This window comes from Eucalyptus grandis, chromosome 1 (assembly GCF_016545825.1).
Source record: "Eucalyptus grandis isolate ANBG69807.140 chromosome 1, ASM1654582v1, whole genome shotgun sequence".
Lineage (NCBI taxonomy): Eukaryota > Viridiplantae > Streptophyta > Magnoliopsida > Myrtales > Myrtaceae > Eucalyptus > Eucalyptus grandis.
The window spans coordinates 13,126,333-13,252,396 of NC_052612.1; the positions used below are offsets into that span (position 1 = coordinate 13,126,333).

Here is a 126,064-nt window from a genome sequence, read left to right on the forward strand (position 1 = left end):
TCCCCCCCAAAAAAATTCCCAGGGCACCATAGACAAACTCCATAATTTGATCGACCAAACTTTCCCGGACTTTGTTTAATGTAACGTCTGATCTGGCTATGGTCATCACCATGTGGTCTGAAGTAACAAAAGGCAAACCCTAAATATAATAAAGGAAATTCCGAAAGATATGGTCGGCCAATAATTTCACATGATCACGATCCTTTTTTTCCATTTCCACGTGCATGACAAACCAAGAAACACGCCAGGGAAAAGAAGAAGATACAGAAAAAACCTTTCTTTTTTTTTTTTTTTTTTGGTCATGGGAAAAAAAAAAATTCAAATGCTGGCAAATTGCAGATCGCATCAAGAACCGACGGTGGCAATGACGCCTCGCATCATGTCCTTTGAACTCGAAGAAGTCGACCCGCCCGTCCTGGTTCCGGTCGACCGACACGATCATCTGCTGGACCCGCGCGATCTCCTGCCCTCCGGCAGCCCGAGCTTGCCGAGGACCGCCTGCAGCTCCGTCGCCGATATGAACCCATCGCCGTCCTCGTCGAACACCTTGAACGCCTCCGACAGGTCGCTCTCCTCCTGCGAAGACGACTCGGAGGAGCCGGAGCTGCCGCTGCTGCCAGAGTCGTCGTCGCCGTTCTCACACGGATCGGGAAAGATGCTGTCGAGGGACTGGTGGAGGAGGACGAAGCCGTCGAACTCGAGGCCGGGGGAGCCGGGCTTGACGAAGGAGGCGACGGCGGCATCGACCTCAGCGGGGTTGGCCTCGAGGCCGAGGGTGGCGAGGGCGTGGCCGAGCTCGCCGACGGTGATGACCCCGTCGCCGTTGCGGTCGAAGAGGTCGAAGATGCGGCGGAGGCGGAGGGAGTTGAGGCTGGGGCTGTGGAGGCGGAACGAGGCGGACTTCTTGCTCAGGCTCCTCTCGCACGCCATCGCTGAAGGAGGAGGGAGGAGGAGGAGGAGGAGGAAGAAGAGCCTCGTTTTGGAGAGAGAAAAGTCTAGAGAGAGAGGGCGAGGGGACGTGCGGGGAAAGGTTAAATAAGGTAGGAATGGAGGACGGAGGGTTCTCATTGTCCAGGCGCGTTTGGCGGCCGTTGGCCGTTGGCGCAGTCGTTGCGCGACTGTTTCCTCGTTTCTAGATCTTGACAAAGCCACGCACACACTCTTTCTCTCTCTTGGATCCAACGTTGAATTGGAGGGGGAGGGAGGGCGTTGACCAAACGGCGGCTTCTCTCTCTCTCTCTCTATGTTCTTTTTTTTTTTTTTTGATCCTTTTCTTTTTTGGGAGAGATACCATGGCTTCGAATATGCGTCGCGTACCATTCGTTCCACTCGATCAAACCACTCTCGAAATTAGAACATTTATGAAGGTGGACTACGTCCGGAGGCACGGCTTCTCGAGAGCCGACAATATCGACGCGTCTTTAGTGCGAGGAGAAGATCTCGAATCACACTTGACCCGCATATCGCCTAGATCTCTCAAACGGGTGGATCGTATTGGATGCGATTTAATTCAAATTGACCTATTTAACTTGTTCCGATCCATTTTATGTGCTACAAATTTTGTAACCTATATTCAATCTTGATCCGACTCGACTCATACTACTAAAATATTTTTATATTTAATCTAATATAGGAAAACTTATACCTAAACCGAAATGATAACACGGAGGGAGTAAGCGCCGGATTCAATGAGGGAGACAGAGAGAGTCATAAAATTGGGTTGAGTTTAAATTAATTGTAAATTCATTTAATAGTTGTATTATTTTGGGTTTTACCATTTGAAGTTAATTTATGATCCATTTATTGAATATAATTAATTCATATAATAACTCAGTTTATCAAATATGAATTAAGAAAACGATTCTCCAACCCATTTTGACTTATCTAAATCGACATCAGAATTAGCGCGATCTGGCGGGCGGGGGGTCGATTATTTTGCTAATAAAAGCGGAAAATACTAAGCTTGACATCATAAAAGTCAATGAAAAGTGGACGGAGACTTCCGTAACGCCGCGCCGTCCGGCCGAGTGCTCCGCCACGTGCGAGAGCGTGGACCAGCCACAGCCCGATTTGGCTAGCGGAAGACTTGGACGGTGCAGCGATGAGTTGTCCATTTTAATAATCATGCCCGGAGCTAAAATAATTTCCGTTTGGAAAAATAATTCAAATTTCGGGATCCCTCCATTTCTTGAAAAATCAATTATTGGTCGTTCGCATTGCATATAAAAAATGTACGAACAAAAGATGTTTTTATCATGCATGAAAATAATCAGACATAAATTACCATTGATGATGGAAATATTTTTATTGATTAATTATTCAGAATGATATAAATGATCACTTTTAAGAAAATATTTTCCGAATCATTTATTTTTCGCGAAACAAATGAATCCACGTTCACTTTAATTCCACCAAAATAAATAATTCAACAAACATTTATTTTAAAATGATCTATTGTCTCGTTAAACAAAATTAGTCGACAAAACATATTTTCGTTCTCAATAATAATTTACGTTTCGATATTTTCGTTGATGATGTAGATGTATTTCATTCATTCATTTTAAAAATAATAGGAGTGATGATTTTAAAATCATATTAATTTGGCACTGTCCTCGTTCAAAAGTCATTCATCACGTCTTATTTATTTGAAAGACAATTTACCATCACATGGTTTGTCATCGCGTTCCCTTTTCGAGCTGGGAGAGTCGATTCGAAGCTATTCGTTTTATTTTATTTATATTATTTCAAAAATCTAAGGGCTCGATCGCATGAATATGTAAAATATAGGGAGGAAGAAATACCGGTTAACTGTTGAATTTTTATACACGGAGCTCTAAAAATTTATAAAAAAATTTCGTGTCATCATCACTTGTATCACTAGACATATTGATATGATGTTATAAATTTATTTAAACATTCTTGTTTGCACAATACAAAATAAGTGTATCGGACGCTTATACACGTATTTCGCAATTTGTCATGCAAAAATATGATTAGATCGAAGTATGAAACATTTAGCATTAATACGATGTGATTTTAATGCATCGTGTTAGTCAAAAATTTACGCATGAAAACCAAAACATCAAAGTGCAAAGCAACTAATTAGTAAAACAAAATTCACAAATGTAATGTAAAACATTACATAACAGTAAAATGTTATACTATGAAAATCATCCCACCTCGATTAAATAAAGGATAAAATCATCAAAACCCTAAACTATACTTACCATGATAAATTTATCCTAATTTCCTTTATGATATGAAAAATTCCAATAACTTATACATTTGCAACATATTTACCTCCAGTCAAAGTTTTGTCAATGAAAACCGTTAAATATTTTCTTACATGGACGCTAGAAAGCAAACAATATTGATATGTCATTCTGTTTTTGCTAAAATGTATCATATAAATACAAGTTTGGCTTTTTTATATTTCAAAAAAAGTTTAGGGCAAATATGTCATAGTTGGCTTAGTTTCGGGTTTCTGATGCACAAAAAAAGTTCATGGTAAATATGTCGTGGGATAATTTAGAATTTTTTTGGTGGCTTTTTTTTCCTTTGAATAAATGGCGACAAAAGTGTGAGTTTTGTCCCTTGAGTTTGACTTTTAGGCTATGAAATTGTGATCTTGTCGACTTAGGGTATGCGTGACCTAAGGTCACGAATGTAAGAATTCATTATTTTTATTATGGACTCGAAGAGGAGAAACTCACGAATTTTATGCCCTGAGACAACAAAAACTAGGTGTAGTCGCCTTTGGGTGACCAATAGCGACCGAAAGTACGCCCCCGGGGAATCCCATATAGAAAACTTACGGTCGCGAAATGTTTTATTTTTTTAAAAATCCGATCCGCAATTTCTCTTTTTTATACTCTTTAATTCGATGGAGGGCTCTATGCTTTTTATTTTTATTTTTGGGTCAAGATTTAGGGCTCTATGTTGGCTCATCGAAGAATTTCGGGCCTTATTTTTGTTTAATTCACATGACTGACACGTCAGCAATTTGAAGGGAATCGGGCACGTGACTGTCACGTGCTCGCCGGGAGGCCCATTTTGGCATTTTTCATTTTCATTTGCAATTTTTTTTTCCCCAATTTGGGGATAGGCCCGTTGCGCCCTCAGTTCTCTCTCGCCCTCGCCGCCACTCTAGTTCTCCTCTCGCCGGTTGCCGCCGCCGCCGGAGCATTCGTCGCCGCCGTCCTCGCCTGCTTCTCTCCCGCTCGGTGCTCGTCGGCGATCCCGCTCGAAACGATCTCTGGTCTCGCAACTCTCGCCGGCTCCGACAGCGATCGCCGCCGCGTTCGATAGTCCGTCCCCGCTCAGGTCCCTTCTCTCTCTCCGTCGCACTGTTCATCTCGCGAATTCTCTCCGGCGTCGCTGACTAGCTCCTCGGACGGTTGTCATTTTGTCTCGAAAGATTGCTGTTTGTGGAGCGGAATGCTCAAGTCCTTGTAGTCGAATTAGAATGACCGAGTCAGATATATATGTGAATGAACTTGAAATGTGCCTAGAGACTACGGAATCTAATTTGCAGAATCTTTTCTGTGTTCATGTTGTCGGATTGAATTTCAGCTGTTTAGCTTAAGAATAGAGCGAGCTAAATTGCGCGCTAGATGGTATGCTTCATTCATATGTCGTGAGTTAGAATTATTGATGGTTCGATTTCGTCATACGGCAATGCGGGGAATCGCTTGCTAGTTTTTAAGTCGTAAGAAGCTCTTTTACCGGCTCTGTGGCCGTCTTCGTCCAGGCAGGAGACGGGCAAATAAAGGGTCATGTTTGGGACGGCGATTAGGCTTCTTGCGAGGAAGCCGAAGCCGAAGATGAAACCGATTGAGCTCAAGATGCCTCCGGAGCAGACACAAACCATCACAAGGGTCATCTTTGATATATTGAAGGAGCATGGTCCTCTCACGATCGCAGGCACCTGGGAACGTGTTCAAGTAATGTCCTTTTTCATTCTTGAAGGTTTTCAGCACTTGTTGATTCTCATCCCTTATTCTTGCCCTCTCTTTGGCATACTGCATCAACACCTTTGCATCTCTTAGGTGTCATCATTCTTATTGTCATCTTGGTGCGCTTAATTTGCTGATCATCGTTTTAAAACAATTCAGGAAGTTGGTTTAAGAGGACTGACTAGCAAAAGGCACATGAAAATAGTGTTGAGATGGATGAGAGAGCGACAGAAGGTGCGGCTCTTATGCAACCATGTTGGTCCGAATAAGCAATTTCTCTACACAACTTGGTTCACAAAAGTGCGACAAGAAACGGACAGAACAGTGAATGCTGCTTCAAAACCTGAACATCCACGATTTGTTGCAGGTAGGCCTATTGTAAATGTGGAAAGCACACACAAAGATGTTTAGCTTTGACTTTTGAGTCATCATTGTATTTTAACCCTTCTTTCTAGTTCAGTTTTTGCTTGTTAGAAGAACTGTACTTGCGTTTTTGAGGTTGTGTAAATGAAGTTTAATGTTAAAGTATTACCTGATTTGCATAATTATCGGATGCCTCTTGACTGGAGGGGTAGCAACATTCTTGGGGTGGATAGATAAATTCTTTGCTTCTCAATCATGATACATTGCATTGCTGGGGTTGAATTTGTCTGAGAATTCAGAATACTGCAGTTTTTCAGTTGCTTTGACTTGAATTTAAGAGATGAGCTTCGTTGGATTCTTATCTAGCTCAATCAAGTCAAACAAGTAATTCTCAAATTTATTCACTATGCTTGTGCTCTAGAGGTTACAAAGCTTCTTATCTCTAAATAAAAACCTTCTTGTTGGTTGAGAAAATGTTTTTCAGGGCAAATTGTGAATAAGGTATGATGATGAGTTTTATTCTTGAGCATTCTCATTCCAGTAACTAATGTGCCAAATTTGCCCACTTGTTCCTTGCAACACGTCTCTGTATACAACCTCAAAGGCATCCACTTTTCTTCTTGTCGATCTGCCATTATCCCATGCAATGTGAGAAGATTATGCTTGCTCTGAAACCAATTTCAATTGCCTTCACGATCTGGTGGTGCTTCTCCTCTAGAGCACAAAATTTTGCGCAAAAATATTTTTCTTCCCATTTTTGCTGTTGATCCTAATAATTACAATCAAGCTGGAATATTCGAGTACGTGGAAAACTAGCCAGGTATATTTTTCTGGTCTGGATAATACTAAAATGTGGTCTCTTGCAACTTTTCTTCTGAATAAGAAACACATTTTATGTAGATGGGTGTGCAAAATTGAGAGATAATCAGATTATCAGATGGTGTAAAGTGATATAAGGTGCATACAAATTGGTTGAAAGGGCTGATTATCACAACACCTTTCGTCCTGTTGTGTGGCTGGCCATTTGTATGTGTTTTTCTGGTAGGTGGTGTTATCTACGACAACTCGACACTGCGATCTTTATTAACTTGATGTGCAGATGCCTTCTTACATCGTTTCCAAAAAGAGGAAGTTTCTATATCATCCCTGCTTGGTCACACAATGTTGGTTTCTAAACTATTCTCTAACTGCGATATTAGAGGCTGGTTTGATTCAATCTTATACTGATAATTCCATTGTGTTTTCTGCATTAGCTCATCCTCTGTATTCATTTTTGCTTTTTGTTGATGACATGGGTATGATTGGAAATGACCACTTACTGCTCTGACATGTGAAATGGTTTTGATTCCATAAATTTTGTTTTCACGGATTTGGGTTCTATGAAATATTTTCTGGGCATTGAAATGACCTTAACCTTGTGTGCCATCCACCCACGGTGTAATATGTTCTCGATCACCTTAATAATCTTGAGGCGTGATCCCTACACAAATATTGGGGCCAAAGTCCTGGTTTACTTGCTGCATTTCAACATGGTTTTCTGCTTCGAGTTCAACATTTGGTAAATTCACAAGCAGCTTTATCAAGGTTATAACCACTACTTTTAGTAGGCAGCGTTTCCTTCAATTGACGTAGACTCTTGGTTTTGCACTATCTAGCACGTCCTCTTATTTGTGTCTCCAGCTGCTCTCTTGAAGACTCACTTGAGAATTATAATAAATAAATCCAATAACATAAGTGGGGATTAGATACACCACGCACGTTTAACATTTCGCACTAGTCATTGGCTCTTAGCTATTTAGTTTTTTTTTTTGGTCATAACAAATCAATATTATTTTTAGAACTTTCAGTAACAAAGAAAGCATAACTTCTATCATATCATTCCCCACAAAAACGAGCATGGCTACATGCACGGTAGAAACAACCGCATACACTCGAACAAGGTTCTCTGGTTTGGCGGCAAACTACTTAATTAGTAAACGAGTAGGTTTCATACCTCATACTACAATCTCCAAGCACCCAGTCAACACCAAGACGGTATGGACAGTTTGCTAGAATCTGGGATTTAGCAGAGCTTGTGCATATGCCGCAATCACTGTAAGAAAGCGCTGGGTTACAGGTGATGGGACCATAGGCAACCGCTGTTTGATAAGGAGACGTGGTGTAGTAGTTTTAGTTCGCTTGATTCGGGGTCACAGTCTCCAAGTCCGCGAGCACATAATCCACACTGTTCAAGTAAGGGTCACTGCTCGAATAGGTGCCGGCATTGCAAGCCCTATAAACTTTGCTGGTGTCCAGAGCACCTTGAACAACATGGAACATCAAAAGGGACTCAACCAGCGTAATTGCAGCTCCTGAATGAGTATGCATAACATAATATCCTTTACTTAATCTTTATGCTCAATCCTGTATTGCACCTAGAGAGGCTCTAGTCTTGACTATTTATAGTGGTTGTGCCCAGTAGGTTTTCTTCTATGATTAGCATACGAATCTTTCTTTGACGGTGCCAATGCATGAGCATTCTTAAAAGCTTCTGCTTGTTTCGGATATAGGGCGGAGACAATGCAATTTGTTCTTTTGCTAAGGACCAAGTATGTAGTTTAATCTGTTCGAGTATTTCAATTTATTTCTTAATTGTACATTGGTCATTTTTTCTTGGGAAAAACCAATAGATATCCCTCAATTTTATTCCGGATAATAAATTTACCCTAAATTATTTTTTATGATACAAAAAAATCCCAAACTTACATTGGTATGACACATTTATGTTAAACTTTTTTCTGTGACACAAAAGACCTTAAACTTTTATCTATATGACACATTTACCTAAAATTGTTTTCTTGTGAGACTAAAAAGCCCCAAATTTTTTTTTTTTTGACATTAAATTTTTGTATTAAATATGCCATATGGATACGAGATTGAGGCTTTTGATATTACAAGAAAAGTTTGGAATAAATATGTCATACCATACAACTTTAAGGTAAATGTGACACATAAATATAAGTTTGGAATTTTTGATGTCACAAAAATTAGTTTAGAGTAAATATGTTAAGTGGGCAAAGTTTGGGATTTTTGGTCATTTTTATCCTTTTTCCTCTGGCTAACTTGTTGATTTGCTAATTGGCAAAGAGTTAAATATCATTCAAGTTTAAAAATTTAGATGTAGACAATAGTACAATTCGAGCGTCTATAAATTTGCTGCTCTCTTTTCGCGAATCTATGGTAATCTTGGTTTTCTCCTTTGGGAGTTCTAACGATTTTGTAATGTTTCGTTTGTCCCCCGATGTTTATGTGTATGTCGTTTATGTCGTTCCCGTCCTTTTTCATCTCGTAGTTTAATTAAGGTACTTCTATTTTTATGAAATTATCGTTCGCTGAGTCACTGAATAATAGACAAATTAACCTAGAAGATTCTCGGTACTTTTTGTTGTTCATTGCTTTCTCGTATCTTCTTTCTCATCCTATTTCCTCTACAATTTCTCTGTGGATAATATTTGAAATTTTCACATCTTTAGCTTGACTAGCACCTACAAATGTACCTAAGAAGATACTTATTTTTTTAAGTAAGCTATCATGTATGATTTTATGTCAAACGTAATTTGGGTCTGTAGAAAAATCCATTTTCTCTAAAGAAGAAATATCTTGATGTGGCTAGAAGAATAAAATATTTACGTCGGGAATATGACATGCGAATTCTGCACTTTGACATGAAACCGCATGATATTCTTCTGTATCAAAGTTTTGCTAAGAAAATTTTTGATTTTGGGTTTGCAAAACTTTTCCTTTGGACTATGGCAAAGTGAAAATAAAGGGATACATGGCTCCCGAGCTATTTTACAAGGACATAGGGGGTGCAGTAGGAGGAAAAACATAAATGCAAATGTTGAAATGGAACAATCAGAAAAGAAAAGAAAGAGGAGAGATGAAGATGATAATAGTTGCCATTTAATGAATACCCGAGACACGTTTCAGAGACAGAGGGAGAGCCCAAAGCAGGAAGCTCTGTTTCAGTTTTCAGATTCATAGTCTGCTGATGAAGCGCGCCAGTCTCTTCCCTGCTTCCGTCTTCCTTCTTCTTCCGGCTCTTGAGTTACGTGAGGAAAATTTGCAGAGCTGGTGGCGGTGGGTTTACGGGTGTCCGTGATGCCCTGTGTTGCTTCGGTATAACGATAAAGTCGAACCCTCTGCCTTCCCCCGGGGATTTTAGTCTTGCTGTAGTGAGGATGAAGCACTACTCCACTGCCATCCGCTTGATTGAACGGCTGCATTTGTCAGGGATTGAAGTTGATCATGTCTTGCTGACGATTTCCCTGAATTGCTTTTCCCGGTTAAGGCGGGTTGATTTGGGTTTTTCTATCCTGGGCAGAATCTTGAAGCTTGGGTTTCCCATCAATGTGGTGACATCGAGCACCCTGATTGACGGTCTCTTTATTCAGGGCAAAGCTGATCAAGCACTGAGGTTCCTCGATGATATGCAACGAAACGGCCCCGAACCTAATGAGACCACGTATGCGATAGTCGCGAAGGGGTTGTGCAGGGCGGGTAACACCAGACTGGCGATTGAATTGCTAAGGGACTGGGAAGAGAGAAGCTGCAGGCTTGGTTCCTTCACATACAACATAGTGATTGATAGTCTTTGCAAGGAGGGATTGATTGCAGAAGCGTTGAGACTCCATGAAAGTATGAGTAGGAAAGTGATCAAACCAGATGGAATATGCTCTCACATTGTTGAAAGAGATGACAAGCAGAGCAATCCAACCCGATTTACCCACTTATAACTCCTTGGTTCATTGCTTATGCAACCTAGGCCAATGGAAAGATGCTACGGTTTTGTTGGAGAAGATGACGAAGGCAGGAATTGAACCGGACGTTGTTACTTATACCTCAGTCATTCAAGGAGTGTGCAATTCTGGCCAATTGACGGAGGCTCAAAGACTGTCGAGTCATATGGTGCAAAGCAGAGTAATGCCAAACTATAGAGCTTGATGTGATAGCTTTCAGATAGGCATTTCCTTCGACCATTCATTGGTCAATTGCAACAAGTTCAAGGAGAGAGAATTGCAGCAATTTTCATTTGACAAAATCTATAATCAACTAATGGGTAATTGGGAAACACATAGGAAGAAACTAGGTGCATACATCAGCTTGAGATTACGTAGACACAAACAGGACAGATGGTGCTACGCTCAGGACTGAAAATAGCATTCCATTTCAGTTTTTCTTTTCAAATCCTTTCCCTTGATTAAAAGATGTGGCGGTTTCATACCAGCCCATTCTAGTATATACTAGACAAACTAGATAGCTAAAACTTCCAGATTCAATGCACGTGCAAGCACAATTTCAGGCCAAGGACAGAGGCAAAAGTTGCCCCTGATAGGCAAATTATGGAATACAGTGTATCAATAGGATGCTGTAACAATGTAAATAGAAAATGTTAACTTACCATCTCGTAGAGCCAGTACAAATGCTGTAACGATGTAAACCAGACTGAGGACTGTGAAATCTCCCAGCCAGACCCTTGAAGCTGATAAATAAGGTATCCTAATCGCAAACAAGGCACAGACAAAGCCCTTAATGGCAATAAAGTAAGGAAGCTTCATCACATGGTCATCCCAGAAGAGAATATAAACCGCCTGCATAATGAAGATGAGGACATAAATACAAATATTACATCAAGTTATCAGAATACCAAGGGCAAAAAGTCCAGATGGAAGGAAAAAATCCACCTATTTGAATGCAAGAAAGTAACAGATTTATCATGTGGAAAGAAGTACAATACAAAACAGCAGCAGGAACCACGGGATTTTTGTCATATTTCAAAATTTCACGATTCTTTGGTGTACTTGTTGTGATGGAGTTCGACAGTAAGAAAATTTTTTAGCAAGTAGATTTTCCTTCCACTTGATTTTGCCTTCAGAGCCTCACCAGCCAAAATGATAAATCCACTGTTAATCATGAAGAGATTAACATACTGTAACACCCATGTAAGAGAATAAGCTTTCCTACCTGCAGCAGGCAAGAAAAGAATAAGGTTCATTTCTACATCAGGAGACGTTATAGTAATGAGAGATAATTAAGATTCGTCCTGTTTGCTCTTGTATCATATATATGTCCAGCAAGGTCTCCATATCTAATGTGCCTCTTTCCACCAAATTCATGAAGCTTGGCAATGAGAACATTCGTGTCCAACGAAATAGCTGCTGCGGCAATTAATCCAAGTACTCCAGGGACCCAGCCAAGAGGAACCATAATGGTTCCTGAATATCCAAGAACAAAAACACTGTTGACGCCGATGGTTAGGATGAATGCTCCCTGGAACCATGAATCTGCAACATGCCAGGGATAGCTAATCAAAACAGGAAACATTAATCAAAATAAGCTAGAATTATCGAAATGACTAAACACAGGAGAAAAGATAAATTTTGAGCTTCATGTAGTAATCAATAACTAGGTACAAGGACAAGCATGCCCTTGCTTTGTGGAGCATTTCCAGGATCTCTTGGCACCGCGAGCGGAACAACAAGGGCCGTCCATTGGGGAGATTCGGGAGACCATCCAGCATCCTCTTACGGACGACCAGGGTAGCTTTCTTGGCCGACTACTCACCGAGATGGAGATCCGGGATACATTCTTCTCTCTACCTAGGGGCAAGTCTCCTGCCCGGATGGCTTCACAGCTTGAATTCTTTAAGGAGAATTGGGAGACGGTTGGACATTTGATGACAGCAGCAGTGAGGGATTTCTTTGTAACGAGGAAGCTCTTGAGGGAGATAAACACCACCATTATGGTGCTTGTGCCCAAAGTCCCCAATGCGACTTTTGTTGATGATTACAGGCCCATTGCCTATTGCAACACTATATATAAGTGTATCACAAAAGTGCTGGCTAATCGAGTTGCGGCTGCTCTAAAAAATGTTGTTAGTCCAACTCAGAGTGCTTTTGTGAAGGGCAGACGGATCGGAGACAATATCTTGATGGCTCAGGAACTCTTTTCTAGTTTCCACTTGGAACCATACCTTCCTAAGTGTGTGATTAAGGTTGACTTTAGGAAAGCTTATGACACAGTCGATTGGGGTTTTCTTGAGAGAGTTCTGCTTGCTTTGGGCTTTCCTGACTTCATGACTAAGCTTATTATGACATGTGTGTGTACACCCATGTTTTCCATTGCTCTGAATGGGGACTTCATGGCTACTTTGCAAGTGGGCGCAGCCTACACCAAGGTGATCCTATTTCTCCATACCTTTTTACTTTGGTTATGGAAGTCCTATATGGAATCTTAAGGAGGTCCTCTTCCAAACCGGAATTTAAATTCTTCTGGCGATGCAAGGCGACAAATCTCTCGCATCTTTTCTTTGCAGACAATGTTTTCCTATTTAGTGAGGCGGACCTGACTTCGGTAAGTCTCCTCAAAGAGGGCCTCCAGCTCTTCTCGGCTTGGAGTGGCTTATGCCCAAACCCTTCCAAGAGCGAAATCTTTTTGGCTGGTGGATCGCCTGCTTTAAGGACTTAGATCCTCCTCCACCTCGACTTCCAGGAAGGCAATCTACTGGTATGATACCTAGGGGTTCCTATCATTACCGCTAGGCTTAACAAGGCGGACTGCTGTGTCCTTATTAACTGTATTACTGTGAGGGTACAATCTTGGACTCATCGCTTTTTCTCTTTTGCTGGCCGGCTTTAGCTTATCAGGTCAGTCCTTCATGCTATTCAAGCCTACTGGGCGAGAGTTTTTATTTTACCTATAGCCATGTTGGAACATATTGAGAAAGTATTTAGGCAATTCCTATGGAAAGGCCCGGAACTAGGGAGAGGGGGTGCTAAGGTTGCTTGGGGTGAAGTGTGCCTACCAAAAGAGGAAGGAGGCCTTGGCATCCGGAGGCTTAGAGATTGCAATAAGGCTAATATGCTGAAACATATCTGGCTCCTACTTTCAGACAAGGAAGCCTTGGAAGCCTTGTGGTGCAAGTGGTCCATTTCGCGTTTTTAAAATCAAGGAATTTTTGGGTTGCTAAGAAACCCACCTGCTGTTATTGGGCTTGGAAAAAAATCCTATCCTTCAGAAGAGAGGTTCGTAATGCATTCTATTGGAGGATTGGAGATGGCCTCTCTACCTCCTTATGGTTTGACAACTGGCATTCTAGGGGCTCCCTAAACTTAATTTTTTCAGACTCATTCATCTACATTCAGGGCTTTCTAGGCAGCAACAATGGCTGATCTCTTCTTTGATGTTGGGCAACCTCTCAAGTTGGTGCTTGAGTTGTGGGATCATCCCCTCCCGAGCCTCTCTCAGAATTCGGATTGCTTTTTGCTGGAGAGAGAATTCATCAGGACGCTTCACTATTGCGACGGCTTGGGAGACCTTCAGGTGGAAGAGGACTCAGGTCATTTGGCATACATTCGTCTGGAATAACGAAATTATACCACGGTATCAAGTAAACCTTTGGCTTATAGCTAAGCGCATGTTGCCCACCCAGACTCGTTTATTGTCGCACGGTAGAATAGATAGTGGTGCTTGTGCCTTTTGCAACGATGTATCGGATTCTATTGACCATTTGTTTTTTGGGTGTTGTGTCACGGTCAGGGTTGCCTTCTTTTGGGTGGCCAAATGCAATCTGCCTTGGCGTAACAGGGTGTGGGAGGATAATCTCCGTTGAGCCACCACCATTCTTATGGGAAAGGAGTTTTATAAGTGTATAGCTCGCTTCTTCTTCAGAGCGCTGTGCCATATTATTTGGAACAACAGGAACAACATTCTCTTCAGAGAATAGCCTATTTATGTCCCGGCTATGAAGAACATCTTTTTAAAGTGGTCATAGATAAGGCCATCACTGTTAGGAATGTTGAGGATAACATTAGGAATAGAAGGCTGCAGCGGAGCTGGGGCATTGACCTGGTCATCTTTTCTGGGGAGCGTTAATTCCCTTCCTTTCATCTTGAGGATGGTTCTCTCCCTACCAGAGGGCGTATTGTATCTGTTTGCCAGTTGTTCATGCCATGCTTTTCCTTTCTAGTTGTTAGTGGGTTGCTGTGACTGTGGCTATATCCCGGCATCCTTCCACTTATTATGATCTGTTGTTTTAAGTGTGGGTTTTGATGCTGTGATCTTTTTGTTCAGTTGATCTTATCTCAATATATTTATGACCTTTCACCAAAAAGAAAAAGAAAAAGACAAGCATGCCCTCGCTTCTTCTAAAACTGTTGATAAAATTTGAGCTTTCATATAGTAATTGACACGCTTCTTCCAAAGATAAATTCAGGAAGTGGCAAATTCATCATTCCATCCTCCTCAGCTCTTCCCTCAAATCCAAATAGAATGCCCCGCAGGTGCAGCTGTACAAAAAAAAAAAAAAAAAGTCATGTAAGAGTGGTGTTTCTCTTGCAGAACAACAGAATGCCCAGGGATAATTTACATCTACTCCACATATTTGGACCATCACCCTTTTTGCCTCCAATCTTCCTCTTCTAACTCATGAAAGCAGCACAACATTCAACAAGAAATTGAGTTCAATGTTTTCCCTGCCTCAGCAACATCAGCAACGTTGATTGAAATAAAAACACCACCTCCAACCACATTATAAAATCCCCTTTTTCCATCGTGCTGACCCTCTCCAACCATTCAACATATCAATAGCCAAAACAAGCACCTCATCAATCTGGATCATTCAATCTAGTGGCTCCACCACTTTCCACATTGAAACACCTAATTCAATGTTCAGTTGGATACATCCACCTAATAATTTTTCCCTTTGAAGAGAGAAAGGGAGATAATCTACTAGAGGGAAGAGAAGTTCGAAAACCTATTTGGTCCCGAAGTCAACTTCTCCAATTTGAAAACAAGTTTTACAACTTTTGACCCCTACTCAAAATTTCTGATTAAGAGAGATATAATTGCAATCAAATCTAGAGATTTTATTAAAACAATGCCAAGTAGCTGCCTAGGTTAAGCTAAAAAAATCAAATCAAATGGAAAAATATAGGGAGAAGTACACTATCGTGTCATAAGTTGTGTACGGCGCTCACTTTGGTACCAAAATTTTTTGTCGGATCGTACCAAAATTTTGAAAACGATCATTTCAGTGCCAACGCCGATCTGGTTGGTTGGAAATTTGACGTAGCAGTTTTTTATTAATTTTTTCCGCTGATGTGGCTTGTCGGAGAGCACAGTCAACATGTAAACTACAAAATGATGTCATTTGGTGTCTTTCCCCCAAGTCGAAACCCTAAATCTCCAAATCGAGAGAGAGAGAGAGAGAGAGAGAGAGAGAGAGAGAGAGAGAGAGAGAGAGAGGCATGGCAACGTCATCTGCTTCCCTGAAGAACAACACCAACACCAACCACTCTCTGAACAGAGCCCAATCCACCATTTCCATCTGCGCCCTTCGAGCGATGGTGGCCGAGCACGGTGGCCGAGCAACAGTGGCTGAGCACGGTAGCCAAGTGACGTGGCCGAGCAAGCTAGGTCGGCGAGGATTGAAAAAAAAAAACCTAATTTCAATCCCAAATAAGCTGTGTGGCGTTGTTTTTGTGAGGCCATCCATATTTGACGGTAAAACGACGTTGTTTTCTTAAGGAGGACGGAAAACAACGTTGTTTAAAAGGCTTTTCGATTTTTTTTTTAAATATAAAAGCCACGTAATTATTTTGTTGGAATCTCTCGTTGATGGCACCAAAGTGATTGTTTTTCCTTCGATTTGGCACTTAAGGGATCCAACGGAAACTTTTGGCACCAAAGCGAGCGCCGTACACAACTTATAACTTATGACATTGATAGTGTAGTTCTCCCGAAAATTATATGTGCAGGCACAACACACTCTAGACATTAGGGTGAGTAAACCATACAAAGAAAAATGTGCGAACCAGGAGATGCAGATAAGATAGGGCAGAAAATGATGCATACTTTAATCCAACTAAACCTCAGGAATTTCAACCAAAAAACAAAACCACACAAAAAACAAGGAATGAAAGGAATGTTGTCACTTGCTCATATAGATGCTCTATCTGCTGAGTTTGCTGCATCACGTGTAGAAATGAAGTGATTCAATGCAGACATTTCCACCATCTTTGTTTCCATTTGTTGGACTGCATCTAGAAGGCTCGTCAACTCTACCTGAACAATACGTATACCAGAACAAAAATCTGAGTGACTTGAATGCCAGAGTAAAATAACCGATCAACATCATCAATAATTAGTTTTCCCAAGGAAAAAAGTGGATTGTGTGATTACCAGAAGGGCACTTGTCTCACATCCATGTGTTCTTGCTGGACTCTTAGAAGCTCACCTGGAACTTCGTTAGACTCTTTGAATTCTATATTACCATTTGAGTTATCTACAGGAATTGAACTGGCAGACTGTTTAAGTTTTCTTCTAGGTCTCACGCTATTAATAGCATCCTGGAAGCTTATGGCTCTTAGCTGATCAAATTGTGTAGTGACAGAACGAAGCTTCTCACTTAAGATCAATACCTACAGTACAAGAGAGTAATTAACAACAAATTAATCCGCCAGCCAATGCATGTCCCATGCCACAGAAACCAAAGTGTAAACCACAATATCCTAGTCAAATCTGACAAGAAAACAGAGATTAGAAGTCGTCCCCCCCTCAGGGGCTGCGGTCTCTCTCTCTCTCTCTCACGCGCATGCATGGAAAACCAGAAAAAGCAAATTCCTCTGACCAAGCATAGGAAATTCATGCCAAAACAGAGAAAAATACCAGCAACCTTATGGCATTAGACATGTTACAACAAGAAAGAATGGACTCCTTTCCACGCAGAATGATTCATCAAAATCAGCACCACACATGCGGACCTCAATATTATTCTACTGCAATGCAAAAGTCCCCCCACTTTCTTCCTAGCTGTAGTATCTTATTTAAACATCAGTCTCCAACACCGATACAGAGGCTCAACCATGAAAAATCTCATAAAATATAACAACAAACTTATGTCCTTTCTCGAAATCTAAAGACGTAAAGCATCTCCAGCCTCACTAAATTAATATTATATACTTTGATCTAAATAAAGAGTAACTGGAAATTAGTTTCCCTAAAAAGCCATGCATGGTCATAAGATTATACTGCCATAAGATGCATAAAAGATAGAATTGCCTCACCACTCCTTGTTTGTGTGCCATAGTGTCAGCAACAGAGCCTCAAGGTTACATCATGTAAAACGAATTAGCAATAGCGATCATATTTATTTCAATATTGAGAGTACCGTTTATAGTGCTTCCTTGGTAAAAGCTGATCTTGCCCGCTGCTTGTGCATTATGAAAGATGCCATGGTAGCAGCCAGCTTGGACGTTGAAGGCATCCATGACACCAAGGCAATAATAACACTTATGGTGTATTTGGTTTAGTTTTCCTAAGGAGTTCCATTGAGAAAATGCTGTAGTGTTTGGCAAGCCTATCAAATGGGCTTTTAGTTAGATGCCGGCTTTGAAAAAGTTGAAAGCCCAATACTAATAGAGACAAGCTTTGGGCTTTCAGATTAAATACTGAAATTACTTTTTTTCAGTATTTATGAAAGATGCCATGGTAGCAGTCAGCTTGACGTTGAAGGCATCCATGACACCAAGGCAATAATAACACTTACGGTGCATTTGGTTTAGTTTTCCTAAGGAGTTCCATTGAGAAAATGCTGTAATGTTTGGCAAGCCTATCAAATGGGCTTTTAGTTAGATGTTGGCTTTGAAAAAGTTGAAAGCCCAATACTAATAGAGACAAGCTTTGAGCTTTCAGATTAAATACTGAAATTACTTTTTTTTTCCAAAACTACTATCATATATATATATATATATATATATATATATATATATATATATATATATATATATATAGTTTTTCGATCTTATTTCTCATTGTTCCAAAATTACCTTTACCATTTGGTAAAGAGTTTAATAATTTTTTAATAAAAAAGAAAAATAAAATCCAAAAGTCCTTTATAAAAAAAATTTACCAAACATATAGCTTTGCAAAGAATAGTTTACCAAAAACAATTTGTATTTCTTCAAAACCCTTGGCCTAACCCTTTAGGTTAAAGGTATTTGGACAAAAGAATACCAAAATGCTAAAACTTAACACACACTTAAGTACCAAAATTTATGAAAGTGACATTTAAAGAGTGTCACTTTTTATGAAAAATGAGACACTTGAGTGTCACATTTGATGAACTCGCCGGAAATTCTATGTGGTAATTTTTTTTATTAATTTTCTCGCTTATGTGCCTCACGGAAGGTTAACTCAGCAAACCATACACAAAAACGACGTTGTTTTGGTATAATTTGAATTTTCATATAATAATTAATTAAATTAAAATTTTAAAAATAAATAAATATTTAATTAAGAAAAGGAGGGGAGGAGGAGGAGGAGTGTGGCCGCCTCCTTCTCCCTTTTTTTAATAATTAATTAATTAATTATTTAAAAATAATTTACTTTAATTAAATATTATATTAATTATTTATCACGTCAATACTAGAATGACGTCGTTTTGACACTATTTAGCCACATTCGCTGGAAATTGCAGCGTTTTGGTTGGATTTTCTTGATCTATTTTGTTCTGATTTTGGCGTGTTGCTCCGTGTTAAGGTATTTGCTAAAGGCCGTTTTCAAAACTGAAACAAACGCGGCAAGTAAATAGAGGATTGACATATGCATCTCGGTGGAAACTGTCCGACTTTTAGAGAGAGAGAGAGAGAGACCGCCGAGCAAAAGCAGAGCTTCCAGTTTTTAGATTCATCATTCAAGCTGCTGATGAAGCGCGCCAGCCTCTGTGGTGCTCCCGTCTTCCTTCTTCTTCGTGCTCCAGCTGCGATGTCCAGCGTTCGTGGGAGGTTCTGTTCGATCACTATCCCTATTCTCCACGACCCGAACTGGTTCTTGAGTTACGTGAGGAATATTTGCAGACCTGGTGGTGGTGGAGGTGGTGTGTTTACGAGTGTCGGTGATGCCCTGTGTTGCTTCGGTAAAATGATAAAGGCGAGCCCTTTGCCTTCCTCCAGGGATTTCAGTCTACTGTTGGGTGCTATAGTGAGGATGAAGCACTACTCGACTGCCATCCGCTTGATTGAGCAGCTGCCTTCTTCGGGGATCGAGGATGATGTTGCCTTGCTGACCATTTGGATGAATTGCTTCTGCCGGTTAAGGCAGGTCGATATGGGTTTGTGTATCCTGGGCAGAATCCTCAAGCTTGGGTTTGACATCGATGTGGTGACATTGAGCACCCTAATTGATGGTCTCTTTATTCAGGGCAAAACTGATCAAGCCTTGAGGTTCCTCGATGATATGGGACGAAATGGCCCCGAACCTGATGAGACCACATGTGCGATAGTCGCCAAGGGGTTATGCAGGGCGGGTAAAACCAGATTGGCGATTGAATTGCTGAGGGACTGGGAAGAGAGAAGCTGCAGGATTGATTCCTTCGCATACGGCATAGTAATTGATAGTCTTTGCAAGGAGGGATTGATCACTGAGGCCTCGGGACTTCACGAAAGTATGAGTAAGAAAGGTATCAAATCGGATGTTGTTACTTATACCTCCTTGATCCAAGGTATGTGCAATGTAGGCCAGATGGAAGATGCTCTCGTATTGTTGAAAGAGATGACGAGCAGAGGCATACAACCCGACATATTCACTTATAATTCCTTGGTTCATTACTTGTGCAAGCTAGGCCAATGGAAGGATGCTACGGTCTTGTTGGAGAAGATGATGAAGGCAGGAATCGAACCGAACGTCATTACTTATACCTCTGTCATTCAAGGAGTGTGCAATTCCGGCCAATTGAAAGAGGCCCAAAGACTGCTGAGTCATATGGTGCAAAGCAGAGTCATGCCGGATGTTCAAACCTTCACTATTCTGGTAGATGCACATTGTAAAGAGGGAATGCTTGTAGAGGCAGAGGCCATAATCAACCGGATGATTCAATTTGGTAAAATGCCTAATAGTGTCACTTATAATGCATTGTTGAATGGTTATTGTTTGCAAAATAGGATGGATGATGCTCTGGCGGTTCTTAATTTGATGGTTGAAAGAGGCTGCTCACCTGATGTTGTTTGTTATAACACGTTGATTAATGGATACTGCAAAGGGAAAAGAGTTGACAAATAAAAAATACTGTTCCAAGAAATGCTTGAAAGGGGCTTGAATCCTGATGTCATCACGTACAACACTCTCATAAGTGGATATTGCCAGGTTGGGAACCTTAAAGCCGCGGGGAGCTAATTAGCGAGATGCGATCTCGCGATCTGTATCTAGATCATTATACCTTGAATTCTTTCCTGGATGGCCTGTGTAAAACGCAACAGATTGACAAGGCCATGATATTGTTTCGAAAGATGGAAGGTTCCAAATTTGTCCCAAACTTTGTGACTTACAATATTATAATGAATGGCATGTGTAATGCCAGAAAGCTCGACGATGCTAAGGGGCTGTTTGATTGTTTGCATGCTCAAGGTTTGCAACCTAACGTGTGGGCATGTAACATTCTCATGCATGGGTTGTGCAAAGGAGGACGTACAGCGGAAGCATATCAACTCTTAAAGGAGATGGAAGGAAATGGATGCTTCCCAGATGGGGTCACTTATAACACAATAATCCAAGGACTACTAAGAAATAACAAAAGTACTAGAGCTGCGCAACTTGTCGGTGAAATGGTTGAAAGGGGTTTTTCTGCAGATGTAGCAACGATGGAGTTGTGGGTCAAATATCTCATGACAGATGGAACTTCTTCCTTTTCTAGTAGAACTCTCCATTGTCTCTGAGATCTGTCCACTTTTTCTTCTGAAATGTGATGCAGAGTAAATCAGATTACCGCCAAGTTTTCTTCCAATCGTCATCTCACTGAGTCTCATGTCCCATTAATGAAGTTGTTTTAAATCTGGGAGACAGTTCACTATATCAAACCCGCCAAGACGGCAAATATTTGGAGGGGTGGAAGGTGGATTTTGATACTCGTATATGTAGGTTCAGTACGAAATCTCTGTATTTAACTGGTATGTATACTTGTCTGTTAGTGCTTTTGGTGCCTAATGTTATTCAAACAGGTGAAATTCATACAAATGATTAAGCAGTCTAAGGATGATATTGAATTAAATAGATGTTAATAGCAATAACTTTACTTTGTAATGAAGTATATTATGTCATAAATCCTGATTAGCCTATTGTGTGTATGTGCTTTGAGGGAGAGATCCTAGTTTTCTGTTATAAACTTTCTTTTTTCACAATCTGATCCTTACAATGTCCTATTCACCATAGATAGTTCAAAGAAGAGGCATACCTTGAAGTGGATGGTATTTGAATCGGTAGTGGAGAATATTTGGGTCGAGCTGTGTACTCAGATTATCACCACAGGTCGATTACATATTTGGTTTATTTGCTCAGCTTCTTACGTGCAAATAACATAGGGATGGCTTGCTGAGTGAGGAACGTGGCTGCAAGTGTATGAAAGCTACTTGAAGTATCTTACCCTTTGCACTGCAAGGGATTTTCCAAAAAGCATTTGATGATGCGTGAACATGAACGCCATTGTCAAACATTTCCAATGCTAGACGTCTTGAGAACAACAATCAACTTCATTGCAGTCAGGCCCAGATGATGTAAATTCCATTGTCTTTTCCACTGCAGCAATTGAATTACTTTGCCGATCAATAGGTTGGCTCTCAAAGGAGGTACATTCCTTGGCATTTTTATCTGTTTTAATTACTCTCTCGGGAACACATTTTTCTGTTTTTTTTTTTTTAAAGTTTCTCACGTACAACAGGGGGACTTGCCTGGACCATCTGCCTCTCGTCATGCCCTCTACTCTTTGTTTGCTGACCCAATCATGGTAGCGCGCAAGCATTTTGGAGACCAGTCTTTGAGCTAAGTTCACGATTGGATCCCGCGGGAGACATGATCAATTGAAGTCAGAAAAAATAATTTGAAGTTGTGCATATATCACAAGAGGATCAACTCCTTGGCTGTCTCTTTTGTCCATTTCCTGATTTAGAAAAGCAGACTCATGGGCTTAGCAACTGAAGCAAGGCCACTTTTATGATGACTCGTTAAATCGTCAAAGAAGGTTGGTTTCTTAAGTATCTCCTACTGCACTAGTAGATGCTGGTTTGCTTCAATCTTATGCTGATGAGTCCATTTTGTGTTTCATGCATTAGCTCATCCTCTGTACTTATCTTGGTTTATGTTGAATACACTTATATCGTATGATCAGTAACTGATTTAACATAGTTTCTATTTGGCTGATTTGGCTTCGTTGAGATATTTTCTTGGCGTTGAGATATTTTCTTGCATTGAAATGACTGGATCCTCGCATGGCGTCTATCTTGTGTGCTGTAAATATGTTCTTGACCTTCTTAATGATTTTGGGTATCGATCCTTATGCAAAAACTGGGGGCAAAGTCATGGTTATTTCTTTCTGAATTTCATCAAGGAGTTGTGCTTAGAGTTCAACATATATGGTAAATTCACAAGCGGTTTTAGCAAGGCGGTGGCCATTTCTTTTAGCCATTAGGTAGCGTTTCCTTCTATTGATTTAGGCTTCTGGTTTTGCACTATCTTGCACGACCTCTTATGTGCGTGTCTCCAACTGCCGTCTCTTGAAGAATCTCTCTTAAGTATCATAGGAGCAAATCCAATGATGTGGGTGTAGCTTAGATGCCCATTGCAAGTTCGATTTTTCATAATAGTCGTTAGCTTTTAGCTACTTGCTTAGGTCTTCTCGTCATATAAAAGGAAAAAAAAAGTTGAAAACTTTAAAATAACAAAGAAAGTATAGGAAACACATATGATATCATTTCCCACAATAAACATGACAACATGTATAGTAGAAATAACCACGCACAGTAGAAATCAGGATGCGTGATTAAAGAACTTATTTTTTAACAAACTTAAACAACGCATGTCCTGGGGATTCTACCATTCGAACAAGGTTCTCTCTATTTGGTGCCACACTACGTAACCGTTGAACGAGTAGTTTTCATACCTCATTCTACAATGTTCAAGCTTCACTTGAGTGCCAAGACTGTTTGAACATATCGCCAGTATTTGGGATTTAACGGAGCCCATGCACATGCCACAATTGCTGTAAGAAAGTGCTTGGCTACAAGTTGCGTGACCATAGGCGGCTGCTGCGGTATAAGGAGATGTGGTAGAGTAGTTGTAGTCCTCGTCACTAGGTGTCACGGTCACCATGTCCTCAAGAATGTAAGCCATGCCGTTTGCGTAAGGATCATTGCTCGAATAGGAGCCGATATTGCAAGCCCTATTAACTATACCGGTGTGCAGGGCACCTTTGATAACATTGAACATCAAGAGGGACAGCATTAGCATAATTGCAACTTTTGAAGTAGTATCCATAATGTGATATGCCTTCAATTTTTTTCTCAACCCTACTTTGTACTTTGATAGGCCCTAGTCCTAACTATTTATAACAGTTGTGCCCAATAGGTTTTCTCCTACGATTAGCATATCAACCTTTCTTCCATGGTACCAATGCATAAACAATCTTAAAAGCTTCTAGTTGTTTGTATACAGAATGATAACAACGCAGCAATTTGACCTGCTTAAGTAATTCAAAATATTTCTTTAGTTTGCAATTTGTCCTTTCTCTTTGGCTAACGTCTTTTTTCTACCACTTGGACAACAGTTGCACACAATTGTACAATTTGAACACACAAATTTGTCTCCCTTTCACAAATCATCGGTAATTCTGATTTTTTCACTTTTTGGAATTAATGAGGGTTTTATCACATTTCAATTGTCTCTTAATGTTCATTTGTATGTCGTTTATGTTGCTCATCCTTTTTCATCTTGTACTCTCATTTATGTCTCATCTATTTCTCCGAGTTATCTTTTGTTGACTCCAATAACTCTAGACAACTTAATCAGGGAGATTCTTGATTCCTTTGCTTACTCGTTGAATCCTTGTTTCTGTTTTTTTTTTTTTTTTTTGACATCCTATCTTGCATAACATTTGAACTATTCAATTTTGAGCTTGACTAGTACTCCCAAATTTACGTAAACTGTTGCATTCACATGCATCACTTGAGATCACTCATTGTTGCTCACGAAATACATGAGATATCTAAAGAAATAGCCAAAAGATTTATTCATTGGATCATGTTACCGATTATCTCAATGAATACTTGGCAAACATGCTCACAAGAAATTTTCTTATCTTCAATGCGTCAATAGGTATTCCTTAGAAATTGGCAAACATGCTCTGTTCTAGTTCTAGAATCTAGAAAGCCCAAATTTTCACGTGAAGCCTTTCTACTCGTGTCACTTTCTTTCGCGGATGAATGTTGAAGTTTTCTTCCTTGATTAATAAAAAATCTAGCTTCATATCGTTTTGTGATCAGGTAATTTCATTGCTCCTTTTTTTCCTTTGTTTTAGTGATTCACAAAATTGAGATGTATCCATATTGTTCTAACGTAAATCACTAAGAATCTGAATTATCAGTCTTCTTTTAATGATTTTTGTTCTTACTTTTGATTTTGTTCTAAATCTATTCTCGGGAACAAAAAATTTACCAAACGAATTATTTTTCTGTTCCGGAGAATAGAAAAATAAAATTAGATACTTTTTGGAGCGTTACTAAACAAGGCCAAATTGACTTTGGAACACATTTTTTCTGTTTTTTTTTTTTTTAGGTCTCACGTACGGCAGGAGGATATGCTTGGATAGTCTGCCTCTTGTTACACCTCAACTCTTTGTTTGCTGACACAATCATAATAGCATGCAAGCATTTCAGAGATAGGTCTTTATGCTAAGCCTGCTAGTGGATACCTAAACAACGGCAGAAGTCCAAAGACAAGTGCCATAACTTGGCACGCCGGGACACTAAGTGCCATAACTTCAAAATGGTATACTTAAGTACCACTTTTTTTTTCGAGTGGACACTTAAGTGCCACCTCCGGCGACCCTTGCCGAAATCCTACGTGGCAATATTTTATTATTATTTTTTGCCTACGTGGCTCGCCGGAGCTCCAAATCAGCATAAAAATTAAAAAAAAATTAAAAAAAGAAAATTTTAAAAATTTTAAAAATTTTAATTTTAAAAATTAAAAAAATAAGAAAATTTTAATTTAAAAATTTTAAAAAATAAGAAAATTAAAAAAAATTAAAAATTAAAAAAAAAAGGGGGAGGTCGAACGGCGGCCGGGGTCGAGCCCTCGCCGCCGCCGCCCCCCGCCGTCGCCGGGAAGGGCCGGCGACGGAGGGGGAGGGTCGATCGGGTCGCCGGCCCCGGCCGACCGACGGCGAGGCGAGGGCTGCGAGCCCTCGCTGATCGCGGCGAGGGCCGCGACCCGCCCCCCAGATCTGGGCGAGGCTCGCCGGCCCTCGCCGGCCCCCGGCCGTGGCCCGGCGACCCCGGCCGACCCTCCCCACTCCGTCGCCGGCCCTTCTCGGCGGCGGGAGGTGGCGAGGGCCCGCGACCCCTCGCCGGATCCGGGCGAGGGTCGCGGCCCACGCCTGCATCTAGGGCGAGGGTCGCGGCCCTCGCCCTGCATCCGGCGAGGGCTCGCGGCCCTCGCCGCCTCCCCGCCGCCGTCGGGAAGGGCCGGCGACGGAGTGGGGAGGGTCGGCCGGGGTCATCATGCCTGGCCGTGGGCCGGGCGAGGCCGACGACCGACCGGTGGCGAGGGCCCGCGAGCCCGCCCGATCTGGGCGAGGGCTCGCGCCCTCGCCGCGATCCGGCGAGGGCTCGCAGCCCGCCGTCGGTCGACGGGGCCGCGACCCGCCGACCCTCCCCCTCCGTCGCCGGCCCTTCCCGGCGACGGCGGGAGGCGGCGGCGGTGAGGGCTCAGCCCTCAGCCGCCCGTCGACCTCCCCCTTTTTAATTTTTAATTTTTAATTTTTAATTTTTAATTTTTTTTTTTTAAAAAAATTAAAAATTTTTCTTAATTTTTTTAATTTTTTTAATTTTTCTTTTTTTTTAAAATTTTTTTTGAATACTTTTATAATTTAATTAATTTTTATATTATTATTTACACGTAGACACGAAACGGCGTCGTTTTTGCGTTTTATCCGCCACGTCGGCATGCAAAACGACGCCGTTTTGGACTAAACTCGCCGGAAAATTGCCACGTCAGCCATTTGGCCGGATTTTCGCCGAGTGGCACTTAAGTGTCCCATTTTACTCCGATGATGGCACTTAAGTGTACCATTTTAAAGTTATGGCACTTAAGTGTCCCTTGCGTACAAGTTATGGCACTCCAGGTGTCCTCACCTCCCTAAACAACATCTTGTTTTATGTTGTCTTGTGAATTGGTGGTAATTTGCACCTCTGTGGCCAGTTCCGCATTTCTAGTTCTTATGACAGATATTTAGAAAGAAATATGATTTGAGAATGTTAGTTAGGCATTTTCTCTTCGCTGTTCATACAAGTGATTGGAAGTGCATCATGGAATTTGAAATCCCTTGCACATGCGCCGGAGAATATGGAACTAGCCCCTGATGTCCTAATTATGCCATGATCCTATTAAGGGACGCTGCGTTGTAGGAAATCTATCAAGTGGTCCTATGTACCCTTCTTTAGTGTTGTATCTTGCTAATGGAAACAGCTCACAAGTACCATCGCTACTAATCACCATTGTGGTACCTTTTGCTCTATGCAATAGTGTTTTCAAATCCGGGCCTATTGGATATTAGGTCAAGTCTACCCAAAATCGATGGACTCAATAAACGCGACCCATGTTCTTTGAAGTTCTTTCTAAGAGAATATGCAGTGTGTATAAGTAGGGGTGAGCATGGTTTTAAGGTAGATCCTAGAACTGAAAAACCAGATTAGTGGGAACTTGTTCAGTTCTAAGTTTCAAGATATACATGGTAAGTTTCAAGTTTCAAAAATTGAGGAATTTATTTTGATAACAGATTCCAGTTTCTTGGTTGGTAGAAGCTAGAACAAATTTTTGTATTTTTCTTTATTTATGTCTTTGTATGATTCTACATTATTCCATAGCGTCTATTGAATCACTAGTCTGAATTTCTATTTTACGACTGAGATTCTTTTACTTTGTTAATGTGTCATATTATTCGTGTATCTAAATATAAGTTTTGATAAGTGAATTGTAATAGCAAGTAGTGATCATTAAAAGTGATGATTCACTGTAATCGTTCAATTAATAATACGAGTGGAAGCTGGGTAGAATTTGGATCCGACCTTAGAACATATTACAAGGTACATTGCAGGTTTTAAGGTATGCGGAATAAGTTTTAGGTTCCAAAAAATAATGAATCTATTTTAGCGGGTAGGTTCTATGTCCTAGGTGGAACCTCTACAAATCTGGAATTGCTCACCCCTATGTATAAGCACCACTCTCCTCAAAACAAGTTATCATGGCTTCAAAAAAGGAGATTGGTTGGATAAAAGAGATAATTATTTTGTATTTGCATACGAAATGTTATTATTCAACTTGAGAAAAGAGCAAGAGAGGAAGAAGACAATATTTGTTTTTTGGAAGAACAATATGCCACATCTATATTAAAGCATTGATTGTTTTCTATTCATTGTATTTGATAATTTGGATGGCAGAGTGTCTTTTAGTGAAATATCATGATTTAGTCCTAGTGAGTGTAGATATGGCGCCTTTTGAATGTGATCTTCTTTTTTTGTCCAATTTTCGTATCAATTTTACCCAATATGCTGTTCATTGAATTGAAAAAGTGAACAAAATTTGTACCATTAGAAATTATTCGAAACAAGCTTTTAAATGACACATTACCGGGATTTGGGGGGCTTATTTTGTGCAATTTACTAGGACTTCACGTGAGTAATTTTGAGGGAATGGAAGTTTTGGGACAAATTAAACCCTAACCGATGGTGGAGATGGCCATGTGACCATCGCGTGCTCGTTCGATAGCTATTTTAGCATCGGTGATGAGCTTAGGGTATAGCTCACTTCATGAAGAATTTGAGAAAAGTCCATTCTAAGGGTCCTTTAAGAAAAAGCGTCTAACAGGGTATTTTGGCTTTTTTTCTGTTTTTTTTTTGGGTTAATACAACTAAAAAAAATCTCAAATTAGTAAACACATGACATATTTATCGCAAATTAATTTCATCTCACAAAAAAAAAAACCCAAATTGGTATTCAAACAAAAATCTACTTGTAATGCATACCTATCAACACAAATGACAGATGACTATAAGATGAATGAGAGGTGAAGAATGATTGATCCGATGTGGAAAATTCATATATGTTGACATGTATGCATTTTAACATAGCATATATTTGGGTGAGGGCTATCAATTTGGGATGTTCTATGAGATGAAATTACTTTGGATAAATATATCATGAGGTATTAATTTGGGATATTTTTTCAAAAGACTAAAGCTTTGGGATAAATGTTTAAGGCACTACCAATTAGAGTTTGTTAATGAAAGTAAACTCATTTTGTTTTTCATTTTGGGTAAGCTCGTTGCCCTCGATTCACTCACGTTTGATGCCTCTCTCGCCGATCGTAGCCACCAATGACTAGCCCGAGCCGATCGCAGCCACCAATGACTAGGCCAAGTATCGCCGTCCACCAATGGAGTATTCGTTGCCGTCCACCATTGCTTCTCTCCCGCTCTATGCCCCACTCAAATCCATCCCAATTTTTTGCTAGTTTTGCCTCTCCAACAACAATCTCCGTGATATACTACATATTGGGACGTGATTCATAACCTTGATTTGGGAGCTTTTATAGTTCAAGCTTGTATTTTATTGATAATATGGGTTTAAGCCCATGAGTAGCTACTGGGTATATATAGGTCCCCTTTGGTTTGGTTTTGAGAAAATGTTCTTGGGAAAATGCAAACACTTTTGGGGCAAAGGGTTTTCCAAAATGTAAATAGTGTTTGGTGAATTGTAATTTTAAAGTGCATTAAAAACACTTTGGTTTAAATATCGTTCGATAAAAATTACATTTATAAAGGCCTTTTAATAAATTTTTGTTAAAAAAAGTTTTTACATTTTTTTAAAGTTTAGCCATCGGCGGCCAACGACCGGATTCGTCCGTTGAACGGCCCCCACTCGAGTCGTGCGACCTCAAGCAACCCCAAAATAGAGTCGCCAATGTGCACAACCCCTTGACCAGTGATATAAGATAAATCTTGTGTTTCAATTTCTTTTTTTTTTTTTGATAATTCGGGAACCCCGAACAGCCGGCAGCCGCGGGGGTAAACCCGGGATGAACTAGGCCACCACCACAGACCCAGCCACAGGTGAGTCGCACGAATGCTTACGTGAGTTTCGAACCCCTCCCTCCTCGATGGGGGAGAGAGCGTGAAACCACCGCAGCCACCGTGGGCGGTGGTTTGTGTTTCAATTTCTTTTCCTCGCTTTTTTTTTTTTTTTTTTTTTTTGTAATTGTGCGTCGAATCCTTACACCATAGCTCGTTACTGCTCATGTTCTTTCTCTCTGTTTAGCTTGTGAAAATGGTCATTTGTATCATTTATAAAAAAAAAATTGATAAAAAAATATTTGTATTGTCGGTAAATGATGATATAAGATAAATCCGCCATTGCTTCTCTCCTGCTCTATGCCCCACTCAAATCCATCCCTATTTTTTGCCACTTTTGCTTCTCTAACAACAACTTCCATACTATATGATATATTGGGGAAGCGATCCATACTCCCAATTAACAGGAATGCACACAAGAGTTTGGAGATTTTTATAATTTGAGTTCATATTTATTAGCAGTTTAGGCTTAAGCTCATGAATAGTTACTGAGCATATATAATTTCTTTCTCTTGTAATTGAAAATTGTAACATAAAGATGCAATATGCTAATTATAGTAGAGTTATTTGCTAAATGTACTCCTAGTTTAGGAGCGATTTGGGATAAATTTTGTGTTTCAATTTCTCCTTCTCGCTTTTAATTTATTTTCTTGTGATTGTGCGTCAAATTTTAACGCCATAGCCCATCACTACTCATGCTCTCTCTCTCTCTTTCTCTCTCTCTTGCTAGCTCATGAATCGTCTTCGGCATTATTAGTTAGGTCCTTGGACAATTATATTTCTAAGAAGGATTGTTGTTTCCTCTCTTTTTAGCTTGTGAATCATCTCTGGTATTATTGTTTAGGTCCTTGGACAATTATATTTCTAAGAAGGATTGCGGTTTATGAAGCATAATGCTCAAGGCCTTGTAGTGAAATTAGGAATGATTGAGTCAGAAATATTTGTTAAATCAAATTTCAATTGTTGGATCGGGACATGAAATGAGTTAAATTCCGCATTACATACTATAATCTATTCATCCGTACAAACATATGTAGTCGTAGATACAAGTTAAGCGGATTGAAATATATTGTTAGATGCTCATCATCATGTTATCACACTGTTTATCAGTATGTTCAATGATCCGGTAAATCTCAATTAGTTGGAGGAGAAGTAAAACTGTGCGCATGAGTCACTACTAACAAAAAATGAAAATCTGATTTTGCGATTAATTGTATCACTTATTGAAAAAATGGATAAAAGAAATATTCGTATTGTCAGTAAATAATGATGCGAAATCATTTGAAATCATGTCCTATCCAGATCTACATCTTTCTGTTCGATATCATCATAACCAAGAAACGGTAGAGCCAAGCCCGAATATGAAAGCTTGATAGAGAGAGAGCCATAAGCTGAAGCTTTTCAGCTTTCAGATCCATCATCAACCGATGAAGCCAAAGAATGTCTGCCCTGCTTCTTCCATCTTCCTCCTTCTTCGTGCTCCAGCTGCGTTCTCCAGCGAGTCGTCATCCCATTCCATCCTCCATCTCCTCATCCTTCTCATCTCCCTTTCTCGTCTCCCCCTCGTCGGAGGTTTTCCTCGACCCCTTACCCTAATTTAGACGATCCCAACCAGGTCTTGAGTTACGTGAGGAGAAATTGCAGAGCTGGTGGTGGTGGGTTTACGAGTGTCGGTGATGCCCTGTGTTGCTTCGGTAAAATGATAAAGGCGAGCCCTTTGCCTTCCTCCGGGGATTTCAGTCTACTGTTGGGTGCTATAGTGAGGATGAAGCACTACTCGACTGCGATCCGCTTGATTGAGCGGCTGCCTTCTTTGGGGGTCGAGGATGATGTTGTGTTGCTCACTATTTGGATGAATTGCTTCTGCCGGTTAAGGCGGGTTGATTTGGGTTTGTCTATTCTGGGCAGAATCTTCAAGCTTGGGTTTCCCATCACTGTGGTGACGTCGAGCACCCTGATTGACGGTCTCTTTATTCAGGGCAAAACTGATCAAGCCTTGAGGTTCCTCGATGATATGGGACGAAATGGCCCCGAACCTAATGAGACCACGTATGCGATAATTGCCAAGGGGTTATGCAGGGCAGGTAACACCAGATTGGCCGTTGAATTGCTGAGGGACTGGGAAGAGAGAAGCTGCAGGCTCGGTTCCTTTGCATACGGCATAGTAATTGATGGTCTTTGCAAGGAGGGATTGATCACAGAGGCGTTGAGACTCCACGGCATTATGAGCAAGAAAGGCGTCAAACCAAATGTTGTTACTTATAACACCTTGATCCACGGTCTGTGCGATGTAGGCCAGATGGAAGATGCTCTCATATTGTTGAAAGAGATGACAAGCGGAGGCATCCAACCCGACATATTCACTTATAACTCCTTGGTTCATTACTTGTGCAAGCTAGGCCAATGGAAAGATGCGACGGTCTGGATGGAGAAGATGATGGAGGCAGGAATTGAACCGGATGTCGTTACTTATACCTCTGTCATTCAAGGAGTGTGCAATTCCGGCCAATTGAAAGAGTCCCAAAGACTGCTGAGTCATATGGTGCAAAGCAGAGTCATGCCGAATGTTCAAACCTTCAATATTCTGGTGGATGCACATTGTAAAGAGGGAATGCTTGTAGAGGCAGAGGCCATAATCAACCGGATGATTCAATTAGGTAAAATGCCTGATAGTGTCACTTACAATGCATTGTTGAACGGTTATTGTTTGCAAAATAGGATGGATGATGCTCTGGCGGTTCTTAATTTGATGGTTGAAAGAGGCTGCTCACCTAATGTTGTTACCTATAACATGTTGATTAACGGATACTGCAAAGCGAAAAGAATTGACAAATAAAAATACTGTTCCAAGAAATGCTTGAAAGGGGCTTGAATCCTGATGTCATCACGTACAACACTCTCATAAGTGGATATTGCCAGGTTGGGAACCTAGAAGCCGGGGGAGCTAATTAACGAGATGCGATCTCATGATCTGTATCTAAATCATTATACCTTGAATTCTTTCCTGGATGGCTTGTGTAAACACGACAGATTGACAAGGCCATGACATTGCTTCAAAAGATGGAAGGTTCCAAATTCGTCCCAAACATTGTGACTTACAATATTATAATGAATAGCATGTGTAATGCCGGAAAGCTCGACGATGCTAAGGGGCTGTTTGATTCTTTGCATGCTCGAGGCTTGCAACCTAACATGTCGACATGTAACATTCTCATGCATGGGTTGTGCAAAGGAGGACGTACAGAGGAAGCATATCAGCTCCTAAAGGAGATGGAAGGAAATGGATGATTTCCAGATGGGGTCAATTATAACACAATAATCCAAGGACTACTAAGAAATAACAAAAGTACTAGAGCCGTGCAACTTGTCAGTGAAATGGTTGACAGGGGTTTTTCTGCAGATGTAGCAACGATGGAGTTGTGGGTCAAATATCTCGTGAAAGATGGAACTTCTTCCTTTTCTAGTAGAACTCTCCATTGTCTCTGAGATCTGTCCACTTTTTTCGTCTGAAATGTGATGCAGAGTAAATCAGATTACCGCCAATTTTTCTTCCAATCGTCATCTCACTGAGTCTCATGTCCCATTAATGAAGTTGTTTTAAATCTGGGAGACAGTTCACTATATCGAACCCGCCAAGATGGCAAATATTTGGAGGGGTGGAAGGTGGATTTTGATCCTTGTATATCTAGGTTCAGTACAAAATCTCTGTATTTAACTGGTATGTTTACTCGTCTGTTAGTGCTTTTGGTGCCTAATGTTATTCAAACGGGTGAAATTCATACAAATGATTAAGCAGTCTAAGGATGATATTGAATTAAATAGATGTTAATTGCAACAACTTTACTTTGTAATGAAGTATATTCTGTCATAAATCCTGATTAGCCTATTGTGTATGTGCTTTGAGAGAGAGATCCTAGTTTTCTGTTATAAACTTTCTTTTTTCACAATCTGATCCTTACAATGTCCTATTCACCATAGATATTTCAAAGAAGAGGCATACCTTGAAGTGGATGGTATTTGAATCGGTAGTGGAGAATATTTGGGTCGAGCTGTGTACTCAGATTATCACCACAGGTCGATTACATATTTGGTTTATTTGCTCAGCTTCTTATGTGCAAATAACATAGGGATGGCTTGCTGAGTGAGGAACGTGGCTGCAAGTGTATGAAAGCTACTTGAAGTATCTTCCCCTTTGCACTGCAAGGGATTTTCCAAAAAGCATTTGATGATGGGTGAACATGAACCCCATTGACAAACATTCCCAATGCTAGAGGTCTTGAGAACAACAATCAACTTCATCGCAGTCAGGCCCAGATGATTTAAATTCCATTGTCTTTTCCACTGCATTAATTGAATTACTTTGCCGATCAATAGGGTTGGCTCTCAACGGAGGTACATTCCTTGGCATTTTTATCTGTTTTAATTACTCACTCGGGAACACATTTTTCTGTTTGTTTTTTAAGTTTCTCACTTACAACAGGGGGACTTGCCTGGACCATCTGCCTCTCTTCATGCCCTCTACTCTTTGTTTGCTGACCCAATCATAGTAGCGCACAAGCATTTTGGAGACCAGTCTTTGAGCTAAGTTCACGATTGGATACTGTGGGAGACATGATCAATCGAAGCCAGAAAAAAATAATTTGAAGTTGTGCGTATGTCACAAGAGGATCAACTCTTTGGCTGTCTCTTTTGTCTATTTCCTGATTTTAAAAAGCAGGCTCATGGGCTTAGCAACTGAAGCAATTCCACTTTTATGATGACTCGTAAAATCTTCAAAGAAAGTTGGTTTATTAAGCATCTCCTACTGCGTTAGTGGATGCTGGTTTGCTTCAATCTTATGCTGATAAGTCCATTTTGCATTTCATGCATTAGCTCATCCTCTGTACTTATCTTGGTTTATGTTGAATACACTTATATCTTATGATCAGTAACTGATTTAACATAGTTTCTATTTGGCTGATTTGGCTTCCTTGAGATATTTTCTTGGCATTGAAATGACTGAATCCTTGTGCGGCATCAATACTGTATGCTGTAAACATGTTTTTGACCTCCTTAGTGATTTCGGGTAGTGATTCTTATGCAAAAACTGGGGGCAAAGTCATGGTTGTTTCTTTCTGAATTTCATCGAGGATTGTGCTAAGAGTTCAACATATATGGTAAATTCACAAGCGGTTTTAGCAAGGTCGTGGCCATTTCTGTTAGCCATTAGGTAGCGTTTCCTTCTATTGATTTAGACTTCTGGTTTTGCACTATCTTGCACGTCCTCTTTTGTGCGTGTCTCCAACTGCCGTCTCTTGAAGACTCTCTCTTAAGTATCATAGGAACAAACCCAATGATGTGGGTGTAGCTTAGATGCACAATGCAAGTTCGATTTTTCATAATAGTCGTTAACTTTTAGCTGCTTGCTTAGGTCTTCTCGTCATGAAAAAAAAAACAATTTGAAAACTTTAAAATAACAAAGAAAGTATAGGAAACAATATCATTTCCCACAATAAATATGACAACATGTATAGTAGAAACAACCACGCACAACAGAAATCAAGATACGTGACTAAAGGACTTATTCTTCAACAAACTTAAGCAACGCATGTTCTGGGTTTGTTGCCATTCAAACAAGGTTCTCTATGTTTGGCGCCAAACTACGTAACCGTTGAATAAGTAGTTTTCATACCTCATTCTACAATGTTCAAGCTTCACTTGAGTGCCAAGACATGTCCACTGTTTGGACATATCGCCAGTATTGGGGATTTAACGGAGCCCGTGCATTTGCCACAATTGCTGTAAGAAAGTGCTTGGCTACAAGTTGCGAGACCGTAGGCGGCTGCCACGGTATAAGGAGATGTGGTAGAGTAGTCGTAGTCCGCGTGATTTGGTGTCACGGTCACCATGTCCTCGAGAATGTAAGTCATGTTGTTTGCATAAGGATTGTCGCTCGAATAGGAGCCGGTATTGCAAGCCCTATTAACTATACCGGTGCGCGGGGCACCTTTGACAACATTGAATATCAAGAGGGACAACATTAGCATAATTCCAACTCTTGAAGGAGTATCCATAATGTGATATACCTTAATTTTTTTTCGCCCTAGTCCTGACTATTTATAGCAATTGTGCGCAATAGGTTTTCCCCTACGATTAGCATATCGACCTTTCTTCCATGGCACCAATGCATAAACAAAAGCTTCTAGCTGTTTGTATATAGAATGAAAAAAAAAAACGCAATTTGATATTTTTTTGTTCTTCCATGGTACCAATGCATAAACAATCTTAAAAGCTTCTAGCTGTTTGTATACAGAATGAAAACAACGCAAATGCAATTTGACCTGTTTAAGTAATTCAAAATATTTCTTTAGTTTGCAATTTGTCCTTTTTCTTTGGCTAACGTGTTGTTTCTACTACTTGGACAACCGTCGCACACAATTGTACAATTTGAACACACACAAATTTGTCCATCTTTCACAGATCATCGGTAATTCCGATTTTTCATTTTTTGGAATTAACGAGAGTTTTATCACGTTTCAATTGCCTCTCAATGTTCATTTGTATGTCATTTATGTTGCTCGTTCTTTTTGTCATCTTGTACTCTCATTTATGTCTCGTCTATTTCTCCGGAGTTATCTTTCGTTGACTCCAACAACTCTAGACAAACTTAATCAAAGGAGATTCTTGATTCCCTTGCTCATTCGTTGAATCCTTGTTTTTGTTTTTCTTTTTACATTCTATCTTGCATAACATTGAATTATTCAATTTTTAGCTTGATTAGTACTCCCAAATTTACGTAAACCGTTGCATTCACATGCATCACATGAGATCACTCATTGGTGCTCACAAAATACATGAGATATCTACAGAAACAGCCAAAAGAAACAGCTCACTAGTACCATCACTACTAATCACTGTGGTGGTACCGTTTGCTCTATGCCATAGCATTTTCAAATCCGGGCCTATTGGATATTAGATCAAGTCTACCCAAAATGGATCGACTCAATAAACCCAACCCATGTTCTTTGAAGTTCTTTCTAAGAGAATATGTAGTGTGTATAAGTAGGGGTGAGCATGGTTTCAAGGTAGATCCTAGAACTGAAGAACCAAATTAGTGGGAACTTGTCTAGTTCTAAGTTTCAAGGTATATAGGGTAGGTTTCAAGTTTCAAAAATTGATGAATTTATTTAGATAATAGATTCCAGTTTCCAGGTAGGTACAAGCTAGAACAAATGTGTATTTTTGTTTGTTTATGTCTTCTTATAATTCTATAGTATTCCACGGTGTCTATTGAATCACTAGTATGAGTTTTCATTTTATGACTGGGATTTTTTATTTTGTTAATGTTTCATATTATTCATGTATCCAAATATAAGTTGTGATCAGTGAATTGTAACAATAATAGTGGTCTTTAAAAATGATGCATTGTAATCATTCAATTAATAATACAAGTGAAACCTGGGAAGAACTTGGAACAGACCTTGGAACATACAACAAGGTAGATTCTAGGTTTTAAGGTATGTGGATAGGTTTTAGGTTCCAAAAAATAATAAACTTATTTTAGTAGGTATGTTCGATGTTCCGTGGAACCTATAAAAATCCGGAATCGCTCACCCTTATGTATAAGGACCACTCTCCTCAAAACAAGCTATCATGGCTTCAAAAAGGAGATTGGTCGGATAAAGAGATAATTATCTTGTATTTGAATACGGCATGTTATTATTCAACTTGAGAAAAGAGCAAGAGAGGAAGAAGACAATATTCATTTTTCTCTTTTCGAAGAACAATATGCCACATCTATATTAAAGCATTGATTGTTTTCTATTTAGTGTATTTGATAATTTGGGCGGCATAGTACCTTTTAGTGAAATATCATAATTTAGACCTAGTGAGTGCAGATATGGCGCCTTCCGAATGCGATCTTCTCTTTCATCCAATTTTTATATCAATTTTAGCCAATATGTTGTTCATCGAATCGGAAAAGCTTGGTTGATTTTGGGTGCACTGTGTGTGGAACAAAATTTATACCATCATAAATTATACAAAACAAGCTTTTAAATGACACATTACCGGGATTTGGGGGCTTATTTTGTGCAATTTATGGGACTTCACGTGAGAAATTTTGAGGGTAATGGAAGTTTTGGGACGAATTAAACCCTAACTGATGGTGGAGATGGCCATGTGACCGTCGCATGCTCATTGGATAGATATTTTAGCATCATTGATGAGCATGGGGTATAGCTCACTTCTTGGAGAATTTGAGAAAAGCCCATTTTAAGGGTCCTTCGAGAAAAAGCGTCTAACATGGTATTTTGGCTTTTTTTCTGATTTTTTTTGGGTTAATAAAACTAGAAAATCTCAAATTAGTAAACACATGACATATTTATTGCAAATTTATTTCATCTAACGAAAAAAAAACCCCCCAAATTGGTATTCCAAACCAAAATCTACTTGTAATGCATACTTGTCAACACAAATGGTAGATGGCTATAAGACGAATGATAGGTGAAGAATGATTGATCCAATGTGGAAAATTCACATATGTTGACATATATGCATTTTAATAGAGCATATATTTCGGCGAGGGCAATCAATTTGGGATGTTTTGTGAGATGAAGTTAGTTTGGATAAATATATCATGAGGTATTAATTTGAGATTTTTTTTTTCAAAAGACTAAAGCTTTGGGATAAATGTTTAAGGCACTACCAATTAGAGTTTGTTAACGAAAGTAAACTCATTTTGTTTTTCATTTTGGGTGAGTGAATCGCATTTTAGATGCCTTTCTCGCCTCTAATTCTTGTTTGCTTCTCTCGCTGATCGCAGCCACCAATGACTAGCCCAAGCATCGCCATCCACCACTGGAGTATTCGGAGTATTCGTTGCCATCCGCCACTACTTCTCTCCCGCTCTATGCCCCACTCAAATCCATCCCTATTTTTTTTTGCTAGTTTTGCCTCTCCAACAACAGTCTCCGTAATATACTATATATTGGGACGTGATTCATAATCTCAATTCGGGAGCTTAGTTTGAGCTCGCATTTTATTAAAAACATGGGTTTATACCCATGAATAGCCATTGGGTATATATAGATCCCTTTTCATTTAATTTTGGAAAATGTTATTGGGAAAATGCAAATACCTTTGGATTAAAGGGATTTTTCGAAATGTAAATAGTGTTTGGCGAATTTTAATTTTAAAGTGCAGCAAAAACAACTTTGGTTTAAATGCTGTTCAATAAAAATTGCATTTGTAATGGACTTTTAATAAATTTTTGTTAAAAAAAGTTTTTACATTTTTTTTAAAGTTTAGCCATTGGCGGCCAGTGATCGAATTTGGTTGCTAAACAGCCTCACCTGAGTTGTGCGACCTCAAGCGACCCCCAAGCAGCATTTGTTGTTGTGCGTGACCCCTTAACTGGCGATATAAGATAAATCTCGTGTTTCAATTTCTTCGCTTTTATTATGTTTTCTTTGTAATTGTGCATCGAATCCTTATACCATAGCTCGTCACTGCTCATGTTCTTTCTTACTGTTTAGCTTGCGAAAAAAATTTGATAAAAAAAAATATTTGTATTGTTAGTGAATGATGATGTGAAATCATTTGAAATCATGTCCTAACCATATCTACATCTTTTTGTTCGATATTATAACCAATAAACAACACCAGGATTCTCAGAAATGCCAAAAGTTGGCGACAAAATATTTAAGTGTCAAAAGTTATGAAAATGACACTTTGAGTGTCAAAATCGGAAAAGATGAATCACTTAAGTGTCAATTCGGCAAAAATCCGATCAAAATGCTGACGTGACGATTTTCAGTGAAGGAAATGCAAAATAGTGTCGTTTTGGTAGATGCGACGTGGTAAAAAATTAATATAAAAATTAATTAAATGAAATTTAAAACTAAATTTATTTAAAATATTTAAAAATAAAAATACAATTTTTTAAAAAAAAAATTAACAAAATTAAAAGATAAAAAAAGGAGGGAGGCAACTAAGGACTAAGTTCTCGTTGCTACCGAGAAGTTCTCGTCGTTGGGGAAGGGTCGTTACGGGGAGGGTCGGCCGGGGTCACCGCCTTGGCCGGGGGTCGGTGACCTCAAGAACCGATGACTAGGGCCACGAGCCCTTGCCCCGATCTGGGGCAAGGGTGACGGCCCTTGGCCTGGCCAGCGAGGATGGGTGGCGCCTCGCCTAGATTGGGGTAAGGGCTCGCGGGCTCTCCGTAGGTTGACCGAGGTCGCTAGCCCTTCTCGGCGTAGTGGCGGCGAGGGCTCAATTTCAGCCGCCTCCCTTTTTTATTTTTAAATGTTTTAATTTTTATATTAATTTTTTAGTAGGTCAAGATTAAAACGACATCATTTTTGCATTATCTATCCACATCAGCGTGCAAAACGACACCGTTTTACATTTATTATGTCGACAATTGCACATGTTAATATTTTGGTCGAACTTAAATAATTTATTTTGTTCCGATTTTAGTATCTATTTGTACCAATTTTTAACACTTAAAGCGATCTTTTGCCATAAAAAACCAAGCCCGAATATGAAAGCTTGATAGGGAGAGACGGAGAGAGAGAGCCGTAAGCTGAAGCTTTTCAGTTTTCAGATTCATCATCAACTGATGAAGCCAACGAAGTTCTGCCCTGCTTCTTCCATCTTCCTCCTTCTTGGTGCTCCAGCTGCGATCTCCAGCGAGTCGTCATCCCATTCCATCCTCCATCTCCTTCATCCTACTCATCTCCCTTTCTCGTCTCGCCGTTGTCGGAGGTTTTCCTCGACCCCTAACCCTAATTTAGACGACCCCAACCAGGTCTTGAGTTACGTGAGGAGAAATTGCAGAGCTGGTGGTGGTGGGTTTACGAGTGTGGGTGATGCCCTGTGTTGCTTCGGTAAATTGATAAAGGCGAGCCCTTTGCCTTCCTCCGGGGATTTCAGTCTACTGTTGGGTGCTATAGTGAGGATGAAGCACTTCTCGACTGCCATCCGCTTGATTGAGCAGCTACCTTCTTTGGGGATTGAGGATGATGTTGCCTTGCTGACCATTTGGATGAATTGCTTCTGCCGGTTAAGGCAGGTTGATTTGGGTTTGTGTATCCTGGGCAGAATCTTCAAGCTTGGGTTTCCCATCACTGTGGTGACGTCGAGCACCCTGATTGATGGTCTCTTTATTCAGGGCAAAACTGATCAAGCGTTGAGGTTCCTCGATAATATGGGACGAAATGGCCCCGAACCTAATGAGACTACGTATGCGATAGTTGCCAAGGGGCTATGCAGGGCGGGTAACACCAGATTGGCCATCGAATTGCTAAGGGACTGGGAAGAGAGAAGCTGCAGGATCAATTCCTTCACATACAACATAGTAATCGATGGTCTTTGCAAGGAGGGATTGATCACAGAGGCCTTGAGACTCCACGAAAGCATGAGTAAGAAAGGTATCAAACCAGATGTTGTTACTTATACCTCCTTGATTCACAGTCTGTGCAATGTAGGCCAGCTGGAAGATGCTCTGGGATTGTCGAAAGAAATGACAAGCGCAGGCATCCAACCTGACATATTCACTTATGGCTCGTTGGTTCACTGCTTATGCAACCTAGGCCAATGGAAAGATGCTATGGTCTTGTTAGAGAAGATGATGGAGGCAGGAATTGAACCGAACGCCGTTACTTATACCTCTGTCATTCAAGGAGTGTGCAATTCTGGCCAATTCAAAGAGGCCCGAAGACTGCTGAGTCATATGGTGCGAAGCAGAGTAATGCCAGATGTTCAAACCTTCACTATTCTGGTGGATGCACATTGTAAAGAAGGAATGCTTGCAGAGGCAAAGGCCGTAGTTGACCAGATGATTCAATTAGGTATTGTGCCTGATATTTTCACTTATAATACATTGATGAACGGTTATTGTTTGCAAAATAGAATGGACGAAGCTATGGAAGTGCTTAATTGGATGGTTAAAAGAGGCTGCTCGCCTAATGTTGTTTGTTATAACACGTTGATTAATGGATACTGCAAAGGGAAAAGAGTTGACAAATCAAAGATGCTTTTCCAAGAAATGCTGCAAAGGGGCTTGTATCCTGATGTCATCACATACAACACTCTCGTAAATGGATATTGCCAGGTTGGGAACCTTCAAGCCGCAGGGGAGCTAATTAACGAGATGCAATCTCGCAATGTCTCTCTAGATCGTTACACCTTGAGTGCTTTCCTGGATGGCTTGTGTAAAACCCGACAGATTGACAAGGCTATGATATTGCTTCGAAAGATGATAGGTTCCAAATTTGTCCCTAACATTGTGGCTTACAATATCCTAATAAATGGCATGTGTAATGCTGGAAAACTCGACAATGCAAAGGGGCTGTTTAATTGTTTGCATGCTCGAGGCTTGCAACCTAATGTGTGGACATATAACATTCTCATGCGTGAGTTGTGCAAAGGAGGACGTACGGAGGAAGCATATCTGCTTCTAAAGGAGATGGAAGGAAATGGATGCTTTCCAGACGGTGTCGCTTACAACACAATGATCCAAGGACTACTAAGAAATAACGAAAATACTAGAGTGGCGCAACTTGTTGATGAAAATGGTTGAAAGGGGCTTTTCTGCAGATGTAGCAACAATGGAGTTGTGGATCAAATACCTCATGACAAATGGAACTTCTTCCTTTACTAGGAGAACTGTCCATTGTCTCTGAGATCTGTCCAAGTTTTCATCTGAAATGTGATGAAGAGTAAATCAGATTAACGCCAAGTTTTCTTCCAAACATCTTCTCATTGTGTCCCATGTCCCATTGATGAAGTTGTTTCAAATCTCAGAGACAATTCACTGAATTGAACTGCCCAAGACGGCAAATATTTGGAGGGGTATAAGGTGGATTTTTATCATCCTTGTATATCTAGGTTCGGTATGAAATCTCTGCATTGAACTATTATGTGTACTCATCTGTTAGTGCTTTTGGTGCCTAATGTTTTTCAAACAGGGGAAATTCATACAAATGATCAAGCAGTCTGAGGATGATATTGTATTAAATAGATGTTAGTAGCGATAAATTTACTATGTAATGAAGTATATTATGTCATAAATCCTGATTAGCCTATTGTGTATGTGCTTTGAGAGAGAGATTCTAGTTTTCTGTTATACACTTTCTTTCTTCACAATCTGATCCTTTCGATGTCCTATTTACCACAGATACTTCAAAGAAGAGGCATACCTTGAAGTGGATGGTGTTTGAATCGCCAGTGGAGTATATTTGAGTCAAGCTGTGTATCAGATTATCACCACAGGTCGATTACATATTTGGTTTATTTGCTCTTCTTCTTACATGCAAATAACAGCGAAGTTTGGGGGACAGCTTGCTGACTAAGAAACGTGGCTGCAAGTGTATGAAAGCTACTTGAAGTATCTTCCCCTTTGCACTGCAAGGGATTTTCTGAAAAGCATCTGATGATGGGTGAACAAGAACACTGTTGACAAACAATGCTAGCCGTCTTGAGCGAGCAACAATCAACTTCATCGTGGTCAGGCCCAGATTATGTAAATTCCATCGTCTTTTCCACTGCATCAATTGAATTACTTTCCTGATTGATAGAGGTACATTCCTTGCCATTTTTGTCTGTCTTAATTACTGACTCGGGAGCACATTTTTCTGTTTGTTTTTAAGTGTCTCACTTACGACAGGAGGATTTCCCTGGACAATCTGCCTCTCGGCATGCCCTCTACTCTTTGTTTGCTGACTCAATCGTAGTAGCGTGCAAACGTTTTAGAGACAAGTCTTCGAGCTAAGTTCACGCATGGATACCATGACAGACATGATCAATTGAACTCAGAAAAAATAACTCGTCAAGCAAAAGGTTCAAATTGAAGTTGTGCATATATCACAAGAGGATCAACTCCTTGGCTCTCTTTTGCCTGTTTCCTGATTTGACAACGCAGGTTCATTGGCTTATCAACTGAAGCAAGGCCACTTTTACGATGAAAAGTAAAATCTTCAGAGAAAATTGCTTTCTTAAGTATCCCCTCCTGCGTTAGTAGATGCTGGTTTGGTTCAATCTTATGCTGATAAGTCCATTTTCTTGTTCATGCATTAGCTCATCCTCTGTACTTATTTTAGTTTATGCTGATGACACTTATGTGGTATGACCAGTAATTGATTTGACATAGTTTCTGTTTTGCTGATTTGGCTTCTTGGAAATATTCTCTTGGCAACGAAAAGACTGAATCCTCACGTGGCATCTGTCTTGCATGCTGTAAATATGTTCTCAACCTCCTTAATGATTTTCAAGTGGTGATCCGTATGCAAATACTAGGGACAAAGTCATTGTTATTTCTGTTGGAATTTCAACAGGGAGTTGTGCTTCGAGTTCAACGTATATGTCAAATTCACAAGCGACTTTAGCAAGGTCGTTACCATTTCTTTTAGCCTTTATGCAGCGTTTCCTTCTATTGATTCCGGCTTTTGGTTTTGCACTATCCTGCACGTCCTCTCTCTCGAGGGCTCGCTTAAGTATCATAGGAACAAACCGAATGACGTGCAAATTAGACTATACAAATTTGATTTTTCATACGAGTCATTAGCTTTTAGCTGCTTTCTTAGTTTTCTCGGTCATAAAAAGGCAATTTGAGAACTTTAAACTAACAAAAAAAGCATAGGAGACACATCATATCATTTCCCACAATAAACATGACAACATGAATGGCAGAAACAACTACACAAAATATAAATTAGGATACATGACTAGAGCATTTATCCTTCAACACACTTAAGCAACGCACATCCCAGTGCCGTTGCCATTCAAACAAGGTTCTCTATGTTCGGCGCCAAATTACTTAATTAGTGAACGGGTAGTTTTCATACTTCATTCTACAATCTTCAAGATTGACTTGAGCGCCCTAACTATTTGGACAGATGACCAGTATTTGGGATTTAATAGAGATTATGCATATGCCACAGTCGCTATAAGAAAGTGCTTGCCTACAGGAAGTGTGACCATAGGCGGTTGCTGTGGGATAAGGAGATGCAGTGGAGTAGTTGTAGTCCACGTGATTTGGCATCACAGTCATCATGTCCTCGAGGACATAAGCCACGCCGTTTGCATAAGGATCGCCACTTCAAAGGGAACCGGTATTGCAAGCCCAATAAACTATGCCATTGTTCGGAGCACCTTTGACAATATTGAACATCAAGAGGGACAACAGTAGCATTATTAGTATCCATAATGTGATATACCTTAATTTTTCTCTCAACCCAACTTTCTACGTTGATAGGCTCAAGTCCTGACTATTTATAGCAGTTGTACCCAATAGGTTTTCTCCTATGATTAGCATCTCAAGCTTTCTTCCATGGTACCAATGCATAAACAATCTTAAAAGCTTCTAACTATTTGTTTATAGAATGGAAACAATGCAATTTCATATTTTGCTGAGGGCTAGTTATGCAATTTGATCTGTTTAAGTAATTCAAAGTATTTCTTTAGTTTGCATTTGTCCTTTTTTCTTTGGCTCACGTGTCCTTTTTACTATTTAAGCAACAGTTGCACATAATTGTACAATTTGAGCATACACAAATTTGTCGCCCTCTCCCACGGATCATTGATAATCCTGAGTTTTCTTTTTTGGAACTATTGAGGGCCTAGCCATGTTTCAATTGTCCCTCGATATTCATGTGTATGTTGCTGATGTTGCTGATGTTGCTCCTGTCTTTTTCATCTGGTACTCTCATTTAAGGGTCGTCTATTTCTCTGGAGTAATCTTTCATTAACCACAACGATTCTAGACAAATTAATCAAGAAGATTCTTGATTCCTTTGCTTATTTGTTGAATGCTTGTTTCTTCTTTTTATATCCTATATTGGATAGCATTTAACCTATTCTATCTTAGCTTGACTAGAACTCGCAAATTTACATAGACCATTGCATTCACATGCATCCCATGAGATCCCTTGTTGGAGCTCACGAAATAGATGATACAAGGACAAGCATGCCCTCGCTTCTTCTAAAACTGTTGATTGGTTAAAATTCAGGGAGTGGCGAATTCATCATTCCTTCCTCCTCAGCTCTTCCCTCAAATCCAAACAGAATACCCCGCAGGTGCAGCTGTACAAAAAAAAAAAAAAAGTCATGAAAGAGCGGTGTTTCTCTTGCAGAACAACTGAATGCCCAGGGACAATTTACATCTACTCCACAGATTGGAACTTCACCCCTTTTGCCTCCAATCTTCCTCTTCTAACTCATGAAAGCAGCACAACATTCAACAAGAAACTAAGTTCAATGTTTTCCCTGCTTCAGCAACATCAGCAACGTTGATTGAAATAAAAACACCACCTCCAACCACGTCATAAAATCCCCTTTTTCCATCGTGCTGACCCTCTCCAACCATTCAACATATCAATAGCCAAAACAAGCACCTCATCAATCTGGATCATTCAATCTCGTGGGTCCACCACTTTCCACATTGAAACACCTAATCCAATGTTCAGTTGGATACATCCACCTAATAATTTTTCCCTTTGAAGAGGGAAAGGGAGGCGTTCGAAAACCTAGTTGGTCCAAAAGTCAACTTCTCCAATTTGAACACGAGTTTTACAACTTTTGACTCCTACTCGAAATTTCTGATTAAGAGAGATATAATTGCAATCAAATCTAAAGATTTCATTAAAACAATGCCTAGTAGCTGCCCAGGTTAAGCTGAAAAACCCAAATCAAATGGAAAAATATATGTGCAGGCACAACACACTCTAGACACTAGGGTGGGTAAACCATGCAAAGAAAAATGTGCGAAACAGGAGATACAGATAAGATGGGGCAGAAAATGATGCATACTTTAATCCAACTAAACCACACAAGAATTTTAACCAAAAAATAAAACCACACATAAAACAAGGAATGAAAGAAAAGTTGTCACCTGCTCATATAGATGCTCTATCTGCTGAGCTTGCTGCAGCACGTGTAGAAATGAGGTGATTCAATGCAGACATTTCCACCATCTTCGTTTCCGTTTGTTGGACTGCATCTAGAAGGCTCGTCAACTCTACCTGAGCAATACATATGCCAGAACAAAAGTCTGAGTGACTTGAATGCTAGAGTAAAATAACCGATCAGCATCATCAATAATCAGTTTTCCCAAGGAAAAAAGTGGATTGTGTGATTACCGGAAGGGCTTCTGTCTCACATCCAAGTGTTCTTGCTGGACTCTTAGAAGCTCACCTGGAACTTCGTTAGACTCTTTGAATTCTACATTACCATGTGAGTTATCTGCAGGAATAGAACTGGCAGACTGATTAAGTTTTCTTCTAGGTCTCACCGTATTAATAGCATCCTGGAAGCTTATGGCTCTTAGCTGATCAAACTGTGTAGTGACAGAACGAAGCTTCTCACTTAAGATCAATACCTACAGTACAAGAGAGTAATTAACAGCAAATTAATCTGCCAGCCAATTCATGTCCCATGCCACAGAAACCAAAGTGTAAACCACAATATCCTGGTCAAATCTGACAAGAAAACAGAGATTAGAAGTCGTCCCCCCCTCGGGGGCTGCGGTCTCTATCTCTCTCTCTCTCTCTCTCTCTCTCACGCACGCGCGTGCATGGAAAACCAGAAAAAGCAAATTCCTCTGACCAAGCATATGAAATTCATGCCAAAACAGAGAAAATACCAGCAACCTTATGGCATTAGACATGTTACAACAAGAAAGAATGGACTCCTTTCCACGCAGAATGATTAATCAAAATCAGCACCACACATGCGGACCTCAATATTATTCTACTGCAATGCAAAAGTCCCCCCACTTTCTTTTTAAAAAAAAGAAAAGAAAAGTGGTGAAAAATATATCTGTGCTAGGAGAGAATTCTTCCTAGCTGTAGTATCTTATTTAAACATCAGTCTCCAACACCCATACAGAGGCTCAACCATGAAACATCTCATAAAATATAACAACAAACTTATGTCCTTTCTACGGAATCTAAAGACCTACAGCATCTCCAGCCTCACTAAATCAATATTATATGTTTTGATCTAAATAAAGAGTAAGTGGACAATTAGTTTCCTTAAAAAACCATGCATGGTCATAAGATTATACTGCCATAAGATGCATAAAAGATAGAATTGCCTCACCACTCCCTGTTTGTGTGCTATAGTATCAGCATTAGAGCCTCAGAGCTACATTATGTAAAACGAATCAGCAATAGCGATCATATTTATTTCAATATTGAGAGTACCGTTTATAGTGCCGCCTTGGTAAAAGCCGATCTTTCCTGCTGCTTGTGCATTATGAAAGACGCCATGGTAGCAGCCAGCTTGGACGTTGAAGGCATCCGTGACACCAAGGCAGTAATAAGACTTATGGTGCACTTGGTTCAGTTTTCCTAATGAGCTCCATTGGAAAAATGCTGTAGTGTTTGGCAAGCCTATCCAATGAACTTTTAGTCAAATGTTGGCTTTGGAAAAGTTAAAAGCCCAAGCCTATCCATAGAGATCAGTTTTGGGCTTTTAGCATTCGATCAAATACCGAAATTACTTTTTTTTTCCTCTAAAACTATTATCATAAATTTTTTTGGTTTTTCAATTTTATTTCTCATTGTTCCAAAATTACATTTACCTTTATTAGGGATGGTAAAGAGTTTAACATTTTTTAATAAAAAGAAAAAAGAAATCCAAAAGCCCTTTATAAAAAAATTTACCAAACATTCATTACTCCAAAATAGCTTTGCAAAGAAATTTTAACCAACTTTTTGTATTTCTTCGAACCTTGACCTCTAAAACCTTTTAGGTTTTAGATAAAAAAAAAAAATTAGCTTAAAGATATTTGCATTTTCCTAAGAGCGTTTTCAAAACAACCAAATGCGCATTTTCCACTGCGGTGACACCATGCTGGAGGTGGCTCGATGAGGCCGAGCCTCGCGTGGCCATCGCGAGCCACGACAAAGCTCGGGCTGACAAGTTTCACTGTGGCTTAGCCTCTTCAGGGGTCGACGACACTTCGGTGAGGTTTACCCACCCTAGTGTCTAGAGTGTGTTGTGCCAAATCTATGGCTCGGCCTCTTCGGGAGCCTCGACTAGCCTTGTCGTGGCTCGGCCTTTCCGGGAGCCTCGTCGTGGCTCGGCCTTACAAGAAATAAGTTTTTTCTACTTTTTATTTTTGTTCCAAATTTATTTTCGGGAATAAAAATGTAAACAAATGCGTTTCTACTTTTTTTATTTTTATTTTTCGAAACAAAATAATAAATATTTGTGTTCCGGGACAGAAACACGTTTAAACAAACGCGCCCTAAATAGAGGATTGAAGTATGCATCTCGGCAGAGAATAGAGACTGTCCGACTTTGAGAGAGAGAGAGAGACCGCCGAGCAAAAGCAGAGCTTCCAGTTTTCAGATTCATCATCAAGCTGCCGATGAAGCGCGCGAGCCTCTGTGGTGCTCCCGTCTTCCTTCTTCTTCGTGCTCCAGCTGCGATCTCCAGCGTTCGTCGGAGGTTCTGTTCGATCCCTAACCCTATTCTCCACGACCCGAACCGGCTCTTGAGTTACGTGAGGAAAAATTGCAGAGCCGGTGGTGGTGGGTTTACGAGTATCGGCGATGCCTTGTGTTGCTTCGGTAAAATGATACAGACGAACCCTTTGCCTTCCGCCAGGGATTTTAATCTACTGCTGGGTGCTTTAGTGAGGTTGAAGCACTACTCGACTGCGATCCGGTTGATTGAGCGGCTGCCTTCTTTGGGGATCGAGGGTGATGTTGCCTCGCTCAATATTTGGATGAATTGCTTCTGCCGGTTAAAGCGGGTTGATTTGGGTTTGTCTATCCTGGGCAGAATCTTCAAGCTTGGGTTTCCCATCAATGTCGTGACATTGAGCACCCTAATTGATGGTCTCTTTATTCAGGGCAAAACTGATCAAGCACTGAGGTTCCTCGATGATATGCAACGAAACGGCCTCGAACCTAATGAGACCACGTATGCGATAGTCGCAAAGGGGTTATGCAGGGCGGGTAACACCAGACTGGTTATTGAATTGCTAAGGGACTGGGAAGAGAGAAGCTGCAGGCTTGGTTCCTTCACATACAACATCGTGATTCATAGTCTTTGCAAGGAGGGATTGATTGCAGAAGCGTTGAGACTCCATGAAAGTATGAGTGGGAAAGTGATCAAACCAGATGTTGTTACTTACAACTCCTTGATTCATGGTCTGTGCAATGTAGGCCAGCTAAAAGATGCTCTCACATTGTTGAAAGAGATGACAAGCAGAGCAATCCAACCCGATTTACCCACTTATAACTCCTTGGTTCATTGCTTATGCAACCTAGGCCAATGGAAAGATGCTACGGTCTTGTTGGAGAAGATGACGAAGGCAGGAATTGAACCGGACGTCGTTACTTATACCTTGGTCATTCAAGGAGTGTGCAATTCTGGCCAATTGACAGAGGCTCGAAGACTGCTGAGGCATATGGTGCAAAGCAGAGTAATGCCGAATGTTCGAATCTTCACTGTCCTGGTGGATGCATATTGTAGAGAGGGAATGCTTGTAGAGGCTGAGGCCATAGTCGACCAGATGATACAATTAGGTCAAATGCCTTCTAGTTTCGTTTATAATACATTGATGAATGGTTATTGTTTGCAAAATAGAATGGACAATGCTATGGAAGTGCTTAATTTGATGGTTAAAAGAGGCTGCTCACCTAATGTTGTTTGTTATAACACGTTGATCAACGGATACTGCAAAGGGAAAAGAGTTGACAAATCAAAGATGCTTTTCCAAGAAATGCTTCAAAGGGGCCTGAATCCTAACGACATCACATACAGCACTCTAGTATATGGATTTTGCCAGGTTGGGAACCTTGGAGCTGCGGAGGAGCTAATTAAGGAGATGCAGTCTTGCGATCTATCTCCAAATCATTATACCTTGAATGCTTTCCTGGATGGCTTGTGTAAAGTGCAGCAGATTGACAAGGCCATGATATTACTTCAAAGATGGAAGATTCCAAATTTGTCACAGATATTGTGACTTACACTATCTTAATAAATGGCATGTGTAATGCTGGAAAGCTCAACGATGCTCAGGGGCTGTTTAATTGTTTGAATGCTCGTGGCTTGCAACCTAATGTGTGGACGTACAATGTCATTATTCATGGATTGTGCAAAGGAGGATGCATGGAGGAAGCATATCAGCTGTTAAGGGAGATGGAAGGAAATGGATGCCTTCCAAATGACGTCACTTATAACACAATCATCCAAGTACTATTAAGAAATAATGAAAATACCAGAGCAGCAGAACTTGTCAATGAAATGGTTGAAAGGGGTTTTTCTGCAGATGTAGTGACTACGGAGTTGTGGGTTAAATATGTCGTGACAAATGAAACTTCTTCCTTTTCGAAGGCAAGCATGATGACGGCCTTTGATCAAATTAAGTGTAAGTTATGTTTTATTCTATGCTGTCAAAGTAAGTTTAGATCTGCAACACTTGGCTATGATTCATATGGAATTTGTACACTTGATGAAGGCATTGATCATTGTTTATAACAACCACGGAATTACAAGGAACATATCTATTTATACTCTGCAAAATCTCTCTGTTTATGTTGTCAGATCAAATTTCAGTTGTTAACTTAGAAGTACAGTGAGTTAAATTCGATGCCAAATGCTATAGTCCTTTTATGCATCGCGTGTCCTGTTAGATGTTCCTTATCATCACATTATTTACCAGGCCATCCATAATCCTGCAAGTCTCAACAACTTGCAAGAGATAAAAATTGACACATGAATTCTCACTTCTTCGAATAAGAAAAACACAAACCTGATTTCATCGTGGGTTAAAATTACTGATGGTTCAATTTCGTCATATGGCAATACCTGGAATTGCTTGCTAGTTTTTAAGTTATAAGATGCTCTTTTGCTGACTCTGTGACTGTCTCCAAGCAGGAGACAGGCAAATAAAGGGTCATGTTTAGGGACAGTGATTCGGTTAGGAAGCCGAAACCGAAGATGAAACCGATTGAGCTCAAGATGCCTCCAGAGCAGAAACAAACCATCATGAGGATCATCTTTGGCCTGTTGAAGGAGCATGGTCCTCTCACGATTGCAGACACCTGGGAACGCGTTCAAGTAATGTCTTTTTTGTTTTTAAACGTTTTCAGTGCTTGCCGATTCTCATCCCTTATTCTTTGCCTCTCTGCTGCATAATGCATCAACACCTTGGCATCTCTTAGGTATCATCATTTTTATTGTCATCTTGGTGTGCTTAATTTGCTGATCATCGTCTCAAGACAATTCAGGAAGTTGGTTTAAGAGGACTGACTAGCAAAAGGCACATGAAAATAGTGTTGAGATGGATGAGAGAGAGACAAAAGGTGCGGCTCCTGTGCAACCGCGTTGGTCCAAATAAGCAATTTTTCTACACAACTTGGTTCACAAAAGTGCGGCAAGAAATGGACAGAACAATGACACTGCTTCAAAACCTGGACATCCATGACTTGTTGCCGGTAGGCGTATTGTAAATGCAGAAAGCACACACAAAGATGTGTTGCTTTGACTTTTGAGTCATCATTGTATCTTGACCCTTCTTCCTAGTTCAGTTTTTGCTTGTTAGAAGGGCCGTACTTGCATTTGCGAGGTCGTGTAAATAAAGTTTAATGCTATGGTATTACCTGATTTGCATAATCATTGGACCATGGGGTGGATAGAGAATGTCTTTGCTTTGTGGTTGAATCATGATGAGTTGCATAGCCGGTTTAAGTTAGTCTAAGAATTAAGAATTTGCAGTTGCTTTGACTTGAATAAAAGAGATGAGCTTGATTAGATTGTTATCTAGCTCAATCAAGTCAAACAAGCAAATGTTTAAATTCATTTGCTATACTTTCGCTCTAGAGGGTTCCAAAGCTTCTTATCTCTAAATCAAAAACCTTCATCTTTGTTGAGAAGATGTTTTTCTGGGCAAATCATGAATAAGATTTGAGGACACAGAGCGAGGTCATTGCCCTCGCCATTTTTGCTCAAGGGCTTGCATGCCCTCACTTTCGTCGGCGAGGTGAGCCGGCCCTCGCGTATGGTTGGCAAGGTCAGCCGCCCTCACCTGTGGCTGGCGATGGTTGGCCGACCCTATATCCAACCCCCCAAAAAAGTTGAAAAAGAAGAAAAAGCCTTCAAAATATTTTAAAAATATTATTTAAAAAATTTCACGTCAACCAAGCCTTCATCAAAGTCAGTAATTTTCGGCCAAAATTGGCCGAAAAGAATCAACTGGTGAGAAGTGAAAAATTTAGGAGTCAATTGGTAAAATTAAAAAGTTTATGACTGAATTGCTTAAAATGCAATAGGTTTAGAGTTTTTTTCAATTACCTTCACAATTTGGCGGTGCTTGTTCTCCTCCAGAGCACGAAATTTTGCCCAAAACATTTTTCTTCCCATTTTTGTAGATAGTGCTTTATCTTCCACTATTGATCCTAATAATTGCAATCAAGCTGGAATATTCGACTACGTGGAAAGCTAGTCAGGTACATCGCGTGTTTTTGATAATACCAAAATGTGGTCTCTTGCATCTTTTCTTCTGAATAAGATGGGTGTGCAAAATTAAGAAATAATAAGATTATCAGATGGTGTAAAGTGATATAAGGCACATGTGTCGTGGTCCAAGGAGGTGATACGATCTAAAAGGTTTCTGTCCATGAACGAGCAATCCTTGATTATCTCCACAGACAAGGGCTTTCTCGATTATTCTATAGTACTTTTGGAAGTGAGCATATAGTAATTGCATATCTTGTGATAAATGTAGGTAGTTGGAATAAAGGGAAGATGTAATTTCTACCGTTGATCGAGGAGAGATCTATGATCATAATTAGCCTTATACTTGTATATATAAGGGTCTTTTTCCTATATTTATATCTCTAGAGTTTCACTTTCTAGAGTTGCTCTTTAATGTCCTCCTGAGCAATTAAGGTTGATGGTTAAGTTTGATTATCACCACACTTTTTATCCCGTCATGTGGCTGGCCATTGTACGGGTTTTGCTAATAGTTGTTATTTGCTGTAACACAACACTGCGATCGATCAACCACCCACCTGGGTGGCGTTGCTAACTTTGGGCCCTCTCCCCCTCGTGAAGGGGAGGGGTTCGAATCCCCAGTGCGTCGCAGGGTAACTTAATTGCTGGCGTGAGTGTGGTGGCCAGCTTATGTCAGCCCCAGTTCTTCTCGACAAAATGTCGACTTTCGGAGTTTCCTAAGTCACAAAAAAAAAAAAAAAAAAACACTGCGATCTTTTCGGTCAAAAAAAAAAAAACATTGCGATCTTTACTTGACGTGCATATGCATTGCAGATGCCTTCTTACATTGTTTAAGGGATTATATATGTCGTCCTTGCCTAGTCACAGAAAGTTGGTTTCTGAACTATTCTCTACTGCGTTGGTTTAGTTCAATCTAATGCTGATAATTCCATTGTGTTTTATGCATTAGCTCATCCTATTTATTCATTTTGCTTTATGTTGATGACACAGATATGATTGGAAATTACCAATAACTAATTTGACATGTGAAACGGTTTCGATTCCACAAATTTTGCTTCAGGGATTTGGTATCTATGAAATGGTTTCTTGGCATTGAAATGAGCTTATCCATGTGTACCTTCTTCGCACAGTGTAATATGTTCTCAACCACCTTAATGATTTTAAGGCATGACCCTTACGCGAATATTGAGGCCAAAGTCCTGGTTATTTCTTGCTGCATTTTGGCATGGTGTCATGCTTCGTGTTCAACATATAAATTATATGGAAAAATTCATAAGCGGCCTTAGCAAGGTTATAACCATTTTTTAGCCTATAACCAGCGTTTCCTTCTATTGATTTAGGATTTTTTTTTTTTTTTTGGTTTTACACTATCTAGCACGTCATCTTATTTGTGGGTCTCCAACTACTGTCTCTTAAAGGCTCACTTGAGGATCGTAATAACAAATCTAATGAACGTAAGAATGGATCAGATACACAGCACATTTTCGCACTAGTCATTAGCTTATAGCTATTTTGTTAGGTTTTTTCATCATAATAAATAAGTATTGTTTTGAGAACTTTAAAATGACAAAGAAAGCATATCTTCTAGGATATCATTTATTGCAAAAACAAACGTGGCAACTTGTGCGGCAGAAACAACCGCATACAATAGAACACGGCTCTCTGGTTTGGCGGCGAACTACTTAATCAGTAAATAAATAGTTTTCATACCTCATATTGCAATCTTCACACCATATCGACGCCAAGACTGTTTGGACAGTCTGCCAGTATTCGAGTCTTAGCAGCGCTAACACATATGCCGCAATCGCCGAAAGAAAGTGCCGTAACCAAGGTGGCATGACCATAGGCAGCTGTTGTGGGATAAGGAGACATGGTGTAGTAGTCGTAATTTGCATGATTTGGTGTGACAGTCGCCATGTCAGCGAGGACATAAGCCACACTGTCTGCATAAGATTTGTCTTGAGCCTTGAATTTGTTCTTGATCATGCTTTAGATAATAAGATATTCGAATGGAAGCATGAAAAAAGAAATAATGACCAATCCCCTATGGTAGGACCAACCGGTTTAGTCCCTAGTCCTGGTCTGATTTCAGATTTCCAATTCCACATCGGAATCGAACTGAATCAGGAGCTGATCACCTTAAAAAAGAATCCCTAGACATGTTTGAAGGAGATATTGATAAAGTGTCTCCCTCTGCCTTCTTTTGTATTCATTCGAGAAGCGAGTTGATGATGTGGATACCCAAACAGAATTTGAATCGTTCTCAACTACATCAAGTGTCCCGACAACTTAGGTATAACAATAAAATTACGAGATCGTCCACCGTTTGATTATCTTTCCTCTGGGTAAGAACGTAATGCAAAAGAAAAGTAGTTCAATCATAAGCATAATTGACCACGTAATTCATGAACCTATCTATTTACATTTCTTGATGTGGCAGGCCATGCTGGTCATGCATGGAGCAATGAATCTCTCTCTCTTCCCTCCACCGTCCACCGTCAAGCTCTCTCCTTCCCGCCAAAACCTTCCCCCTCGCCCTCGACGGCCGCCGCCTCGTCGCCCGCCTCGACGGCGGCGACCTCCGCGGAGCAATCACGCGCCTCGAGCTCGCGTCCCCGACGGGTCCCACCCCGACGTCCTCACCTTCTCTCTCCTCCTCAAGTCATGCATCCGCTCCCGCGCGTTCGCGCTGGGGAGGCGCGTCCACCGCGCGCTCGCCCGGTCCGGGCTCGAGCCCGACTCGGTGATCCTCAACTCGCTCATCAGTCTCTACTGAAATCCAACGACTGGGCTGAGGCGGAGAGGGTTTTTGGGGACATGGGCGATAAGAGGGACTTGGTTTCTTGGAGTTCCATGATCTCCTGCTATGCCAATAATCACATGGAGTTTGAAGCGGTGGATACGTTCGTTCATATGCTCGAGGATGGGTTTTTCCCTAATGATTATTGTTTCGCGGCGGTTGCTCGGGCTTGCTCGGTCCCGGAGAGTGCATCTATTGGCGAAACGGTTTTCGGGTTTATTATCAAAAGCGGCTATCTTGATTCTGATGTGTGTGTTGGGTGTGCATTGATTGACATGTTTGCAAAGGGTAGTGCTGATTTGGTTTCAGCTCGTAAGGTGTTTGAGAAAATGCCCGAGAGGAATGTGGTTGCTTGGACTTTGATGATGACGAGATGTACTCAGTTGGGTAGTCCAAAGAAAGTTGTTGATTTGTTTTTGGATATGCTGGTGAGTGGGCCTGTGCCAGATAGATTTACACTCACGGCTGTTTTGTCTGCATGTTCAGAGTTGGAGTTACTATCGCTCGGGGTACAATTGCATTCCTGGGTTATACGGTCTGGATTGGCTTCGGATGTCTGTGTTGGATGCAGTTTGGTGGACATGTATGTCAAGTCTGTAGATGGTGGATCGCTTCATGATTCGAGAAAGGTGTTTGATCGGATGCAAGATCACAATGTGATGTCTTGGACAGCGATAATCACAGGATATGCACGGGCTGAAGAGAATGAGGAGGCTATCAAGCTCTTTTGGGAAATGACAAAAGGTCCCGTGAGGCCAAACCATTTCACATTTGCTGGTGTTCTCAAGGCATGTGGAAATATTTGTGATGTAGATATGGGGATACAAATATACGCACTAGCTATAAAATTGGGCTTTGCCTGCGATACTTGCGTGGGTAATTCTCTTGTCAGCATGTATTCCCGGTCGGGCCACATGGAAGATGCTCAGAGAGCTTTTGATGCGCTATTTGAAAAGAATCTGGTTTCTTATAATACCTTGTAGATGCCTATGGCAAAAGTTTGGAGTCCGATGAAGCCTTTGAACTACTACATGAGATTGAGGAGAGAGGGATCGGAACAAGTGCTTTTACATTTGCCAGCCTTTTGAGTGGAGTTGCCAGTGTTGGCGCTATTGGTAAGGGGGAGCAAATCCATGCGAGGATGGTAAAATCAGGGCTTGATTCAAATCAGTGCATTTCTAATGCTTTGATCTCTATGTATTCCAGGTGTGGAAACATAGAAGCTGCTTTTCGAGTTTTCAGTGAGACAAGAGAGAAAAATGTCATAACTTGGACTTCAATGATTACTGGTTTTGCAAAGCATGGATTTGGGACGAGAGCTCTAGACACATTCCATCAAATGCTTGATGCTGGTGTGAGGCCAAATGAGATCACCTATGTTGCTGTTTTATCCTCTTGTAGTCATGTGGGTTTGATATCTGATGGATGGAAACACTTTAGGTCAATGTACCCAGAACATGGAATCGTGCCTAGAACCGAACACTATGCATGTATGGTGGACTTATTGGGAAGATCAGGATCCCTTGTCGAAGCCCTTCAGTTTATAAATTCAATGCCTTTCTGGGCTGATACACTTGTCTGGCGTACATTTCTCGGAGCTTGCCGAGTTCATGGCAATGTTGAACTTGCAAAACAAGCTGCAGCAATGATTTTTGAGCAAGAACCAGATGACCCTGCGACTTATATTTTGCTATCAAATATTTATGCCTTGGCTGGTCTATGGGAAGATGCTGCAGCAATCAGAAAGAAGATGAAACTGAAAATCTTACAAAAGAAGCTGGTTGTAGCTGGATTGAAGTGAAAAATACAGTTCACAAGTTCTATGTGGGTGATGCTTCACATCTGAAGGCACGGGAGATCTATGAGGAACTGGACCGATTGGCTAGTCGAATAAAGAAACTGGGTTATGTTCCGAATACTCAATTTGTTCTTCATGATGTGGAGGAGGGACAAAAGGAACAATATTTGCTCCAACACAGTGAGAAAATTGCTGTTGTTTTTGGCCTTATAAGCACCTCTAGTCCGAAATCTATTAGGGTATTTAAGAATCTTCGCATTTGTGGAGATTGTCATTCTGCGATCAAATATATCTCCATGGCAACTGGAAGACCTATAGTCGTAAGGGATGCAAACAGGTTCCACCATTTTATGGATGGAACATGCTCATGCAATGACTATTGGTGAAGATGCTTGCTTGACCCATTGACCGAGTATGCTGGGCTGATATTGCTTCGAAAGATGAAAGACTCCAAATTCACGCTAGATATTGTGTCATACACTATTCTAATATAAGGCATGTGTAACTCCGGGAAGCTTGACGATGCTATCGGGCTGTTTAATTGTTTGCATGCTTGAGGCCGGAACCTGACGTGTGGATGTATAGCTGTCATGTGTAGATTGTGCGAAGGAGGATGTGCGGAGGAGGCGTATCAGCTGCTGAAGGAGATGGAAAGTATTGGATGCTTTCCAGATGGTGTCTCTCTTAACATCATAATCCAAGGACTACTAAGAAATAAGGAAGACATGAAAGCAGCATAAGCTGTTGGTGAAATGGTTGAAAGGGGTTTTTCTGCAAGTATGGCAACGATGGAGTTGTTGGTTAAATATCTGGTGACAAACGGAACTTCTTCCTTTTCTGGTTGAGCTATCCATTTTTTCTGAGGTCTGTCCACTCTTTCCATATGAAAAGTGATGAAGAGTAAACTAGATTGAGGGCAAGTTTTACTCCACAAATCATCTCATTGAGTCCCATGTCCCTGTCCCATTAAAGGAGTTGTTTTAAGTCTGGGTGATCTTCTCTTGCTTTATTATGAGGATTTTAGGAGGGTTTTGTTTCTCGTGTATTCTAAGTTATGCAAGAAATCTCTGTTCATACATGGTACATGTACCCGTCGGTTTATGCTTCATATAAACAACCAAGCGGCGTGAGGATGCTCTTAAATTAAAAAGATGTTAATACTTTAGTTTGCTAAGCACAAAAATCCTTTTCTTTTAAAATTTATGTTGAGGTCATAAATTCTGATTAATCTATTGTGTTTGTGCTTTGAGGGAGAGATACTGGTTTTCCTTTTTGCTCTCTTCCTAACACAGCCTCATCCCTGATCCCTCCAATGTCCTACCTGCCCATATTTACTTCAGAGAGGATGCATATGTGAACGTGAATATCTGTTTGAAGTGATTGAAGGTACAAAAGTTATTTCCCATTCAACTTTAGTATTTTTAGACTGTCGTTCATGGTAGTAAATTTCACTAGCAGAGGATAGCATTTAATATTTTGAAGGATTAATATCACAATAAATTCCAAAGTGAGTGTAAGTTTTTTGGTCCCAAGAACCCCCTGCCGTATAGTTTTAGGTTAAAAAATCAATATATTACTTACCTTACCTAAAAAAAAAAAAAAAAATCTCAAATTAGTAAATACATGGCACATTGATCGCACATTAATTTCGTCCACAACAAATAAAACCCCAAGTTGGTACTCCAAACCAAAATCTACTTGTAATGCATACTTGTCAACACATGATGAATGAGAGGTGAAAAATGATTGATCGGATGTCGAAAATTCATGTATGTTGACATGTATGCATTTTAACAGAGGATAGATTTGCGTGAAAGGTATTGATTAGGGATATTATATGAGATGAAATTAGTTTGATAAATATATCATGAGGTATTAATTTGGTTTTTTTTTTCAAAAGACTTTTGGGAAAAATGTTTGAGGCAGTACTAATTGGAGTTTCTTAATGAAAGTAAACTCATTTTGGTTTTCATTTGGGTAAGCCCGTTGCCATTAATTCACTCACACTTGATACCCTCTCAACCTCTAGTTCTTGTTTGCCTCTCTTGCCGATCGTAGTCACCAATGACTAGCTCGAGTGTCGTCATCTGCCACCGAAGTATTAGTTGCCACCCACCATTGCTTCTCTCTCACTCTGTGACCCACTCAAATCCATTCCTATTTTTCGTCACTTTGCCTCTCTAACAACAATTTCTGTACTATATGATATGTTGGGATGTAATTCATACTCCCAATTAATAGGAAGGCATAGAGAAATTTTGGGGCTTTTATAGTTTGAGCTTATATTTTATTAATAATTTAGGTTCAAGCCCACGAATAGTTACTAGGCACATATGATTTCGTTCTCTTGTAATTGAGAGTTGTACCATAGAGATGCAATGTGCTAATTATAGTGGAGTTATTTGCTGAATGTACTCCTAATTTAGGAGCGATCTAGGATAAATTTTGCGTTTCAATTTTTCTCTCTCTCTTTTAATTTATTTTCTTGTGATTGTGTGTCAAATTTTAACGTCATAGCCTGTCATTACTCATGCTCTTTCTCTCTCTGTCTCTCTCTCATCTTCTTTGGCATTATTGTTTAAATCCTTGAACAATTATATTTCTAAGAAGGATTGCGGTTTATGAAGCAGAATGCTCAAGGCCTTGTAGTGGGATTAGGAATGATTGAGTCAAAAATATTTGTCAATCAAGCTTCAATTGTTGGATCGGGATATAGAATTAGTTAAATTCTGTGTTACAAGCTATAATCTATTCATCCGTACAAACATACACAATCGTAGATACAAGTTAAGCCGATTGAAATATATTGTTAGATGCTTATCATTAAGTTATCGCACTATTTATCAGCCCGTCCAATGATCCAACAAATCTTAACTACTTGTGGGAGAAGTAAAACTATGCACATGAGTCACTACTAATGAAAAATGAAAATCTGATTTTGTGGTGAAAATGATTAATTGTATCACTTTTTCTAAAAAATTGGATATAAGAAATATTTGTATTGTCAGTAAATGATGACGTGAAATCATTTGAAATTGTGTCCTATCCAGATCTACATCTTTACGTTCGATATTATAACCAACAAATCGTAGAGCCGAGCCTGAGTATAAAAGCTTGATAGTGAGAGACGGGGAGAGAGATGGAGAGAGCGCCATGAGCTGAAGCTTTTCAGCTTTCAGATTCGTCATCAACTGATGAAGCCAACGAATGTCTGCGCTGCTTCTTCCATCTTCCTCCTTCTTCGTGCTCCAGCTGCCATCTCCAGCGAGTCGTCATCCCATTCCATCCTCCATCTCCCTCATCCTTCTCATCTCCCTTTCTCGTCTCGCCGTCGTCGGAGGTTTTCCTCGACCCCTAACCCCAATTTAGACGACCCGAGTTGTTTCTTGAGTTACGTGAGCAGAAATTGCAGAGCTGGTGGTGGTGGTGGTGGTGGTGGTGGTGTGTTTACGAGTGTCGGTGATGCCCTGTGTTGTTTCGGTAAAATGATAAAGGCGAGCCCTTTGCCTTCCCCCTGGGATTTCAGTCTACTGTTGGGCGCTATAGTGAGGATGAAGCACTACTCGACCGCCATCCGATTGATTGAGCAGCTGCCTTCTTTGGGGATCGAGGGTGATGTTGCCTTGCTCAATATTTGGATAAATTGCTTCTGCCGGTTAAAGCGGGTCGATATGGGCTTGTCTATTCTGGGCAGAATCTTCAAGCTTGGGTTTCACATCGATGTGGTGACGTGGAACACCCTGATTGATGGTCTCTTTATTCAGGGCAAAACTGATCAAGCCTTGAGGTTCCTCGATGATATGGGACGAAATGGCCCCGAACCTGATGAGACCACGTATGCCATAATCGCCAAGGGGTTATGCAGGACGGGTAACACCAGATTGGCGATCGAATTGCTAAGGGACTGGGAAGAGAGAAGCTACAGCATCAATTCCTTCGCATACGGCATAATAATAGATAGTCTTTGCAAGAAGGGATTCATCATAGAGGCGTTGAGACTCCACGGCATTATGAGCAAGAAAGAAGTCGAACCAAATGTCGTTACTTATAACACCTTGATCCATGGTCTGTGCGATGTAGGCCAGATGGAAGATGCTCTCATATTGTTGAAAGAGATGACAAGCGGAGGCATCCAACCCGACATATTCACTTATAGCTCCTTGGTTCATTACTTGTGCAAGCTAGGCCAATGGAAAGATGCTACAGTATTGTTGGAGAAGATGATGAAGTCAGGAATTGAACCGAACGTCGTTACTTATACCTCTGTCATTCAAGGAGTGTGCAATTCCGGCCAATTGAAAGAGGCCCAAAGACTGCTGAGTCATATGGTGCAAAGCAGAGTCATGCCCAATGTTCAAACCTTCAATATTCTGGTGGATGCACATTGTAAAGAGGGAATGCTTGTAGAAGCAGAGGCCATAATCAACCAGATGATTCAATTAGGTAAAATGCCTGATAGTTTCACTTATAGTACATTGATGAATGGTTATTGTTTGCAAAATAGGATGGATGATGCTATGGCGGTTCTTAATTTGATGGTTGAAAGAGGCTGCTCACCTAATGTCGTTTCTTATAACACATTGATTAATGGATACTGCAAAGGGAAAAGAGTTGACAAGTCAAAGATGCTTTTCCAAGAAATGCTTCAAAGGGGCTTGAATCCTGATGTCATCACGTACAACACTCTCATAAATGGATATTGCCAGGTTGGGAACCTTGAAGCCGCGGGGGAGCTAATTAACGAGATGCGATCTTGCGATCTGTATCTAGATCATTATACCTTGAATTCTTTCCTGGATGGCCTGTGTAAAACGCAACAGATTGACAAGGCCATGATATTGCTTCGAAAGATGGAAGGTTCCAAATTTGTCCCAAACATTGTGACTTACAATATTATAATGAACGGCATGTGTAATGCCGGAAAGCTCAACGATGCTAAGGGGTTGTTTGATTGTTTGAATGCTCGAGGCTTGCAACCTGATGTGCAGACATATAATATTGTCACGCATGGATTGTGCAAAGGAGGATGCATGGAGGAAGCATATCAGCTGCTAAAGGAGATGGAAGGAAATGGATGCATTCCAGATGGTGTCACTTATAACACCATTATCCAAGGGCTTCTAAGAAATAAAGAAAATGCGAGAGCAGCACAACTTGTTGGAGAAATGGTCGAAAGGGGTTTTTCTGCAAACGTAGGGACGATGGAGTTGTGGGTTAAGTATCTTGTGACGAATGGAACTACTTCTCCTTCTTCTTCCAGTCGGACTCTCCATTGTGTGTGAGGTCTGTCTGCCTTTTCAGCTGAAATGTGATGCAGAGTAAACCAGATCGACGGCAAGTTTTCTTCCACACATCATCTCATTGAGTTCCATGTCCCATTAATGAAGTTGTTTTAATTCAGGGAGATGCTCTCTCTTGCTTCATTACGAGGCTTTTGGAAGGGTGGAAGGTGAAGTTTGTTTATTGGATACCTAGGTTCTGTAATAAGTCTCTGTATCTAACTGGTACATGGACTCATCAGTTGGTGCTTCTGGTGCCTAATATTTATCAAACAGGTGAAATTCATACAGATGATCAAGCAGTGTGAGGATGTTCTTGAATTAAATAGATGTTAAAAGCAATAACTTAACTGTGTACTATATGCAATTCAGACGTTATACACAAATATCTTGGGCCTCTTCCTCAAAATGGAACTAAAGAAAACAATGTTCTTTCCTGGGGTGTAATGTATGTGCTTTGAGAGAGAGAGATAATGTAATGTAATGGCTTATTTACCGTAGTTCTTAAAAGAAGATTCACAGGTGGAAGTTGATGGTATATGATCATGGTGATGGTGGTGAATACATGTGGCGAGCTGGGTACTCAGACTATCATCGCAGGTCGATTACATATGTGGGTTATTTTCTCTGCTTCTTACAGCATAGTTTGAGGGATGGCTTGCTGACTAAGGAACATGGCTGCAAGTGTATGGAAACAACTTGCGGTATCTTTTCCTTGCTCATGCGGGGCATTTTCTGAAAAGTGTCTAGCGATGGGTGAACATGAATACTACCGACAGACATTGCCAATGCCAAGCCACGTTGATATCTTGAATGGCGCCAATCAACTTCATTACAGACAGGCCTGTAGGATGTAACTTTCTTTTGCTCTCAAGAGAGTACATTCATTGCCAATTTACTGTTTTAATAACTGACTGAGGAAGACGTGTTTCGGTTTGTTTTTGCGTGTTCCACTCAAAACAGCAGGGTTTGCCTGGACAGTCTGCCTCTCATCGTGCCCTCTGCTCTTAGTTTCTTACATGGCAAATAATAAGGAAACTGTCTGCTCTGCTTCTTGCCGACAAGGCAACATGGCAGCAAGTGTATGAAAACTTCTTGCAGTAACTTTTCCTTTGCCCTGCTAGGGATTTTCAGAAAAGCCTCTGCTGATGGGTGAACATGAACGCTGTTGACAGACATTCCCAGTGGCCAATGCCAAACCACATAGAAGTCTTGAGCGACACCAACCAACTTCATTGCAGTCAGTCAACACAAAAAACCCGACCCAAGTACTTTGAAGTTCTTTCTGGAGGGACAGTCAGTGTAGGTAAGCACTGCTGTCCACAAAACAAGCTATTACGCTTCAATGTAGCAGGTGGTTGGATATAAGAGACAAATGCCTTTTATTTGCACTAAAAAGGCTTTTATCTAACGTAAATAAGAGAGAGAGAGAGGTAGAAAAAAGTACCTCTTTTTCCCTCAAAGAACAGCATGCCCTGCGAGAGTAAACTTGAATTCATCAGATTAAGTGGGGTAATTGGCTATGGAAACTTGGACATTATCCTATTTGTGATTGCATCTTTTACCACAGGTAATCTGTTCATTGGTGAGATAATTTGTAGGACAAGAAAGATATGATTCCGCTAATCCTAAAACCTGACAGGATTAAATGGGCCGGTTTAATCGATTGAACTGGGATCCGGACCATGGTCGGTTCTAGTTTTTCTCAATCACCCGGTTTGGTCAAGATACAGTCAAAACCGGTGTTGATCCTATTCATCTGGTCATTCGGTGACCAGTCATCAATTTGACCAGGCCTTTGTAAGAAGAATTTTTAGGGACGGCGCAGCGTGGATCAACATGTTGGCCTCTTGGAAGTGCAGGGTTCATTATTTCGTGCACTGAGCAGCCATGTTTATCAGCATAGACTTTTTCAGTATATAAGATTTACATGTATTTTCCAACGTATTGGAACTGCAAGTCAAATCAATTATTTGATTAGTCTTAGGTTAGCTTGTTTCGTGAAAAAATCACAATTTAGAAAATATTTTTTCTAAATATAATCAATTGTATTGCTAACAAAAATATATGAACGAAAAATATTTTTATCGTCCACAATAAAGTTCGGCACAAATTATTATCGATAATGAAAATATTTTTGTTGGCTAATTATTTAGAGCAACATAACCAATCATTTTTTAGAGAAATGTTTTTCAAGTCTTTCATTTTTCTTAAAAAAAAAATAAATCCTTAAATTAAAAATATTGACTGTCTTTTTCAAGGAAAGTATATTCAAGATAATATTGATGTTTTAGTCATCAGAGTTGGGGAAAATTCCAAAAATGGCTCAAGTAAACCTTGTGTCAAATAAATGCTTGAAATGATCATGATTATTTTAAATAAAGACATAAAGTGGCTATAGTCGTTTCAAATAAGAGCTTGACCTCATCCGTCTTCTACCTGACTAAACATTTCGACCGATTAAGGGTGTTTTTGTCCAATTAGAATTTTAATTTAAAATTATTTTTTATTATTTTCTTTTTTGTCCTTGTTTAACTTTTTCTTTTTTTTTTTAATGTGACGATGGCGAGCAGCCATCAGTAAGAGTTGTCGCTAGTAAGGGCTGGCAAGAGCTTGGCCACCCTTATCAACCGCCGGCAAGGGATATGCTAACCTCGTTGGGCATGTGCTCAAGGCCACCCTCGCCAAATGTGGCAACGGTTAGCCTTGCCTAGGGCCAATGAGGGCTTGGCGACCCTCATCGACTGCTAGCACTTGGGTGACGTGACTCTCGCCTACCTTACCTAGCGCTAGTGGCTGGTGAGGGTCGTTGAGCCCTCGTCGCCCTAGGTCAAGCCGACCCTCGCTAAATCTAGTGAGGGTGGCCTCGCTTGTGGCCGATGAGGGGCCCTTACTAGCAGCGAGCAAGGGCAATCCTTGCCCAACCCTTTCCAGCATCATCAGTGGTTGGCTAGCCATTGGCGGCAATGAAGAAAGAAAAACTAGAAAAAAGAAAAAAAGTAAAGGAAAAAGGGAAAAAGAAAGAAGAAAGGAAAATATTCAATAAAAAAGGTAAATGACCAAAATGTTCTTGACTAGTTGGAATATTAGGCTTTGAAATAGATATAATTATTTCAAGCCATTGTTTGAAATAAGATCTACTTTGAGTGCTTACTTGAAAAAATGATTGCACTTCATGTCGTTGTTTGAAACAAGGTTTACTTCGAGTTTTATTTGAGAAAATAAAGATACTTTAGGCTTTTATTTTGAATTTTATCTTAAAGTTGCTTAGTGTTAAAAAGTCAATGGAGATGATGAGAAGCGATTTCTCTCATTTTCCTTTCTTCTGAAGTTTTTTTTAGCTACTTTATTTGATTAATTGACCAAATATTTTAATAAAAGATAAATGAAAAGGATACGTAATTGCTAGTAGGATTATTCTCGTATTGTGACAATGACACTAATAGCTCCATGGATTTTTGTTTAATATGCAGAATGTCCATGTCTTCCCAAAATTTTAATAGGTGTAGTTAGGTTTTTCAACTATGTCTAATGTATGAAGTCATCCATGAACTTTAAATTAGCTCAAATTGGGTCTTTAAATTATTTCTTTTTAATGTCAATGTGATCCTTGTTTTGAATAAAAGACTCCAAATTAGTAAAATTCACGGACCATCGGTGGTGTTATCTATTTTCAAATAAATTGAATTTCATATTCTCCCCTGTAATTTTTGAGCTACTACCGTCGCATTGGGAGAAACTCTCGTGGTTCGAGAGAGAGAGAGACCCCAGAGCAATGAAGCCGACGAGTCTCCGCCGCCCTGCTTCTTCCATCTTCCTCCTTCTTCATGCGCCCACTGCGATCTCCAGCCAGCCATCATCCCCTTCCATCCTCCCTCTCTCGTCACGCCTTCGTCGTCGTCGGTTTTCCTCGACCCCTAACCTTAATTTAGATGACCCAAGAGAGGTCTTGAGTCACGTGAGAAAAATTTGCAGGAATGGTGGTGTGTTTTCGAGCGCCGGCGATGCCCAGCGTTGCTTCGGTGCATTGATGAAGACGGACCCTTTGCCTTCCCCCAGGGATTTCAGTCTTCTGTTGGGTGCTGTAGTGAGGATGAAGCACTACTCCACTGCCATCCGCTTGATTGAGCAGCTGCGTTCGTTAGGAGTTGAAGATAATCATATTTGGCTGAATATTTCGTTGAATTGCTTCTGTCGGTTACAGCGGGTCGATTTGGGTTTGTCTATCCTGGGCAGAATCTTGAAGCTTGGGTTTCCCATCGATGTGGTGGCATCGAGTACCTTAATTGATGGTCTCTTTATTCAGGGCAAAACTGATCAAGCACTGAGGTTCCTCGATGATATGGGACGAAATGGCCCCGAACCTGATGAGACCACGTATGCCATAATCGCAAAGGGTTTATGCAGGGTGGGTAACACTAGATTGGCGATTGAATTGCTGAGGGACTGGGAAGAGAGAGGCTGCAGGCTCAATTCCTTCGCATACGGCATAATAATAGATAGTCTTTGCAAGAAGGGATTCATCACAGAGGCATTGAGACTCCACGGCATTATGAGCAAGAAAGGCGTCGAACCAGATGTTGTTACTTATAATTCCTTGATCCACAGTATGTGCGATGTAGGCCAGATGGAAGGTGCTCTCGTATTGTTGAAACAGATGACGAGCGGAGGCATCCAACCCAGCATATTCACTTATAGCTCCTTGGTTCATTGCTTATGCAACCGAGGCCAATGGAAAGATGCTATGGTCTTGTTGGAGAAGATGATGAACGCAGGTATCGAACCGGACGTCGTTACTTATACCTCCGTCATTCAAGGAGTTTGCAATTCCGGCCATTTGGAAGAGGCCCGAAGACTGCTGAGTCATATGGTGCAAAGCAGAGTCATGCCTGACGTTCTAACCTTCGGTATCCTGGTGGATGCACATTGTAAAGAGGGATTGCTTGTAGAGGCAGAGGCCGTAGTCGACCAGATGATTCAATTAGGTAAAGTGCCTGATATTTTCATTTACAGTACATTGATGAATGGTTATTGTTTGCAAAATAGGATGAAAGATGCAATGGAAGTGCTTAATTTGATGGTTGAAAGAGGCTGCTCACCGACTGTTGTTACTTATAACACGTTGATTAACGGATACTGCAAAGCGAAAAGAATGGACAAGTCAAAGATTCTTTTCCAAGAAATGCTTCAAAGGGGCCTGATTCCTGATGTCATCACATACAACACTCTCGTGGACGGATTTTGCAAGGTTGGGAACCTTGAAGCCGCAGCGGAGCTAATTAACGAAATGCATTCTCGCGATCTCTCCCCAAATCATTATACCTTGGGTGCTTTCCTCGATGGCTTGTGTAAAACGCAGCAGATTGACAAGGCCATGATATTGCTTCAAAAGATGGAAGATTCCAAAATCATCCCTAACATCGTGACTTACAGTATCCTAATAAATGGCATGTGTAATGCCGGAAAGCTCGACGATGCAATAGGGCTGTTTGATTGTTTGCATGCTCGAGGGTTGCAACCTAACGTGTGGACGTATAGTATTGTCATGCGTGGATTGTGCAAAGGAGGACGCACGGAGGAAGCATATCAGCTGCTAAAGGAGATGCAAGGAAATGGATGCCTTCCAGATGGTGTTGCTTATAACACAATCATCCAAGGACTACTAAGAGATAACGAAAATACGAGAGCAGCGCAACTTGTTGGTGAAATGGTTGAAAGGGGTTTTTCTGCAGACTTAGCAACAATGGAGTTGTGGGTTAAATTTCTCTTGACAAATGGAGCTCCTTCATTTTCTAGTTGAACTCTCCATTGTGTGTGAGATCTGTCCACTTTTTCATCTGAAATTTGGTGGAGAGTAAGCCAGATTAACAGCTGGTTTTTCTTCCAGACATCACCTCCTTGAGTCCCATGTCCCGTTAATGAAGTTGTTTTAAGTCTGGGAGATTTTTCCTCTTGCTTGATTATCAGGCTTTTGGAGGGGGGAAAGGTTGATTTTGCTTTTCGTATGCCTAGGTTTTGCAAGAAATCTGTATTTAACTGGTAGATGTACTTGTGGGTTAGTGCTTCTGGTGCCTACTATTTATCAAACAGGTCAAATTCATATGAATGATCAATTGGTGTGAGGATGTTCTCAAATTAAATCAATGTTAATAGCAATAACTTTACTGTGTACTATATGCAATTCAGACATTATAGACAAGTATCATGGACCTCTTCCTCAATGGGACTAAAGAAAACATCTTTTTTTTCTTTTTTTTTCAGGGTGTAATGTATGTGCTTTGAGAGAGAGATACTGGTTTTCTTTTATTTTCTTTTCCTAACACCTCTGATCCCTTCAATGTCTTATTTGCCATAGTTCTTCAAAGAAGATGCATGGGTGGAAGTGGATGGTATATGATCATGGTGATGGGCACTTTGAATCAATAGCAGTGAATACTTGTGGCGGGCTGGGTACTCAGATTGTCATGCAGGTTGATTACATATTTGGGTTATTTGCTCTGCTTCTCACAGCTAAGTTTGATGGACGGCTTGCTGACTAAGGAACATAGCTGCAACTGTATGGAAACAACTTTCAGTATCTTTTCTTTTGCACTGCAAGGGATTTTCCAAAAAGCATCTGTTGATGCATGAACATGAATGCCTCTGACAGACATTGCTTGCCAAACCACATTGACATCTGGAGTGGCACCAATCAACTTCATTACAAACAGGCTCATAGGATTTAACTTTCTTTCGCTCTCTATAGAGGTAAATTCATTGCCAGTTTTCTGTTTTATCATCAGATAAACAAATGTTTTGGTTTGTTTTTGCATGTTCCACTCACAACTGCAGGATTTGCCTGGAGAGTCTTGTTACCCCCTCTACTCTTTGTGTCTTGACACAAATATAATAATAGTAGCGTGCAAGCAAATAATTGTTTAGTGTGGTGTCAGGATGCTCTTGAGTTAAGTTGATGTTAATGGCGATACATTTACTTTGTACCAAAGATCTGCAATGCAGACGTTCTGCACCAATATCAGGGACCTATATATATATATATATATATTTTTTTTTTTTTGGGGGGGTTGGGTTCAAAAAAATTATACCATAAATCCAGATTAGCTTGTTACTTATGTGCTGGAGAGAGATATACTAGTTTTCTTTTATACTCTTTTTGCTGACAATCTGATCCCTTCAATGTCCTGTAGTTACTTCAAGAAGATGCATAAGTGGAAGTGGATGGTACCTGATCATGGTGATGTGCACTTTGCATTAATAGGGGAGAATATTTGTGGCAAGCTGGTTACTCAGATTATCATCTCAGGTAGATTACACATTTGGGTTATCTGCTCTGCTTCTTGTTGACTAAGGGACGTGGCAGCAAGTGTATGAAAACTACTTGCAGTATCTTTTCCTTTGCACTGTGAGGGATTTTCAGAAAAGCCTCTGCTGATGGGTGAATACCATTGACAGATGCCAAACCACATAGACGTCTTGAGCGACACCAACCAAATTCATCACAGTCAGGCCCGTATGATTTACCTTTCCATTGTCATAACCACTCTATCAATTGGTTTACTTTCCCAATAAATAGGGTTGCCTCTCAACGGAGGCTCATTTTTTGCCTTTTTTATCTGTTTCAATTACTGATTTTTCTGTTTGTTTTTGCATGTTTCGCTTAAGGCAGCAGGATTGCTTGCACAGTCTTCCTCTTGTCACGCCCACTCCTCTTTGTTTCCTCACATAATCATAGTAGCATGGAAGCATTCCAGAGAACGCTCTTCTAGCAAAGTTCACGTGTGGATATCATGGCCGATATGATCGATTGAACTCAGAAGAAAGAACCTGTCGAGCAAAAGGATCAATTCGAAGTTCTGCATATATAACAATTGGATCAACTCAGCTCTCTGTTGTCCATTTTCTTGTTTACAAAAGCTGGTCCATGGGCTTACCCACTGAAGCAAGGCCACTGTTTTTGCGATGATGGTTTTAATTTCACTTTTCGAGATTCTTCGCTGACTAGAACCATGTGCAAGTGCATCATCAGGCTTCAGTTTCAAAAGAAGCTTTATGATATCTTTTGCTGGAAAGTCGCGAGCATGGTGTATCCTTTACTGTAAATTATGTCGACTCACCTCAGATTGATCCTTTAGTGTTAGATATCGATATCAACTAGAGGCCTTGAAACCTTCAATCTTTGCAAGAATTGAGAGTACAGTCATTAAGGGAACATCATTTTCGAAATAGATTCACGCTCTGGGCCATCAACGAAGGAATACACCAAGCATCAAGACATTATTGTAAGAGCACAGTCAAACAGCTCGCGTTACATAGTCACAAACTCAATGGATAGCTTAATGCAAGCAAGCAATGTATAGGGTTGTTTTCTTCCTAAATGGAAGTTCCTTGTTTGAGAGGATAGTACTTATCATAAAGCAACATGCCTCCACGAGCAGTGTTTTACTATGGAATTGCACTAATCGAATTTCGCAATTTTGAGGCTCAGTTGGCATTCGATACTAAGCCATTGGTGCATTACAATCGTGCCACCTTATTCTGTGAGATGCCTTGAGTTGGGTTTTGTGGTTGGTTTCTTTCTATCTTTAGATTGGTTGCTATGAGGACTATTAATGCATAGAATTTGATTCACACCTCTGGGTTGATAGTGGTGGCAGCACACCGTCGGAGGTCCAGGCAGTAGTGGACAGCAATGGATGAGCACTGGAGGAGCTCTAGCCAAGCGAATGCAAGCTAAAAGATGATGACCAGTAAGTTTGAAAGTGACGTCATCTCAATGAAAATAGACCACGTCATGTCGTCGCCATTACATAGGATGGCTGGCGATTACCGGATTGCCACATTAGATAAATCAAACGAGACTTGGATGAGAGGACTTGATTGCATTTTCCCACAAAAGTTTAGGATTACATTATTTCAATTGAAAGGTTTAAGACACGATTGATTTATGTGCTAGAGGTTTATGATTAATTGTAGAATTTTCCCGCACAAATGATTGTGTAGTGCGTTGGATGTTGAAATGTCACATGTTCTCTCAACTTCAGTGTTTCCATGGCAGTCAGTTGAATCCTTATGTATGAAGGCTAAGTCATGAAGGTTAAATTAAGATGAGAATGATATGCATTTTGGGTCATCTTGCTCAAGAGTTCCTCGAGCAAGGAGAATGTGATCCTTTTCTCCTTCTTTAAAAGGTGACGCTTATTTTTCTAGCAATTTTTGCCCTAAGAAACTTTTATTCCTTCAGAGCAAATAAATTATCATACTGGAAATTTGAAAATCTTGTGAGGAAAATCATCAAATGAAAGACTCCAAATTCACACCGGATATTGTGTCATACACTATTCTAATATAAGGCATGTGTAACTCCGGGAAGCTTGACGATGCTATGGGGCTGTTTAATTGTTTGCATGCTTGAGGCTGGAACCTGACGTGTGGATGTATAGCTTTGTCATGTGTAGATTGTGTGAAGGAGGATGTGCGGAGGAGGCGTATCGGCTGCTGAAGGAGATGGAAAGTATTGGATGCTTTCCAGATGGTGTCTCTCTTAACATCATAATCCAAGGACTACTAAGAAATAAGGAAGACATGAAAGCAGCATAAGCTGTCGGTGAAATGGTTGAAAGGGGTTTTTCTGCAAGTATGGCAACGATGGAGTTGTTGGTTAAATATCTGGGGACAAACGGAACTTCTTCCTTTTTCTGGTTGAGCTATCCATTTTTTCTGAGGTCTGTCCACTCTTTCCATCTGAAAAGTGATGGAGAGTAAACTAGACTGAGGGCAAGTTTTATTCCACAAATCATCTCATTGAGTCCCATGTCCCATTAACGGAGTTGTTTTAAGTCTGGGTGATCTTCTCTTGCTTTATTATGAGGATTTTTGGAGTGTTTTGTTTCTCGTGTATCTAAGTTATGCAAGAAATCTCTGTTCATACGTGGTACATGTACCCGTCGGTTTATGCTTCATATAAACAATCAAGCGGCGTGAGGATGCTTTTAAATTAAAAAGATGTTAATACTTTAGTTTGCTAAGCACAAAAATCCTTTTTTTTTTTTAAAATTTATGTTGAGGTCATAAATCCTGATTAATCTATTGTGTATGTGCTTTGAGGGAGAGATACTGGTTTTCCGTTTTGCTCTCTTCCTAACACAGCCTGATCCCTGATCCCTCCAATGTCCTACCTGCCCATATTTACTTCAGAGAGGATGCATATGTGAACGTGAATATATGTTTGAAGTGATTGAAGGCACAAAAGTTATTTCCCATTCAACTTTAGTATTTTTAGACTGTCCTTCATGGTAGTAAATTTCACTAGCAGAGGATAGCATTTAATATTTTGAAGGATTAATATCACGATAAATTCCAAAGTGAGTGTAAGTTTTTTGCTGCCAAGAACTCCTTGTTGTGTAGTTTTTGGTTAAAAGTCAATATATTACTTACCTTGCCAAAAAAAAAAATCTCAAATTAGTAAATATATGGCACATTTATCGCAAATTAATTTCGTCTCACAAAAAATAAAACCCCAAATTGGTACTCCAAACCAAAATCTACCTGTAATGCATACTTGTCAACACATGATTAATGAGAAGTGAAAAATGACTGATATGTCGAAAATTCATGTATGTTGACATGTATGCATTTTAACGGAGGATAGATTTGCGTGAGAGGTATCGATTAGGGATATTCTATGAGATGAAATTAGTTTGGATAAATATATCATGAGGTATTAATTTGGTTTGTTTTTTTTTTTTTTCAAAAGACTTTTGGGAAAAATGTTTGAGATAGTACTAATTGGAGTTTCTTAATGAAAGTAAACTCATTTTGGTTTTCATTTGGGTAAGCCCGTTGCCATTAATTAACTCACGCTTGATGCCCCTCTCGACCTCTACTTCTTGTTTGCCTCTCTCGCCGATCGTAGTCACCAATGACTAGCCCGAGTGTCGTCATTTGCCACCGGAGTATCTGTTTCCACCCACCATTGCTTTTCTCTCACTCTGTGACCCACTCAAATCCATCCCTATTTTTTGCCACTTTGCCTCTCTAACAACAATTTCCATACTATATGATATGTTGGGGATGTGATTCATACTCCCAATTAATAAGAAGGCATAGAGGAGTTTTGGGGCTTTTATAGTTTGAGCTCATATTTTATTAATAATTTGGGTTCAAGCCCATGTATAGTTACTAGGCATATATGATTTCTTTCTCTTGTAATTGAGAGTTGTAACATAGAGATGCAATGTGCTAATTATAGTGGAGTTATTTGCTAAATGTACTCCTAGTTTAGGAGCGATCTAGGATAAATTTTGTGTTTCAATTTTGTGTGTCAAATTTTAACGTCATAGCCTATCACTACTCATGCTCTCTCTCTCTCTTTCTAATCTTCTCTGGTGTTATTGCTTAGGTCCTTGTACAATTATATTTCCAAGAAGGATTGCGGTTTATGAAGCAAAATTGCTCAAGGCGGAATTAGGAATGATTGAATCATAAATATTTGTCAAATCAAACTTCTATTGTTGGATCGGGAGATAGAATGAGTTAAATTCCGCGATACTTGCTATAATCTATTCATCCGTACAAACATATGCAATCATAGTTACAAGTTAAGCCGATTGAAATATATTGTTAGATGCTTATCATCAAGTTATTACACTATTTATCAGCCCGTCCAATGATCTAGCAAATGTCAACTACTTGCAGGAAAAGTAAAATTGTGCGCACGGGTCACTACAAACGAAAAATGAAAATCTGATTTTGCAGTGAAAATGATTAATTGTATCACTTAATTGGATATAAGAAATATTTGTATTGTCAGGAAACGATGATGTGAAATCATTTGAAATTGTGTCCTATCCAGATCTACATCTTTCCGTTCGATATTGTAATCAACAAACGGTAGAGCCGAGCCTGAGTATAAAAGCTTGACAGTGAGAGACGGGGAGAGAGATGGAGAGAGCGCCATGAGCTGAAGCTTTTCAGTTTTCAGATTCGTCATCAACTGATGAAGCCAACGAATGTCTGCCCTGCTTCTTCCATCTTCCTCCTCCTTCGTGCTCCAGCTGCCATCTCCAGCGAGTCCACATCCCATTCCATCCTCCATCTCCCTTTCTCGTCTCACCGTCGTCGGAGGTTTTCCTCGACCCCTAACCCTAATTTAGACGACCCCAACCAGGTCTTGTGTTGCGTGAGGACAAATCGCAGACCTGGTGGTGGTGGTGGTGGTGGTGTGTTTACGAGTGTCGGTGATGCCCTGTGTTGCTTCGGTAAAATGATAAAGGCTAGCCCTTTGCCTTCCCCCAGGGATTTCAATCTACTGTTGGGCGCTATAGCGAGGATGAAGCACTACTCGACCGCCATCCGATTGATTGAGCAGCTGCCTTCGTTGGGGATCAAGGGTGATGTTGCCTTGCTCAGTATTTGGATAAATTGCTTCTGCCGGTTAAAGCGGGTCGATATGGGCTTGTCTATTCTGGGCAGAATCTTCAAGCTTGGGTTTCGCATCGATGTGGTGACGTGGAACACCCTGATTGATGGTCTCTTTATTCAGGGCAAAACTGATCAAGCCTTGAGGTTCCTCGATGATATGGGACAAAATGGCCCCGAACCGAGTGAGGCCACGTATGCAATAATCGCCAAGGGGTTATGCAGGGCAGGTAACACCAGATTGGCGATGGAATTGCTGAGGGACTGGGAAGAGAGAAGCTGCAGCATCAATTCCTTCGCATACAACATAGTGATGGATGGTCTTTGCAAGGAGGGATTGAACACAGAGGCACTGAGACTCCACGAAAGCATGAGTAAGAAAGGTATCAAACCAGATGTTGTTACTTATACCTCCTTGATCCACGGTCTGTGCACTGTAGGCCAGATGGAAGATGCTCTAGCATTGTTGGAAGAGATGGCGAGTGGAGGCATCCAACCCAACTTATTCACTTATAACTCATTGGTCCATTGCTTATGCAACCTAGGCCAATGGAAAGATGCTACGGTCTTGATGGAGAAGATGATGGAGGCAGGAATTGAACCGGACGTCGTTACGTATACCTCTGTCATTCAAGGAGTGTGCAATTCCGGCCAATTGAAAGAGGCCCAAAGACTGCTGAGTCATATGGTGCAAAGCAGAGTCATGCCAAATGTTCAAACCTTCAATATTCTGGTGGATGCACATTGTAAAGAGGGAATGCTTGTAGAAGCAGAGGCCATAATCAACCAGATGATTCAATTAGGTAAAATGCCTGATAGTTTCACTTATAGTACATTGATGAATGGTTATTGTTTGCAAAATAGGATGGATGATGCTATGGTGGTTCTTAATTTGATGGTTGAAAGAGGCTGCTTACCTAATGTCGTTTCTTATAACACGTTGATTAATGGATACTGCAAAGGGAAAAGAGTTGACAAGTCAAAGATGCTTTTCCAAGAAATGCTTCAAAGGGGCTTGAATCCTGATGTCATCACGTACAACAATCTCATAAATGGATATTGCCAGGTTGGGAACCTCAAAGCCGCGGGGGAGCTTATTAACGAGATGGGAATTCGCAAGCTGTATCTAGATCATTACACCTTGAATTCTTTCCTGGATGGCCTGTGTAAAACGCAACAGATTGACAAGGCCATGATATTGCTTCAAAAGATGGAAGGTTCCAAATTTGTCCCAGATATTGTGACTTACAATATTATAATAAAGGGCATGTGTAATGCCGGAAAGCTCGACGATGCTAAGGGGCTGTTTGATTGTTTGAATGCTCGAGGCTTGCAACCTGATGTGCAGACATATAATATTGTCATGCATGGATTGTGCAAAGGAGGATGCATGGAGGAAGCATATGAGCTGCTAAAGGAGATGGAAGGAAATGGATGCATTCCAGATGGTGTCACTTATAATGCATTGTTGAATGGTTATTGTTTGCAAAATAGGATGGATGATGCTATGGCGGTTCTTAATTTGATGGTTGAAAGAGGCTGCTCACCTGATGTTGTTACTTATAACACGTTGATCAACGGATACTGCAAAGCGAAAAGAGTTGACAAATCAAAAATACTGTTCCAAGAAATGCTTGAAAGGGGCTTGAATCCTAATGTCATCACGTACAACACTCTCATAAATGGATTTTGCCAGGTTGGAAACCTTGAAGCCGCGGGGGAGCTAGTTAACGAGATGCGATCTCATGATCTGTATCTAGATCATTATACCTTGAATTCTTTCCTGGATGGCCTGTGTAAAACGCAACAGATTGACAAGGCCATGATATTGCTTCAAAAGATGGAAGGTTCCAAATTCTTCCCAAACATTGTGACTTACAATATTATAATGAACGGCATGTGTAATGCCGGAAAGCTCGACGGTGCTAAGGGGCTGTTTGATTGTTTGAATGCTCGAGACTTGCAACCTGATGTGCAGACATATAATATTGTCATGCATGGATTGTGCAAAGGAGGATGCATGGAGGAAGCATATGAGCTGCTAAAGGAGATGGAAGGAAATGGATGCATTCCAGATGGTGTCACTTATAACACCATCATCCAAGGGCTTCTAAGAAATAAAGAAAATACAAGAGCAGCACAACTTGTTGGAGAAATGGTCGAAAGGGGTTTTTCTGCAAATGTAGGGACGATGGAGTTGTGGGTTAAGTATCTTGTGACGAATGGAACGACTTCTCCTTCTTCTTCCAGTTGAACTCTCCATTGTGTGTGAGATCTGTCTGCCTTTTTCAGCTGAAATATGATGCAGAGTAAACCAGATCGACGGCAAGTTTTCTTCCACACACCATCTCATTGAGTTCCATGTCCCATTAATGAAGTTGTTTTAAAGTCAGGGAGATGCTCTCTCTTGCTTCATTATGAGGCTTTTGGAAGGGTGGAAGGTGAAGTTTGTTTATTGGATACCTAGGTTCTGTAATAAGTCTCTGTATCTAACTGGTACATGGACTCATCAGTTGGTGCTTCTGGTGCCTAATATTTATCAAACAGGTGAATTCATATAGATGATCAAGCGGTGTGAGGATGTTCTTGAATTAAATAGATGTTAAAAGCAATAACTTAACTGTGTACTATATGCAATTCAGACGTTATACACAAATATCTTGGGCCTCTTCCTCAAAATGGAACTAAAGAAAACAATGTTCTTTCCTGGGGTGTAATGTATGTGCTTTGAGAGAGAGAGATAATGTAATGTAATGGCTTATTTAACGTAGTTCTTAAAAGAAGATGCACGGGTGGAAGTGGATGGTATATGATCATGGTGATGGGCAGTTTGAATCAATGGTGGTGAATACGTGTGGCGAGCTGGGTACTCAGACTATCATCGCAGGTCGATTTCATATGTGGGTTATTTTCTCTGCTTCTTACAGCGTAGTTCGAGGGATGGCTTGCTGACTAAGGAACATGGCTGCAAGTGTATGGAAACAACCTGCGGTATCTTTTCCTTGCTCTGTGGGGAATTTTCTGAAAAGTGTCTAGCGATGGGTGAACATGAATACTGCCGACAGACATTGCCAATGCCAAGCCACGTTGATATCTTGAATGGCGCCAATCAACTTCATTACAGACAGGCCTGTAGGATGTAACTTTCTTTCGCTCTCAATAGAGTACATTCATTGCCAATTTAGTGTTTTAATAACTGAATGAGGAAGACGTGTTTGGGTTTGTTTTTGCGTGTTGCACTCAAAACAGCAGGGTTTGCCTGGACGGTCTGCCTCTCATAGTGCCATCTGCTCTTAGTTTCTTACATGGCAAATAATAAGGAAACTATCTGCTCTGCTTCTTGCCGACAAGGTAACATGGCAGCAAGTGTATTAAAACTTCTTGCAGTAACTTTTCCTTTGCCCTGCTAGGGATTTTCAGAAAAGCCTCTGCTGATGGGTGACATGAACGCTGTTGACAGACATTCCCAGTGGCCAATGCCAAACCGCATAGAAGTCTTGAGCGACACCAACCAACTTCGTTGCAGTCAGTCAACACAAGAAACCCGACCCAAGTACTTTGAAGTTCTTTCTGGAGGGACAGTTAGTGTAGGTAAGCACTGCTGTCCATAAAACAAGCTATTACGCTTCAATGTAGCAGGTGGTTGGATATAAGAGACAAATGCCTTTTATTTGCACTAAAAAGGCTTTTATCTAACGTAAATAAGAGAGAGAGGTAGAAAAAAGTGCTTTTTTTCCCCTCAAAGAACAGTATGCCCTGCGAGAGTAAACTTGAATTCATCAGATTAAGTGGGGTAATTGGCTATGGAAACTTGGACATTATATTATTTGTGATTGCATCTTTTACCACAGGTAATCCGTTCATTGGCAAGATAATTTGTAGGACAAGAAAGATATGATTCCGCTAATCCTAAAACCTGACAGCATTAAATGGGCCTGTTTAATCGATTGAACTGGGATCCGGACCATGGTCGGTTCTGGTTTTTTCAATCACCCGGTTTGGTCAAGATACAGTCAAAACCGGTGTTGATCCTATTCATCTGGTCATTCGGTGACCAGTCATCAATTTGACCAGGCCTTTGTAAGAAGAATTATTAGGGATGGCGCAGCGTGGATCAACATGTTGGCCTCTTGGAAGTGCAAGGTTCATTATTCCGTGCACTGAGCAGCCATATTTATCAGCATAGACTTTTTCAATATATAAGATTTACTTGTATTTTCCAACGTGTTGGAACTAGAAGTCAAATCAATTATTTGATTAGTCTTAGGTTAGCTTGTTTCGTGAAAATATCACGATTTAGAAAATATTTTTTTCTAAATATAATCAATTGTATTGCTAACAAAAATATATGAACGAAAAATATTTTTATCGTCCACAATAAAGTTTAGACACAAATTATTATCGATAATGAAAATATTTTTTTGTTGGCTAATTGTTTAGAGTAACATAACCAATCATTTTTTAGGGAAATGTTTTTCAAGTCTTTCATTTTTCTTAAAACAAATGAATCCTTAAATTAAAAATATTGACCGTCTTTTTCAAGGAAAATATATTCAAGATAATATTGATGTTTCGATCATCAAAGTTGGGAAAATTCCAAATAATGGCTCGAAGTAGACCTTGTGTCAAATAAATGCTTAAAATGATCATGATTATTTTAAATAAAGACATAAAGTAGCTATGGTTGTGTCAAATAAGAGCTTGACCTCTTCAATCTTCTGGATGACTAAACATTTCGACCCGCTTAAGGGTGTTTTTGTCCAATTACAATTTTAATTTTTATATTATTTTTTATTCTTTTCTTTTCTTTACTCGTTTCACTTTTTTTTTTTTTTTAATCTAAGGATGGCGAGTGGCCATTGGCAAGGGTTGTCACCGGGTAGGGCTGGCAAGAGCTTGGTCACCCTTGTCAACCATTGGCAAGGGCCCGCAAGGGATATGCTAACCTCGTTGGCCGTGCTCAAGGCCACCCTCACCAAATGCGGCGAAGGTCAGCCTTGCCTAGGGCCAACGAGGGCTTGGCAACCCTCATCGGCCGTTAGTGCTGGGGCGAGGTGACTCTCGCCTACCTTGCCTAGCGCTAGCAACTGGTGAGGGTTGTTGAGCCCTTGTCGCCCAAAGTGTTAAGCCGACCCTCACTAAATCTAGTGAGGGTGACCTCGCTTGTGGTCGATGAGAGGCCCTTACTAGCAGCCAGCAAGGGCAATCCTTGCCCAATTCTTTCCAGCATCATCAGTGGCTGGCTAGCCATTGGCAGCAATGAAGAAAGCAAAACTAGAAACGGAAAAAGGGAAAAAGAAAGAAGAAAGGAAAATATTCAATAAAAAAGGTAAATGGCCAAAATGATCTTGACTAATCGGAAAGTCAGGCCTTGAAATAGATATAATTATTTCACGCCATTATTTGAAATAAGATCTACTTTAAGCGCTTACTTGAAAAAAATGATGGCACTTCATGTCGTTGTTTGAAACAAGGTTTACTTTGGGCATTATTTGAGAAAATAAAAACACGCCAGGTTTTTGTTTTTATTTGGAATTTTATCTTAAAGTTGCTTTGTGTTAAAAAGTCAATGGAGACGATGAGAAGCGATTTCTCTCATTTTCCTTTTTTCTGAAGTTTTTTAAGCTACTCTATTTGATTAATTGACCAAATATTTTAATAAAAGGTAAATGAAAAGGGTACGTAATTGCTAGTAGGATTATTCTCGTATTGTGACAATGACACTAATAGCTCCATGGATTTTTGTTCAATATGCAGAATGTCCATGTCTTCCCAAAATTTTTAATAGGTGTAGTTAGGTTTTTCAACTTTGTCTAATGTATGAAGTCATCCATGAACTTTAAATGAGCTCAATTGGGTCTTTAAATTATTTCTTTTTAATGTCAATGCGATCCTTGTTTTGAATAAAAGACTCCAAATTAGTAAAGAGCCATTCGTTCAACGCAAACAATGTCATCTTCTCTCTTAAATTTTCCATTAGATCATGTTAAGTTGAGAATGAAGGGTCAACTTTAAAACATCCATAATTGTTAATGGCTTTCCTTATTCTTCAGTAAAGTGAATCAGAATGTCTACTTAAGGTGGAGTAAAGTGAATCAAAATGTCTTCTATCGAAATGAGTAAAGTGAATCAGAATGTCTGCTTAAAGTGATTGAGCCCAAAAAAAAAGAGGAAGGTATGTGTATTGATTTTTCCAGTCCGAAATTACCGATTGAAATTGATGTCTATTTTAGTAAATCTGATTAAATGCTTATTTGACATTACATATAATATTGTCAAATGTTTTAAAATAGTTCAAGCACTTAGTTAAACCAGTGGAAAGGGCGGCATATAATAATCGATGATTTAATTGGGTATTAGGCGAAAATTCACGGACCATCGGTGGTGTTATCTATTTTCAAATAAATTGAATTTCATATTCTTTGTAAGTTTTCAGCTACTACCGTCGCATTGGGAGAAACTCTCGTGGTCCGAGAGAGAGAGAGAGAGACCCCAGAGCAATGAAGCCGACGAGTCTCCGCTGCCCTACTTCTTCCATCTTCCTCCTTCTTCATGCGATCTCCAGCCAGCCATCATCCCATTCCATCCTAATTCAGACGACCCGGACCAGGTCTGGGGTCACGTGAGGAAAATGTGCAGGAATGGTGGTGTGGTTTCGGGTGTCGGCAATGCCCAGCGTTGCTTCGGTGCAATGATGAAGACGGACCCTTTGCCTTCCCCCAGGGATTTTAGTCTTCTGTTGGGTACTGTAGTGAGGATGAAGCACTCCTTGATTGCCATCCGCTTGATTGAGCAGCTGCATTCGTTAGGAGTTGAAGATAATCATTTTTGGCTGAATATTTTGTTGAATTGCTTCTGTCGGTTAAAGCGGATCGATTTGGGTTTGTCTATCCTGGGCAGAATCTTGAAGCTTGGGTTTCCCATCACTGTGGTGGCATCGAGTACCTTTAATTGATGGTCTTTTTATTCAGGGCAAAACTGATCAAGCACTGAGGTTCCTCGATGATATGGGACGAAATGGCCCCGAACCTGATGAGACCACGTATGCAATAATCGCAAAGGGTTTATGCAGGGTGGGTAACACTAGATTGGCGATTAAATTGCTGAGGGACTGGGAAGAGAGAAGGTGCAGACTCGATTCTTTCACATACAACATAGTAATTGATGGTCTTTGCAAGGAGGGATTGATCACTGAGGCCTTGAGACTCCGCGAAAGTTTGAGTAGAAAAGGCATCAAACCAGATGTTGTTACTTATAGCTCCTTGATCCACAGTATGTGCAATGTAGGCCAGATGGAAGATGCTCTCGTATTGTTGAAAGAGATGACGAGCAGAGGCATCCAACCTGACATATTCACTTATAGCTCCTTGGTTCATTGCTTATGCAACCGAGGCCAATGGAAAAATGTTACGGTCTTGTTGGAGGAGATGATGAAGGCAGGAATTGAACCAAACGTCATTACTTATGTTGGAGAAATCTTCTTGAAGTGTTTTGAAGTTGACAAAACGTTTCTATCGATCTAGTCCGAAGGCTTGCGGGCACTGTTATTTAAAGTCCGAAGACCTCCTGACAGCCGTGACTCAAGACTCAAAGTCTATCCTCATTGACAGTCTCTAATCCGTTGAAGAAAGGCTATCCAGAACTGGATGTTTCGTCAATGATTTAATCTTATCAACTGGAGAAGATCTCGTGGCTGGAAGAGACGTAATGGAATCCTTTGATTGATCGAGATTGACTCGATGATTGAAGATCCGGTGATTGCCTAAATATTATTGGAAGGTTCTACTTATGGAAACCGAGATCCTGATTGTATGGGCGAACAAGATTGATGGGCTATCGACATGTTCCTTTAATAGCTTGAACGATCTTCCTAATTGATTCCGTCTAACGGATAGATTGGAGGAATTCCTTTGGTAAGTGCCAACGGGTATGATGGCATAAATGAGTATATAAGGAAGACGGTCTTAGTTGTTCAAGTAGTGCGCGATAGAAGAATTCCAAAGTCTGAAGCTCTTTTTGTTTAGACAATCCCTTTGAGCAAATACTTATATACAAAAGAGAGTCTATATTTGTGAGAAACCTTGAGGAGGTGTGATAGAACATCTACACTTTGTGGAATCAAGGCAAAGCTCAGTCTTGTAACTTCTCTTTGATCATAGTGAAATACAGCCGGTGGGGCACGGTGCGGAAGAGTGGACGTAGGCTTGGAATAAGCCGAACCACTATAAATCCCGTGTTCAATTTTCTTTCCTCACTCTCTCTACCTCGATTGTATTTCATTTTGTTAATCAAGAGAGAATTTCCTTTCTATCGTTTGCCAAGAATCGATTCCGTATCTCGACAAATTGTTTGTGCACCTATTCACCCCCCTCTAGGTATTTATACTAGCTATCTCAATTGGTATCAAAGCCTGTGTACTCACTTTGTTTGAAGTGTTTTACTTCAGAGTTAAAGATCCATGGCTAGTATGCTAGCACCAGGGCTGATGGAAGGGCAAAGCAATACCGCACCACCCTACTTTGATGGAAATGATTACAACATCTGGAAAACAAGATGAAAGCTTTCCTACGATCAAAGGATCCTCTGGAATGGGACGTTGTAGAAAAAGGAATTACTCCTACAGCTGCATCGAGTCTCGAAAGAGGGAAAGAAACTGTTGAGACCAACGGAATGACTCAGGAAGAGATAAACAAGAGACAAGCACTCGATGCAAAAGCAATTTACTCTTTATATTGTGCTTTGTCACCAACTGAATAAATAGAATATCTTCTTGTGTTACAACAAAAGAAGTCTGGGACAGATTGCATATCACCTATGAAGGAACAGATCGAGTGAAGGAAACCATAATTAATATTCTTCTCGGTCAATATGAAGCCTTTAAAATGAAATCGGGAGAATCTATAACCGACATGTTTAGCCGTTTTACAGATATTGTCAATGGTCTTGAGAATCAAGGAAAAAAATTTCTGATCCCATGAAGGTAAACAAGCTACCGCGTGGACTCTCCAAGGATTGGAATCACATAAAGACTTCGATAAGAGAGACGCAAAGAATTATGCCACTATTTGTCAACGAGCCGATTGGAACTCTTCGCCTTATGAAGTGGAACGGATCAATGAAGATGAAGATCCAAAAGGTAAGAAATCCATTGCATTAAAATCAAATGATGATTCTGATGATACATATTCTGAAGATGATATGGACGATGCAGAGCTTGCTCTCATGATAAGAAGATTCAGAAAACTGAATAGAAAAGGAAGAAGGTTCAACTCAAAGAAATAAAGCTTTCAAAGACAGTAGACCAAGTCTGTTGATGATGAGGAACCAAACAAAGATATACCGCTTTGAATGTAAGAAAAAGGGACACATCGTACCCAACCACATCTTCTCAAGAAGAAGAGAGGAAAAGCTGATAAATTTCGAAAAGCTCTCAAAGCCGAAACCTGAGTGATACGTAATGTAATGAAGAAAGTGATAATGAATATGTCAATCTATGTCGATGGCACAATGAGACTGGATCGAACTCGGGCAGTGAATTTGAGGTAAGTGATGTTAAAATTCCTGTCAAAGTTTCTAAATACATTGATGAACTGTGTTTTAGTCTTAAGACTTCTCTCAAAAGAATTTCCGAACTGAAAAAGGAAAACTCAGCTCTAAAACAAAAGGAAAATGTTTTAGTAGAAAGAGTTAAAAGTCTAGACTTGACTGTTTCCACTCTTAAAGAAAATGAAGATAATCTTTTAAAAGAAAATGCTATTTTAAAAACTGACTTATCAAATACTTCAAAGAAATTTTCAATAGGGTCTGAAAAACTTGAAAAAATTCTTTCAGCTCAAAGACCTTACTTCAATAAGTCCGGTCTAGGTATGACAGCGAAACAATTCCCTTGATTGATTTTCCTAAAGTAAAAGAAAGAATTAAGAAAAGACCCTCGAGAGAGGCTTACAAAAATCATTTTAAGAAAGTTTTTGTAAAATCTAGGGTAGAAATGCTCTCGATGTTCAAAGTGCAACAGTCCGGATCACTTTGAAAAAGAGTGTCCTATGGTTTGGAAACCCATTAAGAAAGTATGGGCTAATACTTTTTATCTTACTAACACCAAAGGACCCAAGAAAATTTGGGTACCAAAGAAAGCTTGAGACTTTATTTTAAATGCAGGTATCCGTCAAGAAAAAGGTAAAGTGGTATCTTGACAGCGGATGCTCAAGACACATGACAGAGACTCAAACTGTTTTATAAAACTTGCTCAAGTAAATGGTGGAAAAGTTTCATTTGGAGGAAACAAAGAAAGGAAGTATTGTGGGATTTGGAACCGTGAAAATTGGAAGTCTCACAATAAGTAATGTTTCCTTAGTGGAAGGACTCAATTACAATCTTCTTAGCATTAGTCAATTGTGTGATACTTGGTTTCAAGATCTTCTTTCAAGAAGGAACATGTTACGGAATCGGTAAAGACTCTACTCGATCTTTCATGGGTCGAAGACATGGAAATATCTATCTTCGGATATGAAACCAAATGAATCGCAATGTCTCATCTCAATTCAAGACGAAGCAAGCTTATGGCACAAAAGCTTGGTCATGTCAATATGAAGCAATTAGCCAAAGTCTCATCAAAACAGCTTGTTCGAGGTCTACCCAAATTGCCATACCAAAAGACCGATCCATGCACTCCATGTATTCTCGGGAAAGGGTAAGAAATTCATTTAAGCCAATAAATCATATCTCCACTAATCATGTACTACAGTTGCTACATATGGATATCTTCGGACCAACCGAACCCGAGCATTGGATGTAAGAAATATTGCCTAGTAATTGTGGACGATTACTCCCGTTTTACTCCGGGTATATTTCCTTGCAAGTAAGTCCGAAACCTTCTCGTATTTTGAAAAATTTGCAAAAAGGTTCAAAATGAAAATGATGTGTTATCTCTAGTATAAGAACAGATCATGGAGTTGAATTTGAAAATCAAGATTTTACAAAATTTTGTGATGAATCTGGCTTTAAGCATGTGTTTTTCTCACCATATACTCCTCAGCAAAATAGAGTTGTTGAAAGAAAGAACAGATCTCTTCAAGAAATGGCTAGAACTCTTTTAATTGAAAGTAAGATTTCTTCACGATTTTGGGTTGAAGCTGTTTCAACAGATTGCTATATCATCATTAGAGTCTTCTTAAGACCTATTTTAGAGAAAACCCCTTATGAGATATTCAAAGATAAGAAGCCTATTGTTTCATATTTTCATGTATTCGGTTGCAAATGTTTTATATTGAAAAATGCAAAAGATCGAGTTGGTAAGTTCGAAGAAAGATCAGATGAAGGTATCTTCCTTGGATATTCTACATCAAGCAAAGCCTACAGAATCTATAACAAGAAGAGCTAGTCTGTGGAGGAGTCAATGAATGTCAAATTTCAAGACTCAACGCAAGATGAATTAAGTCAGACTCATCAAGAAGAGTCTGAACCTGTTCCAGACCTTTCAAAGCTTACAACTCAAGAAACATCTCAGACTCTGGAAAACCAGCATTAGGTTGTTCGTGAAGATCTAAACAAAGAGAGAGATTATCAACCAGACACAAGTAACTGGAAGCATAAGTCCAGTCATCCCAAAAATCTTATTATTGGCGAAATTAATGAAGGAATTCGCACTGCATCCAAAAGGCGAGAAAAGTCTAGTGCTGTGGCTCTCGTTTCTGAAATTGAACCAAAGAGCATAGAAGAAGCTTTATCTGATGAAAGTTGGATTGAAGCTATGCAAGAAGAGCTCAGACAGTTTAACATTAATGATGTCTGGGAATTGACATCCAAACCAAAAGGTAAAACTGTTATTGGAGCTAAATGGGTGTTCAGAAACAAGATGAATGAGAAAGGAAAAGTCGTACGAAACAAAGCAAGACTCGTGGCCAAGGGATATACGCAAGAAGAAGGAATAGACTATGATGAGACTTACGCTCCAAAGAGCAAGGTTAGAAGCTATTCGACTATTACTTGCGTTTGCTTGTTATAAGAATTTCAGGTTATTCCAAATGGACGTCAAAAGCGCTTTCCTAAATGGATTTATCCATGAGGAAGTTTATGTGGAACAACCACCAGGTTTGAAGACCCAAAGAAACCAGACTCAAGATTCGACTCAAAAATGCCTTATATGGCTTAAAGCAAGCACCTCGAGCTTGGTACGAAAGATTAAGTAAGTTTTTAATTCAAAATGGTTTTGTTAAAGGTAAAGTGGACACTACTCTTTTTATTAAAAAAGAAAGCAAAAGTTTTCTGCTTGTTCAAATATATGTCGATGTTATTATTTTTGGATCCTCAAATGAAAGTCTGTGCAAGAAATTTTCAAAGACTATGCAGGATGAATTTGAAATGAGCATGATGGGTGAATTAACCTTCTTTCTTGGACTTCAAATAAAACAATTGGAGAAAGGAACTTTTATTCATCAAGAAAAGTATGCAAATGATCTAGTCAAAAAGTTCTGTCTGAACAATTGCAAAAAGACTGACATACCAATATCAAGTTCTTTAAAGATAGACAAAGATAAAGAATGGAAGAAAGTTGATCAAAAGCTGTACATGAGCATCATTGGATCACTTCTTTATCTTACTGCTTCTAGACCTGACATTTTATTGAGTGTTTGCATCTGTGCTAGGTTTCAATCGATCCTAGAGAATCTCATCTCGTGCTTTGCGAAACGCATCATTAAATACGTTGCTTCATCATCAAGCATCGGCCTTTGGTATCCTAAGAAGAGAGACTTTAATCTTCTGGGATATTCAGACGCAGATCTGGCCGGTTGCAGAGTTGATAGAAAGAGCACTTCGAACTTGCCGCTTGCTTGGAAGCAGACAGTGTCTTGGTTTTCAAGGAAACAAAGCACCTGTCTCTTTCAACAACGAAGCGAGTATGTAGCTCTTGGAAGCTCTGTTCGCAAATTCTATGGATAAAACAACAGCTAAGAGACTTTGAAATTGAAGACTCATGTACGAAGATTAATTGCGACAACACCAGCGCTATCAACCTCACCAAAAATCCAATTCTCCATTTAAGAGCAAAGCATATAGAGATTCGACATCACTTTATTAGAAACCATGTTCAAAATGGAGATGTTTCAATTCAATTTGTTGACTCAAAGAATCAACTGGCGGATATATTCACAAAGCCTTTAGAGAAAAATCAATTTGAATCTATATGTTCCAGACTCAACATTTTGAGGTATGAGGATATCAAAGTCTAAAGACTTTCAGACTCAGACTTACAAGACTTTATCCGAAAGATAGTCTTGGCACGACTGTTAGACCGTAAGTCTTTCTCTCTCTAATCTTATCTTGAAAAGGTACGATCGTCGACCGTGTTTAAATTATTGCTATATTTAATTAACAAAAATATTGCATCGTTTCATTTTCAAAAAGGAAGTTATTTTTGAAATGGCTATTTTTGCGGAAAAGACAGTTATTTTGAAAATGCATCTTTTTATTTCCTTTGTGACGGTTCGTTTATCTCTCCTTTTAACCGATCATGCACCGTCGATTCCTCTTCACTTTACTCTCAAAACCCTAGAAAGCATCGATCCTCCATTCCCGTTTGTTTTCTTTGTTTAATCTTCAAAAGTTGTCATCTTTCCTAGGAAAGTCAAGCAAGGAATCTTCCAAAACGAGAAAGATGTCATCTTCAAGAAAGTCTTCGAGAATCGCAAGCAGGGGACCACGGCGAATGAGTGAGGGGCCTACGCACTTTGATCTTACTGAAGAAGAAGTGACTCCAGAACAGCAACCGAGCCCACAACATTCTCAGCAGCGTCATTCTCCTCCATCTAGTCTTCAAGGCGTTGATCATCAACAACAGGAAGAAATCATCGAGGATGCAGACCTAGTAAGAGTTCAAAAGCTCGCTTTTATTTACAAGCTATATCGTGCCTTAAAAGGAATTCATACTCCTTTGAACTATGTTGATGATTTTCTTAAAGACAAAGGATATAAGAACGAATATATCTTTCTGCGAAAAATGGAAAGTTTGGGAATTGCTCGTAAAGGGGTGGCTGAGGAAACCCTTGCGAATATCCCAAGTGATCCTCGTGGATCAGGGGGCCGAATCTCGTAGATGGAAATGATGATGACAATCTGTACAGCCTATTTCAACCGAAAATGAGTATTGCGGCTGAAACTCAAGGAAAAAGGGGAGATTTGTTCAGATCAAAGGAACAAAAGGATGTGTACTCGAAATTGCTGAAGCGTGGGGTAATAAACCCTAGGAGTGTGGATTTTGATTTTCTGGATGCTGTGAATGTGAACTTGAGGGAAAAGTTCAATCATCTTCAACTTGAAAAGTTCATTTCGACAATACGAGGCTTATGCTGAATTAACTGCATATTTCTATTCAAATCTTAGCTTTTGGATGCGAATAGATTCTCCTTCAGCGTTAAAGACCAAGATTATGTTGTGGATATGAATATGCTCAGATGTGTTAGAGTTGAAAGAGGAAGATATCAACCAATTAAAGTTTCCATTGCTCGAGCCACACTTGAACTAGTGAAGGACAGAGAACATATGAGAAGATCACCTATTTAAGGATGAGTGCATTCAACATCTTGCTTCACAAGATTGTGATTAATTGCCTCCGACCGAAATCAACTTCCAAAACTGATGTGTCAAGTTCGGAGGCCAAGCCGATGTATGCCATTCTCCTTGGGAAAAGGTTTTCTCCCTCACACCGTCATGTTTCACATGTATAGAGCAATGATGAAGGACAGAGGTCAACTCCCTTACCCAAGCCTTGTTATGAAGTTATTCAGACATCTGCATATTCAGCCTCCACAAATCTTTTGTGTTCGACCATGCGATCATATGGTGGTAGGACTAAAAATGGTGACCAAAATGCGTCTGAAGGAACTGAGCAAGGAGTTGGAGAAATTCAAGGAGAAGACTCTTGCCAAATCTCATCAAACCTCTTCTGCGGCTAAAAGAAAAGGGAAGGAGCCCATGGTTGCTCCATCCAAAAGAAGAAGAGCTCTCCTCGTTGAGGATGAAGATGATGAAGATGATATCACCATCTCTGCAATGGCTTTGAAGAATTTAAGTCGTCCCGTTCCACAGAAAGACTCGGAACAAATGACAAAAGAAGCAGAGGAGAAGGATGCAGAGGAGAAGGAAGAAGAAGAAAGAGAAGCTGAAAAAGAAGCAGAGGAAGAAAGACTTGAAGAAGAAAGAAGAGAAGAAGGAGAACCTGAGAAACTCTCTTCTCCACCTGTAGGCATGGAAACAGGGGGAGATCAAGAGAAAGGAGTGAAGTCTTCATATCCTGATGCAAGTGAAGGAGTCAGTCGCTCACCTGTAGACCCAGAGGATGTTTATACCTCTCAATTTCCAGAAGAAGGTCATGAAGTTTCATCGCCAAACATGCGAGATTATGCTGATCTACCATCGTCTGCATTTACTCCATCAGATCGAGCCGAAGCAAGTACTCAGACTAATAATGGAGCAGATTTTCGCAGAATCATGGATATTCTCTTGGAAATGCGAGGTCAAATTTATGCCTTGGGATGTGAGGTTCAAAGCTTGAAGAATGAAGGTCAAGCTTCTTCCTGTTCATTGAATGATAAGATGCAAGCCCTCTCTATTCAGAATCAGGCCAATGCCAAGAGTGAGGAGATTGCACAGCTAAAGGAAGATTTTAAAAGGTTGGAAGGCATCGTTCGCCTATGGAAGATTTCCGGCTTGTCCGCGTTCCCAAGCAATCTTGACTTCATCTCATCCTTTTTAATGATGACAAAAAGGGGGAGAGATGCAAGATTTGAGCAAACTTTCTGAGCAAACTTTCAAACCTTCAATCATTAAACTTTTAACCGTTTGTTGGATTGTTTTGTTGTTTAAACTCGTTTGACTTTGACTTTGTTTTGTGTCTGGATGAGAACCGAACTAGACTTGGACTTGACTCGCTTTTATTAAACTAGTATTGATACCTTATGGATGGCTTTATCATATACTAGACTAATCTATTTTCGTGGTTGCAGATTCTAGTGTTATTCTTTTAAGCCATTTATCTCTATAAGATATGCATATGTGTTTGGAAAATGTTTTGCAGTGCCAAAGTTATCCAAATCACAGGAAAGTTTTGTCACCATCAAAAGGGGGAGATTGTTGGAGAAATCTTATTGAAGTGTTTTGAAGTTGACAAAACGTTTCTATCGGGCCTAGTCTCAAGGCTTGCGCACTCATCGTTATTTAAAGTCCTAAGACCTCCGAACAGCCGACTCAAGACTCAAAGTCTATCCTCATTGACAGCTCTAATCCGTTGAAGAAAGGCTATCCAGAACTAGATGTTTCGTCAAGGATTTAACTTTATCAACTGGAGAAGATCTCGTGGCTGGAAGAGACGTAATGGAATCCTTTGATTGATCGAGATTGACTCGATGATTGAAGATCCGGTGATTGCCTAAATATTATTGGAAGGTTCTACTTATGGAAACCGAGATCCTAATTGTATGGGCGAACATGATTGATGGGCTATCGACACGTTCCTTTAATAGCTTGAAGAATTTTCCTAATTGATTCCGTCCAACGGATAGATTGGAGGAATTCCTTTGGTAAGCGCCAACGGGTATGATGGCATAAAGGAGTATATAAGGAAGACGGTCTTAGTTGTTCAAGTAGTGCGCGATAGAAGAATTCCAAAGTCTGAAGCTCTTTTTGTTTAGACAATCCCTTTGAGCAAATACTTGTATACAAAAGAGAGTCTATATTTGTGAGAAACCTTGAGGAGGTGTGATAGAACATCTACACTGTGGAATCAAGGCAAAGCTGTGCTGTAACTTCTCTTTTGATCATAGTGAAATACAGCCGGTGGGCTGTCGGTGAAGAGTGGACGTAGGCTTGGAATAAGCCGAACCACTATAAATCCTGTGTTCAATTTTCTCTTCCTCACTCTCTCTACCTCGATCGTATTTCATTTTGTTAATCAAGAGAGAATTTCCTTTCTATCGTTTGCCAAGAATCGCTTCCGTATCTCGACAAATTGTTTGTGCACCTATTCACCCCCCTCTAGGTGTTTATACTAGCTATCTCAACTTATACCTCCGTCATTCAAGGAGTTTGCAATTCCGGCCATTTGGAAGAGGCTCGAAGACTACTGAGTCATATGGTGCAAAGCAGAGTCATGCCCAATGTTCTAACCTTCAGTATCCTGGTGGATGCACATTGTAAAGAGGGATTGCTTGTAGAGGCAGAGGCCATAGTCGACCACATGATTCAATTAGGTAAAATGCCTCATAATTTCATTTATAGTACAATGATGAATGGTCATTGTTTGCAAAATAGGATGAAAGATGCAATGGAAGTGCTTAATTTGATGGTTGAAAGAGGCTGCTCACCTGATGTTGTTACTTATAACACATTGATTAACGGATACTGCAAAGCAAAAAGAATGGACAAGTCAAAGATGCTTTTCCAAGAAATGCTCCAAAGGGGCCTGATTCCTGGTGTCATAACATACAGCACTCTCATGGACGGATTATGCAAGGTTGGGAACCTTGAAGCCGCGGCGGAGCTAATTAATGAGATGCAGTCTCACAATCTATCTCCAAATCATTATACCTTGAGTTCTTTACTCGATGACTTGTGTAAAACACAGCAGATTGACAAGGCCATGATATTGCTTTGAAAGATGGAAGATTCCAAATTTGTCCTTTAACATTGTGACTTACAATATCCTAATACATGGCATGTGTAATGCTGGAAAGCTTGACGATGCAAAGGGGCTGTTTAATTGTTTGCATGCTCGAGGCTTGCAACCTGGCGTGTGGACCTATAATGTTGTTATCCGTGGGTTGTGCAAAGGAGGTCGCATGGAGGAAGCATATCAGCTGCTAAAAGAGATTGAAGGAAATGGATGCTTTCCAAATGGTGTCACTTATAACACAATAATCCAAGAGCTTCTAAGAAATAAAGAAAACACGAGAGCAGCGCAACTTGTCGGTGAAATGGTCGAAAGAGGGTTTTCTGCAAATGTGGGGACAGCAGAGTTGTGGGTTAAGTATCTTGTGATGGATGGAACTTCTTCCTTTTCTATCTGAACTCTCCATTGTCTTTGAGATGTGTCCACATTTTCAGCTGAAATGTGATGAAGAGTAAACCAGATCAATGGCAAGTTTTCTTCCCCACATCATCTTGTCGAGTCCCATTTACCATTAAAGAAGTAGACTTTTCAATCTAGGAGATTTTTTCGCTAGCTAACACATAAGGCTTTTGGAGGGGTAGAAGGTGGATTTTGTTTCTCGTGTACCTAGGTTCTGTAAGTGATATCTGTATTTAAATGGTATATTCTCTCCATTAGAGCTTCTTGTGTCTAATATTAATCAAACAGATGAAATTTGTACAAATGATCAAGCAGTGTGAGTATGCTTTTGAATTAAATAGACGTTAGTAGCAATAACTTTACTATGTTAGACTTATGTAATTCAGTCATTGAGCAGAAACAGCATGGAACTCTTCCTGAAAATGGAACTAAAGAAATCAAAATGTTTTCAGAAGAGGGCTGCCGCCGCCCGCGGGGGGTGGGGCGGTTGGGCCTGAAAAAATAATGTCATATATCCTGACATAATCTGATCCTAGTGCTTTGAGAGGGGTACTAATTTCTTTCCCTCTTTTCCTAACACAGTCTGATCCCTACATGTCGAATTTATTATAGTTACTTCAAAGAAGATGCATACGTGGAAGGGGATGATATTTTATGATGATGATGGGCACTTTAAATCGATAGTGGAAAATATTTGTGGCGAGCTGGGTACTCTTATTATCAATGTATGTTGATCAGTATTTGGGTTATTTGCCTGCTTCTTACATGCAAACAATAGCCAAGTTTGGAGGAGACGGCATCCTGAACATGGCTGGATGTGTAGGAAAACTGCCTGCAGTATCTTTTCCTCCGAACTGCAAAAAAATTTCTTGAAAGTGTCTGCTGATGGGTGAACATGATTGACGTTGACAGACATTCCCAATGCCCAACCCAGTAGACATCTAGAGCGACACCAATAAACTTGATCACAGGCCCAGATGATGTAACTTTACAATGTCTTTTCCGTTGAATCGAATTACTTTCCCAGTGAATAGGTTGGCTATCGATGGAGATATACTCCTTGCCATGCTTAACTGTTTCAGCTACTGAGTTAGGAACACATTTTATTCTGATTGTTTTTGTGTGTTTCACTTTCCACAGCAGGATTTGTTCGGACAATCTACCTCTTGTCACGCCCTCTACTCTTTGTTTCCTGACACAATCATAGTAGGGTGCAAGTGTTTTAGAGACTGGTCTTACGATTGATGGGAGAGGAGGACACAATATTGCTTGCAATTGACCTGGTAAAATACCAATAGGCATGGAAATAACTCTCCCAGATGCACTCTGGAGGCAACCTTGATGATGGCATTTGATCGTTTTAACCATATGTGATGCTTGATTCTATGCTGTAAGGTAATTTTAGAATGGCAATACTTGCCTCCGATTCATCTGGAATTCGTACACTTGGAGAGGTATTGGTCACTGTTTATAGCAAACATGGAATTTTGCAGGGTATTTCCGTTTACACCCTGTTGCAATGTGACTCAGACGCTCTATTGCAAATTTGGCTTTAAACTCGGGTTGTCCATTAGTGACGGACTCTTCACAAGAGATGAGCCAGAAAAGTGGAATCAAGCTCACGAGAGTAATTGGTCTTCTGCGGAACATGTTCTGAATCTACAACTAACAATTTTCTAATTGCAGTACCATTTCTTGGTCGAACGTAGGCCAGTGTTGCTTATCTAATAGAATCCAGGGACATAGGTTAGGCTGAGATCAAGAAATTCTGGTCCGCTTTCCTTTTGGGCCAACGGCCTAGTTAAAAGGGGTCGCACTTACATGTCTAGAAGAGAATCTTATCACTAATCAAAGAATCTGATCTCAAAGTACATAATCTAGGTTTCCATTGTTTCTGTCGTGAAGTTCGGAACTGCAAGCGAACTTGTGGATACAGCTGAGCAGGGTGATTTGTCCAGTTGGTGGTTTACAAGTTCTTTCTTTGGCAAGTTCTAAAATGAGCGTCATATATAACTTTTAATACTTCTATTGTCCTTCTGTCAAATTTATGAAATGATTCAAATGATATCTCGTCAACATTAACAAAGCATCGCAACAAAGAAAAGAAAACGAAATGAGAGAAATCACTGCTTATCTTCTTCATGAACTTGTTTACCACATGGACGCTTCAGTCATAAGGGATGCAAACAAGTTCCACCATTTTCGCATTTGCGGAGATTGTCATTCTGCGATCAAATATATTCCCATGGCAACTGGAAGATCTTTAGTCTTTAAGGGATGCAAATAGGTTCCACCATTTTATGGATGGAACATGAACATGCAATGACTATTGGTGAAGATGCTCGCTCGACCCATTGACCGAGTATGCTAGGCTAATATTGCTTCGAAAGAGGAAAGACTCCAAATTCACGCCGGATATTGTGACATACACTATTCTAATATAAGGCATGTGTAATTCCGGGAAGCTTAACGATGCTATGGGGTTGTTTAATTGTTTGCATGCTTGAGGCTAGAACCTGACGTGTGAATGTATAGCATTGTCATGTGTAGATTGTGCGAAGGAGGATGTGCGGAGGAGGCATATCAGCTGCTAAAGGAGATGGAAAGTATTGGATGCTTTCCAGATGGCGTCTCTCTTCACATCATAATCCAAGGAGTACTAAGAAAAAATGAAGGCACGAAAGCAGCATAAGCTGTCAGTGAAATGGCCGAAAGGGGTTTTTCTGCAAGTATGGCAACGATGAGTGGTCGGTTAAATATCTGGTGACAAACAGAACTTCTCCCTTTTCTGGTTGAGCTATCCAATTTTTTTTTTTTGAGGTCTGTCCACTCTTCCTATCTGAAAAGTAGGGGTGTGCAAGAGAACTGAGATTCGCCCGGACCGCCCGGAACTGGCGGTTCTTGAGGGAACCGGTCTGGTTCCCGGTTCCAATTTATGGGAACCGGTGGGTACCGGTCCGGTTCCCGGTTCCATGGGTGGATACATCCACCCGCCCACCCGGACCGGACCGATTAATTTTTAATATTAAAAAAAAATTACTAATAACAAACCCTAATCAGGCTATTGATTTGTCTATTTCAGTGATCTTTGAATGTGGTATTTAGTTGGGTTTTTTGCCAAGTTCTTCGTTTGAGTTCAGGAAGTTGTGTAAGTTTGTTGAGTTAAGAAGATATCTTTGTACCATGTGAGATATGGTTGGGGATTTTTTATGCAGCTAACCTGTTTGGTGGATAGAAGTTTTGGCTGGGTGTAATTTTATGAGTTAGTGTATGTGCCCCCAACGTTGACTTTATGTTTCCAATTCGTGGGTGTAGAATGCGTTTTCTTTCCTTCCTAAATTCATGGGGTTCATTGCTTCTTAATATTGAATTTGTTCCGCAAAGCAAGTGAAAGCGGTTTGTCAATACGAAGATGAATTGGTTCCATGGATCCACTCGGGAATCGGACTGATCGGCGGTCCGGTTCCCGGGTGGACCCATCCAACAAACGGTTGGATCTTGGTTTCAATTTTTTGGAACCGGTTCTTAGCGGGCGGTTTCCGGTTTTAGGTCGGGAACCACCCGCCCGGACCATGCACACCCCTACTGAAAAGTGATGAAGAGTAAACTTGACTGAGGGCAAGTTTGATTCCACAAGTCATCTCATTGAGTCCCATGTCCCATTAACGGAGTTGTTTTAAGTTTGGGTTAATATTACAAAAAATTTCAAGCCAGTACATTTGTGATAAACGGAAGGTAAAATCTCAAACTAGTACATCTATCAATTGTTAAGCGTTATCTAACTCAGTAATTTAACTGTAAAATCTAAAATAAGTGGTAAATTTGGTATATATGCACTAATTTTGATCGTAAATATATTAATTTTGGGTTCTTTATAATAATAACTCTATTTTAGAATAATTTGGATGGCCTAATTGGACATCAAAATATGGTATTACTTATGATGTAAATGTCGAATGACTCGATCACATCAAAAGAAGTAACTTCAGCGTGGTTACCCCCTTTATTTTCAAATTAACTGAATATTACATATCTCCCTCCATTATATTTTGGGAAATGGAGTATGACTTCCGAATTCGACTCTGACTAAAAACTCGAAGACCTGTCGAGAAGTGCCATTACAGTCTGCCTTGGTAGGGGGAGAGACAGAGAGACCCTAAAGCAAAGAGCTCTGCAGTTTTCACAATTCATCAGCATCAAGCTGATGAAGCGCGCGACTCTCTGCCCTGCTCATTCCTTCTTCCTTCTGCTTCGGGGTCCAGCTGCCATCTCCTGCGAGTCCTCATCCCTTTCCATTCTCTTTCTCTCTCATCCTTTCTCGGTTTGCCGTCCTCGTCGGAGGTTTTCTTCGACCCCTAACCCTGATTTACACGACCCCAACCGGCTCTTGAGTTACGTGAGGAGAAATTGCAGAGCTGGTGGTGGTGGGTTTACGAGTGTCGGTGATGCCCTGTGTTGCTTCGGTAAAATGATGAAGGCGAGCCCTTTGCCTTCCTCTGGGGATTTCAGTCTACTGTTGGGTGCTATAGTGAGGATGAAGCACTACTCGACTGCCATCCGCTTGATTGAGCGGCTGCCTTCTTTGGGGATCGAGGATGATGTTGCCTTGCTGACCATTTGGACGAATTGCTTCTGCCGGTTAAGGCGGGTTGATTTGGGTTTGTCTATCGTCGGCAGAATCTTCAAGCTTGGGTTTCCCATCACTGTGGTGACGCGGAACACCCTAATTGATGGTCTCTTTATTCAGCGCAAAACTGATCAAGCCTTGAGGTTCCTCGATGATATGGGACGAAATGGCCCCGAACCTAGTGAGACCACGTATGCGATAATCGCCAAGGGGTTATGCAGGGCAGGTAACACCAGTTTGGCGATCGAATTGCTAAGGGACTGGGAAGAGAGAAGCTGCAGGATCAATTCCTTCACGTACAACATAGTAATTGATAGTCTTTGCAAGGAGGGATTGATCGCAGAGGCCTTGAGACTCCACGAGAGCATGAGTAAGAAAGGTATCAAACCAGATGTTGTTACTTATACCTCCTTGATCCACGGTCTGTGCAATGTAGGCCAGATGGAAGATGCTCTCGTATTGTTGAAAGAGATGACAAGCGGAGGCTTACAACCCGACATATTCACTTATAACTCCTTGGTTCATTACTTATGCAACCTAGGCCAATGGAAAGATGCTACGGTCTTGTTGGAGAAGATGATGAAGGCAGGAGTTGAACCAGACGTCATTACTTATACCTCTGTCATTCAAGGAGTGTGCAATTCCGGCCAATTGAAAGAGGCCCAAAGACTGCTGAGTCATATGGTGCAAAGCAGAGTCATGCCGAATGTTCAAACCTTCACTATCTTGGTGGATGCACATTGTAAAGAGGGAATGCTTGTAGAGGCAGAGGCCATAATCAACCGGATGATTCAATTAGGTAAAATGCCTAATAGCGTCACTCATAATGCATTGTTGAACGGTTATTGTTTGCAAAATAGGATGGATGATGCTCTGGCGGTTCTTAATTTGATGGTTGAAAGAGGCTGCTCACCTAATGTTGTTACTTATAACACGTTGATTAACGGATACTGCAAAGCGAAAAGAATTGACAAATCAAAAATACTGTTCCAAGAAATGCTTGAAAGGGGCTTGAATCCTGATGTCATCACGTACAACACTCTCATAAATGGATATTGCCAGGTTGGGAACCTTGAAGCTGCAGGGGAGCTAATTAACGAGATGCGATCTCGTGATCTGTATCTAAGTCATTATACCTTGAATTCTTTCCTGGATGGCTTGTGTAAAACGCGACAGATTGACAAGGCCATGACATTGCTTCGAAAGATAATAAATGGCACGTGTAATGCTGGAAAACTCGACGGTGCAAAGGGGCTGTTTGATTGTTTGCATGCTCAAGGCTTGCAACCTAACGCGTGGACATATAACATTCTCATGCATGAGTTGTGCAAAGGAGGACGTACGGAGGAAGCATATCTGCTCCTAAAGGAGATGGAAGAAAATGGATGCTTTCCAGATGGTGTCACTTACAACACAATGATCCAAGGACTACTAAGAAATAACGAAAATACTAGAGCAGCACAACTTGTCAATGAAATGGTTGAAAGGGGTTTTTCTGCAGATGTAGCGACAATGGAGTTGTGGATCAAATATCTCATGATAAATGGAACTTCTTCCTTTACTAGGAGAACTATCCATTGTCTCTGAGTTCTGTCCAAGTTTTCATCTGAAATGTGATGAAGAGTAAATCAGATTAATGCCAAGTTTTCTTCCAAACATCTTCTCATTGTGTCCCATGTCCCATTGATGAAGTTGTTTCAAATCTGAGAGACAATTCACTGAATCAAACCGCCCAAGATGGCAAATATTTGGAGGGGTATAAGGTGGATTTTTATCCTCATATATCTAGGTTCGGTACGAAATCTCTGTATTGAACTATTATGTGTACTCATCTGTTAGTGCTTTTGGTGCCTAATGTTTTTCAAACAGGGAAATTCATACAAATGATCAAGCAGTCTGAGGATGATATTGTATTAAATAGATGTTAACAGCGATAACTTTACTATGTAATGAAGTATATTATGCCATAAATCCTGATTAGCCTATGTTGTATGTGCTTTGAGAGAGAGATCCTAGTTTTCTGTTATACACTTTCTTTTTTCGCAATCTGATCCTTTCAATGCCCTATTTACCATAGATATTTCAAAGAAGAGGCATACCTTGAAGTGGATGGTGTTTGAATCGGCAGTGGAGTATATTTGGGTCAAGCTGTGTATCGGATTATCACCACAGGTCGATTATATATTTGGTTTATTTGCTCTTCTTACATGCAAATAACAGCGAAGTTTGAGGGACGACTTGCTGACTAAGGAACGTGGTTACAAGTGTATGAAAGCTACTTGAAGTATCTTCCCCTTTGCACTGCGAGGGATTTTCCGAAAAGCATCTGATGATGGGTGAACATGAATGCCATTGACAAACAATGCTAGCCGCCTTGAGCGAGCAACAATCAACTTCATTGCAGTCAGGCCCAGATGATGTAAATTCCATCATCTTTTCCACTGCATCAATTGAATTACTTTCCTGATCAATAGAGGTACATTCCTTGCCAAATTTGTCTGTCTTAATTACTGACTCGGGAGCACATTTTTCTGTTTGTTTTTAAGTGTCTCACTTACAACAGTAGGATTTCCCTGGACAATCTGCCTCTCGGCATGCCCTCTACTCTTTGTTTGCTGACCCAATCATAGTAGCATGCAAGCGTTTCAGAGATGAGTCTTTGAGCTAAGTTCACGCGTGGATACCACGACAGACATGATCAATTGAACTCAGAAAAAATAACTTGTCAAGCAAAAGGTTCAAATTGAAGTTGTGTATATATCTCAAGAGGATCAACTCCTTGGCTGTCTCTTTTGCCCGTTTCCTGATTTGACAACGCAGGTTCATTGGCTTATCAACTGAAGCAAGGCCACTTTTACGATGAAAAGTAAAATCTTCAGAGAAAATTGGTTTCTTAAGTATCTCCTGCTGCATTAGTAGATGCTGGTTTGGTTCAATCTTATGCTGATAAGTCCATTTTCTTTTTCATGCATTAGCTCATCCTCTGTACTTATTTTGGTTTATGCCGATGACCCTTATGTGGTATGACCAGTAATTGATTTGACATAGTTTCTGTTTTGCTGATTTGGCTTCTTGGAAATATTTTCTTGGCAACGAAAAGACTGAATCCTCACGTGGCATCTGTCTTGTATGCTGTAAATATGTTCTCGACCTCCTTAATGATTTTCAAGTAGTGATCCGTATGCAAATACTAGGGACAAAGTCATTGTGATTTCTTTTGGAATTTCAACAGGGAGTTGTACTTCGAGTTCAACGTATATGTCAAGTTCACAAGCGGCTTTAGCAAAATCGTTACCATTTCTTTTAGCCTTTATGCAGCGTTTCCTTCTATTGATTCCGGCTTTTGGTTTTGCACTATCCTGCACGTCCTCTTATTTGCATACTGCCGTCTCTCGAAGACTCGTCATAGGAACAAACCCAATGACGTGCAACTTAGACAATGCAAATTTGATTTTTCATACGAGTCATTAGCTTTTAGCTGCTTTCTTAGGTTTTCTCGGTCATAAAAAGGCAATTTGAGAACTTTAAACTAACAAAAAAGTATAGGAGACACATCATATTTTTTCCCACAATAAACATGACAACATGAACGGCAGAAACAACCACGCAAACTATAAATTAGGATACATGGCTAGAGCATTTATTCTTCAACACACTTCAACGCACATCCCAGTGCCGTTACCATTCAAACAAGGTTCTCTATGTTTGGAGCCAAATTACTTAACCAGTAGTTTTCGTACCTCATTCTACAATCTTCAAGCTCGACTTGAGCACCCTAACTATTTGGACATATTGCCAGTATTTAGGATTTAACAGCCACAGTGGCTATAAGATAGTGCTTGGCTAAAGCGTGACCATAGGCAGTTGCTGCGGGATAAGGAGATGCAGTGGAGTAGTTGTAGTCCATGTGATTTGACATCACGGTCGTCGTGTCCTCGAGGGCATAAGCCACACTGTTTGCATAAGGATCACCACTTCAATGGGAACCAGTATTGGAAGCCCAATGAACTATGCCATTGTTCGGGGCACCTTTGACAAAATTGAACATCAAGAGGGACAATAGTAGCATTATTAGTATCCATTATGTGATATACCTTAATTTTTCTCTCAACCCAACTTTGTACCTCAATAGGCTCAAGTCCTGACTATTTATAGCAGTTGTACCCAATAGGTTTTCTTCTATGATTAGTATCTCAAGCTTTCTTCCATGGTACCGATGCATAAACAATCTTAAAAGCTTCTAACTATTTGTTTATAGAATGGAAACAATGCAATTTTATCTTTTGCTGAGGGCTAGATATGCAATTTGATCTGTTTAAGTAATTCAAAGTATTTCTTTAGTTTGCATTTGTCCTTTTTTTTCTTTGGCTAACGTGTCCTTTTTACTATTTGAGCAACAGTTGCACATAACTGTACAATTTGAGCATACACAAATTCGTCGCTCTCTCCCATGAATCATTGATAATCCTAATTCTTCTTTTTTGGAATTATTGAGGGTCTAGCCATGTTTCAGTTGTCCCTCAATATTCATGTGTACGTCACCGATGTTGCTCCTATCCTTTTTTCGTCCGGTACTCTCGTTTACGGGCCGTCTATTTCTTTGCAGTTATCTTTCATTAACCACAACAATTCTAGACAACTTAATCAAAAAGATTCTTGATTCCTTTGCTTATTCGTTTAATGCTTGTTTCTTCTTTTTACATCCTATATTGGATAGCATTTAACCTATTCTATCTTAGCTTGACTAGAACTCACAAATTTACATAAATCATTGCATTCACATGCATCACATGAGATCCCTTGTTGGAGCTCACGAAATAGATGATACATCTAAAGAAATAGCCCAAAGATTTATTTGTAGGATTACGTTATTAACTATGTCGATGGATACTAGGCAAATATGCTCACAAGAAATTTTCTTATCTTCAATGCACAATAGGTATTCCTTGAAAATTATTATAAAAAAAAAAATCTGGTTACTTGATATATAGCCAAAAGGCAGTATGCGTTGATAAAAATCGGTATGTATCTAGTTATGGATGGAGCTTGAATATATGGTTATTTAATCGGGGCTCTAAAAGTGTGCACTCGCAATTTCAATTTGTGTTTTGTTCCAACCACCATCCATCACTTGCTTGTGTGGTCAATCGTACGACACATGCTCATGGAGTATGTGGGAGGAAAGTCAACGTGGGAGGAAAGTCGACGGAAGAAATGACAAACATTTTCAATGCGCAATGAACAATTTACCATGGAACAAACGTTGAATCACGAGCAAACGACATATAATAAGACTTGATGATACTCCGAATGCAATTACGAGGAAAACATTCAATTTTCATAGCATTAATGTCGATTATCTTCTTAAAGTAGTAATGAAATGCCTTTCATTCTTTGATGGAGAGAGAAAAAGAAGAGAGAAAACTTTCTTTCAGAACGTCCTTTCTGCCAACCACACTAACAGTTATCTCCATAAGTTATTTATATGACTTCCTTTGCATCCTTTCAAAAGGGTATCTCTTCATCATAGTATATTAAGACTAACCAGTGCGTCTTAGTCGTACCCTATCGTGGATGTACTAATAAATTATAACATCTCCCACTCGGACATATCAAGAATATAAGACATTCGATGTTCATTTACTTTAAAAACAATTCATATTGGCAAGAAAGTCGTGTGACCAGTGAGTATTATACATTTGTTAAGGATGACATAGTGGCTACAATCCTAAAAAGAAATGAACAATTGATGTCTCATAGTGTCCTAGACATATTTTGTTATATTAGTCCAAACATACCTATCCCTTAAAGGTGATATCTAAGACCACAAAAGGTGATATAATTGATCGACCGATAAATACATGTGGTAGATGTAAAACAACGATAATGTTCCTTTGCACTCATGTTTCTCTCCGTTTCAGAACAACTGTTTTCCCAAACACATCCCATAAATCCATATCTATTCATGACCGCCGGTAACATGTTAAAATAGTAACATTGATATTTCACTTCAAGAATATAATCATAAGTAACATATGACACAAAATAAAGTAAATTATAAATTACCTCAATGGCTCATATGATGAGTAAATATGAGTAATTTCACTCACCTTTCCTTGTTGGTCATACAATGCACATGTAGCATGAATAATATACTATAGTGGATTTCTCTTTCTATAAGAGCATATGTTATTTATTAAATACATTCATTATATAAATCTTAGCCTAAGTATAGTCATGCGCTTCTCACATACTCATGTTTAGCTCAAGTGTTATATTAGCTCCATTTCTACATCGCCCAATTAAGTACTTGCATTCGACATCCTACAGGCATACATGATTGTGGGATTATCATGTTTGGCATTATTATATACAAATCGCAGATCTCATCTTGACTCCAATTAAGGCGATGCGTTATTTTATTTCAGTATTTATATGTACATAACGTCTCATCTCAATGTGCTAACTATAGCACTGGATGTGATTTCTCATGTGAGTAAGTTAATCATTACTTATTGATATATTTTTCAACAATATATGCGTGTTTGTGCTAGTCTTATTATGGATTTGTACTTATTGATAAAACATCAAATCACTAAAGACAAATGAGTATAATGCATATATACATAAACTAATTATCATTTACAATAATACATATCACATTCTACGTAACCCTAGAGATATCATGTGGGTTAAGAGGATGTCACTAGGAATAGCCTTTATAAATGGATCAATAACCATTCTATTAGTTGAAATGTATTGAAGCATCACTCCTTTATGTGCTATTATATCTCTGATGGAGTTGTTTTTTTATATTAATGTGCTTATTGTCCTATCATGATACTTGAGATTTTTCACATAGGCAATAGCTGCTTGACTATTATAATAAACTGTAATTAGTCTTAGAACCTCAGTGACAATGACTAAATTTTCTAAGAAATATTTTAGCTATACTACTTCTTGCACTGCAGTAGAGCACGCAATAAATTATGCCTCTATCGTAGATAAAGCCATGCATGTTCGTTTCTTACTATTCCAATAAATTGCACATTCATTAAGCAAGAACGCATATCCATAAATTGATTTATGTTCATCTAGGTCTCCTTTTCAACTAGCATCTAAGTAGCCTAACAAGTGTAAATCATTCTCTTGATAACAAAGTCGATAGTCTATAGTGTTTTTCAAGTATCTTAAGATCTTCTTCACTACTTTCTAGTGTACTTGATCAAAATTTGATTGATAATATATATTGACTCACTAACCCCATGACATGACAGATGTTGGGTCAAATACACATCACAACATACATCAAACTTTCAACCGCGCTAGTGTAAGGAATCGTTTCCATTTCTTTCTTTTTTTCTAGAATCTTAGGACAAATCTTAGTACTCAAGCATTTACCTTGCATGACAATGATATCAATGAGATTACAATTTACATATTGAAACGCTCAAGAATCTTCATTATATAAGACTCTTATAATGGAGTAAGAAGTTTTCTTAATCAATCTTTTTTTATCTTAACTCTCAATATATAAGTGGCCTATCCCATGTCCTTCATTTCAAAATTAGAGTACATTCATTTCAAAATTAGAGAACAATCATCCTTTTATGATGATAACTAAACCCTTATCATTTTCAGCTAACAGAATATCGTTCATATAAAGTGATAAAATCACAAATTTATCTTTGAACCATTTGATATATACATAATGATCTTCTTCAATTATCGTGAATTCGAAAGATATTATGGCTTGATGAAAACAAAGATGTCACTGTCTAGATGATTGCTTAAAGCCATATATTGAACGATAAAGCTTGCAAACTTTACGCTCCTAACCTTCAACTATGAAACCTATTAGCTATTTCATATGGATTTTTTTCATCTAGTTCTCCATTAAGAAATGTTGTATTTACATCCATTTGATATAATTATAAGTCCAAATGTACAATGATGGATAAAATAAGACGTATATAAGCAAACCTTACAATTGGTGAAAATGTTTCTCATAATCTATACATTCTTGTTGAGTATAGCCTTTCGTCATGAGATGAGCCTTATACTTTTCAATGGATTTATCCGCCCTTCACTTACTTCCAGATGTGGTTTATCCTCATTGACTCCATCTCATCTTCCAAAGTTTTTGTCTATTCTTCTTTATCAAAGAATGAGAGAGCCTCTTAACTAGTCTTAGGCTCGGCATTGTCTTACGGAACAATCATAAAGTTTCCCTTAAATCTCAAAATGACGACGATGATTGCTTTTATGATTATTTTTACGTAACTAAACTTCTCTTGAATTCAATTTGCTAGAAAACACGGCACTCCCACTAGGTCTTGTATGTTGAAGTAAATCTTCATTTCCCTCGACAACATTAGTGGCTGTGTTATTATGGTCTTTCATTTCATATAATTGGAAATTCTTATCAATCTCACCTCAACTAGGAAAATCATTCTTCAATAACATGACATCTCGTAACTCCATTTCGGTTATACTTCCATCAGTATGTTCACCTATGAACATATCCTCTGGAGTGTTTAGAATATCTTATAAAGATACATTTATTCAATTTATGGCTTAATTTATCATATTTATGAGAAGAATTATGAACATAAGCTGTACACCCCCAATGACGTAAATTACTTAGGTTTGGTTTCCTACCAATCCATAATTCATAAGGGGTAGAAGTGACTCACTTTGAGGGCACCCGGTTAAATATATAAGCAATGGTCAATAACGCATCTTCTTAATATGCGATAGGTAGATTTGTTTGCACTATCATAGACCTAACCATTTTCAATAGGAATCTATTCATTTTCTCGGCAACCCAAATTTGTTGCAGAGTACCATGAATAATAAATTGTTATATAATTCTTTTTTCATTATAAAGAATCTTGAATTGCTCAGATAGATACTCAAGTCCGAGATTGGTTCTCAATGCCCTTTATTATTTTGTTCAACCGATTCTCTACTGATGTTATATATCGTCTAATGTAATATAATATTTCTTATTTATGAGAGATTAGAAAAATATAATTGAAATGCGTGAAGACATCTATAAAAGTGATGAAATATAAGGCATCATGCCTCGCTATTACATTCAATGAACCACAAATGTAAAATGTATAAGTTGCAAAGAAAGTTCGGCTCTAGCTCTTTTACCGAATGATTTTTTTAGTTACTTTTCTCGTTAGACAATAGTCACATATGAATATATCAACATTAACGAGTGACCCTAAAAGATCTTCTTTAGCTAACTTTTGTCTTCTTTGTAACCCAATATAACCTAATCTAGCATGCCAAGTATTTGCATCAATCTCAACGTTACTAAAAAATGTAATTAAAGAAAAACAACCATTAACATTAACATTGTACACATCATAGTCAATATCTAACACCATAAAATCATTCAATATGTTACCAAAATCATAATAAACTATTTCAAATAAAATATCAATACAATCACCATAAAATTTATTTACATATGCCGATACCTTTTACTTCAACTCTTGAGTTATTTCCAACGTATGTCCATCTTCTTTTAGGCCGACAATATTCCACAAATAATCCTCGGTCTCTAGTTACGTGGTCTGTTACTCCTAAGTTTACAGTCTATAGTGAATGTGATTCAGCAAGTATTACAGTATTAAAAACAAAAGTATTACTTAAAGTAATAGAAAGGTACCTCTTTTTACTCGATGAATTTACTAGCAAAGTGACCCATCTTGTCACAATAATAGCACTTCATCTTGGCTTTATCCTTTTTCCCACCATGCTTCTTACATCGGAAGGTTTTAACCCTCTTAGGTGCCTAATTAGTCTCATTCCCTTTGTTGTTGAATTTATGGTTTCTTTTGCGCTTGAAACCCGAAATTTTGAACGAACTCAATTCAGCAACATAAGCATGGGTAAAGGATCTCGCAATCTCTAGACATTCATCCTCTAATTCCAAATGATACGTTATATTGTCAAAAGTAACGATATTCTCATATGCTTCTAACTATTAGGAAGAAACCTAACAACAGCATGAACTTATTGTTCATCAGTAAGGGAGAGACCTATCAACTTTAGCTTATGAATCATGTTTGACATCTTTCAAAAATACTGTATTATCGTTACATTTGGACGCTTTCGATATTTGTCAAACTTGATGGTGAGTCTCCTTAATTTACTAGCAAACGTAGTCTCAAACTTATCTTTCAAGGCAACCTACATTATTTGAGTTTTATCATAACTTTCAAACATACACATGAAATTATCTTGCATACAACTCAACAATGTGATGCGAGAAATATTATTTTTCTTTTTCCAAAATTGATAAGCTTCTTAATCTCTCCTGTGCTGAGCTAAAGTTTCATATTTAGGCTCATCCATGTTCAGCTAAGGGTTTCTAAAACCTCTTACTACATAAAGATATACTAAATCTTTCGGTGCGAAATATCATAATTATCACCATTCAGTTTTTCACCCTTATCGAGATCAATCACAATGATCTTATATGCCAAAGCCATAATTAATTGTCACAACGCATTGACATGATAAACGCAAAATCAATACTAGCGTATTTTCATAATAACACATATTTAATTTGCAACAAAGACAAATTAAATTAATGATAATTCAACAAAAGACACAGAAACGAAAGTTTACTGTATTCCTAATTCACTTTTATGTACGATTGTTCTACTATCATTAACTAGTTTAATTTGCCCAATTTAGGTGAGAACTCTTTCGAATTCTACCAACCTATAAATTCCCACTAATAAAAAAATAATCACATGATCCCATGTAATTTTCACATTTTTCTATTAAATATCAAAAGGCATAGCATGATGTAAACCAATATATAAAAAAAAAACAATTATGGAGCAACTATAATCGAATGCAGAATTCAACACGTAATGAAAAAAATCAAGGATCTTCAACCATTGTTCGAGTTTGCTTTGAATCAGGACTAAGCTTTTATACGTGCTATTATCGAATTAAGCTTTTCATAACATATATATGGTTATTTTCATGTAGGCTAGCTTTTATATTTCTAAAACCATAAGAAAATACAGGTTAAAAGAAATAAATAATGCACTTATACTTCAAAAATACACATACTTAGGATTCCATACAAATTTTTATTTCTTTAAAAGCCTCAAACGTGTAGAATAACTATACCAAAATGTAGAGCATATCTATACGAACCAAACGCCACCCATCACGCGCCAATCGGATCTCCTATGTGTCGACATGCGCCTCCTGAGTGCGCGGCACGTGTGGCACACATGCCAACGAGCCAACAAGGCTCCTGGCCATTTCGATTGATTCGACCAATTGACTAGTCAATCGGTTTAGGTCTCTGGTCAGGTTGGATCATCGGTCGGTCGCCGATCGGCCGATCGTTGCCCTTGGGTAACATCATTGATGACATCGGCATGTCGATTACCGACCATTGGCTAATGTCATTGATGACGTCAGCGTGTATCGATTCGTCGACGCATGTATGGGAGCATCCAGCATCTTCTGGTGGTGCTAGACCACCTTTCAACTCATTTCGACGAGTACTTTTAAATCGTATATTCAAAAATTGAATTTAATCAAGAAAATATTCCAAAAAAATGGCCAAAATTGTGCAGGTGTACACGACCTCCAAACCCGTTTTTCACTTTGGTTTGTTTTTTATGATTCATGTTACAATTTCCGAGCAATAAACATCCAAACGATGTGAAGTTCATCTTCTTGATCCTCGTATCAAATAGCAAACAAGAAAATTCGATGGGAAAACAAGGCATGAATCATACCATAGGCTCTAATACTAATATAGGAGGAAAGTTGGTGGAAGAAATGACTTACCTCTTCAATGTGCAATGAACAATTTACCTTGGAATGAATGTGAATCATGAGCCAACGACAGACGATAAGACTTCATGATGCTCTGAATACAATCACGAGGAAAACATTCAATTTCCACAGCGTTAATACCGATTGTCTTCTCAAAGCAATAATGGAATGCCTTTTGTTCCTTGATGGAGAGAGGAGAAGAAGAGAGAAAACTTTTTCTAAACATTCTTTCTAACAACTACACCAACGGTTATCTCCAAAAGTTATTTATATGACTTTCTTCATACCATTTCAAAATGGTGTCTCTCTATCATAACATATCAAGACGAACCAGTGTGTCTTAATCGCACCCCATCATGGACGAACTAATCAAGTATAACAAAGTATTTGAACTTAGATTTATGGCATTATGTACTTTTGATTTGTTACCATTGATTATTGCCAATAGTTGTTCCACCATTGATTCTGCCTTGCTCTATTTTGGTTAGACAAGCTGGAAAGTTCAAATTTCGGCCAAAGCCTTTATGCCAGTGGTAGTTTCTTTATTTTTCTTCCTTGATTTAGTCAAATATTGTAGCTTCATATTGTTTCGTGAGCACGCAATTTCATTGCTCTGTTTAAATGATTCACAAAATTTAGATGTATTCATGTTGTTCAAATGTAAATCATCAAGAATTGAATTAATTTGAGACTTCTTTTAATGATTTGTGATGGCATTGTTGTTCTAATGCTGATTTTGGACAAGAAACCATTTCAATGCCATGATTAGACTTAGTAATTTCGTTGCATGCAAGTGGTTTGTTGAAATGTGTCTATGAAGCTGTGAAATGTATTTGAGAAAGAGTTAATTATATCTATTGACGAAAAGGGTCATCATCTCTTAAATCTCAATATGAATTTTAGATTCACATATGTCATTGTTGTTTCGCGAAACTTGAACATGAAATCAAGAATAACATCACTATTTGTTGTGTTGCTCTGTTTTGTGCATTGAACTCCTAATGGTAGCTAACATAAGTTCCTGGAGAAATGACCAGTAGTTCATGGCTTAAGCGTGGATTTACAGAAGCATTCATCTCAATTTGTATTTTTCTATCCACGCTCTAAATTTCTACAACTCTTTGATTGTGGCTGATAGTGGTGGTCTGGTGACCAATAGAGGTGGTTGCCGGTTAAGACTGTTGGTGGAGCAGTATAAATTTAGTTAACCTCCATTGAAGACCTTCAACTTTCTGAAACTTCTATATTTGGTTATGCGATCCAAAGCCCCTTGGAGAATGCTAGACCGTTTGGTAATTATTTTGAGTGAACTTTCTCTTGAAAGCTAGCATTTGGAAGGCTAAAAGTCTAATGCTAGTAGGGACTAGCTTTGGGCTTTCAGCATTTGATCATTTGATCAAATGTTGAACTCAATTTTTCTTCCAAAACTACCCTCACCAACTCTTCAAATTTCAAATTTTATCCCTCATTATTTTTTTTTATTAAAAAAGGATCAAACCCTTCGCTGGTTCAATGAAGGGTTACGATTGTTGGGGGGATAGATTTGGCGCCGACGACTTTTCATTAAGGTCACCCGAGATTGGCCGATCTCCAACGAGGGTTGCGTGAACCCAGCAAGGGCCGCTAGAGGTTGCCTCGTCGGGGTTGCACGACCAATTGGCAACCCTCGCCATTGGGCAACCTTGATCGATGGCCACCGGCGCCAAATCTAGCTCGGCGGGTAGCCGTAGCCTTCGTCGAACCGGTTAAATTATATATATTTGATTCTTTTTCAAATTTAAACAAATAAAAATATAGAAAACTATTTTTTTTTTTTGTGACCTAGGAATCTCATACAGCCGGCAGCCGGCAAGTAAACCTGGGGGGACACGTAAGCGGGACGACCCACCACTCCCGGCGTCCTACTTAAGACTCCAAGCGACCGTGAGGGGATTCGAACTCCTCCCCTTCGTGAGGGGGAGAGAGCGCAAACCATCGCGGCCACCAAGGCGGTGGTATAGAAAACTAATATTAATCACCAAAGCGCTTTTCAAATGTGTTGTCTACCGATCGGTATTTTCTCTCAAAGTTGCTTATCAAAGCGTAATTTACCAAACAGCCTTTGCATCTATCCAAGGCCTTTTAGGCTAAATTACTTTGCATTTGCCTAATGGACTTTCAAAATACTAAACCAAATGCACTTAGATTAACGATTGGTCATTCTATGTTGTTTTTTCCAAGTTTCAATTTGCTTGTTTTAGTTTAATGTTGAGGTTACATTTTGGGATCATAATAAATGCAAAAATATTGTATTGACACTTAAAAACTGATAACCTTAAGATTCATAATTTGGTAAAAGGCCGCGTTGACACTTTAACTGACAAATAATCAAGTTAAGGTACCAAAATGGTACTAATTAGATCTCTAATATAATCAAGTCATTGACTCTAGATCTCTAGTTTCATAAAATGGTTCCTAGTTGGCTCCTTATATAGAACTTTCATAGGGTTTATTGAATTAAAATGAAACTATCCCAAAACATGCCTTCCCCCGACACTTGTTTGAGAGGGTCGCCACAACTTGGCGACTAGGACTTGGTTGTAGACCTTAGAGGATTGAGGCCTAGAAATGACTTGATTGTTTGTCAACTAAAGTGGTTTTCATGGCAGCACGTGTCAAATTCTCATGGAAAATGAAGATAGTTTGCTAATGTTTTAAATGTTGATGCAAATTGGGAGTTGTTAGGGATGATGTATTTGCTTATCCATTTGTCTTGTAGAGAGAAGTAGTAATGTATGATTAAGTGGATGTATATTGAATTGGTGTTTTGATATATACTATCTTGAATGCTTTTATTTGCTTTAACATTTTCTACACACAACCCATAGCCTAAACTCAGGCTACATCCTTAGAAAACTACCTAAGATGGTGTTGAGAATAGGTTGGACCACCCGCAGCTAGCGACGATGGGACAATCATTCTCGTCATCTCGCAAAAAAAAAAAAAAAAAAAAAAGTCAGACCCATCCACAATTAGCGACATGGAGAAAGACTTACTATTTCATTGGATAAGATCCCGAGCCAATAGTATATGCCACCTTTATGTGTCAAACTTCATAAGTATATCTATGTATATGTGTGATTTAAAACCCTTCTCAGTGGTTATTGAAAGTATATTCCATACTTTCTTAATTTCTTCTACTTCATTCACTTATGTTTTCAATGTTCATATTTGGAATCCATGGTGACAAATTAAAACGTCTTTGTGATTTGGATATAATGGGAATATTAGATATTTAAATCATTCCTGCTTTGGCATTATGGATAAATTAGATCGAAGAGGCCAAAGCTATGTGGAAAAAAAGATTGATTACCTTATATCTCTTCTTTGTGTCAAGTATCAAGTAAGTCTCATGCAAGTGATGGCATACTTTTGGAATCCAATCATCTTAATATTCATTTTTGGCAAACACGAATTAGTTGCAACAATTGAGGATTATGGTATGGCTGTCAAAGTGGTCTCTTTCTCTAAGTTGGTCGAACAACCCTAGAGACAGCAAGCGTTCTTAGCTCAACTTTTAGAGGGGAAAAGGTAGGGGTGAGCATGTTCCTAGTTGGGCCAATCCACCCCCTAACCCTAGGACCAACCCACATAGTGTTAATCCTCAATTTTTGGGACCGAGGACTGAATCGACCCAATGGGTTCGGTCCAGTTCAAGGGTCAACCCGAGATCAACCCATAATTTTTTATTTCATTTTTTTTTTGTACTTCTTAAAAAGCGATTGAGGACCGGACTAACCCAATGAGTTCGATCTGATTTCCAAGTCAACCCAAGACCAATCAATAATTTTTTATTTCATTTTTTGTACTCTTTGAAAGGGCAACCGAGGACCGTACCCACCAAATGGATTCGATGATGAGCGAGGTTAGTTAAGAAATGCAAGCGGTGAGGGTCAAGTGAGATGAGCATCGAATAGAATGAGCATCGAATGTCGAGCATGTAGCAACAAGCCAAGTGAGCATTGAGCGGTGAGTTGCACGAATGACCTAAAGCAAGCGAGGCAAGTGTCGAGTGGCGAGCGGAAAAATTGTTTCTTTCGATTTTGGCAAATTGAATACTAAGAAGACAAATAAGATATTAGAGAGGATGCCATAAAGAGTTGTTTATGCCTTTTTGAACGCCGTGAGGACTCCTCACAAAAACATTTTCCTTCTTCGTAAATTATGACTATTGACATAATAAAATATATTAAAAATATAAGTTATTAAACAATAATATAAAATTACTTGAATTCCTCATTAAAGAGTTATTTAATGTTGTTAACGTTATTTATTTTAAATTTTTCTCTATATAAAAAAATTATAAATTATAAATATATATATATATATATATATATATATATATATATCTAGTCGGGGTTGGTCCGGTTGGACCAACCCAAAACTCTTAGGGATCGATGACCGACCCGCACGCATCTTGGTCAGGAATTCTAAGATCAAGGATCGATCCAATCTCCTTGGGAACCGAATCAGGACCAGCAGGAATGGGCCGATCTAGGGCCGATCCAAGGAAAAGGATTAGAAACTAAAAAATTTTAAAAAGTTAATGCAATGGTTGTCTCGCCCTCTTTCTTAATTGAAAAGTTCATGAGTCTACCTATAGAATCTAGTCATAACTTGTTAGGATTTTTCCCTTAAACTCCATTTATTTAACGAAAAATGTTACATTTCAAAAAATATTCAAGAAGTCTCTAAGAAAATGGTTATATTTTCCGAAGCTTAGCTAAAATATGAAAAAAGAACTGGAAACCATAGTTCTTCATTCGAAAAGTAAAATTTGATTTGATTTTCCCAATTACACACACTTTTTAGGTGTTAATGTAAAATTGATTTGATTTTCCTAATTACACACACTTTTTAGGTGTTAATGACTTGCACACGAGCAATTGGGAACCAATGGGCATTTCTTGATTTCAATTTTTTGGAATCGACCCTTAGTGGAATCTCAATCAAACATTTAAGGTTCTCAATCCCTTCCATGATGGAAACCATCCACTCCAAAACCAATCCTCTATACTGGTGATGTGAATATAGTATATAGACTTTCTCTTCAAAATTTAAGAATAAAGAAAATATTGAATTTAGAAATATGAATGAATCATATATCATCCTTAACTGTAAAGATATAATATTTCGGGTGCTTTTTGTAGATATGAAGCAAATTAGGTCCCCATGTGTAAATTCCTAAACTTTAATATTTTAAGAAAATGGATACCAATGCAATTTCCCTCAATTCCTAACCCTTAATATTTTAAGCTAATGTATCACTATTATGTTTGGGATTGGGATCTAATTGGCGACCGTCAAGATGACTATAGAAGCTTGAGAAAGGGAGCGAGAGGAAGCGCCATAAGCTTAAAGCTTTTCACTTCTACTGATGAAGCCGACGAATCTCTGCCGTGCTTCTTCCATCTTCCTCCTTCTTCCCGCTCCAGCTGCGATCTTTAGCGAGTCATCATCCCTTTCCGTTCTCTGTCACCCTTATCTCCCTCATCCTTCTCATCTCCCTTTCTCGTCCCGCCGTCGTCGGAGGTTTTCCTCGACCCCTAACCCTAATTTAGACGACCCCAACCATGTCTTGAGTTACGTGAAGAGAAATTGCAGAGCTGGTGGTGGTGGGTTTACGAGTGTGGGCGATGCCCTGTGTTGCTTCGGTAAAATGATAAAGGCGAGCCCTTTGCCTTCCTCCGGGGATTTCAGTCTACTGTTGGGTGCTATAGTGAGGATGAAGCACTACTCGACTGCGATCCGCTTGATTGAGCAGCTGCCTTCTTTGGGGATCGAGGATCATGTTGCCTTGCTCAATATTTGGATAAATTGCTTCTGCCGGTTAAAGCGGGTTGATTTGGGTTTGTCTATTCTGGGCAGAATCTTCAAGCTTGGGTTTCCCATCAATGTCGTGACATCGAGCACCCTGATTGACGGTCTCTTTATTCAGGGCAAAACTGATCAAGCACTGAGGTTCCTCGATGATATGCAACGAAACGGCCCCGAACCTAATGAGACCACGTATGCGATAGTCGCGAAGGGGTTATGCAGGGCGGGTAACACCAGATTGGCCATCGAATTGCTGAGGGACTGGGAGGAGGGAAGCTGCAGGCTCGGTTCCTTTGCATACAACATAGTAATTGATAGTCTTTGCAAGAGGGGATTGATTGCAGAAGCATTGAGACTCCATGAAAGTATGAGTAGGAAAGGCGTCCAACCAAATGTTGTTACTTACAACTCCTTGATCCATGGTCTCTGCAATGTAGGCCAGCTGGAAGATGCTCTTGTATTGTTGAAAGACATGACGAGCAGAGGCATCCAACCCACCATATTCACTTATACCTCCTTGGTTCATTGCTTATGCAACCTAGGCCAATGGAAAGATGCTACGGTCTTGTTGGAGGAGATGATGAAGGCAGGGATTGAACCGGACGTCGTTACTTATACCTCTGTCATTCAAGGAGTGTGCAATTCCGGCCAATTGAAAGAGGCTCAAAGACTGCTGAGTCATATGGTGCGAAGCAGAGTCATGCCGAATAGTTGGACGTTCACTATTTTGGTGGATGCACATTGTAAAGAGGGATTGCTTGTAGAGGCAGAGGCCATAGTCAAGCAGATGATTCAATTAGGTAAAATGCCTGATGTTTTCATCTATAATGCATTGATGAATGGCTATTGTTTGCAAAATAGAATGAAGGATGCTATGGCAGTGCTTAATTTGATGGTTCAAAGAGGCTGCTCACCTGATGTTGTTAGTTATTCCACGTTGATCAACGGATACTGCAAAGTGAAAAGAATGGACAAGTCAAAGATGCTTTTCCAAGAAATTCTTCAAAGGGGCCTGATTCCTAATGTCATAACATACAGCACTCTCGTGGATGGATTTTGCAAGGTTGGGGACCTTGAAGCCGCGGCGGAGCTAATTAACGAGATGCAATCTCGCAATCTCTTTCTAGATCACTATACCTTGAATGCTTTCCTGGATGGCTTGTGTAAAATGCAGCAGATTGACAAGGCCATGATATTGCTTCGAAAGATGGAAGATTCCAAATTTGTCCCAAACATTGTGACTTACAATATCCTAATAAATGGCATGTGTAATGCCGGAAAGCTCGATGATGTAAAGGGGCTGGTTAATTGTTTGCATGCTCAAGGCTTGCAACCTGACGTGTGGACATGTAACATTCTCATGCATGTGTTGTGCAAAGGAGGACGTATGGAGGAAGCATATCAGCTTCTAAAGGAGATGGAAGGAAATGGATGCTTTCCAGATGGGGTCACTTATAACACAATAATCCAAGGATTGCTAAGAAATAATGAAAATACTAGAGCCACACAACTTGTTGGTGAAATGGTTGAAAGGGGTTTTTCTGCTGATGTAGCGACGATGGAATTGTGGGTCAAATATCTCGTGACAAATGGAACTTCTTCCTTTACTAGGAGAACTCTCCATTGTCTCTGAGATCCGTCCACATTTTCATCTGAAATGTGATGAAGAGTAAATCAGATTAACGTCAAGTTTTCTTCTAAACGTCTTCTCTTTGTGTCCCATGTCCCATTGATGAATTTTTTTTTAAATCAGAGAGATAATTCACTGAATCGAACCGCCCAAGACGGCAAATATTTGGAGGGGTATAAGGTGGATTTTGATTCTCGTATATCTAGGTTCGGTACGAAATCTCTGTATTGAACTGTTATGTGTACTCATCTGTTAGTGCTTTTGGTGCCTAATGTTGTTCAAACAGGTGAAATTCATATAAATGATCAAGCGGTCTGGGGATGATATCAGATTAAATAGATGTTAATATCAATAGCTTTACTATGTAATGGAGTATATTATGTCATGAGTCCTGATTAGCCTATTGTGTATGTGCTTTGAGAGAGAGATCCTAGTTTCCTGTTATACACTTTCTTTTTTGACAATCTGATCCTTTCAATGTCCTATTTACCAAAGATACTTCAAAGAAGAGGCATACATTGAAGTGGATGGTATTTGAATCGGTAGTGGAGTGTATTTGGATCGAGCTGTGTACTCCGATTATCACCACAGGTCGATTACATATTTGGTTTATTTGCTCTGCTTCTTACATGCAAATAACAGCGAAGTTTGAGGGACGGCTTGCTGACTAAGGAACGTGGCTGCAAATGTATGAAACTACTTGAAGTATCTTCCCCTTTGCACTGCCAGGGATTTTCCGAAAAGCATCTGATGATGGGTGAACATGAACGCAGCTGACAAACATTCCCAATGTTAGCTGTCTTGGGCGAACAACAATCAACTCCATTGCAGTCAGGCCCAGATGATATAAATTCCATCGTCTTTTCCACTGCATGAATTGAATTACTTTCCCGGTCAATAGGGTTGGCTCTCAATGGAAGTACATTCCTTGCCATTTTTATCTGTCTCACTTACAACAGGAAGATTTGCCTGGACAGTCTGCCTCTTGTCGTGCCCTCTACTCTTTGTTTGCTGACCCAATCATAGTAGCGTGCAAGAGTTTCAGAGACCAGTCTTTGAGTTAAGTTCAAGCATGGATACCATCGTCAGATATGATCAATTGAACTCAGAAAAGAGAATTTGTCAAGCAAAAGGTTCAAATTGAAGTTGTGCATATATCACAAGAGGATCAACTCCTTGGCTGTCTCTTTTGTCCGTTTCCTGATTTAACAATGCAGGTTCATGGGCTTATCAACTGAAGCGAGGCCACTTTTACGATGAAAGGTAAAATCTTCAGAGAAAATTGATTTCTTAAGTAACCCCTACTGCAATAGTAGATGCTGGTTTGGTTCAATCTTATGCTGATAAGTCCATTTAATTGTTTCATGCATTAGCTCTTCCTCTGTATTACTTTTGGTTTATGCTGATGACTCTTATATGGTATGACCAGTAACTGATTTGACATAGTTTCTGTTTTGCTGATTTGGCTTCTTTGAAATATTTTCTGGAAAACAAAATGAATGAACCCTCGCGTGGTATTTATCTTGTATGCTGTAGATATGTTCTCAACCTCCTGAATGATTTTTAAGTAGTGATCCTTATGCAAATACTAGGGACAAAGTCATTGTTATTTCTTTCCGAATTTCAACAGAGTTGTGCTTCAAGTTCAACGTATAAGTTAAATTCACAAGAAAGTTCGGATTTGCCTAAAGCCTTTATGCTGGTGCCATCTTCTCTAGTTTTCTTCCCTGATTCAGTCAGAAATCGTAGCTTTATATCGTTCGTGAACAGGTAATTTCATTGCTCTGTTTCAGTGATTCACAAAATTGAGATGTATTCATGTTGTTTGAATATAAATCATCAAGCATTTGAATTAATCTGAGACTTCTTTTAACGATCTGTGAAGGCGTTTTTCTAATGCTGATTTTAGACGAGAAACCATTTCAATGCCATGATTAGACTTAGTAATTTCGTTGCATGAAAGTTTTTTGTTGAAATGTGTCCATGAAGCCGCAAAATGTATTAGAGAGAGAGAGAGAGAGAGTTGATTATATCTGTTGACTGAAGGTTCACTAATGCTTATATATCAATAGAAATTCTAGATTCATATATATGATTGTTGTTTCGCGAAACTTGAACATGAAATTGAGAATAACATCGCTGTTTGTTGTGTTGCTCTGTTTTGTGCATTGAACTCCTGATGTTGCCTGACATAAGTTGCTAGAGAAATGATTGGGAGTTGATGGCTTAAGCGTGGATCTCCAGAAGCATCCATCTCAATTTGTTTTTTCCTATCCACGCTCTAAATTTCTGCAACTCTTTGATTGTGGCTGATAGTGGTGGTCTGGCGGCCAATGGAGGTGGTCACCGGTGAAGACTGCCGGGGAAGCAGTATAAATTTAGTTAACCTCCATTGAAGACTTTCAATTTGCTGGAACTTCTATATTTGGTTATGTGATCTTGGTTTGCAGATCGAAGGAGATACTGAGAGGGATGAATAGAAATGAAAAGCGAAAATAATGAATAAAGAAAAGACGAAAAAATATTGGGAAAAAAAGAAAATAATAAAATGAGTTTAAAATTGGCTTGATTTAGTTTTAATATATTAGGGTGTTTTGGGTTTTAGAAAGTTTGGGCTAGGCTTAGTTTAGGTGACTTTGAGCCGATTCCAATTTTTTGTTATAAGGGCTCATTGATGTTGTCGACCTAGGTCCACGAGGCCATAGTAAGACCCACATCTGGATTGAACTCCTTGGTGTTTCCAGCCTAGATTGGCGAGGCCACGTATGGCCCGTGTCCGGATTGAGCAGCTCGGTGCCCCTTTTATTAGAATAAAATAATAATAATACAAAATAAAAAAAATTATAACAAAAAATAATATAAAAAGGGTAGTAAAATAAAAAATTGTAATAAATAATTTGGTCAAAGTTACAAGGCCATGTTATATTGTTTGCCTAACTTGTATTGGATTACTTTATTGCACTTTACTTTTACTTGTTCTTTCGTTGCTTTTTTAAATCAATTGATTGTGTCCCTTTTATGTTGCTTTTTCTAAGTTTTGATTTGTTTGTTTTCGTTGAATGTTTAGGTTACACTTTTGGGATCATAAATAAATACATCATTACATTGACACTTAGACGCACGTGATAAACATTTTATTTCTACTCTCAGGAATAGGTTTAGAATAGAAATCCGTTGATAATGCAATTTTATTTTTTCTATTTTTAGAACAAATTTTTAGTCTAGAAATGGGCTTGGAATATTAATGAGAAGTTAAAATTTTCCACTTTTCCATTTTGGAATAGAAATAATAAATAAAAACTTTTCTCTTTGCTCACCCTTGCTACTAGTCAGCCGCTCACTTGCTGTTGCCCACTATCCACCATTGTTGTTTGTTGATCACCACCGCTACCGGTCATCCATTGGTCGCTACCACCGCTACCCGTCGTCCATTGGTTGTTGTCATTGTCGTAGCTCGAGAGAGAGAAATTTTGTATCATTATTAAACGAATTTATAATCCAAGAATAAAAATTTTATGTTGTCATCAAACATTATTTTTACTCAAACACTCATCTTAAAATAAAATTTAGAGAAATCTATTTCTAGAACAAAAATTGATCATTCGTGCTTTTAATGGTTGAGAACCTGAGAATTCATATTTTGGTGAAAGGTCGCGTTGACACTTCAGTTGACAAATAATTAAGTGTAGGTATCGGAATGTACTAGTTAAATAACTAGCATAATCAAATCCTTCTCAACCCCGCTCATCTCCTAAGAGAAAAGTTGAACCCATCCAAGTAGCAAGATTGGGAAATTTTTAGGGCGTGTTTGGTAACGATTTTGTTCAGGGGAGTAGATTACGATCAAAACCGATTCTTTTTTATTCTGTTCCTGGGAATTGATTCTAAGCATTTTAAGCCGTTTGGTAATTGTCTAAAATTTCGATTACGGAATAGAATTGTGTTTGATATCGTGCTTATTAATTATGTTCCAAATCAAATTTTTTAAAAAATTTTAAAATTTTTTTCTTTTCTTTTTCATTTTTTCCTTTTCTTTTACCTTTTTTTTTTTTTCCTTTTTCTCATTTTCTTCTTCTTTCTTGTGGCCGGTCGCTGGGCCGGTGGCCAAGCCGGACAAGGGCGGCGACCTCACGGAGTGTCACCGGCCCTCGGCGAGGCCGACCCTCGTCGATCCGAGCCTCGCCGGCCCAGGCGAGGCTCGGCCTCGCCCAGGCTCCGGCGGGGACGAGCCTGCCGCGGTGGCCGGGCGGCCTCGCGGGGCCGGGCGAGGCTCGCTTGGCCACCGGCGGGCCGGGCGAGCCTCGCCCGGCCACCGGTGGGGGGCGGGCAAGCCTCGGGGGTGGGGCGTCGCGAGGCTTGCCCGGCCCTTGTCCGGCCCCCGCGAGGCTCGGCCTCGCGGATCCGTGAGGCCGAGCCTCACTGGGTGGCGGGCTTGCCTCCGTGAGCTTCTTTGGACCTCGCCTTGGTGGCGAGCCTCAGACGAGCTCACGGGCCGGCGGCCTGGCGGCGACGGCGGCGGTCGGTGGCGGGGCGGTGGTGGACGGGGGATGCGAGATGGCCGAAGGAAGAAGGAGGGTTCTTGATTTTGATTCTCAAATTCGTTCCCTGAAAGAATCAACTTTTTTTTTTTTTTTGTTCTTGATTCTATTCCCAATCTGTTCAGGAACAAAAATTTTACCAAACGGGATTCTAAGCCCAAACCGATTCCGGAACAAAGAATCAGAATTTAGCCATGTTTGGATGGTTACCAAATGGGCCTTAGTGCTTCATTGGGAAGGGATTCTTGAACCTATAGTATATCCCAACTTTATGTGTCGAATCTTACAAGTTTATCTATGTACCTATATGATTGAAAACCCTTCTCATCGGACGCTATAAATTTGTTACATACTTTTTAAAAATTCTTCTACTTCATCAACTTAAGTTTTCAAAGTTTATATTTGTAATCCATGGTGATCGAGTAAAACGTCTTTTGTGATTTAGATATAATGGGAAGATTGAATATTTAAATCATTCTCGCTCCCAAAGACGCTCTCTTGGCATGATGGATAAATTATAGACCAAGGAGTCCAAAGCTACGTGGAAAAAAGTATTGGTTACCTCATATCTCTTCTTCGGGTTAAGTGTCAAGCGAGTCTGGTACAAGCAATGGCACACTTTTGGAGTCTGATCACCTTAACATTCATTTTTGGTGGAGATATCTTTCGTTTACTCCAACAATTCTAGACAACTTAATCAAAATAATTCTTGATTCCTTTGCTTATATGTTGAATGCTTGTTTCTTCATTTTACATTCAATCTTGGATAACATTTGAACCATCCAATCTATAGCTTGACTAGTACTCACCAATTTACATAAAACGTTGCATTCGCATGCATCACATGAGATTGCTCGTCGGAGCCACAGAATAGGCGAGACATCTAAAAAATAGCCAAAGGATTTATTCGCAAGATCATGTTAATGATTATCTCGATGAATAACTGACAAACGTGCTCACAAGAAATTTTCTTATCTTCCATGCGTCAATAGGTATTCCTTCAAAATTGGTAAAAAAAAAAAAAAAAAAAAAAAAAACCACATCTGGTTACTTAATGTATAGCCAAAAGGCAGCATGGTGTCGATTATGGACGGAGCTTGAATAACTAGTTTTTAATCGGGGCTTTGGAAGAGTGCAGCTGCTATTTTGATTTGTGTTTTGTTCTAACCACGTTCCATCACTCGCTCCTGTGGTCAATTAAAGGACGGACGTGCTGAGCTTAGATTTCTAGTATCATTTACTTTCGATTCGTTGCCATTGATCATCGCCATTAGTTGATCCACCATTGATCCTGCTTTGCTCTGTTCCGGTTATAGAAGCTGGAAAGTTCAGTTTCTGCCTGAAGCCTTTCTACCGGTATCCCTTTCTTTAGTTTTATATCTTAATTCAGTCAGAAATCGTAGCTTCATGTCCTTTCGTGATCAAGTAATTTCATTGCTCTGCTTCAGTGATTCACGAAAATGAGACGTATTCATGTTGTTTGAATGTAAATTATCAAGAATCTGAATTAATCTGTGTGTTGTTTTAATGATTTGTGATGGCGTCGTCGTTCTAATACTGATTTTAGATGAGAAACCATTTCAGTGCCATAATTAGACTTAGTAATTTTGTTGTGGGCACTGGGCAAGTTGCTTGTTGAAATGCCTCCGTGAAGTCACGAAATGTATTCGAGAGAGAGTTCATTAAATCTGATGACTGGAAGGTTCATCATTTGTTGAATTCACAATAGGAAATTTTTATTCATTTTAATCTTTGTTTTCTCGAGAAACTTGAACAGGAAATCGAGAATAACAATGCCGTTTGTTATGTTGTTCTGTTTTGTGCATTGAACTCCTGACGGTGGCTTCTCTACCACGTTTGTCTTCAATCTCATTCCAAACAAGTGAAATTTCTGCTTAATCTCTTCCGTATCCTATTTTTGAAGGGAAATTTCGATGTAAATTGCTTGCTTGATGTCGTTTATGATGGTTTTGCTCTGAAATGTGGTCCGTTGTCGCCGACCTCCAGAGAAATCTGGGGTTTGGACTATGAGGGAGGAAGAAGAAGAAAAAAGAGGAAACCCAACACCGGCCCCAAACCATCGAATTACCCAGATTCCTTTACTCATAACCCGAACTGAATGAGATAAAAACCGGAAAAACCTGAAATTTTTGATTCAATTCGACCTGGTTTGGATAATTTTTAACACCCTACTGAATATGGCGCTTTTTGAAAGCGATCTTCTTTGTATGATTTTCGTATGATGAGCTCTTTGTGCAGAATGGTCCACCGAAATGAATCAAAGCCCCTTATGCAGCTAAAGGTTATACACGATGATAGAATGTATATGGACTTAATTTCTAAAGAGGCGAGGAATACAAACTAACATGAATAAGCTCCATTAATTAGTAAATGTGTCTGGCGGTCAGTGGCTCTTTGGACTTTTTTATTTTTTATTTTGGTTAAAGATATATTTCATTTATTTTCACGAATATACAATGGTGAAACTTCGTCAAACTACAAATCATGACAAATCCTAAATAAATTCAAAACAAAACAAGTTCTAGATAAGAAGATAAATTATCTTAACGAAGTTATGGGTCACACGATTAAAGAGCAGATTTGCGAATTTTTCAAACCAAAATCAAGTTACTGGTTAACCGTTGAATACAAAACTACAATGTGATTCTCCAAAATCGGTCTTCCTCTTTCCTTCAAACTCTCAATTTCAGTTCGGCTTGCTTTTCTAGAAATGTCACATTAGTAGAATCAAACTCATGACCATTGGCAACATCCTAAGATAGCAAACACTAAATAGAAATCTGAGAATAAGTAAGAGTCATGAGGGACTAAAAATTGAGGAACTCTATTCCTCAAGAGTCTCACACGACATAAAAGTTGAGATCAAACTTTTGCCACTCTTATTGGTCGTCTCATGCATACGTAGCATGAAATACGTATTACGGTATTAACTCATTTCCCATGGAGCGTGTATACACCTTTCTATATCGTACGAGATGATATTCGGACATAGCCAATGTCTAACTTGAGTTCACGTATCTACTCATTCACAAAATTCATCAACTCACATCCTTCATAGACGGATTAAAGTAAAATATGTGGGTTATTTTACTTTCGGACATAGTAAGTATTATGTCCTCATCCTAACACCCAGTTAAGGCGACATACGTGTTTTAAGCTTGAGCTCTCGATTATCACCTAGATAATAGCTTAAAAAATCTCATCTCTATTTATCATAGCAAATAGAGGCGATTACAATGTGGTGAGCTAATCTTTTATCTGTCGACATACTTCTTAACTTAAAAATAATGCACCGAGCATTAAGATGCATAAAGATCACATAAAGATTCATAGGCATTAATGATGAAAACACAAATTCATCAAAATGTGAACACTTTAGGAAATTACAATATTTAGTACATCGGTCTCTCACGCAGTCCTAGAGATTTCATATGGCCACAAAACACATCTCTAGATACGGCTTTGTCATAAGATCTGCTACCATTCTATGCGTAGTATGTACTCTAAGTTCCACATCTTTTCGTGCAATCATATCCATGACAAAATTATATTTGAGTATCTATATGTTTGGTCTTGCCATAATATTTTGGATCTTTGGTGTACGTTTTTGCTGCTTGGCTATCATAATTAACCAACAATTAACTGCAGCACTTCCAATAACACCTAAATGATCCAAAAATCTCTTAAACCAAACATCTTCTTATACTGCACATTGATGATGCCACGAACTCAATTCCCATCGTGGACAAAGCTATACACTTTTGTTTCTTACTGCTCCAACACATGGTGCCATTATTGATAAGAGAACAAAACCTAGAGGTAGATTCCTTTTATTTAAATCTCCTCCCAATCAACATCGAGAATAGCCTTAGAGTCGCGGTCCCTTTCCATATTAACTCAGCGTATAATCAGCAGTCCCTTTAGATACCTTAGTATTCTTTTTTAACGGCTTTCCAACGTGCTTGACTGGATTGGATTGGTATCTGCTCACCATTCCAACTACATAACATATGTCGGGTTTGTACACATCATAGCATACATCAAGCTCCCAACATCACTAGCATAATGAACATGTTTCATTTGTTCATTCTCTTGTGGAGTCTTGGGGGTCAATTACAGAATCCGTCTTTAGTAATAAACGCACACGGAGATATTCACTTATTGCTACGGCTCTTCCTTTCAGCAATGCACTCCTAAGTTCGTAACACTATTGCCGTGCAAAGTAATAAG

The 126,064-nt window shown here is 39.6% G+C and overlaps 14 protein-coding genes, 4 long non-coding RNA genes and 2 pseudogenes across 28 annotated transcripts; 15 read left to right on the top strand and 5 right to left on the bottom strand.

The window, feature by feature from the left end:
- Window positions 1-139: 139 nt before the first annotated feature.
- LOC120295517 lies at window positions 140-1,009 on the bottom strand (annotated as a pseudogene).
- A 3,148-nt stretch (window positions 1,010-4,157) lies between these two features.
- Window positions 4,158-5,574, top strand: LOC120291891. Its single transcript, XR_005549742.1, has 3 exons — window positions 4,158-4,323; window positions 4,751-4,943; window positions 5,115-5,574. It is a non-coding gene; the product is annotated as an uncharacterized LOC120291891 (long non-coding RNA).
- A 1,913-nt stretch (window positions 5,575-7,487) lies between these two features.
- Window positions 7,488-11,877, bottom strand: LOC120295521 (proline transporter 3-like). The gene is made up of 5 exons (XM_039316734.1): window positions 11,771-11,877; window positions 11,418-11,661; window positions 11,227-11,322; window positions 10,759-10,948; window positions 7,488-7,669 (listed from the first exon to the last, which is right to left on the bottom strand). Exons 1-5 carry the CDS (start codon window positions 11,875-11,877, stop codon window positions 7,488-7,490), a joined length of 819 nt encoding a protein of 272 aa, XP_039172668.1.
- A 7,184-nt stretch (window positions 11,878-19,061) lies between these two features.
- Window positions 19,062-20,414, top strand: LOC120295532 (putative pentatricopeptide repeat-containing protein At1g12700, mitochondrial). Its single transcript, XM_039316746.1, has one exon. It carries the CDS (start codon window positions 19,062-19,064, stop codon window positions 20,412-20,414), a length of 1,353 nt encoding a protein of 450 aa, XP_039172680.1.
- Window positions 20,415-20,536: 122 nt separating this feature from the next.
- Window positions 20,537-21,067, top strand: LOC120295535 (pentatricopeptide repeat-containing protein At1g12620-like). Its single transcript, XM_039316754.1, has one exon. It carries the CDS (start codon window positions 20,537-20,539, stop codon window positions 21,065-21,067), a length of 531 nt encoding a protein of 176 aa, XP_039172688.1.
- Window positions 21,068-23,213: 2,146 nt separating this feature from the next.
- Window positions 23,214-23,657, bottom strand: LOC104454172 (antifungal protein ginkbilobin-like protein). Its single transcript, XM_010068942.1, has one exon. It carries the CDS (start codon window positions 23,655-23,657, stop codon window positions 23,214-23,216), a length of 444 nt encoding a protein of 147 aa, XP_010067244.1.
- A 7,291-nt stretch (window positions 23,658-30,948) lies between these two features.
- LOC120295539 (putative pentatricopeptide repeat-containing protein At1g12700, mitochondrial) lies at window positions 30,949-32,475 on the top strand. Its single transcript, XM_039316762.1, has 2 exons — window positions 30,949-32,184; window positions 32,447-32,475. The coding sequence occupies exons 1-2, from the start codon at window positions 31,227-31,229 to the stop codon at window positions 32,473-32,475; spliced, it is 987 nt and encodes a 328-aa protein (XP_039172696.1). The 5' UTR covers window positions 30,949-31,226.
- A 77-nt stretch (window positions 32,476-32,552) lies between these two features.
- LOC120291483 lies at window positions 32,553-34,487 on the top strand. Its single transcript, XR_005549543.1, has 2 exons — window positions 32,553-33,245; window positions 33,632-34,487. It is a non-coding gene; the product is annotated as an uncharacterized LOC120291483 (long non-coding RNA).
- A 733-nt stretch (window positions 34,488-35,220) lies between these two features.
- On the bottom strand, window positions 35,221-35,580 carry LOC120295543 (antifungal protein ginkbilobin-like protein 2). Its single transcript, XM_039316767.1, has one exon. It carries the CDS (start codon window positions 35,578-35,580, stop codon window positions 35,221-35,223), a length of 360 nt encoding a protein of 119 aa, XP_039172701.1.
- Window positions 35,581-40,043: 4,463 nt separating this feature from the next.
- Window positions 40,044-42,089, top strand: LOC120295546 (pentatricopeptide repeat-containing protein At1g63330-like). Its single transcript, XM_039316771.1, has one exon. The coding sequence runs from the start codon at window positions 40,128-40,130 to the stop codon at window positions 42,087-42,089; it is 1,962 nt and encodes a 653-aa protein (XP_039172705.1). The 5' UTR covers window positions 40,044-40,127.
- A 6-nt stretch (window positions 42,090-42,095) lies between these two features.
- On the top strand, window positions 42,096-43,729 carry LOC120290925. 4 transcript variants are annotated; one of them, XR_005548715.1, is made up of 3 exons: window positions 42,096-42,397; window positions 42,687-43,031; window positions 43,159-43,729. It is a non-coding gene; the product is annotated as an uncharacterized LOC120290925 (long non-coding RNA). The 4 variants fall into 4 exon arrangements; XR_005548712.1 differs by having other exon boundaries at window positions 42,096-42,402; window positions 42,687-43,729; XR_005548711.1 differs by having other exon boundaries at window positions 42,687-43,729.
- A 1,776-nt stretch (window positions 43,730-45,505) lies between these two features.
- Window positions 45,506-48,400, bottom strand: LOC104454140 (annotated as a pseudogene).
- A 481-nt stretch (window positions 48,401-48,881) lies between these two features.
- Window positions 48,882-58,706, top strand: LOC120295549 (pentatricopeptide repeat-containing protein At3g49170, chloroplastic-like). The gene is given in 6 exon segments (XM_039316781.1): window positions 48,882-50,432; window positions 50,528-50,857; window positions 55,419-55,749; window positions 55,752-56,753; window positions 56,756-57,532; window positions 57,535-58,706. Coding segments are annotated over 6 exon segments (4,419 nt in total). The 3' UTR covers window positions 57,963-58,706.
- Window positions 50,455-52,138, top strand: LOC120289029. The gene is made up of 2 exons (XR_005546970.1): window positions 50,455-50,891; window positions 51,401-52,138. It is a non-coding gene; the product is annotated as an uncharacterized LOC120289029 (long non-coding RNA).
- A 1,991-nt stretch (window positions 58,707-60,697) lies between the features above and the next one.
- Window positions 60,698-63,290, top strand: LOC120291130 (pentatricopeptide repeat-containing protein At1g63400-like). Its single transcript, XM_039308100.1, has one exon. The coding sequence runs from the start codon at window positions 60,771-60,773 to the stop codon at window positions 62,856-62,858; it is 2,088 nt and encodes a 695-aa protein (XP_039164034.1). The 5' UTR covers window positions 60,698-60,770; the 3' UTR covers window positions 62,859-63,290.
- Window positions 63,291-66,573: 3,283 nt separating this feature from the next.
- Window positions 66,574-78,496, top strand: LOC120295554 (pentatricopeptide repeat-containing protein At5g55840-like). The gene is made up of 3 exons (XM_039316785.1): window positions 66,574-68,650; window positions 69,505-69,602; window positions 74,770-78,496. Exons 1-3 carry the CDS (start codon window positions 66,631-66,633, stop codon window positions 77,524-77,526), a joined length of 4,875 nt encoding a protein of 1,624 aa, XP_039172719.1. The 5' UTR covers window positions 66,574-66,630; the 3' UTR covers window positions 77,527-78,496.
- On the top strand, window positions 68,738-71,003 carry LOC120294923. Of its 5 annotated transcripts, none has more exons than XM_039316025.1 (5): window positions 68,738-69,411; window positions 69,505-69,602; window positions 70,056-70,158; window positions 70,308-70,365; window positions 70,518-71,003. In XM_039316025.1, the coding sequence occupies exons 1-5, from the start codon at window positions 69,375-69,377 to the stop codon at window positions 70,579-70,581; spliced, it is 360 nt and encodes a 119-aa protein (XP_039171959.1). In that variant the 5' UTR covers window positions 68,738-69,374; the 3' UTR covers window positions 70,582-71,003. The 5 variants fall into 5 exon arrangements, 4 of the variants coding, with proteins under 4 accessions (XP_039171959.1, XP_039171917.1, XP_039171998.1 ...); XM_039315983.1 differs by having other exon boundaries at window positions 70,522-71,003; XM_039316064.1 differs by lacking the exon at window positions 70,308-70,365.
- A 13,919-nt stretch (window positions 78,497-92,415) lies between the features above and the next one.
- On the top strand, window positions 92,416-92,919 carry LOC120295556 (pentatricopeptide repeat-containing protein At1g63400-like). The gene has a single exon (XM_039316787.1). The coding sequence runs from the start codon at window positions 92,416-92,418 to the stop codon at window positions 92,917-92,919; it is 504 nt and encodes a 167-aa protein (XP_039172721.1).
- A 4,527-nt stretch (window positions 92,920-97,446) lies between these two features.
- Window positions 97,447-100,166, top strand: LOC120294903 (pentatricopeptide repeat-containing protein At1g63330-like). 4 transcript variants are annotated; one of them, XM_039315930.1, is made up of 2 exons: window positions 97,447-99,723; window positions 100,038-100,166. In XM_039315930.1, the coding sequence occupies exon 1, from the start codon at window positions 97,538-97,540 to the stop codon at window positions 99,545-99,547; it is 2,010 nt and encodes a 669-aa protein (XP_039171864.1). In that variant the 5' UTR covers window positions 97,447-97,537; the 3' UTR covers window positions 99,548-99,723; window positions 100,038-100,166. The 4 variants fall into 4 exon arrangements, with proteins under 4 accessions (XP_039171864.1, XP_039171834.1, XP_039171794.1 ...); XM_039315900.1 differs by having other exon boundaries at window positions 97,447-99,754; window positions 100,038-100,162; XM_039315860.1 differs by having other exon boundaries at window positions 97,447-99,749; window positions 100,038-100,152.
- A 14,984-nt stretch (window positions 100,167-115,150) lies between these two features.
- LOC104433213 (pentatricopeptide repeat-containing protein At3g22470, mitochondrial) lies at window positions 115,151-118,178 on the top strand. The gene is made up of 2 exons (XM_010045898.3): window positions 115,151-117,455; window positions 117,771-118,178. Exon 1 carries the CDS (start codon window positions 115,206-115,208, stop codon window positions 117,276-117,278), a length of 2,073 nt encoding a protein of 690 aa, XP_010044200.2. The 5' UTR covers window positions 115,151-115,205; the 3' UTR covers window positions 117,279-117,455; window positions 117,771-118,178.
- Window positions 118,179-126,064: the final 7,886 nt, after the last annotated feature.

What these genes read in the sequence shown, in the direction of transcription:
- LOC120295554 (XM_039316785.1), top strand. Translation starts at nt 66,631, where the DNA reads ATGAAGCCGACGAGTCTCCGCCGCCCTGCTTCTTCCATCTTCCTCCTT. An exon ending in TGGAGCTCCTTCATTTTCTA is followed by an intron (nt 68,651 to 69,504) that starts GTTGAACTCTCC and finishes TGCCTCTGACAG; the next exon opens with ACATTGCTTGCCAAACCACA. An exon ending in TTCTTTCGCTCTCTATAGAG is followed by an intron (nt 69,603 to 74,769) that starts GTAAATTCATTG and finishes TGAGTATAAAAG; the next exon opens with CTTGACAGTGAGAGACGGGG.
- LOC104454172 (XM_010068942.1), bottom strand. Translation starts at nt 23,657, where the DNA reads ATGGATACTACTTCAAAAGTTGCAATTATGCTAATGCTGTCCCTCTTG.
- LOC120295521 (XM_039316734.1), bottom strand. Translation starts at nt 11,877, where the DNA reads ATGCTGGATGGTCTCCCGAATCTCCCCAATGGACGGCCCTTGTTGTTC. An exon ending in TGGCTGGTGAGGCTCTGAAG is followed by an intron (nt 10,949 to 11,226) that starts GCAAAATCAAGT and finishes TTCATTATGCAG; the next exon opens with GCGGTTTATATTCTCTTCTG. An exon ending in TGTACTGGCTCTACGAGATG is followed by an intron (nt 7,670 to 10,758) that starts GTAAGTTAACAT and finishes ATACTCATTCAG; the next exon opens with GAGCTGCAATTACGCTGGTT.
- LOC120295543 (XM_039316767.1), bottom strand. Translation starts at nt 35,580, where the DNA reads ATGGATACTCCTTCAAGAGTTGGAATTATGCTAATGTTGTCCCTCTTG.
- LOC120294923 (XM_039315983.1), top strand. Translation starts at nt 69,375, where the DNA reads ATGGACGGCTTGCTGACTAAGGAACATAGCTGCAACT. An exon ending in TACTCAGATTATCATCTCAG is followed by an intron (nt 70,159 to 70,307) that starts GTAGATTACACA and finishes TACCATTGACAG; the next exon opens with ATGCCAAACCACATAGACGT. An exon ending in AATTCATCACAGTCAGGCCC is followed by an intron (nt 70,366 to 70,521) that starts GTATGATTTACC and finishes CGCTTAAGGCAG; the next exon opens with CAGGATTGCTTGCACAGTCT.
- LOC104433213 (XM_010045898.3), top strand. Translation starts at nt 115,206, where the DNA reads ATGAAGCCGACGAATCTCTGCCGTGCTTCTTCCATCTTCCTCCTTCTT.
- LOC120294903 (XM_039315930.1), top strand. Translation starts at nt 97,538, where the DNA reads ATGAAGCGCGCGACTCTCTGCCCTGCTCATTCCTTCTTCCTTCTGCTT.
- LOC120295539 (XM_039316762.1), top strand. Translation starts at nt 31,227, where the DNA reads ATGATAAAGGCGAGCCCTTTGCCTTCCTCCGGGGATTTCAGTCTACTG. An exon ending in CAACCGGATGATTCAATTAG is followed by an intron (nt 32,185 to 32,446) that starts GTAAAATGCCTG and finishes GGATATTGCCAG; the next exon opens with GTTGGGAACCTAGAAGCCGG.
- LOC120295556 (XM_039316787.1), top strand. Translation starts at nt 92,416, where the DNA reads ATGCCCAATGTTCTAACCTTCAGTATCCTGGTGGATGCACATTGTAAA.
- LOC120295535 (XM_039316754.1), top strand. Translation starts at nt 20,537, where the DNA reads ATGCGATCTCGCGATCTGTATCTAGATCATTATACCTTGAATTCTTTC.
- LOC120295532 (XM_039316746.1), top strand. Translation starts at nt 19,062, where the DNA reads ATGAAGCGCGCCAGCCTCTGTGGTGCTCCCGTCTTCCTTCTTCTTCGT.
- LOC120295546 (XM_039316771.1), top strand. Translation starts at nt 40,128, where the DNA reads ATGAAGCCAACGAAGTTCTGCCCTGCTTCTTCCATCTTCCTCCTTCTT.
- LOC120291130 (XM_039308100.1), top strand. Translation starts at nt 60,771, where the DNA reads ATGAAGCCAACGAATGTCTGCGCTGCTTCTTCCATCTTCCTCCTTCTT.